General features: G+C 37.9%; 15 protein-coding genes across 15 annotated transcripts; 9 read left to right on the forward strand and 6 right to left on the reverse strand.

Moving 5' to 3' along the window:
* Positions 1 to 146: 146 nt before the first annotated feature.
* On the forward strand, positions 147 to 1585 carry LOC141590786 (antimicrobial ginkbilobin-2-like protein). Its single transcript, XM_074411343.1, has 3 exons — positions 147 to 909; positions 1014 to 1075; positions 1535 to 1585. Exons 1-3 carry the CDS (start codon positions 147 to 149, stop codon positions 1583 to 1585), a joined length of 876 nt encoding a protein of 291 aa, XP_074267444.1.
* A 2839-nt stretch (positions 1586 to 4424) lies between these two features.
* On the reverse strand, positions 4425 to 13009 carry LOC141593062 (heat shock 70 kDa protein 16-like). The gene is made up of 10 exons (XM_074414005.1): positions 12893 to 13009; positions 10483 to 11703; positions 9716 to 9928; positions 8681 to 8776; positions 8446 to 8601; positions 7369 to 7566; positions 5794 to 5940; positions 5586 to 5714; positions 5358 to 5488; positions 4425 to 4766 (listed from the first exon to the last, which is right to left on the reverse strand). Exons 2-10 carry the CDS (start codon positions 11650 to 11652, stop codon positions 4664 to 4666), a joined length of 2343 nt encoding a protein of 780 aa, XP_074270106.1. The 5' UTR covers positions 11653 to 11703; positions 12893 to 13009; the 3' UTR covers positions 4425 to 4663.
* A 2697-nt stretch (positions 13010 to 15706) lies between these two features.
* Positions 15707 to 16728, reverse strand: LOC141591376 (uncharacterized). Its single transcript, XM_074411687.1, has one exon. The coding sequence runs from the start codon at positions 16523 to 16525 to the stop codon at positions 16148 to 16150; it is 378 nt and encodes a 125-aa protein (XP_074267788.1). The 5' UTR covers positions 16526 to 16728; the 3' UTR covers positions 15707 to 16147.
* Positions 16729 to 21171: 4443 nt separating this feature from the next.
* On the reverse strand, positions 21172 to 26243 carry LOC141593063 (polyadenylate-binding protein RBP45-like). Its single transcript, XM_074414006.1, has 7 exons — positions 25762 to 26243; positions 24120 to 24582; positions 22459 to 22514; positions 22252 to 22382; positions 22073 to 22169; positions 21810 to 21986; positions 21172 to 21480 (listed from the first exon to the last, which is right to left on the reverse strand). The coding sequence occupies exons 1-7, from the start codon at positions 26164 to 26166 to the stop codon at positions 21478 to 21480; spliced, it is 1332 nt and encodes a 443-aa protein (XP_074270107.1). The 5' UTR covers positions 26167 to 26243; the 3' UTR covers positions 21172 to 21477.
* Positions 26244 to 28645: 2402 nt separating this feature from the next.
* Positions 28646 to 33483, forward strand: LOC141593064 (derlin-2.2). Its single transcript, XM_074414007.1, has 6 exons — positions 28646 to 29012; positions 30663 to 30762; positions 31220 to 31434; positions 31524 to 31607; positions 32377 to 32430; positions 33053 to 33483. Exons 1-6 carry the CDS (start codon positions 28914 to 28916, stop codon positions 33233 to 33235), a joined length of 735 nt encoding a protein of 244 aa, XP_074270108.1. The 5' UTR covers positions 28646 to 28913; the 3' UTR covers positions 33236 to 33483.
* A 708-nt stretch (positions 33484 to 34191) lies between these two features.
* On the forward strand, positions 34192 to 37927 carry LOC141593065 (pentatricopeptide repeat-containing protein At1g11630, mitochondrial-like). The gene is made up of 2 exons (XM_074414009.1): positions 34192 to 34641; positions 36939 to 37927. The coding sequence occupies exons 1-2, from the start codon at positions 34281 to 34283 to the stop codon at positions 37787 to 37789; spliced, it is 1212 nt and encodes a 403-aa protein (XP_074270110.1). The 5' UTR covers positions 34192 to 34280; the 3' UTR covers positions 37790 to 37927.
* Positions 37928 to 39520: 1593 nt separating this feature from the next.
* LOC141593066 (pentatricopeptide repeat-containing protein At1g11630, mitochondrial-like) lies at positions 39521 to 42304 on the forward strand. Its single transcript, XM_074414010.1, has 2 exons — positions 39521 to 39975; positions 41242 to 42304. Exons 1-2 carry the CDS (start codon positions 39615 to 39617, stop codon positions 42087 to 42089), a joined length of 1209 nt encoding a protein of 402 aa, XP_074270111.1. The 5' UTR covers positions 39521 to 39614; the 3' UTR covers positions 42090 to 42304.
* A 97-nt stretch (positions 42305 to 42401) lies between these two features.
* LOC141590787 (uncharacterized) lies at positions 42402 to 43967 on the reverse strand. Its single transcript, XM_074411344.1, has 2 exons — positions 43961 to 43967; positions 42402 to 42988 (listed from the first exon to the last, which is right to left on the reverse strand). The coding sequence occupies exons 1-2, from the start codon at positions 43965 to 43967 to the stop codon at positions 42402 to 42404; spliced, it is 594 nt and encodes a 197-aa protein (XP_074267445.1).
* On the forward strand, positions 43617 to 47974 carry LOC141593067 (N6-mAMP deaminase). The gene is made up of 12 exons (XM_074414011.1): positions 43617 to 43672; positions 44257 to 44539; positions 44762 to 44832; positions 44981 to 45072; positions 45247 to 45306; positions 45449 to 45679; positions 45813 to 45889; positions 46466 to 46535; positions 46622 to 46735; positions 47054 to 47120; positions 47251 to 47355; positions 47682 to 47974. The coding sequence occupies exons 2-12, from the start codon at positions 44457 to 44459 to the stop codon at positions 47789 to 47791; spliced, it is 1080 nt and encodes a 359-aa protein (XP_074270112.1). The 5' UTR covers positions 43617 to 43672; positions 44257 to 44456; the 3' UTR covers positions 47792 to 47974.
* A 2288-nt stretch (positions 47975 to 50262) lies between these two features.
* On the forward strand, positions 50263 to 58695 carry LOC141593068 (phospholipase A I-like). Its single transcript, XM_074414012.1, has 18 exons — positions 50263 to 51417; positions 52228 to 52375; positions 52496 to 52574; positions 52701 to 52854; positions 52954 to 53163; positions 53241 to 53486; positions 53565 to 53727; positions 53812 to 54072; positions 54166 to 54287; positions 54421 to 54582; positions 54709 to 54901; positions 54997 to 55133; positions 55260 to 55398; positions 55527 to 55718; positions 56173 to 56644; positions 57188 to 57398; positions 57481 to 57570; positions 57985 to 58695. Exons 1-18 carry the CDS (start codon positions 50776 to 50778, stop codon positions 58435 to 58437), a joined length of 4074 nt encoding a protein of 1357 aa, XP_074270113.1. The 5' UTR covers positions 50263 to 50775; the 3' UTR covers positions 58438 to 58695.
* An 11666-nt stretch (positions 58696 to 70361) lies between these two features.
* LOC141590788 (F-box protein CPR1-like) lies at positions 70362 to 71471 on the reverse strand. Its single transcript, XM_074411346.1, has one exon. The coding sequence runs from the start codon at positions 71469 to 71471 to the stop codon at positions 70362 to 70364; it is 1110 nt and encodes a 369-aa protein (XP_074267447.1).
* A 1626-nt stretch (positions 71472 to 73097) lies between these two features.
* On the reverse strand, positions 73098 to 74210 carry LOC141590789 (F-box protein CPR1-like). Its single transcript, XM_074411347.1, has one exon. It carries the CDS (start codon positions 74208 to 74210, stop codon positions 73098 to 73100), a length of 1113 nt encoding a protein of 370 aa, XP_074267448.1.
* Positions 74211 to 75058: 848 nt separating this feature from the next.
* On the forward strand, positions 75059 to 76150 carry LOC141590790 (F-box protein CPR1-like). Its single transcript, XM_074411348.1, has one exon. It carries the CDS (start codon positions 75059 to 75061, stop codon positions 76148 to 76150), a length of 1092 nt encoding a protein of 363 aa, XP_074267449.1.
* A 1309-nt stretch (positions 76151 to 77459) lies between these two features.
* LOC141590791 (F-box protein At4g22390-like) lies at positions 77460 to 78575 on the forward strand. The gene has a single exon (XM_074411349.1). It carries the CDS (start codon positions 77460 to 77462, stop codon positions 78573 to 78575), a length of 1116 nt encoding a protein of 371 aa, XP_074267450.1.
* Positions 78576 to 80183: 1608 nt separating this feature from the next.
* Positions 80184 to 81314, forward strand: LOC141590792 (F-box protein CPR1-like). Its single transcript, XM_074411350.1, has one exon. It carries the CDS (start codon positions 80184 to 80186, stop codon positions 81312 to 81314), a length of 1131 nt encoding a protein of 376 aa, XP_074267451.1.
* The last annotated feature ends 26709 nt before the right edge of the window (positions 81315 to 108023 follow it).

The raw sequence follows: 108023 nt of genomic DNA on the forward strand, positions 1-108023 counted from the left end.
AGTTTAACATAGAAAAAATCAACCAACAATGTAGGTTGACTTGTTATAAAATACTAGTAATTCCTTTGCCAATATTTCATCAAAAATCACAATCTTGATAATAAAAGCTTAGAAAAGACACATATATGCATTATAATTCCCTAAACATGGGTAAAATTGTTTTTGTTTTAGTGTCTCTTTTTGTTTGTCAATTTTCATTCACAATTCATGCACAACAATTTACATATCTAAATCAAACTTGTCGTAGTAATTACGGTGAATATCATGAAGATAACCTCAACCTCGTTTTCGATACTCTCATCTCTAAAGCATCGTCAACCAAGTTCTATAATGTCACATTTGGCGAGAACAAATACGATGTGTATGGCATCTTTCAATGTCGATATGACGTTAGCCTTGACGTTTGTAGCGCATGTGTCAAGGATGCGTCTCTAAAGATAAAGGAAGTTTGCCCTTTATCAACTTCAGCAATCGTATGGTACGATGAATGCATGTTACGATATTCAAATAAGAACATCTTCTCTAGAGGTAGCCAGTCTCCTGAGGCTGTACACTCGAGTAATACAACTATAACAAATTATGCTGAATTTGCACCTATACTCGAAGATGCAATGAAAACCATCATCTTGAAAGCTGCTGCTGAGCTCCCTCATTTCGCTTCAAACACAACCAAATTTACGTCGTCCCAATACATCTATAGTTTTGCTCAGTGCACCCCTGACATTAGTGTTACTAAATGCAAGCATTGTCTCGAAGGTGCTTTATCGACATCACATAACAGATGTTGTAAGGCGAGTATATATGTGACCGTGTTAAAACCCAGTTGTGTATTGAGGTACGATACTACCGGTCCCTTTTTGAATGGTCATCAGTCACCTGATGATCCGTCATCAGCTAATCTAGCCACCTGTGAGTAACTTCATTTTTTCTTTACTTCGCTTGCTTTAGATAATCACCATCATTTTCATTTTTACGCGACTTATGTAATTGTAAAATCACTTTTTTTATTTCAGCTGCGGGACAAAGGAAGAAAACATCACTGCAGCCAGCAACCATTGGAGCGATAGTTGCTTACGTATTAGTTTTTCTCACTTTCCCCTCGATCAGTATATATACTGGTAAGTCCTCGGACATAACAGTAACAGTAAGGATCATCTGTCCCATTTTTGTGTCTCATTCTGTGTTCCACACCATTTAGCTTCTGACACATTACTTGTTGTAAGAATAAAATATGCAATATATATATTAATTAGTTGATGTGTCAGAATACGTATGAGGTGGGACACGGACACCAAATGGGACAGAGAATCCTTATTGTAACAATAAACTCAGTTTTTTTGGTTGAAACAAAGTATATACTCCCTCCGTCCTAGTCTGATCCATAGTCTACAGTTTCCTATTTAAGGTGTATCAGTCAATAGTTTACACATTCATTTTCTAATAAATAAATCTCAACTCATGTGATGAATAAGACATTAATAATCCACATTACTAGATAGTTGCTAATACGATTTTATTGCACCGCGTGTTGCAGGGTAATTCTATGGATATATTTTCGAATGGCGATGATAATAGTAAGCAGTAAGCTGAACAAGCTTCATCAAACTTGTTTGTTGTTGTGTTGATGTGTGTACAAGCATTACTTTGTTTGTTTAAGGTGTATTACATACTACCTACATCTGTTCGGTCTCCTTTCGGTTTTTTATTGTATTATTCTTTTATTGCAATTTCAAAGAAGAAAACACCAGTTTATAGACTATACATCTGAGATAGTATCTCTTATTGTTTATTTTCTAAATTTTATTTCAAAGTTTTTGAGTTCATTTTTAGTATAAAGTTTTTGAGAATATTTACTAAAACATTACACTAAAAAAATATAATATTGCTCAAAAACTATATTTATAAATGGTAATATGCTCAGAAAAAATGTGTATATGCTCAAAAACTACAAGGTATGAGGTACTACCTCTGATGCGTAATCCTTTTTCTCATAAAACACCGTCGTCTGTAGACGCTGCTCCATTTAAATCGCGCAAATATATCTCCCATGATGGTGAACAATTCAGGTTTCTTTCATATCCGGGTAGACCTGTACTCGGACCGGGCTAGCGCCGGGCCGAGCTGGCCGAGGGCGTGCCGGGAACTTCTTATCAGTCCCGAGCCAGGCCAAGGACGGGCTTGGCCGGGCCGAGTTGGGACCTGCTTTACCCGAGGTGGCCCGGCTGGTGGGCTCAACATAAATTTTATTTTTTTTCCCTAAAATAGACGGGCCAGGACGGGCTGGGAAAATGGAACTGGGGCCATGTCACAGGAAGGAGCGGGCTGGGTTGGTCGGGGCGGGCCGTGTAGAGTGACGGGCTGAGGGTGGGTCAGGCCTTGGCCGCTGGCTACCTTATACTATAACCACTCCACCCCAGCTGAAATTTTTCGCCCTACTGACTTCAAATCTTCGCTCCGCCACTGAAAAAGATCCAAATCAAAATGCAGTCGCGATCAAAGCATATATCATAGTAAATTTATTCAAATAAGACATGTTCTTCGTTTTCTTGAGCATAGCTCGACGTGATAACGTAAAGCTAAAGTCGATAACTTGTACGGAATATATATGTAATTTATATATACACTGGTTAAACATAGAAATATTCAACCAATATAATGTTGGTTAAATTGGAATTAAATAAGACAATTTGCATTAATATTGCCTTGTAATATAAATATATGTGATCAGAAATCACATTTTTGATAAGCCATAAATCACATAAATTTATTATTATAATTCTCTTGCCATGGGTAGAATTGTGCTTGTTTTAGTCTCTCTTTTTGTTTGTCAAATTTCAATCACAATTCAAGCACAACAATTTACATATCTAAATCAAAGTTGTTACAGTAATTATGGTGAATATCATGAAAATAACCTCAATCTCGTTTTCGATACTCTCATCTCGAAAGCATCGTCTACCCAGTTCTATAATGTCACATTTGGCAAGAAAGAATACGATATGTATGGCATCTTTCAATGTCGATATGACGTTAGCCCTGACGTCTGTAGTGCATGTGTCGTGGATGCGAGTCTAAAGATAAAGGAAGTTTGCCCTTTATCGACTGCAGCAATCGTATGGTACGATGAATGCATGTTACGCTATGCAAATCATAACATCTTCTCTAAAGAGAGGACTTCTCCGGAGGCCATACGATCGAGCAATACTACTGTTTCAAACTATGCTGAATTTGCTCCGATACTAGAAGATGCCATGAACGCCATCATTTTGAAAGCTGCGACCGTGTCCCCTCATTTCGGTTCAAACACGGTCAAATTTACAACGTCCGAATACATCTATAGCTTTGCTCAGTGCACACCTGATATTACCGTTTCTAGGTGCAAGGACTGTCTCGACGATGCTTTATCAAAATTGGATAACAGATGTTGTAATGCGAGTATATATGTGACCGTCTTAAAACCCAGTTGTGTTTTGAGCTACGATACAACCGGCCCCATTTTGAATGATCATCAGTCATCTGATGACCCGTCATTGCCATATGATGATTCGTCTCCATCATCTAATAATCCGTCATCAGCTAATCCAGCCGCCTGTGAGTCACTTCAAATCCCTATTAATTTTTCTTACTTACCCCTCTATCGCTTTATCAATAATTACCGCTATCATTTTCATTTTTACACGAATTTTCTAATTATAAAATCACCTTTTTATTTCAGCCGCGGGACAAAGGGAGAAAACATCACTGCAGCCAGCAATCATCGGAGCGATAGTTGCCTGCGTATTAGTTTTTCTTACTTTGCCCACTGTCGGTAATTTTGTGGATATGTGCAGGCCGTAAACACCCTACAGAAACGATCTGTGGCATACGGGCTACGGCCTCAGGCATTACCATTGCATGATTATACTGGTAAGTCCTCAAAACTATCAACAAACTTATTTTTTGGTAAACAGACCGATAACATTCAGCAGGAACCTAATAAACCAGGAAAATATGTGCTGCAGTCTGCAGAAACATTGATAATAATAATCTGTAGGCCGAGTTAAAGCTGGAAATCGGGCAAAATCAAGACCATGTTAATAATCGACATAACTAGAAAGTTTGCTCATCGGATTTTATTGCAACGCATGTTGCAGAGTAATTCGATGGATGTTTTCAAACAGTGATGATCATCTTTCTTTTGCAGTACTATACAAGAAGCGGTCTTCATTAAGGAGTAGTAGAAAGCTGAAACAAGCTACATCATGTTTTTGTAAGATTGTTATGTGTTGATGTGTGTACAAGCATTACTTTCTCTATGCGTGTTTGTTTATAATGTTATATCTGTTTCGTCTCATTTCGGTTTCTTATTGTATTATTCTTTTATCAAAGTAAAAGAATTTTATCAAAGAAAAAGAATTTAAGATTACCCGAACTTAAGATTACCATACCTAAAAATACTGCTCCATTAACTCGGGCAAAAATATGTCCCATGAGATTGTGAACAATTCATGCAAATAGCGCGGAGTTTTAATGCATTTAGTTGAGGAGCGAGTCTACGCTACGCCTAAGCTAACCAAATTTCAACTATTTGCTGAAATTTGTGAAGAAAAGGGAGATAGGGATCATTGCTCACCGTACTTGACTTTATATCAATCAACTCATGAAGTGAATGATCTCACAAGCATCAATCTTCATGCATATCACTATCTCCTTCGCTTATTTCATCCGAATATGAATCATCCTCGGGTTGAGGAGAAGCGCTTGATTTTAAGATTTGATTCAACCTCCTGCATGAGTTCAGAATATAAGCAAGCAGAACTATTACTTCAAACATACCTAGAAACTCTCATACTAAAGAAAGAACGCAAACATTTTCGTGTTGACACCCCCAACATACACAAAAATATTCAAGTTGGAGTCATATGTGAGACCGTCTTATACTAGACTTATTGCCGGAATCCAACAATTAACGATGAACAATCAAATGCAAAACAAATCCTTTTAGTATTAATACTATTCTTAGCCATATTTTATTACCTCCATACAAACACGGAGCTGCGCTGGAGATGCTTTGTTTCGTGTTTCTATTAAGTTTTTCACATCAACAATGCTATCAGGAAACCAACCAAGGTCCAATCTCAAACATTGATATGAAATGCATTTATTGTTTAGCCTAATAATCTTGGGTAGTTGGGTATTCTTAAACAACATGACAACTGCTAAGGGCATCTGCCTCAAGGGTCATCACTCATCAGGCTGTCATGTTTAGAGGTCAGGAATCTGAATATCGACTACTCATTCTAAGTGAGGAGGTTAACAAAGGGCCATATGGTATGAAAGATAATGAAATGAGGCGTAAATCAGCAAAAAAATATTACATTTGAAGGTCCTCTGCTTCTCTCTCAATATCATATGACCATAACACCGGTTCTTCATTTTTTGGCAATGAATCCTGAAGTTGGGTCTTCTCCTGAAGCCATTGTTCAGATGCAGCGCATTCATTTAATGCCTAAACAAAAAGAAACGTTAGAAAACACATGAAGTCAGCTCATCATTTACAGATAAATACACATTCATGATACTCAAATTTCAGTAAACGGCCATACAGCTTCTCTTTCACGAGGTGGTAAAGACGAAGCAGCCCTTCGGTGTTCCTCAATGGTATCTAACAAAGCCATTGTTGCACTTGCTCGAACTTCGTCGTCTTTATACCGGCTTTCAATTGGATCGACAATCTAGGAAAACAACAGTAGAGTTCAGACGTCACTGATCAATCATGCTGCTGACAAATTAAGAGATTACACTTCTATCAACCTTCTTAAGATTCTGCAATATTTCAGCATAAACATCTGCAGACTCGTCCTCTCCATCCTCATATAACCAATCTTCAATCTGCTGCAAATTATCTGAGATACCCTTCTTTTCTGAATCAGTAGCAAAAGCCTGGTAGTCGCTCAAAATCTATGCAAGTACACAGCTGAGTTATTCCGGAGAAACATCAACATAGAATTAAGAACACAGGTCAAATAAACATGAAGTGAGAACACAGGACAAACTAATATGGAGTAAGAAAACAGAATGGTAAATAGTCTAAAAATCACGTAAGGTAGAACACAAGTCGGACTAGGCCAGCCCACCCCATGCCTAAACAGCAACCTATCAAGTTTCTTACTCTATCCAGGTACTTTCCCCTCCCTCTATTTCTCTCACTCCTGTCAACAGGGAAGAGATTATAGTTGTAAGCATTGATGGTGCTATCTAAGCATCGGCCAATCAATAATTTTTCATCAGTTTAGAACACAAAAATTTACTAAAATTCTCAGTTCACAACTTCACATGAGAGAACCTCCAATGTGTGGATCAATATTGGGGCTAAAAGTATCTAATTTACTTCTTCCCTCTCAAAGTGATGCTGAAGACAACATAGAAGATTTAATGTAAAAGTCTGAACACCTACCTATATGATCAAAGAAAACATGAGAGAAACTTTTGGGGGGATGAAAAGCATAGAGGAAGAAGCCAAAGACATATAAGGAAAGTTTTTTTGAAAGAAACAATTTCAAATGCAGGAATGTAAAATTATAATCTGGAAACAACGGGGCATAATTTCACGGGGAATAAGGCAAGTGAAAAGGTTGCGGTGAGAAGGGGAAGACTGCGCTGTCAAAGAACAATCATTTAGGACCATATTCGTAAGTTTACAGAGAAAACAATTAAAGGAACATGTATGAGATTAGGGTTTAGCAAATCAACTCCACTTCTATGTTCCACGCAAATACAACATTATCCCAGTGCCTCAATGACTCCCGCAAATTGCAAGGTAAGCATGGGTTGTAGTACGCATTACATTTTTGAGAATATTGGGGTGTTGATTGAAATGGTATGAACTCTAAACTCATTGTAGGCAAGCACTGCCTTTTCGCCATTCCCAGCTTTAGTTTATTGGAAAAACTAAAAAGTAAATCATTCCAAGAACTCTCTCATCTTGTAACCAAAACTATTCTTCCCGGTGTCACGGTGTGACTTGAAGACCAACGCCACAAATCTAAGACAAAAAACTCTTTGGGATAAAAGCAGGTTATGTAAACTACGTCCACTTCTCCACTACCAGTGACTACAGAAAGTGACGCCCTGCAAAATAAAGAGTATAGACGGTTGAAGTATGGACCCATACTAACCTAGCCAAACATATGTCAGGTTTTAGTCCACCAATATCAGTCAAGCATGTACTAATTTATAGCAAGGAAACACCCCAAATAGATAGGCAAAACCAGGAAACTGAATGAAACTACACTGAGACCAAAGCAGAAATAAGCTGAAAATGAAGAATATTAGTGAAAAGTCTAGATCCAAGTGGAAAATTGAATTAACGAAAAATACAAACTATACCTTATTACGCATATCATACACATACGACTCCAGAGAGTTTTTTTTCTCTTTCGCTTGTTCCACCTTCAAGTCCTGATGAGCCAGCTCATCTTCCTTCTCTTGAGCATCCACAAGGTCTTCCTCAGCCATACAACCAAACATGATCTCATTGATTGGTATGTCAATTCGTGACTTTGTTTTCATCTTTCTTCCATGACTCTAGGAAAAGGCATAATATGATTCAGTATTCAACAACCAATGAGCATAGTTGGCCATTTCACAAAAAAGGAGATTTTAGAGACAAGCATCCTGAACTTCAACCGCGACTCATCTACAAGAAGTAGAAAGAACCAAGAAAGTATAATGTTGAGCTGAGCGTCATTTGCCAGTTTGCTTACCCTCAGAAGCTTGTTAAGAGAACACAATAGTTTTGGGAATCTAATATTTAAGAAACAGAACGCTTGAGGTCCGAGGTTTTTTTATGAGATCTATATGTTTTATAACCAGTTACATCAGTGAGCCCCTCACTAGAGGATATAGACTTTCGGTAACTTACGGGTTTCATAGAAAGGGCCAAGGTGTAAATTGGTTTGGAATGAAAGCATACATCTTACCGAGAAAACAGCATTGCTTGTCAGACAGTGCAGTGTTTTTTGCCTCCATTTGGTATCACTCGACTCCCTTTAGTCATGTGGTGCTCAGCTAGCATGCTCTTTTCTTCTATTGATTCATCTGATGATCTGAAAGACTTGTCCTCTATTGATTTTTTTTTTTTAATTCTCTATAGAACTATTTATTTAGGGTTGTGTAATAAACTCCCTGAACCCTGACCAGTCAAGACTCAAGAATAGCATAGGATCTTAGTACATAGAACATTCAAGAGTTACTGACAAGAGCCAACTGCAGATTTCTATCTCACTCCTAATACTAGAAGTTTTGTGGAAGAAATTATATCATCACTCTCCTGAAAAGAGTTATAGGATCGGGTTAAAGTGCAACTGCAATTTCTCCCTAATCTGTTGGAGACACAAGTAAATAACGACTTCACGTATAAGTGAAATTACAGCTTATCATAGTCCAAAATACAGATTAACTCACATAAGAGTCATATGCATGCTTTGAATGTTTGGAATATCTATCTTCCTCTCCATTTACAGCATCAGAATATCCATAGTCAAATTCGTCTTCCACCCTTTCCGCAGACATCCGTCTGTTGCTTCTCATAGCTACTTCATCCATATCAACCCCTACGAGCTAAATCAATTATATAAGATTCATCTGATTCTACAGATACAAAGTAAATTCCAATAGATCCACAAACTAAAATGCTTACAGAGGCTGATTCTAAAGTGACAGTTCCATGCACAGTTAGACAAGCTTTGACCTCGATCATAGCCTTTTCAGTCAGAGGAACTGGTAAAGGGCCAATCTACAAAAGGAAGAATATAATTTTTATCACTTTAAATACTGCAGATGCACTTGAAACTGAAGATCTGTACCTAATATGCAGAAAGGGAAAAAAGAAATACATGTATGTGTGCATTTAAATATCTAGATATAGAGTTTGTTGCATCTCATCTGCAATATGACAGCACCAAATAGCACTAAATGCCTACCAAGGTAGCGGCAATTACGCCAAAGGTCGAGGAAGCAGTTAGGCCATGCCAACATTATCAGTATTTGCACTCAAAAAGAGACGACATATGAAATAACACTTGGTGGGCTTACAAAAGCCTTGATGATTATCCCTTGCACAACACTCTGACCAAAAAAAGGAACTTTTAATATCTATAAATGGGGATGTCACAGCGGCCTTTCAGAACAATGATCCGCGAGAAAAAATGGTTTCTTCTCAGGATACTAAAACTAACCCAGGAAAAAAACAATTTATAGCTAATAGTTAAAACATCCCAGCACTGTTAGCTATCCAATGTAAAGTAAAATACGTAGAAACCTCAGCATCAACCACTAAATCTTGAGAAAATCTTAAACAAAAACTCAATTATTAAAAAGAACAGAATTTTGCTTATACAAAAATAACAAAGACTTTTCCAAACTCCCAGCAAAATTTGTGGTGGGCCAACAGACAATTTGCTATTCTAATAAATCCATCATCAAGCTTCTGTAACAGCCATAATTCAATTGCATCCATGTCAACTGACTTGAATTGTCAAGCTCAATAAGGTAACAGAGTATAAAAATGACGAGATAATGTGTCCTATGATTTAAGATTTATGATATCATTCAGATTACTAATACTGTTGCCTATACACTATAAAACCAAACAGATTTAGCACATATGGAACAAGAATTGTTATAAATTACAGCCAGCAAACTTAAGAAATAGGTTGTCAAGATGGACGAGTACCATGGAAAGGCTAATTTGCGAAAATACACCTGGCGGCAGCTCGTTTTGATTAGCATAATAAACTTCCATTTGAAAAGTGTCATCTTTACGCAGTGTAATCAACTCATCGCTTGGAATTGAATGACCTTTAGGAAACAAGACGCCATTTCGAAGTGATTGTATGTGACCATCATCTGCAGTGAGTCCTATGGAGAACGGCAATGAATCCTTGACCTGCAAGCAAGAATGTAACACACTGAGTGAAATGAAGTGAAAAGTGACAAAAGTCATGCAATAAAATTTGTAAAAATAAAAACGCGCCTAAAGAGGCCTCGGGCACCCATAGCCTTTATGAGACGCACGGATTGCACCAGAGGCACATCATTATGTAATTAGCGGCTTCTATAAACATAGGAAGCCAATCCTAGATTGCTACATGAGCTACATCAGAGTTAATTGTTCTTAAAACATTGAACAAATACATAAGTATCATCACTAAGGAGATGAAAGTCATGGAACACATATGTTCCATTGTTTCCAACAGAGCTAAAGACTCAATAATCTTAGGTGCAAGGTTATGATGGAATAAAGCAAAGTGGCTCACTAAATTGACGTGTTTTTTGTAGGGAAGTAGCAGTTATTAGATACAATTTTCGAGACAATTCTCATTGACAGTCATTCAGGAATAGGCTCTATGTGTTTAGAACATAAGGTTTCATACAACCGAACCCTTGAGGCATTGGGGACTTGGGGTAGTGTTAGTGTTAATGTTTTAGATGAACATGTACCTCATAGTCCTTGACACGGAAGGTGGGGCTTAGCATGGCACTCTGTAGCGCACATCCACGAGCCACACATTCACTAGCATTAAGAGTCCGGCGAGGTTCTTTCCTGAAAAATGAAGCCAAGATTCCTCCAATTGCTGGAATCCGAGATCCTGAACCAACGAGCTCCACTGACTGGATTCTCTCCATAGGTACTCTAGAATGACTCAATGCTTTCTCACATGGAATGACTATTCTATCTAATAAGCTTTCCGAAAGTTTTTCGAATTCATCCCTTCTAATAAAACCCTTTACATCTTTCTCATCCATCAAGCACTCTATCTGGAGAGGCGCCTCTAGGTTAGCACTCAGTACCTTTTTCAATTTCTCACAAGCTGCTCGAAGTCGAATAGAAGCCCGGGCACTAGAATAGACATCAATATTATACCGGTCCTTAAATTGTGATGCAAAATGGCGAAATAGAACCTCGTCAAAGTCTCGACCACCTAAGTTACTGTCAAAGGCATGAGAAAGTATCTTCATGTACCCAGATTTGAAAGAAACTACAGCAACCTGAGTATCAGAGTGCCCAACATCAACAAAAACAACACATGACTGACCCGAACTAGAATTATCGGTCCTATAGATTCCATAACCGAGTGCAGTGGCCGTGCAATCGTGCATCAATCTCAAAGGGGTAAGGCCGCCAATATAGGCGGCATCCAAATAAAGACGCCTCTGCATATCATTGAAATAGCAGGGAATTCCTATAACACAATCGGAAACAGGTACATCCAAGTTTTTTTCAGCAATTTGCTTTAAATGTGAGAAAACCATTGCCAATATTTGTACAGGACTAAAAATTTGCCTCTCACCCAAGTACTGTAGATGAATTAAAATGCCACCATCTCTACCTTTCGACGTCTCAAATGGCAACAGCCGCAAATCCTTCTGAACATCAGGGTGGTCAAAATCGCGGCCTATCAACCTCTTAATTTGAGAAATTGTCGATTTAGGGTTCATAGTCGCACAAGCGACCCCTGCAGAACCCATAAACCTCTGCTTCTCTCCAAACGACACCACTGCTGGCGTCTCACGTTTTGACTCGTCATTCAACAACACATCAATTCCCCTTTGCTTCACCGCAGCAATCACACAATTCTCATTTCCAATGTCAAACCCTATCACACTCATCTTCTTCACACAAAATCACCTTACCCTACTTTAATGGCGTAAGCATTCAACCTAAAGCATAAAAAACACAAAATTAGACCAATCATTACACTCTAAAACCCAAAAACAACACAGCAATTTCATACTCCCTCCATTCCAGAAATATCTTCCTTATTCGACACCGTATGAGTTTTAAGTCCTATTTCTGTTGAATGGAAGGAGTATAAAAATTGATACTCATATTTTTGTTTTGCGCAACAGTATACTATGTTTGTCCTAAAAGAAGGAAAAATTTTACAAAAACCCAAAATTAGATAGCACAATTCCATAACCCTCCGTTTCAGAAATAGCTCAATTTCATACTCCCTCTGTTTCAGATATACATCCAGATGTAATACTTCATAAAAATTTGTAAATCATATCAGAAAAATTGATACCAATATCATTGTTTTCAGGCATTAATACACTGTATTTGTCCTAAAATACCGAAAATTTTCACAAAATCACGGTATTGATATTTCTATCCTTGATACTAAAATCTCGTATATAAAAATGAAGCAGAAGGTATTTGTGAAACGGATTGAGTAATTTAATTAACTTCTACCACAATAACACAATTCCAACTCCAATGTCAATATTTCTAGCCCTACTACTTAAACCCTGTATAAATACGAAAGTGGAAGGTATTTCTGAGACGGATTGAGTGATTCAATGTCAATATTTTGAGCCATACTACTTAAACCCCGTATAACTACGAAAGCGGAAGGTATTTCTAAAATGGGTTGCCCAATTCAACTAACTTCTACCACAAAAACACAATTCTAAACTCCAATGTCAATATTTCAAGCCCTAATACTTAAACCTCATATAAATACGAAAGCAGAAGGAATTTCAGAAACGAAATGCGAAATTTAATTAACTTCTATCACATTAATAACACAATTCTAATTCTAATTACCAATGTCAAACCCTACCACACTCATTTTCGTCACACAAAATTCATTATATGCTACTTTAATTGCGAAATCAAACCTAAAGCAAGTAAAACCCTAAATTAGAACAATTAATAAACCCTAAAAAAACATAATTATTCAACACACTTTCATCAATTAATTAATTTAATGTAACGATACATTAGAGCATAATTAAACATAATAATAATCATAATCATAATTACAATTCATAAATTCAAAATATAGTTCATGATGATAAAAAAAACAGGAAGAACAATTAAGAATTATGAATAGAGAGATTTACGTACAAAACTAGATGTCAATTCGCCGTCAAATAATTGAATAATTAGGCGGGATGAAGACGAGGAGATGACCCGGGAAGAAAAGACGTGGACCTAAATGTAAAACCGTCTTATATAATAATTTTTGAACAATTTTGTCATGTTATTGGGCTTGTTGTTTTATTGACTTGCATTTATTTAGATTCGTTTTACGATTGTACGTTTGAATCAAATTCATTTGGATTCATGACCATTTATCGTTAGAAGTGACTATTTGATTTCATATCTACTAGTTTGAATATCCGTAGGTTTTTCGGGTTAATAAACTTAATTATTTAAAAACGAAGTTATAAATGTACATTATAGTTGAATTAATGTTCCAAAATTCAATTTTAAAAGAGAACTAGGTAGTATTATGCGCTTCGCGCAGCCTGTTTTAAAATTTTACTAATATAATTGAAGAAAAATAATATAATTCATATATGACTTTTAATATTTTTACTTATAAATAAAATAATAATAAATTATTTTTTCTCGAATTTAATTTTTTTAGGTTTAACTTCAATGTTTTAAAATAAAATACATAAAATTTTAATTAAAACTAATAAGTGATAATTAATTATGCATGATCAACGTTTTATAAATAGATTTGTGACCGATTAAATATCATATTAATTAAAATAAAATTTATTCGAATAATGAAACAATCAACATTAAGTTCTCAAATTATATCATTTCATGATAGGTTATATTTTAAATCAATTAATATTTGTTCAAAACATTGTGAATATAATTTTATGCAATTTTTAACCATTTAAGTATAATGTGTGATATTTATCTAACAAACATATATGGTCCAAGCTCAACTTATTCAAATGTTTGGGTTGTGTCTTGCTTGTGCTATGTGTCAAACATATCTATAAGAAATTTACACCTTTTGTTTTTTTAAACAACCATAAAATATAATGATGTTTAAGAGTTTACTTGTAAATAAAATAGATTGAAATTTGTCAAATATTAATTTTTGAGGTTTAACTTCAAAGTATTTAAAAGATAGCATATAAAATTTTTAACTAAAAGTAATATTTAGTTAGTCATAAGCAATATTTTATACTTAGCGTATACATATTTAATTGAAGATATTAAAGAAAAATGTAATGTATTTTCTAATTTTTTATGTCGTTTATAATATTATATTGTACTCCGTATTACTTAATGATCATTACTTTTGTTTTGATTATTCAAATGCACTCACGATCATTGTGTTTTGTGTACATATATACTCGTACACATACTCACTATTTAAACATCTCAAAATCTCATATATATTCAATTTCTCGCAATATAATTTTTTTCATTCCCACAATATAAAAACTTATCTCTTAGTAGTTTTCTTTAAGTTTTATTTTTTAGTTTTTAATAAATACAATGACTATTCCAAATGTATTTTTCTTAATGGATTTTATGGTCTAAAGACTTGTTTGGTTGCTCATTAAAAACACATGAATTGTAATTCATGGGAAGTGTAAAAATAGCTTGTTGTTTGCTTGCCCCAATCCACATGAATTGGAACTTCTTAGGAACTCTAATTCCTCCATAATGGAGGAAGTTGGTTACTTAGCCCCCAGATAAGTGGAAGTTCCTATGGAATTGGAGTTCTCACATGCAACCAAACAACTTTTTCAAATTCATATGAATTAGGATAACATAGTAATTAGAACTTCCCGAGCATTGCATTTTCCTGTTGCGAACCAAACGACCCCTAAGTTTTATAACTTTCTGGTTCAAATAAAATATTTTTTGTATGTAAACATAAAATATTGTGAGATACTCACGTTAATCATCTCTACATATCAAAATACTTCAATAAATATAATGAAAATTATACTCAACTGAAACCATTATTCGCAATAAACGTAATTATTTACATTTTATAATTTTTATCAAAAAATTTTTTTGATAAATTTAGAATCAAATCACGGTAAATATTTAATGTAATTTTATAATAAAATTTATTAAATTATAATTAATATTTTGCTGAGATTTATACCGCATTTGTTATGTTCATATTAAATAATTAGCTATAAGTAATGCTTGTCATTAAGACTGTATAGGACACGTGACGCATCCACAGCGTTTCAAACATAAATAATTAGCTATAGCCTATAAGTAATGCTTGTCATTAAGGCTGTATAGCCCTAAGTTTTATAACTTATGGAAGGAGTGGGAGCCTCAAGTCGCGGAAGTTGTTGCCGTTCTTGAAGGTCTCGAAGAAGCCCGTCGTAATGGAACGGAGGAAGTATATATTTAATAAATAATTCGTTCATGTCCTTATTTGTCATTTTACAAAGAGCTGAACAATCTGCTAATTTAAAACTGTCAATTACCAAATACCTCTAATACAATTTTGCTAAATAACTCAGCTAGTCAAACCTGCTAAATCATTCTGCTAGTCAAACCTGCTAAATCATTCTGCTAGTCCAATCTGCTTTCTAAATCTGCTTTTACTAATATTATTCCGTTGTTTATTAAACAGGGCCATAAACTTATAATTATTAAAACGAATTTAAACCGTGATCATGAGTACAATAGTACCTCCAACAATCCTTCAGAATTACTACTCGAAAGTTGCATAAAACCGCGCATGTTCATCATATATCTGAACAATGTGTAATGCTCAAATCCAAACATATCATTTACTCGTACATCATACTCCCTCCTAGTCTAAGGTTTGGTTTCCTTTCATTTGAACACCAAAACCCGACTAGTATGGAAATGAAAAGGGGCTTCAAAACTTAGACTAGAAGGAAGTAACATTTATCAGTAACAAAATTGTTGTAATAATGTCTCTGTGAATTACATCTACAAGAATGGCAACATTGTACTACAAACCAACGACCATACACAATATATATATAATTTGTGTGCACAAAAAATATATGATATTTTTAATTTTCCTTGTGCAAGTACCTTGAATTTCCAAGCAACTTTCCTCATTATTATAGAGAAAAGAAAAAACAAAAGTCAAAATGATAGAAATTTGAGATCTTGCACAAAAGAAACTAATAACAACTTGATACCTAATAATTGACTTAACAAATACCCTCTCCATTCAAAACCAAAATGTGAAGTATTTTTTTTATTTTTTATGGTGTAAAGGGAGCCACAAGGACAGATACGTTGCTGAAGAAAATCGAACCTAGGTCATGAGTATTACCTCATGACTTTATCAGCTATGTTAGCTGATAACAACAATATTTTTAAGCAGATAAATATCATCGATCAAATAGTGAAAAATGGTTGAGGAAGATGGTTGATGGCCGAGCCACCACCACGACTGCGACCTAGTTGACCACCACCGCCGTGAAATAACTTCTTAAAGCTCTTAAAGTGACCCATAAGGTGCTTACAAACACCACCCTTAGTCTTAGACACATTACATAACATGCCTTTCCTTAAACACAACAATTTCTTACCAATCTTAACCTTTAATTTGCATAATCTCAATTTCAACCATGAAGATCTTCTCATATTAATTTGATCGGCTTGCTTCATTGTCTTGTAAATCAAGAATTGTGCCTCTCTATGAGATTTCTCTTGTGGATCTTCCTTCTCCATTTTAGTGTAACCATAGCTATTATTTCTCCTTATGGTCACCATTTTATATTTCTGCAAGTCGATAAAATAAAACCGTCTTACAGAAGTATTCTGGTGCACTGAAATTTAAGGAGATAGGAAGATTTATGAGTTTATGAAGGGAGATGGTATGCATGATTAAGAGATTTGTGAGTTTATATAGTATATAGGGGAAGAAGTGAGCAAGTCAAATAATTCATAATTAATCAAAAATGACAAAGCTAGCATGCCATGTGATCAAACTTTATGTTTAAGCACTAAATTATGTGAATATGTGACAGAGAGGATAAATGAATATTCAGAAATTACGTAGAATTGGTGTATGTCTTCATGATTAACGATTTATGATTAATATAATTAATTAAAGTATTTAGTTATTTATTTATTTGCGATCGATATGTAAAAATAGGTTTACGTGTTTGATTAAATTGATCAATGAAAATAAGGTTATCGTTGAAAATATAGTATTTTCTTTCTCAGTAAGCGGATTATGCATCCGAGGTAGTACATTAGATGATATAGTTTTTGAGTTTTAATTTAAAATTTTTGAGTTTTATTATAAAGTTTTTGAGTTCATTTACTTAAACATTAATCTCAAAAAGTTACATTATAACTCAAAAAAATTACATATAAGCTCAGAAAAATTTGATTTTTGACGTCATAAAACCAAAATGTAATTTATAAGCTTTATAGAACTAAAAAAAAATACACAAAAACTCAAAAACTCATTAAATAAGAGGGTACAATCCGTTTTTCTCTTTTCTCTATCCTAATTATTTGTTTCTCTTTTCATTTGTGAGATATTCCGTATATTATAATCAAAGGTAAATAAATACAGTAATTAAAACGGTAAAATACAACAAATCGTGTAATTTGCAATTCGACATATATAATTCAAATTTTCGGTCAAATTTTAGTGACTAAATAATATGGCCCAGAAATTTGGACGTACTAACACACAGTCGTACTAGTACACTAGTCTTCTTCTTGTCTTGATTCCTTTAGTCTCAAAACATGACGTTGTTTAGGATGCCAAAATTGACTCATAGATTATACTAACTTTTTCATACTTGAATAAAGAGGTTAAGCTAATTAAACTTGATTTTCATGGTATACAAAAATTAGAATGGGGCTTGTTCGATGAAATAGAGGAAGTATGTACCTGGTCGATTTTAATAGAACGTATTTCAAACAATTATTGTGATTATATTTTATAAGTTACAACTTCATGAACAAGTTAATTTCCGTCGTAATAGTTACTCTTTTATACGAAGTATGTGTTAAGACATTGTATGTCCGGAAATTCAAGATGATGATTGTAGGGAACCGCGGTAACCCTAAAAAGTTTATGTACAAGCATTATAAGCATGATTTATATGCTTTCATCTTATGATAATAACTAATAATCATAACTCATATACATATTCTCATTTAAGACAGCACTGTTCATTTTAAGTTTAAAACAGATTAAATATATACCACTATTACATAAGACAAATATATTCATATACTCCTTCCAAGTTTTATCAATCTCCCTCTTTCAATAAATACTCCTCACATGTATTAGAGAAAGAGGAAGATACATATCACTTGGAGGGAGTAGTATATATTTGATTTATTTTAAGCTTAAAATGGATATTATCGTTTTAAGAATGACTTACTACGGGTCATAAGTGTTTCTTGCATCAGCAAGTATCATTCTCGTAGTCAAAGAAGTTTATTTGTACACTTAATAACAAAATAAATAAAAAAACACAAGCAAAAAATAGTAGTCCACAATACTATTAAAAACCGTACTAATATCTTGATGGAGATTGTACTTTATTGATTCAAATTCAAACTTTGAATTATATTCAATTAAGAGTCAAATTAGTGAAGTGGAAATATATATATATGGATTATTATTGTTGTTGTTAGTAGATTATTGATCATGAATTGTAGTATAACTTTTTGAATCGTGACCATTTGAGCCGCCATAGAAAAGGAATTATTGATGGTGAATACATGCCCTAAACAATTATAGGACTACTCCATATTATTGTGCCACGCCTTGAAACGATCAATCTGATGGGCGGCCTTGAACCGACCCAGAGGTCTCACGGAGGCGAGCTCGATCTGTTAGAGTATAAAATTGATCTTGGGGCTTCAATCATCAGTTTAAGCTTTTGGTTGAGATGGTTTCTTGACATGGTATCAGAAGTCAGTGTGACTAAAAGGTCACGGGTTAATATTAAGCACCAAGTAAGGAGAGGTCTGTAGTTGTATCCACACTTCAAGCCCAACATGCATTCGAAGCGGACGTGTTAATATTCCGAGTAAGGAGAGGTCTGTAGTTGCATCCACACTTCAAGCCCAACATGCATTCGAAGCGGACGTGTTAATATTCCACTTTAACATGCCATTCGAAGCGGATGTGCAAATATTCCACTTTAGAAATTACAAATTGGGGACAGTGAGATTTGAACAAGAAATCATCTCAACCAAAAACTTGATCGACTTTAAACTCTAACAAGTAACAAGTAGAGTATATTTTATTCTCCACAAATTCTCATTATAGACGGGAGATATGCGTCTATAGTTATAGACGGACTAAATATCCACTCACTTTAAGCATAAGACAAGTAACAAGTTGTATGGTGGGACCCAAAAATGTCACCACTTTAAGCATATTTGACCCGTTTATAGTGAGATTAATTGTTTATTCTCTACCGTACATTCTCATTTACCTCGTGTATACCTAGGCAGCACCAAAACGGACACGGACACGTGATACGACATCCCATAAAATTTAGGACACGGGATACGCTATTTAAATTAATAAAATATACTTTATTCCATTATAATCCATAACCAAAGACTCATTACTCTTTGGTTATGGATTATAATGGAATAAATCAAAATGGCTAACTAAAGTGGTTGCGCTTCTTTCTTTTGTGAAGTAGCGGTCATTCGATGCAGTTTTCGACGCAATTTTCATCTTGGGTCATTCGGAAACAGCCTCTTTGTGTTGCTAACACAAGGGTAAGGTTGCGTACATCCGACCCCCCTTACCCCGCAATTTGTGGGAGCCATTATTGAGGCACTAGGGTAATGTTGTTGTTGTTGTTGTAATGTATTTGATATTAAATTTAAATAAATGAAGGTAAAATTTCCCACCTAAACTCATCTTCTAATCAATCTCTTTTAACATTTTATTCATCGTCTAAACTATAACATGTTTAGGCGTGTATTTGACGAATGTCGGGTGTCTGACGTCGAACACAGGACGACTAGTTAGAAAGAGTGTTTGTGCTACCTAGTTGTACACTATTACTTACCAAATTCCTAGTAAGTACCTTGGCTCAAGATCACCACCAAGGGAACAATCAAATAAAATGTCATTAAGAGGCAAGATATACTCAAAGAGGAAAGAATCCTTTATATTTTGTAAGACAATGACACTTAATTAGGGTCACTAATTAACTAATTAGCATTTAGATTCCATGATAAACCAAAGTCAAACTAACAGGTGCCCTCCAATGGAATCCATGTTGCCTATATGATTAACCCAAACGCTATGGAATCAAAAGGGTCAAATATTAAATTGCATAATTGTTCAATTATTCGACCAAAATAATAATAAAGTGATCATATTATATAGCAAATAATACAATTTAGATATAACCTCCTCTAGTAAATAAAATTATCATCATGTTTGCAACACCGACCTTAGTAGCTCACAAGTCCCGTAAGGGCGTAAGGCATATGAATTGCATGAATGTCGTCTTGTATGCCATTGTCCATGTACATCATATCATGCAGTGGTGGAGTTAGAATTTAAAGTTCAAGAGCGTAAAAAATTTTAGAAAGGGCGAATCACTAATTATATAAAGTACACTCGGAAAAATTTCGAAAAATTTAACTAAAAACTATGAAAATCTTGTCCGCCAGGGGGCGAGGGCCCCTGTTAACCCCCCGAGCTCCACCATTAATATCATGTAAAATAGCTTTACGATAATTTATACATCTTTGACAAGCTAAGTACGACAAGTGGCACGAGCCCGACACGACTTTGGCCAGGCCAAGGGGCGAGCCGCGGTGGGTGGGAAAAGCGAGCCGGCACAGCACGGCCTGAAAGCACGATTGACCTTGTCTGTGTCGGGCCAAAATTGTGGCTAGGCACGACGGACCGGGACCCGTGCCGACACCCACACGCCACGACTCATTGTCTCATGGGTAAGTATACGTTTACCGTCTTTGTGCGCAGGGGCGAACCTAGAAATAAAATTTTGGGGTAGCGAATTTTTCTGATATTGTTTTATACTTATGTTAAGGTGCATATTTAAAAAAATTAGAGTAGCAAAAGTCGATAATCTTAACCATTTTCTAAAAATTTGAAGTAACGAGTGCTACCCTTTATTACTATGTAGGTTCCCCCTATCTGTGAGCAAAGACTGCACTAAAATCCTCAACCTTATAGGTTTTGTGAAAAATTGAAGGACACCTTAATCGAAAGGTCCCATTTACACAATCTTAAAAAATTGAATCACGGTACCACGCTATCTTTATACTTCCACTCATTCAACTAGTTATTTAGTATTTAGGTTTGTATTTTATTCTTTTGTGAAGAGTATTTTAATGAAACGCAAATAATTAGTTAAATGAAAGGGAGTATGAAAATTTGCTATGGGTGATGAAATGAGCTATTATATCATTTCAGCCCAACCTGAATCAAGCCCGGGCTCATGTAAACACAAGCGACTGCCAACTAGCATAGAACACGACGTAATAAAGAAACGCCACACTATAGTCGTAATATTTAAACGTCTATATCCAAGACTTGTAGCCAAGAAAAAAGAGAGTACATGTGCATCAAAAAAAATTCGAAGACACAAAAACTATGTCGTGACCAACAATAACGCTTCAGTCTTCTCCATGGTGCACGTCTCCGGTCAGAAAATTATGCATATGCATCATCAACAGCTCCTCTAGACAGATCACTGCATGGCATAGAAAAATGATACCATTAGCCCATAACAAACTTCAGCCAGTCGAAAGTATAAAATGAAGGAAAAGCAGATGGAGAAAGAGCTATGTCATGCAAATGGATTATCTTAAATTATTAACTCGTTTATTTCCGATGATCTAATTACAAGGACAAATGATATTTAGTCATTTAATACCAAGGGCTTGGTTGGAGTGAAGTCATGGACCGAAAAATACAGGAAAAGTGACGGTAGAGGTAGTTACTCACGAGTCACGGCCCCTTAAGATATCGTCATACTGAGGCTAGTTACCACTAAAGTTGAGATAGTTAATAATATCTAACCTGCTGGTGTTGTACTGGCTGTTGACCCTGCTGCGGCACGGGATAGCCGCCATATCCAGGATAAGCTCCATAATACATATTTGGATCTTGAGGAGCAGCAGCGTAGGCATACGGATCATAACCTTGTGGATATCCATAATAACCAGCATTGTTGTATTGGTTCTGTTCAGCTTGCGGCTATATATAATCGGCAAAAGTCAGATATGCTGCACTCAATGAAAGATTAATTGAATGGAAACAAGACATTAGAAACAAAGTCATACCTTTCGGTTTGTAGTATTATGACCCCATGAAAGTCTAACATTCCGTTCACCTAATTGAACTCCGTTCATTCCAGCCAATGCCGCCTCGGCAGAGTTTCTGCAGATATATCACGGAATATATAAGAAAAGAAAAAAAGGGGGCCCCGATGGCATCTGCTTATATAAAGAATCGTGCAGACCTGGTAGTAAATTCAACAAAACCACATTGCTTCCCCACAGGTATTTTAATATGAACTAACTCCCCGTATTGACTAAAAGCTTGTCTCAAATATTCATCAGTCACATTACAATCCAAATTGCCAACAAAAATCTGGAACGCAAAGCTATACGTTAAAATAAGATCAAATAAGATTTTAAGTGAAACTTCTGAAAAAAAATGTACGCACAGTAGTATTATTTGGATCACTGTCATTCTGAGCTCCTTGAGAATTCTGGTAAGAACCTACATTACAAAAAAAAAATGAGAATAGGGCAAAAACAATCAAAGTAATGTATCACCGCCAAAAACACAACAATTTGTTGTCAAGTATCCTTCGAGCCACATAGGTGGCAAGACTATTGTAATGTACACGTATTCACAGCTATATATAAGAGTACTCAACTCCTCAAACATAAGGAACCAAAACTGAAAGGAACAGAAATTCATAACAGAGAAAGGGAGATGAACCAAAATACTAAAAACAAGGATTGAGCATATAAAAATATGGAACGCCAAAGAAGTGTTAATTTGTTTTAAGATTTGAGCTGCTGCTCTTTTATTTTATTATGAATCTGATTTTTGTATATATTTTTTTTAATGCAACAGGAGGAGGAGCAACATCAAATAAGGTGCAAGGTACATATATCAGAACTCAAGTACACAGGATACAACAAGACGTACAAGAAATTGGACGTACAAGAAATTGAAGGTCAAGGGGGAGTTGCTACAAACATTTTTCCGAATACAAAGAATCAAGATTTTTCAAGATTAAGGGGGGTGTCAAAATATTAATCTAGATAAATCTAGAAAATTATAGACGTTAATTCAGGTATGAAAAGAATGCCCCAAGTCACCTACATCACTACATGTATCTAGAATGGTCTAGGAAATGGGTAGAAGCAACTAGGTGTTGGAGGACTAACTCCTAAACCAGCATACGAGACTCATAAATAGACTAGTGATCTTAGTTTCATGTGTGTAGACCATAAGCTCCTATGAAGCTAGATAGGTCTCACCCAATATCTTCTTCCCCACATATCATGTAATATCAAACACATTCAACATATAAATAAAATCATCCATGTTGAAAATACCGTGCCACTACATTATGCTGCCAAAATTCCAACGAGAAGAACAAAGAAAATAGTAAAATATTATTGTGAAAGTAATACTACTAAATGATGTGTTGCAGAATAAGAGACATCAATCGAACTGCAATTCAATACAAAAGCTAATACAGCTTAAAATGGTTGGCGAGAAAAAGGAAGCTGAAGGACGAGAAAGAAATAACTAAACCCAAAGAAATTAAGAATAAACGGCATCTTGAAAATTGAACAAATACTCAACTGAATTTGATAACTATAAATTAAGGGAGAGCAATTTTTTTTGCAAAGGAACTGCTGTAAATGCAAAATTTGCAACATCACTGACCTACATCAGGCCATGCACTAAGAGGTTAACCATTTTCGGCTGAAATCAGTTCCCAGGCCCCTAAATGATAGAGCCTCTTGTCACCCTGCTTTGAGACAATTTGAACCTATCAGTTCTTCAGATTCATACAATTCAACGGAATTAATTATTCCCAAAATCTGAAAGAAACTGGAACTGAGTTTCGGCTTATCATAAGATGTAAAAACTGAATAAAGGAGACCTAGGAAAAGAAGTCCTATAGTAAACCAAACTGAATAACATCACTGCACTCTTACCACCTCTTAAAACTGAATCAAGCAAAGAGCAAGGAAAGCAAAAAATCGATAATCACGTAAACAAAACTCAAGCAATTAACCATTCAACCAACAAAAATCAATCAAAAACAATATATTGCATCATCATAAAATTAGCACACACTTGTCCCACCAACAGTTTTCTTGCAAGTAGCAGGACCAATTCGCATGGGGCGCCCTGCGCACATCACTCCATTCATCTCAGACATAGCACGCAACTGTTCACTTTCGTCCCTGAAATGAACAAAGCCGTAACCCTTAGGTCTACCAGTAAGCTTATCCATCACAACCTTAGCACCTTTTACAGATGGATAATGTGCACGGAATGCTTCTTGCAGTCCGTAATCCGTGACATCATGAGACAAATCTCCAACAAAGATTGTGTGGTCAACGGTATCATCAGACCGTTTCTCACCAGACCCATATGAAGCCCAGTTTAGTCTGAAGTTCTGCTCAACACCAGGCATCGAAGTGCCATTGTAAGTCTTCAACATTCTGTCGGCAGCAACATGAGAATTAAACTCAATAAAACCATAACCCTCTGACTGCTTTGTTTGCTTGTTGCGGATGATTTTAACAGAAACGAGCTGCAAAAAAAAAAAAAAAAATGCCATCATTATTACTCAAACTCCAAACGAGTCTGCAATAAAAAAAAGGGCATAAAAGAAAGAAACTCGCAAAATACTACAATCAAATCCTATTTAGTTAAACGACTTGAATGTGATCGCACAGATAAAGCTAAAAGACACAACTATACAATTGACATAAGTGATAGTTACATTACTTTGCAAACCAGAACCGTGGAAAGCATGACCAGAAAAGAAATGCAAACCATTAGACTAGTAGCAGTGTATCCTGCAACCTTATACGGAGTACTATAGTAAGTCGCTAAGCATTGTCAACCAGTAGTGTGATGTATTCCTCACTGATCAATTCAATACCAAACTCCACTTTTAAGAACATAACACGAAACAACGTGAAGGACGTGAAGGGAGACTACTACCTATTAATCTTTCTAATATCAACGAATAAAAAAAACATCTCTAAAGTCATCTGCAACTTCGTTAATAATGATAAAGAGATTATACTGTAAATAAACCGTAAACCAATCATAAAAAGTAACTTTACATCGCAAATTCTCAATTAACACCGTTTGTAAGATACATGAGCTACTATAATACTAAAACAACGTGTATTTGAGAATTTGTGATAACTTTATCGTCAATCAATTGCTCAATTCACTTAATTGTGATCTACTAACTTCAAAGTCAATTAGTCGTCAATTCGAGAATTTGTGATAATTTAATCGTCAATCAATTGATCACTTCACCTAATTGTGATCTACTAACTTCAAATTCAATCAGCGAGCAACGTCTCAACAATTTTTCTCGGCTCGATTCAATAATTACTTAAAAGTATCAATTGATCACTTCACTTAATTGTGATCTACTAACTTCAAATTCAATTTTTCTCAGCTCGATTCAATAAAGTATACCGTAATTCCCCAAATTCTTAGGTCAAATTATAAGCAATACGAATTGAACTTCAAGAATGAAAAATTACAACCGTTTCATCGAAGATATATACCGAACAAATTCGCGACCTAAATCAAAACACAATCAAACAAACCTCGCAACATAAAATTGTGCTACAAATATTATTGTATGTATACGATACGGTTTTTAAATTCCGCTAACATATTTTGAAAAACATAAACAATCAAAGAATGAAAAAACATGAATTAATAAAAAGGAAAAGAAAAATACCTCGCCGGTTAGACAGAAGCATTTACTAATGTACGACTCGTCCATCCAATACTGAAGATCACCAATCCACAAAGTACAAACGTCCTCCGAAACCGCGGTCGCCGGCTGCTGCGGTTGCTGCTCTTGTTGTTGATATTGTTGCTGAGGCGGTTGTTGTTGTTGATATTGCTGATACTGTGGTTGCTGTTGTTGCGGTTGCGGTTGTTGTTGATATTGTTGCGGTTGCGGTTGTTGTTGATATTGTTGAGGCGGTTGTTGTTGGTATTGTTGTTGTTGCAGCCACATCTGTTGCGGTTGTTGTTGCGGTGGTGGTTGCTGTTGTTGGGCCCACATGTATTGTTGGTATTGCTGGTATTGCTGAGGATCCATGGAGGAAGGTGGTTGTTGTGGTGGTTGATGCGTCATCTTTTGACGGGAAATTGACGAGGATGAGAGAGAGTGAAACCCTAGGTGAGATTAAAGAGAGAGAAAAGGAAAGAAGATGGGACTATATATATATGAGGTAAGACTTGAGGGAGAAGTCGTGGTGGTCTGTAGTCGTGTTCTCGTATTTTTTATTTTATTTTTCCTTGTTTTTATAAGGACACTAGGATGATTATGACCATATTTGGTAAATAGACGATCAATATTGGCAAAAGCAAATTTTGAGAGGGGATTATAATTAATAAAATTTGTTGACAGGTTTGACTAACATTTTCGATTAACAGGTTTTTTTAATTTTTTGTAAAATGATAAATAAGGATATAAATAAATTATTGACTAAGTTATTTACTCTATAATAAAGGTATGGTCAATATTTTTTAAGGGGTAAAAGGGTGAATATACTTTTTCCTAATCCAATGATAGAATATGTTGGGCGTAGTACTTTAGACACAAGATATTGATCTGTCGAATATGGTAAAAGCTCCAAATACGTTAATTTTTTTTTTACAATCTACTCTTTACCAAACCGCCTTTATAAACCAGAACGATATTCATGTTTTGGTTGCTAAGTTGCTTGCCCTTTTGGATTGTTCGGCTTTCATTCTCGAACTGGACTTTGCGTTGTTCTTCCTTAAATGTTAGCTTGTTTCTTGGCCTTGTAATTAGACTTCCAAGTATTTTAATGTGGAGAAGGTTAGAGATGTACTCTCTCTATCCCAAATCAATATGCTAGGTGTAGTAGTTTAGACCCAAAATCCAAAAAAAAAAAAAAAAATGTGGTTGTAGTACTTTAGACATAAGTGTGTTGTTACCTGACATTCCCTAAAATCAGCGAAGAAGCAAGAATTTAGCATTGGGCTACGGTCTGGCACAATGACAGCCAACGCAAAACACAACATGACCTATCGTGCTTATTATAAGGAGCCGCACTTTTATCCGCATAATCCCTGAGAATTGGTGGGCGTGGTCCTTTCACTTCGAGCCATTATATTTCTTATTTGTACCCATGTATTTTCATTTTTGTTTTTAGTTTCATTTAGTACTCCAAAATTACTTCTAGCGTATCGAATCTCGGAGGCCCGTTTTTAGTTTAAGATACATTTTTAGGTGTTTGCAAAACGTATCGTATTTTGCACAATCAATGTATTCTGTTATATGACTTATCAAATTTGCCTCTACGAGAGATGCTAGTAATAAAAACCATCTATCATCATTAAGCTTGATATTGCATGTCTCTTCCTTTCAATAATCGTATTGGTTACTTTTATTACTTTTGTATGCCGAACTTTGATAATCGTGACTAGGATTCCCAACACACGCCGACAGAAACCGATTATGAATGTATTACTGATCCCTCACTAGTGTTTGACGCTCTGGCTTATATTCATGTCGTGTGATAGATAAGGGTGCGCGTCACGTTCCGACTCAAAGTTCCAGACGTGACACTTAGGTTGTCTCAAGGTCAAGAAACATTCATATTGGCGTGAAAAGGCAGAGTCCATATATTTCCCTTATCCCACATAGCCGTCGTACTTTTCAACTATTCCCTTACTTTTGACAATTCACTTTCTCCTTTTTTTCCACTTTTAATGGAAAAAACACACAAATTGTACAACAAATTGCTACCCAATACCGGAGATTAGTTTATTGTTCATTTAGATAAATTATCAATGTATGTGACGTCAAAGTGATTACCACTCAACGCGAGGCAGAAGGAGCTCAAACGTTTGTTAACTCCTATAGGTTAAACCTTACTATGCGATTGTTCGTTTTCAAATTTTTAATGTGGATCTCTTTCCCAATTTGAATCAAATTTTACAAATTCATTCGAGGAGTGATGGGTTTTACTCATGGCAAGACTAATCCTCAACCTAAACCACTATTATTTGCGGGTGAAAGTAGAGAATAAGTCATATTTCGATGGGGACAACATGATACCACTCGATCTATAGATACTCAATGTTGGCAAATAGAAGTGCCTTGTTTCCGATCGTAAAAGGGACACACAACAGACCTAGTATTAGGTCACAAGTAAGTTTCGTAATTGGTGGGATGATCACTCTACGAGTCTCATTGTTCTCGTACGCAAGACTCCACATACTAGTTGAGGCATCCCCCCTTTGATGCACGTGACTGAAAAAGGTCATAATCATCGCAGTCGCCTGCGATACCTTAACTTTGTGCGCCTACACCTATATTAAAAAATGACGCCTGCAAATAGAGGGTTGTAAGCGATACTGAGCAAGGAATTGCGCGAACGACAATGGGGTGGCGGTGACGCCGGTGGCCCGCACATCGGTAGCAGTGTAGCACGGTGTAAATGTAGTATTACACTAGTACCCCTCATCAATTCACCTAATGACTTTGGGTGGCAAATGTAGAATCCGTACTACAAAACAAGACCAAATGTAACCAATGCCACCAACACGTACAAAACACTCGCCATATGATTGGTATAATTAATGTCATTTTATCAGAATACACTTAATCACATACACCCTCACCAACAACAATAAATAATCCCCAATTCATAATTCCCCTAATTAAATCAATTAAATCAATAATTATAAATCAAAAATCCTAAATACTCTATTTTTCCTACCACCATCTCCTCTCCACATCCCTTTCTCCCAACACATCATCTCTTAAATTCTCTCTCAATAATTTTAGGGTTTTTGATCAAAATCAAAAATACAATTGAAGTAATTAATTTCATTTAATCAATTAAAATGGCACAAGCAGTTGAAGAATGGTACAAACAAATGCCAATAATCACTCGATCTTATCTTACTGCTGCTGTTGTAACAACAATCGGATGTTCTCTTGATGTATGTCTACTTTTTTCTTCATTTTTTTTTGAGATTTTTTGTGTTAAAAGTTTTGATGTTTATTGTTTATTTGATTGAATTTGAGATGGGATCTTTGTTTTTAGAGCATTTACTGAAGTGGGTACTTGAGTTTTGTTTGATTTTTTGGTGGGTTGAGCTGCGATTTTAGTTTTGTATGAATCTTGTTAGTTAACGACATTACCCGAGTGCCTCAATGGTTCCCGCAAATTACGAGGTAGGGAGATTTGAATGTTGGCAGTCTTATCCTCGTGTTAGCAACACAAGAAGCCGGTTTTTTAAATACAATAAGCCTTGCTTTAGACGTTCTGAAATAAGACGGACCGAATGTCACCATTTTTTTAATAGAATGTAAACCATTTAATAACAAAATGTTACCATTTTATCAGAAAATAGTACTAACAATTTATCGCAAAATGGCTACATTTAGTCCGTCTTATTTCAGACGGGAAATAGCCCGTCTGAAATCAGAATTTGCGTTTTTAATAACCTAAGATGAAAAATGCATTGTGAACTGCATTGAAGAAGCGGGTTTATTGGGTTTTTCCTGTTTATAATTATCTGTAGCACAGGGTTTGTTATATTGTGTGATTTGTGATTGTAATTGGTTGTTTGAGTAGATATAGAATGTAATTTTCATCTTCGGTCATTTGGAAAAAGCCTATTTGTGTTCCTAACAAAAGGGTAAAGCTCCTTACACCCTACCATCCTACCTAGCAGCTTGCAAAGTCATTGAAGCATTGGGGTAATGCTGTTGTTGTCGTCTCATACTCTCATTGTTGAGAATAAGCTCCAACCCATATGAGTTTCACATGTAAGGAGAGTATTTCACTATATAAGGCAAGGGGCTACTCCCTCTATTACCAATTGGTTTTAGAATGGAACCCTCTTGGGCTTGTATTGTTGGACTCTTTCTCCTCTGTTCGGGTGCGGCCCAGACCCGTTGTTGAATTTAACACTCATAGCATTTGATTGAGCTTTAATGATACCCGTTTTAATTGTGCCAAGGATGTGGATTATGATAGAATAAACTAAACTGATGGGGAAGTTGTCTAGTAGTGAAGTATCCGTCATTTAATGCAATTTTCTACGAGAGGTGAGGCTGCATACATTTGTGCGCCCTTTAGCCTACCACTCGATGATTCTCTTGAGGTATTAGGGTATTGTTGTTGTGATGATTAGCTTTACTGCAATCAGGAACAAAATTCTCTACTCTATTTGCGTTTGTTCTTTTATTTCCAGAGTGCAAGTGCTCTCTTACTCAGTTCTTCATGTATAATTAGCCATCAGTAACCATATTACCTTCTACCTTAATATGGTGAGCAGACATTGCTGCCTTACTTTTTAAAATGGAAAGATTAAGACTTGAGGCAGCACTTTCAAGGTCTGTTTATGTTTCGTTAAAACTATAGAATGACATTGGGCACTGTGTCTGTAACTCTATTTGGAACTTGATCTCGTGACATGCTAAACGGATTTGTTATGTTAGGATGACCGAGTACCCAGACTCCCAGATAGAGCAACTGTGCTTTGACACTGCTTAGATGTAGTCGGCTTCATTTTTGCAAGGATTATTATGCACTATTCTGAAGAGTGTATCAGGATAACTAACATGGTTATTTATTACTGCAGATCATCTCCCCGTATAATTTGTACTTGAACCCAAGACTTGTCATGAAACAGTATCAGTTTTGGCGACTTGTCACAAACTTCTTGTACTTCCGTAAGATGGGTAAGTGTGATTCCCCTCCTCTCATTTGGCAAATGTATACTAATTTCATAGCTAACCATTACATTTCACGTGGAACCATTTACATGATTGTGTTCCGAGTATTTAATGTATGGATTCATGTATTGTGAATCTTTATTATCTGATACATTAAGAAGCTTGTTGTATGAGTGATGGTGCTTTTTATTGTTTACTAATTCAACATGTTCTCCTCAAGGGAATTTTACGACTTTTTCATGTGGATAGTTAATGTACATTGCCTAGGTTATGGGTTGGATACTGTTTGTTTTTTTGCTTTCACCGAGTTACCAGACTTCTGGCGCATAAAAATATTTGTTGTTTCTGTTTTCCTATAATTTGAATGTTTGAGACATTCGTATAGCGAAGCTTCTGAATTCGGGTGCCTAATTTTCCTGGAATATTGGCTAATTGTGCTACTTCTTCTTCTTGTTCCCCTCAGATTTGGACTTTCTCTTCCATATGTTCTTCCTTGCCCGGTACTGCAAACTTCTCGAGGAGAACTCCTTCCGTGGGAGGACTGCAGATTTCTTCTATATGCTCTTGTTTGGTGCTTCTGTTTTAACTGGTATTGTTCTTGTTGGAGGGATGATTCCTTATGTTTCAGAGTCCTTTGCAAGAATCATATTCCTGAGCAATTCTTTGACATTCATGATGGTTAGTTCCTTTGGCTTGCATGTTAGTTTATGCGTTGTCAGTGATATCGGAGATGTAAGCATGTTCTTCCTGTTTTGATAATTTGTCAGGTGTATGTGTGGAGTAAGCAAAATCCATTTATCCATATGAGCTTCTTGGGTCTGTTTACCTTCACAGCAGCTTATCTACCATGGGTAAGAGTCACACATTACTGACAATATTATCCTCATTACTTGTTACCTCGTATGTTATTTTTTTGTTAACTTGACAACTCATTCCTGGAATGCCTTGGTTTTCTGAAACAATAAAATAAGATTCGATTTTTATCAGGCAAGAATGTTGATATTGATCATAAAACTTACCTTGCTTTGTTGCTATCAAAGGTGGTCATAATGTTTCTCGAAAGGGGCCCAACTCCTGCTGTCTTTCTAGTTTAATGTACATAAACTACCACTTGACTCTTGCTCTTTATCAGTTCAACAGTGAATATTTTAAAACTGAGGCCAGAGCTTCAATCTTGGCCGTTCCAATAACCTCTACTAGACTTGCTATCACTAGTATGCCTTAGGTTGAGGTGGAACAATGGAAAATATATTGGTGCGCGTCCCATCTCCAATTGTAGTGGTCGAGGGATAAAAACATCACGCAGTGGGGTTTATGAGAAGGCATTATCCACCTTGTTGTTGGGCCTGGATAGTAGGCAACAGCCGGGGGCTTGCGGCTTGCCTGATAAAAGTATCAATAGTCTGCCTTTGGTTGGTAACTGAATGGCATACCTTTTCTGTCAGAATATCTCACATGAATTCAATTGTTGAACCGTTGTTACATCATAGAGCACTTAATCACGATCACTTGGAGAATGGTCTGTTTGAGCTCCTTCCAGGTCCTTCCAGGAAGACCCGTAGGTCATGGTCACTAAATATACTCAAATGTTAACTAGATTAGTTGATTGTTCTATTGCAGGTGCTTTTGGGATTCTCAGTTCTCGTTGGTGCCAGCCCATGGGTCGACCTATTGGTATTTTTGCTAACCCTTTAATCTGCTCATTTTAAAATTTGTTGCTGTGGCTGGACTGGTTTGGTGTCGGTAATTCTGCTGTTAAGATTATTTTCACTTAGTAACTACTTAGCTCTTCAATATGACGTCGAGTACCAGTGTCGAACACTGGACACTCGGACATGGGTAGGACACTCGGACACTTCATTTTTGACCAAAAACATGAATTTTTTACATAAAATAGACAAATCCGACACTTGGACACGTACCCGTGTCGGATACTTCTAATCGAGTCCGAGCAACATAGGTAAGCACTTTACAATAGTTTTGTACCATAGGGAGTAATGTGAATTACTGTTGAAACCTTCTTGGAGATCATATTTATATTCAAATCAGTCTTCTAATAGTATATCTTGTCAAGCATTGCAACGGTATTTACGTCTGATATGGGTAGAAAGCTATGTTTTTTAAGGCCCCCCCCCCCCCCCCCCCCCCCCCCCCACCCTTCTTCCCCATTGATATATCCGAAATCTTTATCATCTTGAATTTGCTTAGTTTACTTCTAATGCATTCATCGTTCCCGTATGTTTCATCCATGAATACTATAATGAATTTAACTGCCATAATGTCTTCTAATTTGCAGGGAATGATCGCGGGACATGCATACTATTTCCTTGAAGATGTATATCCAAGAATGACAGGTCGCCGACCCCTGAAAACTCCATCCTTCATCAAGGCACTTTTTGCCGAAGAGCCTGTGGTAATGGCTGATCCAGCAAATGTCCGTTTTGCCCCTCCGCCAGTGGAACAGCTCCACCAAGATTAGCCTTTGCATCCAGTTTAAAAACTAAGATTTGGCTGCCTTGTGTTTGCTCTGTAATTATTTACTTGCAGGGATAGTCATCAGCCTTTTTTTTTTTTTTTTTTCTCGGTATCGGATAGTCTAACCAAATGAGTAAAAGGCTAATTCAGTCATTTTGACCTCATCACTTTGTTGGGATTCATTGTATGTAAAACATTCAATTTAGTCATGTTGGCTTTGTGCAGTCAAATTCACCCCCGAGTTTTCTGCCACAATCGAAACCTGATCTCACTCTGCAGTATGTCTCGAGACGATTCTTACAATCGTTTTTTTTTGTGTGCCTTTAAGGTACGTGATAGAGATCCGTTCCAATTTTTACACTTCATTGTTTAGATAATTGATTTTTTTTTTTTTTTTTTTTTTTGGGCAGCCGTAAAGAAAGTAGCTTACATAGAGCACATCTGACTCCCTAAGTGAGATCGATAGTGAGCGTGACTAAAGAGGATTTGTAAAAGTCGAGAATAGGATGATATCGAGCCAAACTTGAATCGTATTTTCTTCATTATTACTATTACATACCGGTTTTTTTGTCGGACCTAATTCTAAACATTATTGAACGTCCAACATCTTTATATCCTACCACGGTTTCTTAAGATCCCTTTCGGATCATAGACAGCATGGGTTTCATTAATCACAAAGAAGAGGGCTCGTTTACGTTGGTACCGAGTGTAGGCTTGGTGTATACTTAGTCAAAATCAATATTTAACATAAGCAAGTCAAAATCGCTTATACGGATATTTGTAAGGATCAATATCTACTCGATTAGGGTTATAAATGATCTGAGCCGCTCGTAATTTCTCGAAATCCGCGTGGCACAAAATCGGACAAAACTAATTCCAGCCAATTTCGAGCCAATTCGACCAAATACGAGCCTATTCCTTAGTAGAGTTCGGATGGGGAGCTCGTTACAATGTTACATCACTCGTCCAAAACCATTGAGTCACCCTAACAAAGTCACAAATCATAAACCCTCCACAAAACCCTAAATTTCTTCAATTTTTCCCCAAAAATGGCGTTGTTCACAAAACTTCGATCAAGAACACTCATTCAAGTCAGAAACTACTGCTCACCATCTGCAATCCTAGGCGGAGATCCCAAAGTAGTTCTAACAAGCAAAGAGAAATCACGGGCAGCACTTTCTCTTCTCAAATCCGAATCTAACCCTGAAAAAATCCTCAATATTTGTCGGGCAGCTGCCCTAACCCCTGAATATCACCTTGATCGCATTGCGTTTTCGCTTGCAATTTCCAGACTTTCTAAGTTGAATTACTTTGAGGGTATTCGGAGTTATCTCGAAGAGCTCAAAAATCGTCCTGATTTGCGAAATGAGCGTTCCGTTTCGCATTCGATTGTTCTTTATGGTCAAGCAGGTGCGTTTTTCAATTTTACAGTTGTTTTTTGATTAATTGGTAGTTTGATTTCTGTTCGTTTCGTTATTATTGTACCTAATTACGCGAAATTACGCTTCTTTTCGATTCATTTGGTTTTGTGAGAGGTTTGTTTGACTGGTAACCCGATTTGGTTGATGGGTTGTTGGTGGTAGTTTGATTGGTGTTCATTTCATTGTCAATTACGCTTCGTTTCGATTCCATTGTTGTTGTGAGTGGTTTAGTAATCTGAATGGTTTAAATGATTGATTGGAGTAATCTGTTAATTGGGTTGTTTTTGGTAATTTGATTGATGCTCAATCATTGTGATTATAGGTAGTTGTGTGTAATTAAGCTTCGTTTCGATTCTATTGATGTTATGAGTGGTAGAAATGTGAAGTCATGTTGTTAATAGTGTTTTAAAAATGAGAAGGAAAGGTAATTAGTTTGGTGAATTGGGTTGTTGTTAGTAGTTTGATTTATGTTCATTTCATTGTGATTATAGGTAGTAATGTGAAATTATGTTCTGTTCGATTCTATCGGTGTTGAGAGTGGTTTGGTTAATTGCATATAGGTAGTGCTGGGAAATCATCATGTTAATAGTGTTTGAGGAGGATTGATGAACAACTCTGGTTACCTGGGTTGTTGGTAGTAGTGTGATTAATGTTCATTTTTATTGTGAGTTGTGAATATAGCTAGTCATACGAAATTACGCTCCATGAGTGGTTTGGTTTACTGGGTTATTGGTAGCAATGTGAAATCATCATGTTAATAGTGTTTGAGAAGGATTGTTAAAGTAAGTTGGTTAATTAGGTTGCTGTTGGTAGTTTGATTGATGTTCATTTTACTTTTGACTGTAGCTAGGACTGTGAAACTACGTTTTGGTTCTATTCCATTGGTCTTGTGATTGGGTTATTGGTAGTTATGTGTAATCATCATGTTAATGCTTAATAGTGTTTCTGAAGGATTGGTGAAGTAATTTGCTTAATTGGGTGGTTGTGGTAGTTTGTCTAATGTTCATTTCAGAGTGATTATAGCTTGTAGTGTGAAATTACGTTTCGTTTCAGTTGGTGTATTGAGTGGTTTGGTTGATTTGGTTATTGGAAATTTGGAAGTAATGTGAAATTATGTTAGTAGTGTTTCAGGAGGACTGATAAAGTAACGTGGTTAATTAGGCTGTTGTTAATAGGGTGGCTTTTGTTTCTTTTTAGTGTACTGTTCTGTGATACTCATACTTGTTTACAAGTATTCGACATGGGTTGGTGCCCAACTTTCGGACTTGGTTATTTTTATGAAAAATCTGCATATTTTAGTTTTAAATAGGTGTTGTCCGAGTGTTAAGTGCTGGTCACGGTATCTAACCGAATGGGAAGAGTTGACGTAGCATAGGTATTGTTTGATGAACATGTTTGGGTAGGCGTAGTGACTAATTTTCTTATGTGGGTTGTTGTTAATTGTTAGTATGTGAAAGTATGCACCTGTGAATGTTATCATGAAATTTTAGTAGCGGTCATAAGAGTCAAAAAGGATTTGTAATTTATCCGGGTAAGAGGAATTTTCTTTAGGTTTGTGTTTGTTCTGGGATGGTGAACGGGAAAAATAAATGGAAGAGTTTGTTTTGGGGAACTGAGTTCGTGAAATAAATGAAAAGATATGAATTTGGTGTGATGAAGAAGACAAAATTTTGGGCTTTATGTTGAGAACATATGTGACATGGGCCAGTGATAATCACGTAAAGATTTGAACTTGATGCCGGTAAGATGGTAGAATGCTGAATTTTGAAACAGTAGGATTGGGAAATGGCGTAGAAGATGAGGAAACAAATTTCTTTTTTAGGTAGGGTTATGGTCTTATGGATATAATTTCTGTGCGGTTTTCATTTATGTTGTCCTCACTCGGGGTTTTCAAGCTTGTGAAACCCCAAATCAGGTTGAGTCGTTTGACAATTAAAACGATCAAGAGATTTGAACTCGTTTCTCAGTTGTAATGTGCAGACTCTTTTTTGTCATCTTGTGGCTACGACTATTATATGTGTGGACTCCATTTGGTGTAGAAAGTGGTCATCTAGTGTCTATCATCCGTTTGTGGGGATGATATTCAATCTCAGTTCAAGCCTTCAAGGCTTGATTTCGCAATCAGTCGTCGCAGCTTGGTAGTTGTGCTATAAATGTCATCGATACCTCCTGAAAATTTGGTCACTATAACCTTCAAAACTCGGTCGCAATTCGCTGTCTCAGCCCATATTTAATACTTCCCATGGTTTTTGCTTGCTGAAAATCGTTTGATAATACGTTTCGCAGGTATGATCCCCAATGCCATTACCACGTTTGAGCAAATGGAGCAAATGGGTATTCGTAGGACTGTGAAATCGTTCAATTCCCTGTTGTTTTCTTGCATAGTAGCTGGAAAGTACGACGAGGCCAAAAGGATATTTTCGGATTTCCCCTCAACGTATAACATTGAACCCGATGTTCAATCTTACAATACAATTATCAAGGCTTTTGGTGGAGTTGGTGAGTCAATGTCGGGGTATTCGATCATTGCTGAAATGAGTAGGAAGAATTGCAAGCCAAATGCAACAACTTTCGCTAACTTGATTGCTGGGTTTTATAAAGAAGAGAAATTTGAAGATGTTGGGAAGGTACTGAATTTGATGAAAGAGCATGGGATAAAACCGAGTCTGAATATATATAATGTTAGAATCGAGAGTTTGTGTAAGTTAGGAAGATCGTTTGAGGCTAAGGCTTTGTTAGATGGCATGATTGAGAGAAAACTGAAGCTAAATAACCCGGATATTTTCTATAATTTAATCTACGGATTTTGCAAGGAAGGGAAGTACGAAGATGCGAAGAAGTTGTTCAAGAGTATGGCAAACCACAGATGTAAACCGAACAGTGATTGCTACCTCACTATAATTTACTATTTGTGTAAAGGTGGTGATTACGAGACAGCATTAGAGATTTCGAAGGAAAGTAGGGAGAAGAATTGGTTTCCAAATGTTACAACCACGAAGTCTCTTGTGGAAGGTCTCGTAAGCATTTCCAAAGTGGAAGAGGCGAAGGAACTGATTGAAAAAGTCAAGGAAAGGTTTCCGAAGCAGGCCGATCTATGGAAAGAAACTGAAGAGAAGCTGGCCGGAGTAGCCGCTTAGGGAGGGAAGAATTAATCTTGACATGTTTTGTTTGATATCAGCTGAGAAATATTTCTTAGTTGATATCTATCTATTTGAATCTTGAATCTTTCCTTTGTAGTACATCTGTTTGTTAGGAGTACTATGTTTTTTCAGAAACTTGTGCTCTTTCCTATAAGCTCCGTAACGAGCTGCTCATTTTTTTTTTCTTTTTTTTTTTTTAACTATGAGTGCGTAAATACGGAGTAATTGTTTTTACTTATTTCTATCAGGTTTTGCACCACCAAAAAAAAAATACACATACGATTGAGTAGAATTACAACTATAGGCCCTCCCGGTTATGAAGCCTCGGTTCTTAGAACCTAATTAAACACGAGACGGGGGACCAATCACTCGTAAAATCTGGACTAACCCATAGGGTCCATGAGTCCATCACCTGCAACTCTGCAAGTGTAGAAGAGTTAATGTTTAAAGCTTAATAAAATTAGGTTATATTAATGAGAGCAAGTATTTTATACAAGGAGTACAAAGCTAAAAAGATTACAAAAGATAGACCAAATAACAAAAAGATACAAGATATGTACGGAGAGATTACAATATCTTAACATGCCCCCCAAGGCGGACGTCTGAAGAGAAAGACCGATCTTGGAGAGTAATATCTGCTAACTGGTCATTATTTTTTGACAGTGGTAACACGGAAAGCACCAGGACTCCACCCTTTCGCGAATAAAATGAAAATCAAGAGCAAGGTGCTTCTTCCAGAAATGAAAGATGAAGAGCAATGTGGAGCTTACGAAACAAATTCTGGAGCCAAGTTCAGCTGCAGTATTAGCAATGGAGCGATACTCGGCCTCAGTAGAAGAACGAGCAATGGTTTATTGCTTCTTGGAACCCCCAAGAAATCAGGTTACAACCAAGATAGACAATATACACACCAATAGAAAGATAATTATCTTGGTCACCGGCCCGTATCAATTTCAAGCCAAGGTGGACCAGATAGGAGACGATTCCTTAGTAAAGCTCGAATCTCGTTACATCACTCGTCCAAAACATTGAGTCAACCTCACAAATCATAAACCGCTTACAATATATGTAAGGATCAATTTCTACGCGATTAGAGTTATAAATGATCTGAGTTGACTCATAATTTCTCGAAATCGGATTACAACCAAGACAGACAATATACGCACCAATAGATAGATAATTATCTTGGTCATCAATTTCGAGCCAAGATGGACCAGATAGGAGCCGATTCCTTAATAAAGCTCGGATCTCGTTACATCACTTGTCCAAAACATTGAGTCAACCTCACAAATCATAAACCGCTTACAATATATGTAAGGATCAATTTCTACGCGATTAGAGTTATAAATGATCTGAGTTGACTCATAATTTCTCGAAATCGGATTACAACCAAGATAGACAATATACGCACCAATAGAAAGATAATTATCTTGGTCACCGGCCCCGTATCAATTTCAAGCCAAGGTGGACCAATTTCGAGCCAAGGTGGACCAGATAGGAGCCGATTCCTTAGTAAAGCTCGGATCGCTTTACATCACTCGTCCAAAACATTGAGTCAACCTCACAAATCATAAACCGCTTACAATATATGTAAGGATCTGAGCTGACTCGCAATTTCTCGAAATCTGCGCGGCTCAAAATGGGACAAAATTAATTTCAGCCAATTTCAAACCAAGTGGGCCAAATACAAGCCGATTCCTTAGTAGAGCTCGGATCGGGAGCTCGTTACCTCTCACATGTCCAAAACATTGAGTCACCCTCACAAAGTCATAAATCATAAACCCTCCCTAAAACCCTAAATTTCTTCAATTTTTCCCCAAAAATGGCGTTGTTCACAAAACTTCGATCAAGAACACTCATTCAACTCAGAAACTACTGCTCATCATCTTCAATCCTAAGCGGAGATTCCAAAGTAATTCTAACAAGCAAAGAGAAATCACGGGCAGCACTTTCTCTTCTCAAATCCGAAACTAACCCTGAAAAAATCCTCAATATTTGTCGGGCAGCTGCCCTAACCCCTAAATTTCACCTTGATCGCAGGGTGTTTTCGCTTGCGATTTCGAAACTTTCTAAGTCGAATTATTTTGAGAGTATTCAGGGTTTTCTGGAAGAGCTCAAAAATCGGCCTGATTTGCAAAATGAGAGTTTCGTTTTGTACTCAATTGTTCTTTATGGTCAAGCAGGTGTGTAATTACGCTTCTTTTCGATTCATTTCATTGTGATTGTACCTAGTTATGTGAAATTACGCTTCTTTTCGATTCATTTGGTGTTTTGAGTTGTTTGTTTGATTGATAACCCAATTTAGTTGTTGGTTGTAGTTTGATTGGTGTTCATTTTACTGTGATTATAGGTAGTTTTGTGTAATAACTGTAATTACGATTCGTTTCGATTCTATTGATGTTGTGAGTGGTTTAGTAATTTCAGAGGTTTGTTTGATTGATAGAGTAATTTGTTGGGTAATGTTGTTTTTGGTAGTTTGATTGATGATCATTTCATGGTGATTATAGGTAGCTGTGTGTAATTAAGCTTCGTTTCGATTCTATTGGTGTTCTGAGTGGTTTAGTAATTTGAATGGTTTAAATGATTGATGGGAGTAATTTGGTTAATTGGGTTGTTTTTGGTAATTTGATTGATGATCATTTCATTGTAATTATAGGTAGTTGTGTGTAATTAAGCTTCGTTTCGATTCTATTGGTGTTCTGAGAGATTTAATAATTTGAATGGTTTAAATGACTGATGGATTAATTTGGTTAATTGAGTTGTTTTTGGTAATTTGATTGATGCTCATTCATTGTGATTATAGGTAGCTGTGTGTAATTAAGCTTCGTTTCGATTCTATTGGTGTTCTGAGAGATTTAGTAATTTGAATGGTTTAAATGATTGATGGATTAATTTGATTAATTGGGTTGTTTTTGGTAATTTGATTGATGATCATTTCATTGTGATTATAGGTAGTTGTGTGTAATTAAGCTTCGTTTCGATTCTATTGGTGTTGTGAGTGGTTTAGTAATTTGAATGGTTTAAATGATTGATGGATTAATTTGGTTAATTGGGTTGTTTTTGGTAATTTGATTGATGCTCATTCATTGTGATTATAGGTAGTTGTGTGTAATTAAGCTTCGTTTCGATTCTATTGATGATGTGAGTTGTAGAAATGTGAAATCATGTTGTTAATAGTGTTTTAGAAATGAGACGGAAAGGTAATTAATTTGGTGAATCGGGTTGTTGTTCTTTATCATCCGTTTGTGGGGATGGTATTCAATCAAAGTTCAAGCCTTCAAGGCTTGATTTCGCAATCATTCATTGCAGCTTGGTGGTTGTGCTATAAATGTCACTGATACCGCCTGAAAATGTGGTCACTATAACCTTCAAAACTCGGACTCGGCCCATATTTAATACTTCCCATGGTTTTTGCTTGGTAGAAAATCTTTTGATAATACGTTTCGCAGGTATGATCTCCACTGGCATTACCACGTTTGAGCAAATGGAGCACATGGGTATTCCTAGGACTGTGAAAGCATTCAATGCCCTGTTGTTTTCTTGCATAGTAGCTAGAAAGTACGACGAGGCCAAAAGGATATTTACGGATTTCCCCTCAACGTATAACATTCAACCCGACATTGATTCTTACAATACAATTATCAAGGCTTTTGGTGGAGCTGGTGAGTCAATATCGGGATATTCCATCATTGCTGAAATGGTTGGGAAGAATTGCAAGCCAAATGCAACAACTTTCGCTAACTTGCTTGCTGGGTTTTATAAAGAGGAGAAATTTGAAGATGTTGAGAAGGTACTAGCCTTGATGAAAGAGCATGGGATAAAACCGACTCAGAATATATATAATGTTAGAATCGAGAGTTTGTGTAAGTTAGGAAGATCGTCTGAGGCTAAGGTTTTGTTAGATGGCATGCTTGAGAGAAAGATGAAGCCAAACACCGACATTTTCTTTAATTTAATCTACGGATTTTGCAAGGAAGGGAAGTACGAAGATGCAAAGAAGTTGTTCAAGAGTATGGCCAACCACGAATGTAAACCGAACAGTGATTGCTACTTCACTTTAATATGCTATCTGTGTAAAGGTGGTGATTATGAGACAGCATTACAGATTTTGAAGGACAGCATGGCGAAAAATTGGTTTCCAAATGTTACAACCACGAAGTCTCTTGTGGAAGGTCTCGTAAGCATTTCCAAAGTGGAAGAGACGAAGGAACTGATTGAAATACTCAAGAAAAGGTTTCCGAAAAATGCTGATCTGTGGAAAGAAACTGAAGAGAAGCTGGCCGGAGTAGCCGCGTAGGGAAGGAAGAATTTATTTTGACATTTTTTGTTTGATATCAGATGAGAAATATTTCTCTAGTTGAGATATCTACTTGAATCTTTCCTTTGTAGTACATCTGTTTTTCAGAAACTCGGCTTTTTCACATAAGCTCTGTAACGAGCTGCTCATGTTACTTTTGACAGTCTAATTTGGCTGCATGATGATATCGAGCTATGGTGTTTCGACATTGCGTTTAAGACTGAGATACGATGTTTCGACATTTCTTTGAAGACTCGAAATATTATTCATTTCTGAGCCGAAACAAAATTTGACTTTCTGTAAAGGAAAGTATTAGGTGCGATTATTAACGAGAGCAAGTTTTCTGACAGATGGTCTCATGATAAAGTTTTCGCACCCCAACAAAACATTGCTTGGCATAAAAGGGGTTCTTGGTCTACTGAAGAAATTCATTCCGATGACCTTTCCAGAAGAATTGCTCACAAGCGGACCACCAATTCCCGACTCATTAATGCTGCAACTTGATGACATTAGGTTATCAGACTCGAGATGGTCTTTCCTTATGTTGATTTTTCCAGGAAAAATCGTCAATTCATTTCTGCGCCCTACAGCGGTCACTACATCCCCCAATTTAAACACATTCGTGTCAAACGAGGCAGCATCAGTCTCACGTAATTCAGCACTGACGATTGCAACGTTGTAATGCTCATCGATGTAAGTTATGATGCCAGGTACTTTCTCGCGGTTTGGCAAAAGAACATTAACCGGAAGAGACTCCCCTTCTTCCCAAGAACGGTTCCCCAAAATATAAGCAGAAGTAACAATCTGTTTTTGCCCATTATGCTCAACGACAATCCCAGAGCTATGCCAACTTACGTAGTCTGATGATTCGTATTCAAGACCAACCAAAGACCGTGAAACTGTACATGCCAAATTTTTCGACTCTCAATTCAATGCATCATCATCAATAGTAGGACACTGGTTTTCTTGATTAATTATTTGTTTGCAGTCTTGCAGATTGTCATCAATACGTATTTATAGGATCACAAAGACTAGTAATTTAGACCTGGCAAATGGGTCACGGGGTCGGGTTAATTCGGGTAGGGACAACTTTGAGTTTGCTAGCTTTGGGTCGGGCGGAGTTATTTTGGGTGTAAGTCATTTTCGGATCAACTATTATCAAGTTATTTGTGGATAATAATCAATTTACAACAATAAACATTCGGTTATCAAAGTTGGCTGGTGTGAGTGGTAAGGGCACTCATATCTTAAACCAGTGGTCTGTGCGAATGAAAAAATCAAACTTGGGAGGGGTCAACGTCAACCCATTAAATTGTCTTCAGTACCCCGAAGGAGATTGCCCTAGCTGTCGGGAGAGGATACTCCTGGTCAACCCAAAAAAAAAACAATAAACGTTCGGGCCGGATTATTTGGGTTTTAGGTCAAAGCTCGGGTCTTGAGTTTGAGTGGCGGGTCGGGTTATCCAGGATCAGGTCATTTTTGTCGGGTCTCTCAATAAGAGATCGTATCTCCCAAATTTTAGTCATAAATTTATGGATCAATTAGTTTATTTCCCAACAGTATCCACTAAAATCTTTCCGAAAGCCCCTATTTATTAAAAGCATATGTGATTTTTATATTTTCCCGCGCCAAAATGCATATTATCAAACAAGGAAACTAATGATAATTATATTCATTCACTAAATAAGAAAACTAATAATTACAATTTAAGTCATCTATTATATTTTCATTAAAATTAATCTTTTCATCAAATTAATTATTTTCACTAAATTTTAAAGTGTAATATTTTTAAAAAATAAAATAGATTGATATAAAATTATAAATTATTAAATCTTTTACTGATGCTATTATTAGATGATCAGTTGACTAACATTCCATATAAAAACAAAACTGTAAATCGTTGATATTAGTTTCGTGAGAAAAAAAAAAAAAAAAAAAAATACACTAAAACTCATTAGCTTTATGCTATAAATTTTTTTTTGCTAAAATATATTTCAATTCATGACTCAATTTTCTTAACTAATTTTTAGTTCTTGCTTTTATTTATCAAAGCAAAATACAATGATAAGAAATGTAAACAATTATAAGGTACCAATATTATATAAGTTATTTTATAAAAATATTAAACTTTAAATACCGTGCAGATATTACATGGGGTCTAAACTAGTCAAATACTAACAGATTAACCGGAACTGGACATATTCTTCCCTTCTCATTCATTCATTTATCCGGTGCGTGCCGAAGGTAGCGATTGCGGATTCCTCGTCACACAAAAAAAAAAATAAATAAACAAATGATCGGACCAAAAGGTTAGAAAATAAAGTCGTTTTTGGAAGCTTGAAGCCAGTGCAGCTTCAGTCATAGAAGATGGATATGGAGTGTTATGTATCCATGCCAAAAGTGGAGCTCCATGCCCACTTAAATGGTTCTGTCAGAGATTCCACTTTACTGTAATTCTCTCTTTCTTGATTCCTTCTACTCACTCCATCTCGATCATTTATTTACCTTTGATTAAAATACCTATTCCCAAGAAAAAAAATGTAAACAAATGATTGGAATGGAAGGATCAATTTTTTTTGTAAGGCCTGGTTTAATTTCTAACATGTTTACATTTTTAAGCACTTAATTTTATCTGGGATCTGCTTAATTAAGTGTTAAACTGTGATTTACAGTGAACTTGCTAAAGATTTGGGTGAAAAGGGCATTATTGTTTTCTCTGATGTTGAGCATGTAATCCTTAAAAGTATGTAACTTTCTTTGTTTTTTGTTACTGTTATGCTTTAATTTCCGTAATTATGGACCCCAATTGGATGCCCGGGACGGTTTCAGATGATTTGATTCATGTCAGCCGACCCCGAATCATTTAATTGCATTATGATTGTGTTATGCAGATGATAGGTCACTGGTTGAAGTATTCAAGTTGTTTGATTTGATTCACATTCTTACCACTGATCACAATACTGTCACCAGAATCACCAAAGAAGTATGATTGAATTTGTTTGTGCTTTGTAGTAGTGAAATTAAACTTTTTTTCGGGATATATATTGTCGAAAGTTAAAAACTTGGATAAGACGGTTTTATCCTAGCATTCGGGTAGTATTTTGTTGAAAATAAACCAAGTGTCTTGGTGTTTTGCTGATATATTTTTTGTTATTAGGTGGTTGAAGACTTTGCTGCTGAGAATGTTGTGTATTTGGAATTAAGAACTACCCCAAAGGTACTAAGTTAGATTGGTAATTTGAATTACGAGTTAAGCGTTATTTGTTTGAACGTTGGCAGATGAAATTAAGTTAAATAGTGAAATTACAACTTGGCTAAGACTCTAAGAGTGAGTTGTTGCATTTTAAATTGGAGTGCAGAGGAATGAACTGAAAGGAATGACGAAGCGTTCTTACGTTGAAGCTGTAATTGAGGGTTTAAGAGGAGTTTGTGCAGTTGACATAGACTTTGCTCCTGCTGACATTGAATTGGAGAAGTGGGATGCAACTTGTATGAATAACGCTTCTAATGGATTAACTAGGAAGAAGATATATGTCAGACTTCTCCTCAGCATTGATAGAAGAGAGACCCTTGAAGCTGCCTTGGAAACTGTTAAGTTTCTCCCTTCTTTTGTTAAGGCTTTAATTTTTGACGGTTCTTTGCTTTAGGCTTTGAGTTTATCGTACCTTTGCTTCTGAGCGAGTAAATTTGTCGTGAAAGATGACTTGCAGAAACTGATTGCAGGTAAAACTAGCCTTGGAAATGAGGGGCAATGGCGTTGTTGGCATAGATCTTTCTGGCAACCCAAGAGTGGGAGACTGGTACACCTCTCATGTCAACTACTCCCTCTGTCCCGGTCATTTGTTGTCCTTTTCCATATTTGAGTGTCTCAGTCAATTGTTGTCCTTTCTATTTTAAGAATAAATTTGAAGAGCAATTTGATCATTCATACTCGATTTGTTCCACTTGTCATTTAGTAATCGATCCCTTCCTCTTTCCTTGGTCTTTGTGCCAAAACCAAAGGATAACAATTGACCGGGACGGAGGGAGTATTAAATACGTTTACAACTTTACATATGTAATGAAGTTCCGTTTTATGGAGTCCCTCCATAAATGGTTTATGATGGATGGAGGAAAATAGTTCACTAAAGTCTCTTCATTTCTTTTTTAGATGGTAAAGTAATAGTCATTCGATGCAATTTTCCTTATGAGTCATTCAGGAACTGTCTATCTGCGTTGTACTGTAAGTCTGCATTTGTGCGACTCCCTTTACCCATCATTTGTGGGATCCCTTGAGGCATTGGAGTAATGTGATGCTGCTGTTTATGTATGTAATCAATGTGCGTTCTCCTCTCTAAGAATGTTTTGTGTATGGCTTCTTTCTGACTGTGCTGCAGGAAAACATTTTTGCTGGCTTTAGTTTTTGCTAGAGAGCAAGGTCTTCGTGTTACTCTGCACTGTGGAGAGGCATGTGTTGCTCAATACTTGTTTGCTTTTCTAATGAGCGCATTATTAGACCTGACTGGCGTGTTTGTAAACTTAGTGCTGTATAGGTACCTAACCAGGAAGAAATACATGGAATGCTGGATTTTCACCCTGAGAGAATTGGCCATGCTTGTTGCTTGGAAGAGGATGCATGGAATAAACTGAAATCGATGAAGATCCCGGTTAGTGTCCGTGTCATTACTTGATGCATTTCTTGATATCGTAGGTGCGAACCCTTCAAACTTCAAAATATGGATGACAAAGGTGCCATCTTTATCCATTTAAAACTGTACTGTCATCGGTTTAGAATCCTGGTAGTTTCAGATACAAATCACACTGTACATCCGTCTTTTGTTTGCAGTTCTCACATTTGGAGCTGAGAGTCTGATTTCGAAAATTTAGTTAAAACATAATTGACGAAAAACTTCAAATCTTATATCCTTAGGTTCATAGTGAAAATACTTCTGAAAAACGTCTAATCATGTAATTGCATTTTGCAGGTTGAAATATGTTTGACATCTAACATCCGAACTAATACAATTTCCTCTGTGGATGCTCATCATTTCGGTTTGGTTCCTTCCTTAGCCAAGTTTAGTTTTGAATCTAGTTTCAATTCACATATGCAGACAGCAGATAGGCAAGCTGTCTGACAAATGGACGCGTGGTCTTTGTATTGATAATTTGATTAATTTTGCAGCTGATTTATACAAACTGAAGCACCCAATGACTCTATGCACTGACGACTCCGGTGTATTCTCTACCAGTTTATCCAAAGAATACGCCATTGCTGCAACTGCTTTCAGTAAGTAACCTTTCTCTTCATACCTAAATACTCCCTTCATCCCACTTATATTGTCCCTATTTGTCTTCGGTGTTCAAACAATGTCGGCTTTGACTGATATTTTTCGCAATGCACTATAGTTTCAAGTTTTTGGAAGGACGATAGAAATATAGCTGGTTTGATTAATCAAACTTAAGGAATTTTACATTATACCGTCTATCTGAAGATATTAATGGCCAAAGTTGACATTTGTTGATCACTAAAAATAGTGAAAATCGAATGGGATAGTAGACAATGAACTTGTGATGAAGATGGCAACTAACTTTTCGACTCTTTTATATCAAAAGATCTCGGGAAGAAGGAAATGTTTCAGCTGGCAAGGAATGCAGTCGATTTCTCATTTGCAGAGGAACGCGTGGTAAAGCAATTGAAGAAGTTATTCGATATAGCGGAGTAAGAGCTGATCTTACAATAATATATGTCACTCTAAATCTTCCTTGTTCTTAGGTTAGTAAATCTTTGGAGGAACAACTGCATTAGTTTTCTCCTCTTTATTTGACTTTAGCCATTTCTAGTTTGAAGGAAGGTTAAAACTTGATTGATTAATGAGACAAAATTATTAGTCTAAATTATGGTTTCATCGTGGACATGTGTACATTCTTGACGGGATTTGAACCAAGTCATGAGGATCATTTCTCGTGACTTTACTTGATGTAGTTGACACATGCCTGTTGAGTGACTATTGACGCGGAATAATACCCTCTTCCTTGTTTGACATGAATCTCGCGTGCTACTCGTACCCTAATGTCTTTTTTCTACCCTTGAATCCGTCTAATTTCTTGTTGACGGGCTGGATATCAGTTTGCGGAGTATTCATTAGGAAATTTCATACAAGATTGGGAAGCCACAAATGGTAAATGGAGTCACAAGAGAGAATTTGATGTAAACGGGGTTTGAACACAGGTCATTAATATCATCTCTCATGACTTTACCAGCTAAGCTAGTTGGCATCTGCATTATTCGTTGAACTATCATGTCGCATCTTATATCCCATTGTTTCACCATTTGACAACTAACTTTTGACTATAGAAAAACGTATTTTCTAAATCCCGCACATGATTTTACTTAATCCCACACACTTTGTCAACTTATTCCGAATCTGCCCTTTGTTAAAAAAACAACTTAAAAATTTTTTCTCTCGTCTTCCTCTCAACCTAAACCAAATTGCTAATAATTTAATGAATTATGAATTTCAATTTGCACATATCACAAGTAATTTCGCCGATCTATCAACAAATTTATTAATACACGCCTTTTAAATTGATTGAATGTTTTTTTTTTTTTTTTTTTTTTTTTTTTTTTTTTTTTTTTTAAGGATGTTTACAATTAGGGTTTAAAATTTAGGAATTAGGAATTAGGGATTTTGGATTGTTGAAGGGGTGGTTGCTGGTAGTCGTCTTATTGGCCGGGTAGGGTGGTCGGAGAATTGGTCAGCGTTCTGAGGAGGGTGTGGTGGGCAGGTCGTGGCTGTTTCAGAGTACTTTGGTCATTTGGTGGCTGTTTCAAGGGTGGTGGGTCGGTTTATTGTAGTTGGTGGTGCGTCGGTTTATGGAGGCTGGTGGTGGGTCGATTTATGGCGGCTGCTGCTGGTGCATTCTGGTTGTGAGCGGCTGCCGGTGGTGTGTCTGGTGGTGGGGCGAGTGGTGGTGGGGTGGCTGAGCATCCATGATTTTTATTTTTTGGGATTTTTTTGCTTTTTGATTATTGTCTCTCTAATTGTGTGTGAAAAATGAGAGGGGTAAAGACGGAATAAGGTGACAAAGTGTGCGGGATTAAGCAAAATCATGTGCGGGATTTAGCAACTCCCTAGAAAAATTGTGCAAGTAGCATTAAGTAGCCACAAATTCTCTCAACACTTTTGTCTTATTTAAGATATTTGACCCGTTTTAAACTTAAAATTGATATATCCGTTTAAAGAGAGACAATTTGGCAAGTAGTTGATATGTCAACACCGTCGAATCAACACGAGACACCAAAATAGGCCAAAGAATACCACCGGCGAATCTAAATACAAATTATAAAACCGTCTCATATAACAATCCCCCTACTACTAAGAGAATAAAAATTCTCTTAGTTTTCCCTCCAAAATGCATTTGTTTTATTAAAGAAAAAAATTAAAACTTTCTTTTAATAAACTATTTATACTTTTCTTAAAATATAATTTTATTATAATTATAATTATACTCTAATCTTTTAATTAAATTCAAAATTATGATTTTTTTTCATTATAATAAAATAAAATTGGTATTAAACTATAGACTATAAGTTGCTAAATTTTTCATAATGCAATAATGATTACTTTAGAAAGTAACTTAACACATCTCCCTTCTCTAAAAGAATAAGATGTCTCTCAATTTTTTCCGCTGAAGTGAAATATTCTGTATGGGTCATCACACTATATCATACAAGTATTAATTATATACCATAAATAGGAGATACTATTACTAATTTTTAATTTGTAAACACACATTAATGAGATATTTTAAATTACTATACATGTGAGATTACATTAATAATGAGGATGATATGAGAAAAATATTCTCCACAATTTTTTTTATATTTCTATTTTCCTTTTTTTTTGCTACAAAGGTACTCTACAGTTGACTATCTCATTTTGCAAATTCTCTAATTTTATTGTATAATTAAGTCATTACTTGGGGTTATTCTTTTGGTAAATGTAATTGTATAGTAATATTATTTTTAATAATTACGTAATAATTATAATTAATTTCAGTTAAATATCAATCTTATTTGGTGTGAAAATTATCAAATTTTCGCTCTTATCCGCTTAACAAGTTATAATATTTAACGTCTTTGTATATTATTATCTAAAAAACCGCGCATTTGTGCGCGGGTTCTACACTAGTTATTACTCATTGATTAGTTGGATACATGAGATTATAGTGAGTTACCCAACTAATTGTGCTTAATCAAACCATCTAGATTGTTTGAAAGTTCTTTTTACGTGGAGTAACATGTAAGAATGTCAATGCAAACAAGTCAAATAACAATAACAATAAACCGACTCAAAACGACGCCGTTGCTCATCAAACAGTAAAAAAAAAAAAAACGATCATCACCTTCATCAAACAGTTCATCACCATCATCATCTTCTTCATCTTCTTCAATTTTTTCTCGGAAATTGAAAATCACAATCAATCAAATTCGCAATCTTCAATCATAAAATTAACTTACATAATCACATTTTCTTGTTACATTTCATTCAATCGTTCAATTGAATCATATATTTTCGATTTTATTTTTTCCAGAAATGATTTTGCATTGCATTCATCTTAAACCCTAATTGATTCATTTATTTGATCAATTAACAATCTTTCGATTATATTTGATTAAAATTGATTGAATTTGAATTGATCGACAATGTCATGGGGATTAGGTTGGAAAAGACCGTCGGAAATCTTCCATTTGACGCTACATTTCGGAGACGAATCATCGGCGGATGAAATCACCGACATTAATGACTCCGCCTCCCCAACCGCCGCCGTAATCGCCGGCGACGGCGAAGAAGACGACGGAAATGACGGCAGTGATGACGTGTCAATGGAGTGGACCGCCGGTGATGACGAAGAACAGGTGGCACTCCGCCTTCAATCGAAGCTCATGGTGGCAGTACCGCCGCCGGAAGACACCGTCGTCGTGGAATTCAAGACGGTAACTTGCGGAACACTTAATGTCGAAGATGATACGAAAGTTGAAGATGATAATGTTGAGGTAGATGATAGTAAAATTGAGGAAGAATCAGGTGATAGTAGTAGTAGTGTTGTGAAGGTGGAGATGAATGTGGTGAAGAAGAGGGAGCCGTTGAGAGTGATTACAATGGAGAAGGCGGCCGGGTCGGGACAGCAGAGTGATGGCATTGGTGTTTTGACAAGGTTGTTGAAGTCGAAAGCGGCCGCAGCAGCGGTGGCTGGAGGTAGTGGTGGTGGTGTTGGGGATGGGAGTTTGTGTTTTAAGGATTGGGATAGTGTTACTGTTCTTAGTCTTTGTGGTTGTGGTATTTCTGTGAGTTCTCTTTTTTTACTTTTGTATAAGTATGTGGTTAGTTTGTTAATATTTCTGTTTATTTTTCGTGAATTAGTTAACTGTTTGATGTGATTTGCTTTGATTATGTGACTTCTGTGCTCTTGAATGATTTACTGTTGTACTGACTTCGTCCCAAAGGTAAACGAACGTGTGGGACGGAGGGAATCGATGTTATGCTATAAATGATACTTTGTACTCTGTACAGTCGGCATTTGTTAAGTACGGAGGACGTTTGAGGTGTATGGATTTGGATTATTTGTCATTGGTTATTGAATGTTTTAGGTTGGTTTATAATTGTCAAAGGTTGTCAAGCGGATGAGTGAAAGACGAGGAAATAGAAGGATGGAGTTTTTAATTTTTAGGTCATCGGTAAACTCTATAAAGATGGTGTAACTTCTAAGGAAGCTGTTTGCGAGTCATCTTTTTGGAGTTAATTTTTTCCGCTTGAAAGTTTCAATGGTAGCAGTCTGCTTCTTCCTGTTGTTTTTACAGATGCCAACTTTAATTAAAGTAGTGTGCTGAATTAAGTGGGTGGGGTGGTGGGATGAAATTTTTGATGTTCTCTTGAAAAGGCTGTTTCCCTAAGTAGCTATTTGATATATGATGTCAAAATCTTATATGCGTATGTAAAGAGTATAAGCATCGTTGTTGCCTAGTCGTCACTTTTCTGTCAGTAGAATCAGGCCTAAGATGTGGTTGTGCGTGATTTACCTCTGTAGATTTAACTTTGTAGTATCTGGCCACTTCAACTTCACCAACAATCTAATAAAATATATTCTGCAACTACAGGTATTACCCGTAGAAATTACACAGCTTCCGCTACTTGAAAAGCTGTACCTTAACAACAACAGGCTCTTAGCTTTACCTCCTGAAGTTGGCCAGCTCAAAAATCTTAAAGTTCTAAGAGTTGATGAAAACATGCTGGCTTCTGTGCCTGGTATATGCTATATTTTTTTTTCTCGATCATTATAGTAATAAAGTCTCGTGTATAGCAATGGTCTGCCTTTAATATGGTAGAGTACGGATTGTTTCCTAATTTTATCAATTGTGGACGCAGTGGAGTTGAGGGAGTGTGCTGGGATGGTGGAGCTCTCCCTGGAGCACAATAAACTTATCCGTCCCTTACTAGACTTCAGGTCATTTCACTAATGATTACGGCATCAGCATGTTGCTACCTGTTATAGATTTTTATTGACCACAATGCAATGCAGCTAAAGATTTCTCATTCTTGTCTGTAATAAGTTAATCCTTTCTAATGGCAGGGCTATGTCTGAATTGCGCGTTCTAAGGCTTTTTGGTAATCCGCTTGAGTTCCTTCCTGAGATTTTGCCCTTACAAAAGCTTCGACACCTGTCTCTTGCTAACATCAGAATAGTAGCCGATGAAAATTTTAAAGCAGTGAATGTGGAAATAGAGGTACTGAAGTAGTTTGCTCTTCCACTAGTTGCTTCACTATCTTTTAAAATTTTGATGATTATTACCTGTTTCCCTCTTATCTGGACCTGATAATTATAGACGGAGACAAGTTCCTATTTTGGTGCATCTAAACACAAGCTGAGTCCCTTTTTCTCACTTATATTCCGGTTCTCTTCTTGCCATCACCCTCTACTGGCGTCTGCCATGGCAAAAATTATGGAAGATCAGGATCACCGCGTCTTTGTTGGTAAAGATGAAAATGCAGTTCGTCAACTTATTAGTATGATAAGCAGTGAGAACCGTCATGTGGTAAGTCAGGCAGTAATGAATCCACTCTGGTCCCTTAGTATTCGTAGCATTGGCTAAAACATGTTTCCTTCTTGTAGGTAGAACAAGCATGCTCTGCTCTTTCATCCCTTGCTGCCGATGTTTCTGTCGCAATGCAACTAATGAAATGTGACATCATGAAACCCATTGAAACGGTTTTGAGATCAGCTGTTCAAGAGGAATTGATTTCTGTGCTCAAAGTATTGGAGCACCTTGCTTTTACATCTGATGATGTAGCAGAGCGACTGTTATCCAAGGATGTATTGAGGTCATTGAAATCACTGTGTGGTCATAAGAATCCAAAGGTAGCTTAATGACACTTGATTATTACTTGTCCATTGTAACTCCCTTGACAACAAAGATTTATGTGTTGTGCATTGTAGGTTCAAAAATTAGCTTTAATGGCGGTCGGAAATTTGGCATTCAGTCTGAAGAATCGGCAGAAGCTAGTTACTTCTGAAAGTCTACGGGAACTTCTTATGCGCTTGACATTAACAGTTGAGCCACAGGTCAACAAAGCTGCAGCCCGAGCTTTGGCGATTCTAGGTTTGTTCTAAGACTTATGTTCACGTGTTTTTGAGATTCTTCAGTGATGTGATTTAGTGATTGTCTTGTTCCTCCTTTTCTTAGGAGAGAATGAGATCCTCCGGCGTGCAATCAGGGGGAGACCAGTAGCAAGGCAAGGGCTTCGGATTCTCACTATGGATGGGGGTGGAATGAAGGGCCTGGCGACGGTAAAAATCTTGAAGGAATTAGAAAAGGGTACGGGAAAGCCGGTACATGAGATGTTTGACCTAATATGTGGTACATCAACTGGTGGTATGCTGGCGGTGGCTTTAGGTATCAAGTTAATTACATTAGAAAAGTGTGAGGAAATATACAAGAAACTCGGTGAGTTTAAAATATGGCAACTTTTTCATTAACTTTATGAAACATACCTGCCTTTAAATTTTAACCATGTTTTCATTAAACTTGCTTAATCAGGTAAGCTTGTCTTTGCGGAACCTGTTTCAAAAGACAATGAGGCAGCAACTTGGAGGGAGAAGTTGGATCAAATATACAAAAGTTCCTCACAGCGGTTTAGAGTTGCAGTACATGGTGCTAAAGTATGTATTGCTTTCCACCCTCCCCACCCCCCTCCCCCCCCCCCCCCCCTCCCCCCATCCTCTGTTACTTTTCTAGTGAATATGAATCCAAATCCACTGATGGAGTGGGGATGCATTGACTTTTTACCTGCAGCACAGTGCAGAACAGTTTGAGAGGTTGTTGAAAGAGATTTGTGCTGATGAAGATGGAAACCTTTTAATCGACTCTGCTATTAAAGGAATACCTAAAGTTTTTGTGGTGTCAACTCTTGTTAGCGTGGTTCCTGCTCAACCTTTTGTGTTCCGCAATTATCAGGTTCTAGACAAAGTTATCTTACATACGTCTGTAGGACTGTAGCTATTCATGTCATTCTCATTACTTTTTTTTTCACATAAGTCCATTACTACTATGTATTTGAAAAACATCTGCGTTTAATTTCAGTATCCAGCAGGAACTTCAGAGATGTACCTCTCACCTTCAGAAAATTCAGCAATCAGCATGTCTGGCAGAGCGAATGCCGGTGCGCAAGTTGGCTATGAACGCAGTGCTTTTATAGGGAGTTGTAAACATCAAGTCTGGGAAGCTATAAGAGCATCTTCTGCTGCTCCATACTATCTGGATGATTTTTCAGATGGCAAGTCAGATTGCTTTTAATCTTCTTTTCAACTTCGTATTCATTTCTATTATCTGTTAAATTCTCATGGTTTGCATCTTCGTTCCCTTATGTAGATGTCAACCGCTGGCAAGATGGTGCTATAGTTGCTAATAACCCTACCATTTTTGCCATAAGGGAGGCTCAACTGCTCTGGCCTGACACGAAAATTGATTGTTTGGTCTCCATCGGATGCGGCTCTGTGCCAACGAAGGTTGTCGATTTTTAAATTACGGAGTATCTACCAACATTTTTGAATTACTGTCTTTTTGTTCAATTTATGTAAGCATAAAATGCGAAATAGAATGTAAGAAAATGATGTCTTCCGGTCTCCTCCTAGGTCCGAAAGGCTGGCTGGCTTATTTGGGATACTGTGCCAGTGTTAGTTGAAAGTGCATGTTCGGTGGAGCGAGTTGAGGAAGCTTTAAGTACCTTGTTGCCAATGCTTCCTGATGTACACTATTTCCGATTTAACCCTGGTTAGTATTTCAAGATTGCTTCTTATTCAATGAGGAATTGAGGATAAGAGTTTCCGTTTTCCTCCTCATTTCAAGAATAGAAATGAAAGTTCATTGTAACATGGACTTTTCTTGTACTTTTCTTACAGTTGATGACCGTTGTGACATGGACCTCGATGAAACCGACCCTGCTGGCTGGTTAAGGTTGGAAAATGCTGTAGAGGAGTACATCAAAAGTAACTCTGAAGCCTTCAAAAGTGTTGGTGAGAGGCTAATGTTACCATTCCAACAAGAAGTAAAATGGCCGGACGGTGTTAAATCTCCATCGAAGTCTGAAAATGGTACTTCTTGAGTTTCATTGCTAGTATTTAGTTTTCCTTGGTCATAATTCCATTTTTTACTGTGCATTTTTTCTTTGAACAGATGACGTCTTTATAAGGAAATATGTTGTGATAGTACCAGATTATTGTTTTTACTTTGACCATGATCAGTTTTCATTGTTGTATGAAGATAATATCAGGAAAATTGTGTGGTTTAAGATTGATAAATAGACGTCTCATTCAATTTTCGAGTTTTTTTCTCCCTTTTCTTATCGATATAAATGGGAGTCTTAATGTTCAAAACTGCCTTGTGCCTGAAAAGAACAAGGTGTCTTGGAAAAGGTTATTTTCCCAACAGGCACAACTTTTAGTATTGCTTCTTATAGTTTAGCTTTTAATCTGCATGTTTCTTTATAGATATGTACCCCTCCCTGAAAATGGTCTGTAAATGCTTGTGTTGTTTTTGCTTTGTCAGATGAGGGTTGCCCTTCTTTGGGATGGAGGCGTAATGTACTTCTTGTGGAAGCTTCTAATAGTCCAGATTCTGGAAGAATCGTGCATCATGCAAGATCGCTGGAAACATTTTGTTCTCATAATGGGATAAAAGTGGTTGCTGTGACAGGAATTTTGAATTCTCCAAAGCCTTTCTCTGCCACATCAGTTAGCTCGCCTTTTGCTTCACCTATGTTTACTGGAAGTTTTCCATCAAGCCCTCTTGTGTGCAGTCCAGATTTTGGTCAGAGAGTTGGTCGAGTTGACTTAGTCCCTCCTTTGAGCTTGGATGGTAATCAACCTTCAAAAGTTATCTCTCCGCCTGCAAAGTCTTCTTCAGGACCTAGACAGCTCTCTTTACCTGTCCAATCATTGTTCCATAAGCTGCAGAGTTCGCCACAAGTGGGTATCGTTCATTTGGCACTCCAGAGTGACACTGCTGGTGCTATTTTAAGGTTGGTATTTTCTGGTCTTTCCATTTCCAAGCCTCATCGTTTCTGTTGCATGTGTCAATGTTGCATAGTTCGGTGTTCCATTCAGTTAAAGGAACGGGATCAAGTTCATAAAATGCTACTTGAGTACTTGGTACAAACAGAGTGCTCTTTGGCAGCCTAGTCCGTAAACGAACTTCTTCTAGTTCGGAAGATTTGTTTTGAGGATAGGCCGACCCTAACCACGCAACCAAGGGCCTGTATGGCAGTTATCATCTCCATCTCATTTGTATTGTCTCATTTAAACTTTGATATTTTGACCATTAATCTCTTCAGATATATGCAAAGGTACTTTTATCGAATTTGAAACGTTTAATTTTGTCAAAACAAATAATTTAATGTTATCTTTTAACAAAAGTATCATTGTATATTGTGACGAAATAGCAATTAAAAAGTTGTTTAGTATTTACCAAGTGAAATGGGACAATATAAATGGGATGAAGAGAGTATATTTAAAACTTGTAGCTTCTTATAATGCTTAACAAATACGGTCAAACACGTTGGCAGTTGGCAGAACGATGTGTTTGTGGTTGCTGAACCTGGAGAGCCAGCAGAGAAGTTCTTACAGAGTGTACGGTTTAGCTTGTTGTCAACAGTTCGGGGTAGAAAGGAGATGTTGAAACTTAACTCTATTACAACAATTTCTGATTTGGTGGCTTACCGGCCTTACTTCCAAATTGGTTGCATTGTTCATAAATACATAGGGCGCCAGACGCAGGTATACCTTGAGCTGTTTCCACTCTGATATTTTTTGTAAAATCTTCTGAATCATTTCTTCTAAGCTACTTTTATATCTGTAGGTGATGGAAGATGATCGTGAAATTGGGGCTTATATGTTTAGGCGAACAGTCCCTTCCATGCATCTAGTTGCCGATGATATTCGCTGGATGGTACATATTTACATACTCGTATTTTATTTTGTGCATACTTGAGTTTTTAAAATATTAAAAAGAAAAAACTGAATTTGGTGACCTGAGTTGCCTGAAATGTAAACAATCTAACATTCAGATCACATACGGTTTTTGCTGAATAAATTCGTAGTTTTTTTCTCCTGTTTTTGTAAATTTATGTTAAAATCACCTTTATTATTATTTAAAGATAATCTGCAGGCTTAATTATGCCTAGAAAAGTTGCTAATTTATTTGACTTTGAGTATGCTATACTTCGTATCTTACGTCACCAAGCTGAGAATTTTGAAAACCTCGTGTCATCAAAATGAGAGTTTTCAAAACTCAGGTCACCGGAGTAAAGTACCGCAAACTCTCAAGGCACCTAAGTGAAAATATTCCTTGATTATGTGTTAGGTTGGAGCTTGGAGGGACAGAATTGTATTGTGCACAGGAAGACATGGGTTGGTCAAGCCTTTAGTTAAGGCTTTTCTAGACTCTGGTGCCAAAGCCGTTTTATGTTCATCGGTTGAACCTCCAGAAATGCAACCAACAACGTTCCAAACATCGGGTCATGATTTTAGTGTCTTGGCGAATGGAAAGTTTGAACTAGGAGAGGAAGAAGGGGATGATGAAGAAGTAGAACCAGCTAGTCCTATTAGCGATTGGGAAGATAGTGATATTGAGAAAAATGCGGAATCATCCAAGGGTTTCTGGGACCACGAGGAGGATGAACTATCTCGATTTGTTTGTCATTTTTACGAGGCGTTATTCCGGGAAGGAGCAAGCATACATTCTGCTTTGAAAAGTGCTTTGGCCTCTCATAAGAAGCTCAGGTATTCATGTCATCTGCCAACTATGCCATCGTAACTCGTAAGTTGATATCTTGAGATGGTACAATTGTATATTGGAACCGATCTTCGCCACCCTTTGATGCAACGAGGGGTAACAGAAGCAATACAGAGATACAAAGACACATAGTTAGCTAGGAATAATTGATTAGGTCAGTTCGAAAACATCCATTATCGGGATTATACGAATATGTTTTTGCTATATCACTTGTGATGAGTGTAATATTTCGACTCTTATCATAAACTGATTTTCGAGATATTACAATTGTATTTCCGAAAAGTGTTCTTGTTTTCTACTGTAAATGAAACCACAGTGGTTGCTCGATTTTTGATGAATGGCGGATTTCGAACAGAGTATCACCATCCAGTAAATATGCCAGCAAAACTTGGTGAAATCTGTCCAAGAGGCGTTCTTGTAAGTTTTGAGTATGTAAGTGTAATCTATGAACATACATGAGAACGCAAATTCTTATTTCAGACGGGCTATTTCCCGTCTGAAATAATACGGATTAAAATTAATGGATGGAAGAAGCAACCCGAATCCATGATTGTCTTATTTAATGGAAACTAGTTTTAAAACCCGTAAAAATTAATTAAACTAATTATTTAAGGGATTTTTACCTTACACCCTGAATTTGTGGGTTTCATACCCTGAATTATATTCCAAAGCTTCAGCTTAGCCTTTTTTTTTTTTTTTTAAATAATTATACTCTCAAATTCTAGTTATTTTTTTCTAAATTAATTAATCGTACTTTCCTATTTACTTCGTAGTAAATTTAGTAATTCATAGTAAATAATAAATTCCGGTATATATACTATTAAAACCACTTTATATATAAGAATTATTATCGAAACAATTAGATGAGGAATTAGCAGAATTTGAATCGTCCCGAGTGTTGTGATAATTGCATCAATTCGCAGACAAGAATTGAAGAATTAACCTTAGAAGTCGGAGAAAAAATTGAAGAACAAGAAGGAGAACAAAAGGTGAAACTCCATAGTTGGAAGATTCAAATGGTAATTACTACAAATACCCCACATGGGTTTAAACTTTCACTTGATTATTTACCTTGTTTTCAACAAAAATAACTTCGTCTCGGAGATTTCAGTGACCCTGTGCGAGATGATGTAAAACATGGTTGGATAATAGCATCATGTGGTGGTATATTACTATGCACTAATGCCAAATTTAACCAAAATTTGTATTACTTGTGTAACCCATTGTCCAAACAATGGTTAGCTCTCCCACCCACCCCTCGCACCCATGTATGTACTCAAGTCGGTTTTATTTACGACCCTTGCCTCCCTGCTATTGGCCGTGGCTCGATTGATCACCCTCTGAGCTGCCCCTCGTGTCGGTTTATGGTGGTTTCCCTCACCAAGAATTTGGATCAGTACTAATAGGGGTGGAGTGTTATTTATCTGAGGCCGTTGTTTGTCGCACTGAGCCTGTTACGGTCCCAACGGGTTTAATTTGGGACCAATGGCAAAAATTTAAATCAATTCTTCATATGAGGTGTCTTCATTAGCTTTGGTTAGCTCAGTACTCTGAGTCTTCATATGAGGTGTCTTCATTGTTGTTTTTGATCCTTACAAGTACGCGTTTAATGGCCTCATTAAACGGCCAGAGCAAGACCAAATTTGCACTAGATGTTGTTTTAGTGGTTTCTCCCTATGCAATGGTTTCCTTTGGTTAGCTCAGTACTCTGAGTTTTCGCAACAATTTCGATTTTGGAAGCTCAATGAGTATACAAGTGTTGATAAATTGGACGAGTGTTGTTGGAGCATGCAGTGCAATTTTCGTTTCAACCAGTTACCGATTGATCAGCCCAAGTGGAGACCGACATCAATGCTTTCGTTCTATCCTTATGATGATGAGGTTGTTTACTTGGAGTTACATAGAGGTGTGAAAGGCTTTAAGGCTTTGTGGTTTCTTTCAACTTGAGAATCGGGACCTTGGGACCTCCCATATGAAGAAAATGACTAGACGTTGGGCTGGCGTTTTTACGCTTGACCTCCCTCGTCTTTCATCTTAAGTTTGTAATCGACTTTCTTTTAAATAAGTTACTGGTCTCAATAACAATGTATTCTGAATTTCTGACTGTGGTGACCTTAGTAATAATATATTCTGTTTTTTTGCAATGTTAATTTTCTTGAGTTGCAATATCCTTTTCCTTGCGCCAAACTTAATTGTTCGTCTCCTTGCTACTAATGTTACCTGTCATACATGTTAAGTGATCATAAAACAATGCGGTTTCTTCATTGTAAGATGGTATAAAAGCATCTTCTGCTGCTACATACTATCTGGATGGTATTTCAGACGGTAAGTCGTTAGACTGCTTTTAGTTTTCTTCTTATTCATTCATGTTACTTTGTACTCCGTATCTGGTTAATCTTTATCATGATTTTCGTCATCTTGTCTCTAATGATGTCAAGTGCTGGCATGATGATGTTATAGTTGCCAATAGCCCTACCATTTTTGCCATAAGGGAGTGTCTTCTACTAGGGCTCCATCGGATGTGGCTCTCTACTAACAAAGGAGATTATTTCTTATTATCATCTATAAATCACTGCTTTTTTAATTTATGTGAAACGAGAAGTAGAATGAAAGATATTAATAGCATCATGTCGCCCTGTAAGTCCGAAAGGCTTGCTGACTTATTTGGGATATTGTGGCGGTGTTAATTGAGAGTGCATGCCCAGTGGAGTAAGTTGAGGATGCTTCAAGCACCTTGTGCCAATGCTTCTTGGCGCACACTATTTCCGATTTAACTTTGAGGCCTCAAAAGCGTTAGTCAGAGGCGCTAATGTTTGTTACCATTCCAACATGAAGTAAATTGGCCAACCATTGTTAAATTCCAGCTGAAATCCGAAAATGATCCTTGTTGAGTTTAAGTAACTCCTCTGTCCCGGTCATTTGTTTACCTTTGTTTTTGACACAAAGAGAAAGGAGAGGTAAGGGGACCATTTGAGTGTGTTATTGAATGACAAGTAGACAATGGAGTATGTGGAATTGTGGATGATCAAATTACCCTTAGAAAATATTCTCAATATAGAAAGGTAAACAAATGACTCACACCATAAATGGAATAGGTAAACAAATGACTTAGATGCAAGGAGTAGTTATTTTTACTTTTTTCTTGCTCATAGTTCCTCTTTTTAACAATGCAATTTTCTTTACAAGTGAATACCTATGTACAAGTGGCTGTTATGACGAGGTTGAGCGTCTTGTTGCATGGTTTTGTGCTTCATTTGGTTAGGGAACGGGATCAAGATCATTGAATAATGTGGTTGCTGAACCTGGAGCGTTGGTAGAGAAGTTCTTACAGTGTACTGTTTAGCTTGTTGTCGACGATTCAGGGTAGAATGGAGATGTCGAAACTGAACGTTATTACAATAATTTCGGATTTGATAGGATGCTAGACTTTTTTCCAAACTGATTGCGCAATAGTTAGCGCGCCAGGCCCAGGTATACCTTAAGCAATTGAGCTTCGACTTCTTTAATGTTCTTTACTTGTTTTTAAAAGCTTCAAAATCATTTGCTAAGTTGTTTTCTAGGTTATGAAAGATGATCTGGAAATTGGGGTTATATGTTTCGATGATATTCGCTGAAGGAGGCATATCTGGGTATCTTATTTGGCGCGTACTCGATTTCTTAAAATAAAATCTCTCCGTTTTAGTGTCTAGGCGAATGAGAAGTGTAAACAAGGAGAAGAAGAATTAGAAGTAGTGTAGAACGAGCGAATCCTATTTACGAGGCATTATTCCGAGAAGAAGCACGTGTACATTCTGCTTTGCAAAGCGCTCTGGCCTCTCATAAGAAGCTGAGGTATTCATGTCATTATCCTGTTACTACTAGTATTATCAACAGTGAGAACTGTAATGTGGCAACTGATAAAATTACATCAACCTACAAAGCTGCAACTACAGAAAAATCAGAAAATACGACCTCGAATACGAGGGATTGCGATGACATTAACAAACCTAACCCTATCCAAGAACACAAACTCCAACATCTCATCATCATCTAACACCTCGTTTGTCTCGCTCATAAATCGAACGATTGTCCGGTAACTCTCAACTGGATAACAGTCTTGAACAATCTCATTGACGCTCACAACTGATGATAGGTTCTTATGCCCTCAATCATCTCATTCTCATCATCTTCTCTGGAACCATGCGTCCCATCTCTTGTCATCACTTCAAACCTTACCATTATAGCAAGTAATATAGGGTCTTCAAAATCATCATCTATCATCTTCCTCCCCATCCTCCTGTCCATCCTCGCCACCACCCTGCTGCCTGTCTTCCTCACTACCTTGATGTCTGCCCTCCGCACCAGCTCCCTGCCCATCCTCTTTACCGCCTTGCTGCCCGTCCTCCGCATCAACACCTTGTCCGTCCTCCTCACCAGCACCCTGCACATCCTCCGCATCATGTACAATAGTCAAGAAGCACTTAGGTAAGAACATGACAACAAATCAAGATTTACACTCTTGCCCTGAAAAAACAATTCGGATGGGGTCGGGGAATTTCGGGTTTTGACAGGCCTACTAACATGATATTTTTGTTGGCGCCCAGATCGGGTAAGATACGAGTCGATGATGTTCGAGGTTAAAATACAGGTCAAATATTAGTATATAATGTTTGCCATTTTAAATTCGAAATAAAATATTTTTAAAAAAAATTTAAAATCATATTAATTACATTACCGTATTTGTATCGCAACTATTATGTTATTTTTAAAAAACATATTAAAAAAAGGTTATAAAATGATTTATAAATTATGTTTGTCATTTAAAATAGAAAAGTTTATTATATTTTTATTTTTATTTTTATCTATACTATATAATTAACAGGCAACTTAAAACAATAAAGTTTTTGCCACGTGGCTTTTTTACAATCTATAAAATCTTATTAAAATGTAAGACAAAAAAAGTGACTTAATGCCACGTGACAACAGAAAATGCCATGTAGAAATGAGAAATGCCACTTAAGAATAGTTCACAAATAGTCAATCTGCCTAAATTCAATGAATGGACGCCATGAATGCTTGAATACTCAAAACTCCACATAAATGCATAAGAAATTGAACAGACATCATGAATGATGGTCTATCGAACTCTCATTCTAGCTATCAGAACCATAAACAGATGCATGTCATCATGACCATAGCAGTTCTTCTCTATTTATCCTCTCATTATTTGTCAGGTTTCTAAAATGCATAAATATCTGCCCTGAAATTCTACAATCTTAAATTTGTTATTTGGTCTCCCTAAGCAAAGGTTTCCTTTGGTTAGCTCAGTATTCTGAGTTTTCGCAACCATTTCGATTTTGGAAGCTCTATGGATATACAAGTGTTGATAAATTGGATGAGTGTTGTTGGAGATTGCAGCGCCATTTTCGTTTCAACAAGTTACCGATTGAGCCCAAGTGGAGACCGACATCAATGTTTTCGTTCCATCCTTATGATGATGAAGTTGCTTACTTGGAGTTACATAAAGGTGTGAAAGGCTCTGTGGTTTCTTTCAACTTGAGAATCGGGACCTTGGGACCGGCCATGTGTATGAAGAAAATGACTAGACGTTGGGGTGATGTTTTTACGCTTGACCTCCCTCGTCTTATGGGAGACCCAATTTCATCTTCAGCTGCTTGTAATCGACTTTCTTTTAAATAAGTGACTGGTCTTAATAACAATGTATTCAATTCTGAATTTTTGATTCTGGTGACCTCAATAATAATGTATTCTATTTTTTGCAATGTTGATTTTTACAATGTAATTTAGCTTGTTGTCGACGATTCAGGGTAGAATGGAGATGTCGAAACTGAACGTTATTACAATAATTTCGGATTTGATAGGATGCCGGGATTTTTTCCAAACTAATTGCAATAGTTATTATACAGCGCCAAGCCCAAGTATACCTTAAGCAATTGAGTTTCAACTTCTTTAATGTTCTTTTTAAAAGCTTCAGAGTTCTTTGCTAAGTTGTTCTCTAGTTAGAGGTTATGGAAGTTGATCTTGCTTATGAAAGATGATCTGGAAATTGGGGTTATATGTTTCGGCAAACAGTCCCTTCCATACATCTAATGGCTGCTGATATTTGCTAAATCGGCTGATCAAAAGCATAATTTTGAATGCTCATGCAAGAATCAAAATTAGACCATTATTAAGTATCACATAATAGTCATGCAAGAATCAGGATATAAGCAATGTACTGGACAATATACGTAAGAATATTCCCGACAAAATCAACTTGAATCTTGTTTTTCGCATATAAAGAAATAAGCTTTGCATGCCCCCAATTACTGAAACCTGCTCCTTCAAAATGCTTTGTGACCAATTTGATTCTTTGGATATCTGTGTTATTATTTACTAGGAAGATTGTACGTAAAAGAAGAAAATAATGCGGAAGCTAAAGAAACCAGAAACTGATTCCTTGTTGAACTTTGTTATTGAAAGAGAGAAATGTTTGATGAGAGTAACACTAAATTTGGAGACATTGAATGTTGTAATTGTATTAGGAAATCTTAACAGACTTTAACTAACTTTCATAAAACAACTCTAACAACCTGTTCTAACTAACTATTAACTGACAATAACTAACATAGTTTATTTGTTTATACACAAATACTAATATTATAAACATATCATTGAGACATTGACCCATTGGGTCGAACGAGTCAAGCCGAATTCCACCCTAAATTATCGCGGCATTTTGAGTTCAAATCATTCATATCACGGATCAAAAGAAAAAACAAATCGGGTGGGGTTGAGTTTTGACAGGCTATTAATAAAGATGTTAATGGGGCGGGTGGCTGCGGAGGAGGGGTAACCCGCACCCGCATCCACGAACTATAATGCGTACCACACCCGTCCCAGGCGCCCCGAGGGTTTATCTTTTCAAACCCGTCCCTGCCCAGCAGGGACCCTTTGACCCGTCAAATTACCTATCTCCTCACAAAACAATTTTTAAATATATAAATCTTGAATCTTAAACATACTAGTCTCGTACTCTTATACATCTTATACAAATAAGTTTTCGCAAAATAGTTTAACATTCAATTAACTAATACACACTTTTTTTTAAACCACTAAGGGGTCGTTTGGTTCAACAAGTTGGAATGGAATGGAGTTTGATAGTATATTAGTATGGAGTTTGATAGTATATTAGATGTCAGAAAGGGTGTCGCGGACAAGGTTATGCAAATACTTGATACCAACAGTACCAGCACACGACACACTATGATCTCCATAGATATCCCATCAAAGACCCGTGAACAAGCAGACCATGGTCCAGGCACAGAAAACAAAGGAATATCCAGCCGATAGCTAAACACACAACGATAAATCCTCCCATTCATAGTCTGCCCTAACTCTGAAATAGGGACCGCACGAAGCCAATCAGAAGCTAGAGCCCAAAAAATGAAGAATCGCCTTGCTGCTCAACAAAGGACCGATATTTGGACTATGAAATCCATCATGGTAGAAAACTCGTACCAATTTACTAAATACAAAAACTTCTCCACCAACAAGCATTACATGAAGACCATAATTGGGATTAAGGCCAGGCTTGAAGGGAATGCCACCAATAGTGAACAATTTCACCAATATATACTACGCAAAAGAAGTGGCTTAAGAATAATCGTAAAGGCGGAAATGCCAACATTGTCGATAAGGAAGCGTCCTGATAATAAAATCAAGTAAAGACCATAATTGAACAACAATACTCAGTAATCAATAATCTAACCAAGTGATTGATCTTACTCTGCGTATAAAGAGTAAGACACTATCAAATTGTTGTTTAAAAGATAAATGGATAAATTCCATCTATGTAGATTAAATAACAAAGCAAACTATAGATTAAATAACGAACAACAATATGTTGCCCGAGACTATTTAGGCGACTAGGCTTTGCGACGACAACAGGGCGACTATTTTCGGTCGCCAAGTTCCTTTTAGCGATGACAATCGGTCGCCTATTTTAGTCGCCCGAGAACTGAATTCTTGTCGTGTCTATCATGCACCTTCCGGCAAATTGGTAGATCAGTTAAGAGTCAAAGAAAAAAGAAGAGCACTCGAGTAATTATATTACTATAACACTCTCTCCGTCCCGGTCATTTGTTGTCATTTGGTTTTGACACAAAGACCGAGGGGGCCAATTACTAAATGACAAGGAATAAGTTGAGTGTGAATGATCAAATTACTCATCAAATTCATTATTAAAATAGAAAGGACAACAAATGATTGAGACACCCCAAAAATGAAAAAGTACAACAAATGATCGGGACAGAGGGAGTACTATGCAAGCGGAACAAGGGATTCCGCCCATGGTATTGGTGTAAGGGTACCAGTTTCCGTCAAACCAACTTCTTGAGCCACGCTGAGAGTTTGAGACTCGAGATCACAGCAAATGACTTTCTTATAAATTTGCGGGTGTCCTATGATAATTTTGCGCCCGTCTTTTGAGTAAGCGTAAAGCAACGGGAAAAAACTTAACAATGAATTAGAAGACAGGCAATGCTTAAATTCCGAATCTGAAGAATGAAACACTCGAGTCCAACAATTGTCTTCCTTTAGCATCCATATATTCCAACCCAACTCTCTATCCATTAAATGTAGACGTCCGTTTAATACCCCTAATCTTATGTTCCCAACTCCTATAACTCGTATAGGTAATGATATCTCTTCATAACTGTGACTCGATACATCAAAACGCACAATCCGTACATTTACGAAGCCACGATCATAAGTTAACCAATATAAAGAGTCGTTATAATTACAACATCTAAATGGAATACAATGAATACCCCGAGGTGGATTCTTAATTTTCGACCATGAATTATCCTTCAAATTGTACAAATAAGTTTCGGACTCATGCTCACCACTTGTCCTATCGAACTGCATAATACTGAAAATCTTTAAATCGTCACTAACACAATCGTACGCAATTAACTCATTATGGCATATTGTGTGAAAAGGATATCTTGGTACTTTTCGATAGGCACGGGTGGCAGTAGACCTGTCAAACGGGTCAAACGGGCGGGTTACGGGTTCGGTCATTTCGGGTTCGGGTAAAATACGGGTCGGGTCTATTTCGGGTTTGAAAAATACGGGTTTATACGGGTCGGGTTTATACGGGTTTTGGGTCGAGTTTAGGGTTAGAACGGGTCAGATTAACGCCTTTTTAAAAAAATTTATTTTCTTTAATTCTACTTATAACGCATAATTATTCTTAAATTTTTATTATCATCTAGTTTAATATATGATATTAGTAAGATTCAACATTTTTTGCTTAATATTTTCAATATCACACCGTTAGACGAACGGTTCGATACGGGTTTCGGGTCGGGTTTGGGTAAAAAAAACGGGTCAATCAACATCTTTATTTTTTGTTATTTTTTAAAACTTCTTATATATCGTAATTCCTACCATTTATACGTTTTTTATCTTCCTGCTCGTCTTAGTCAACTTAATTGTCACCATTCTCGCTATCACCACCTCATCATCATCATCATTACCCTCACTAACTCGCTAAGTACGACAGTGAGACTCAAATAAGATGATAATGATGACGTGGCACGTGATCAAAGGTGATGATGTGGTAGTGCTGACGTGGAATGCGGTTCCACGTAATACGATGAAAGTGACGGTGTGCCACACACTTTAAAGTGATGACGTGGCATGTGATCGAGGTGATGACGAGGCAGTGCCGACATGAAATGCGGTTCGATGTAACACGGTGAAAGTAAAGGCATGGCACACACTTCAAGGTGATGACGTGGCATGTCGCCTGAAATGATGACATGACAGTGCTGACGTAGAATACGGATTGACGTAATATGGTGAAAGTGACGGTATGGCACACACTTTATTGTGATGACGTGGCATATGGTTCAAGGTGATGACGTAGAATACGGATTGACGTAATATATATACATATATTTCTTTAAAATTTTATAAGTCAATACCTATTAGACATTTTCAATATTAAGGAAGATATATTGCCTTGACCCAACGGTCAACCCGTTACGGGTCGGGTTTCGACCCGCTATTTACGGGTCAAAACGGGTTCGGGTATTTTTCGGGTTCGGGTTGAAAACACCGGGTTATTTGCGGGTTATTTACGGGTCGGGTTACGGTCGGTTTTCGGGTCGGGTCAGCTTTTGACAGGTCTAGGTGGCAGGGTTGTACAGAACAATCTCTTTTTGTTTCTTAAAACAAACCACTCCATTGCAAATACCTATAATTTTGGGAATATGTTCTTCGTTAAAAAAATCATCGAGATACGGTTCAAGAAGCTTAATGACGTCGGGATGTATATCAAGTTGAAGAAAGGGACATTGATCAGGGTGGTCGACGTCAAAAGAAGCCAGGAACTTATATGAACAGAGGAGAATTATGTTAGAGTTTCGGACGAGGGATCGGCCTAGATGGAGTTTGACAAACTCCGGACTGATAATCAGGTTGAGCAATGACTTCGAGGCGGACTTGAAGCGTAAAAGAGTCTTGACAGGTAGCCTTGATAAGATCTCTATAATAAGATCCTCCGGAAGAGACCTACTGCTTGTTGTTTGATTCATACTTGTAAATAATAAATAAAACGATAATAATTCTAAAGTTTTAAAGCAGATAAATTAGGGTTTAAGTGCTTTAATTATGAATCACGTCTATAGAAAATCAAATTAACCCTAAATGACGGAGTATATCTTTTGGATTTGGCAAAACTCAAAAGGTAACTTTAATTTGTAGGGAGGCAGAGTCCTACCAAAAATTACACACTTATATTAAATAAACATAACCCGCAAGAGTGGAGTCTAGTGGTTACAACTTGGGTAAAATGCTCAGGAGATCAAGGTTCAAGCCTCACCAACAGCGGCGAATCTACTCACGACATTCCGGGTTGCGCGAACACCGGAAATAGATTTTTTTTTTTTTTTTTTTTTTTTTTTTTTTTTTGCGTATTTTATCTAATTTCCAGGCTAAAAAAATAATTTTATAACCTTTTGATGTGTGTATAGATTTTAAATATTAATCAGGACCCCTGAAAGAAACTTTTTTGGATTCGCTATTACTCACCAAGAGCATGGCTTGAGTCCATACTTATAGACTTCGAGCAATTTTTTTTTAGAAACTATTTAGCATCAGACGGTCTCGTACATGATTTATTTATCGAACAAAGATTTACATAACTATCTTTTGACATTCGTGAAAAAATTGATGTAGTCGAATGTGGTGTATTAGATGTAACTACAAATTGCATATGTTTGAATTTTGAAACTTTTATAATCTCTTTTGGAAGAACTTAAATTGCCTCAGCAGTCGAGTCTAGCTCGTGGAACAAGCTTATAGAACTATAGAACAATTAGAGCCCCGCCAGTCTGCAATTTATATCGGGTCCATCCTAACACTAATCGGTGATAGTGTAATAGCACATGACGACTAATATTAGTGGGAATACGGTATGGACGGTCTATAATCGAAGTTGGAAACTGAAGAACGAAGCTCACTTACTATGTCTTATGGCGACAATGTGCATGCTTCCGGTACAATGCTAAATTCATTGTACCTGTTAGGGTGCAAACCCATGTCCCCACATCAGTAGAATAAAGATGGAAGATAGAGAGAATACAATAGTATGAGGCCTTTTGGTACTATTATGAGCAGTGGACAATATCGTACTATTATAAGCAGTGAACACAGATAGACCCAACAAAAGAAATGCTAAATTTCAGGATTAAGGCTTGATTTGTTGATGTTGTTGAAGGTTTGAAGGGAATGCCACCAATTAGATTAAAAATGATGAACGATGTCACCATTGTCGATCAGGGAAGTGTCCCGATAGTAATACATAAGCCAAAGAACAATAATCAATAATCTAAATCGACTGATCAAATCTATCAGACTCAAAGAAAAAAAAAACGAGTGCTCGAGTAATTAAGTTACTATGCAAGCAGAAGAAGGGATTCCGTCCATGGTAATGGTATTACTGTAAAGTTAACACCTTCCGGCAAACCAAGTACTTGAATGACGCTGAGAGTTTGAGACTCGAGATCACAGCAAATGACTTTCTTATACACTCGCAGGTCTCCTATGATAATTTTGCGTCCGTCTTTTGAGTAAGCGTAAGGCCCCAGGGAATAATCTGTCATTGAATGAGATGAGAGGAAATCCATATATTCCGAATCTGAAGAATGAAACACTCGAGTCCAACATTTGTCTTCCTTTAGCATCCATATATCCAAACCGAACTCTTGATCCATTAAATGTAGACGTCCGTTTAATACCCCTAATCTTATGTTCCAAAGTCCTTCAACTCGTATAGGTAATGATATCTCTTCATAATTGTGACTCGATAGATCTAAACGCATAACCCGTGTATTTTTTGAGTCATAATTATTATTTCTCCAATACAAAAAGTTGTTAGCAATACAAGTACAATATATATGACCGCGATAATCCTGAGGTGGACTCTTAATCGTCGACCATGAATTATCCTTCAAACTGTACAAATAAGTTTCGGAACCAGTCTGGTCTGTTTCATTAAAGTAGTTGATGAACCTGAAAATCTTAAAATCGTCACTAACGCAATCATACGCAAACACTTCTTGGAATGAAGTGGAGTGAGACGACCCTGGCCGTATAACCCGTATTGGTACTTTTTTATAGGCCCGGGTGGCTGGGTTGTACAGAACATAATCTTTATCATTCTTAAAACAGACCACCCCATTGCATGTACCTATTATCCTAGGAAGGCGATTATATTTTTTGACATCGGGATGTGTATCGAGTCGAACAGGAGGACATTGAAGGTGGTCCAAATCGAAAGACGCTAGGAAGGTCTCATCACTTGAAAGGAGGAGAATTGTGCTAGAGTTTCGGATTAGGGATCGACATAGATGGAGTTTAACAAACTCAGAACGGATAATCAGGTTGAGCAATGACTTAGAAGCGGATTTAAAGCGTAAAAGAGTCTTAACCGGCAACCGGGATAGGATCTCCATGATAAGATCATCAGGAAGAGACCTACTATTTCTTGTTTTCTTCATACTCATGCCGCTATAATTCTAAGGCACACCAAACAAATTAGGGTTTTCTAAAATTCAGGTTTATAGTAAATCATGTTTACCTTAAATATATTATTTAGGATTTACTAGACAGATTTGGTAAAACTCAAAAACTATAACTTTAGAAGAGGGAGAGTCCTATGTTGGATTTATGATCCAAAATTATTATTAGTTTAAGTTTGTTTCCTAAATATTGGTGCACGGCTACGCCACCACTAAAATTTATTTTCTATGAAATATGTAAAATTAATAAACAAATTATAAGACATTTACCACTCCCGTTGTTAATATTATTACTTTATGTACATCCCTCGTTAATAATGTTCACTACTTTTTCGGTTACTGTTTTTTCTTTAACTACTACTATTTTTACAGTTAAATTGTTAGTTTTGGCACAAAGACTAAGGAAGGAGGAGAGGATCAATTATAAAATGACAAGTGGAACAAATTGGGTATGATAACAATGGACTCAGACAGCCAAAAATAAAATAGGACAACAAATAACCCGGACAGGTCTCATAGACTCATACAAGTTTACTTATTACACACAGCAATCTTCTAGCAACAGACGGTCCCCTACAAGATTTATTTGTCACACTACGTTTTACGCAACTAGTCCCTCCGTCTCGGTCAATTTCTGTCATTTGGTTTTGGCACAAAGATCAAGGAAAGAAGAGGGGACCAATTATAAAATGACAAGTGGAACAAATTGAGTATGAATGGGAAAATTACTCATCAAATTCATTCTTAAAATAGAAATGACAACAATTGACTGAGATACCCAAAAATAGAAAAAGGACAACAAATGGCCGAGACAGAGAGAGTATATCCATATATCAAAACCGAACCCTTGCGTCATAATATGTAGACGTCCATTTAAAACCATTAATCTTACGTTCCAAGAGACCATAAGTTGTATAGGTAATGACATCTCTTCATACTTGTGACTCGATAAATCAAAACGCATAATAAGTAATAACTACGTCGTTAATCTTGTTACAATTAAAAGTGGTGCTAGAGATCCAATACAGAGAGTTGTGAGCAACATGACAGAAAGATAGATCCGAATGGAAAGCATAAGGTGGATTCTCAATCTTCGACCATGAATTATGAATTAACCATCTTAATTTTCTAAATCATGTTTATAGCAAATCAAATTTAAGCCATAGTATATTTTTGTTTATTGGCTAGATAAATTCGTTTAAATTAAATAGATTTACTTGACAAAACCCAAAGCTGGTATCTCTACTACAATACATATTGAGTGTTTTTAAACGGACGTCTAAATATTGTTGGAGCATAAAGCATTGCATGTTTTATTCAATAGATAGACGCGAAATATTCTTAGGTCCGTCTTAGGGAAAAAGCTTCGGAAATTCATTTATTGTTCATCTCGAGTCTTAAATTCATATCTTACTCGCGTTTTTTTTTTTGGGTTTGGTTTATGCTACTATGGTATGTGGTTTAGATGTTTTTTAAGGCACGAAGCAAATGACAACAATAGATTAAATAACGAAGAACAATATCAACAATTATAGATATAAGAGAAAGAAGAGCGTTCGCGTAAAAATCATAAATATGTCTAACCGAGTGGTTGAACTACCATCTATAATACTATGCAAGCGGAACAAGCGATTCCGTCCATGGTATTCCTGTAAAGTAACCACCTTTCGGCAAACCAAGTACTTGAACGACGCCGAGAGTTTGAGACTCGAGATCACAGCAAATGACTTTCTTATACATATCCAGGTCTCCTATGATAATTTTGCGTCCGTCTTTTGAGTAAGCGTAAGGCTCCAGGAAAAAACTTTCCAATGAATGAGAAGACAGGCAATGCTTATATTCCGAATCTGAAGAATGAAACACTCGACTCCAACAATTGTCTTCCTTTAGCATCCATATATCCAAACCGAACTCTTGATCCATTAAATGTAGACGTCCGTTTAATACCCCTAATCTTATCTTCCAAAGGCCTTTACCTGGTATAGGTAATGATATCTCTTCATACCTTTGACTCGATACATCAAAACGCACAATTCGTAAATTTACCAAGCCACCCTCATAAATCATCCAATACAACGCGTCGTTTGCAATACGACAACCAGATGGAAAATAATGAAAACCCCGAGGTGGGCTCTTAATCTTCGACCATGAATTATCTTTCAAATTGTACATATAAGTTTCGCACTCATCAGAATCCCCTCTTTTCCCAAAGTACTTGATAATACTGAAAATCTTAAAATCGTCACCAACACAATCGTACGCAATTAACTCATCCCGACACTTTGCGTGAAATGGACGTCTTGGTACTTGTCTAAAGGCCCGGGTGGCAGGGTTGTACAGGACAATCTCTTTTGGTTTCTTAAAACAAACCACTCCATTGCATATACCTACAATCCCGGGACGAAAATATTTAATAAGATTGTCATCGAAATACGGCTCAAGAAGGTTGATGACGTCGGGATGTATATCAAGTTGAACAAGGGGACGTTGAGGGGGATCGACATCAAAACAAGCGAGGAACTTATATGAATTGAAGAGAATTATGCTAGAGTTTCGTACGAGGGATCGACGTAGATGGAGTTTGACAAACTCTGGACTGATAATCAGGTTGAACAATGACTTCGAGGCGGATTTGAAGCGTAAAAGAGTCTTGACAGGAAGCCGTGAGAGGATCTCCATGATAGTATCCTCTGGAAGAGACGTATTATGTGTTGTTTGCGTCATACTTGTAAAAATAAAATAAAAAGATGATAATAATTCTAAAGTTTTAAACCAGACAAATTAGGGCTTAAATGCTTAAATTATGAATCTCGTTTACAGAAAATCAAATTTAATTTACCCTAATATACGGAGTATATCATTGGACTTGATAAAAGTCAAAGCTAACTTTGTACAGAGGTAGAGTCGTCCTACCAATATTACACACTTATTAAATAAAGACTAGTATTTATTTAAATAAATTTGGGATATTCTATATGGTACCCCTTAATTTTCGACTTTCTACATGGTGAGAGTATGAAAAATTAACTAACAATTTTATTTTAAGAAAATTAATTTATTTAAATATATGAATTTGACAAAACTAACAGGTTAAGCATAAAAATAGCAGGAGTAGTTAGAGAAACAACAGTAACCGACCGAAAAAGTAATGAACATAATAAATAGTATTAACAAAGAATGTAGTTAAAGTAATATTAACAACGGGAGTGGTAAACGGGTCTCATAATTTGTTGATTAATTTACATCTATGTGTTAACCCAAATTTTACGAATCATATTTTGTAGAAAATAAAATTTAAATAACAAATAAAGGTAGCTCGGGCGTATCTGGACATCAAACCTAGTTAGCTTAAAACTAGGAACCATTTACTAATATTTAGGAAAAAACTTTAACTAATAATTTTGGATCATAAATCCAACATAGGACTCCCCCTCTTTTAAGGTTAGTTATTGAGTTTTACCAAATCTGTCTAGCAAATCCTAAATAATATATTTAAGGTAAATTTGATTTACTATAAGCCTGAATTTTAGAAAACCCTAATTTTTTTTGGTGTGCTTTAGAATTATATACTCATGAGTATGAAGAAAACAAGAAATAGTAGGTCTCTTCCAGATGATCTTATCATGGACATCCTATCCCGGCTTCCGGTTAAGACTCTTTTACGCTTTAAATCTGCTTCTAAGTCATTGCTCAACCTGATTATCCGTTCTGAGTTTGTTAAACTTCATCTATGTCGATCCCAAATCCGAAACTCTAGCACAATTCTCCTCCATTCAAGTGAGGCCTTCCTAGCGGCTTTTGATTTCGACCAACTTCAATGTCCTCCTGTTCGACTTGATACACATCCCGATGTCATCCAATATAATTACCTTCCTTGGTTAATAAGTACATGCAATGGGGTGGTCTGTTATAAGAATAATAAAGAGTATGTTCTGTACAACCAAGCCACCCGAGCCTATAAAAAAGTACCAATACAGGTTATACGGCTAGGGTCGTCTCATGTCACTTTATGCCAAGAAGTGTTTGCGTATGATTGCATTAGTGACGATTTTAAGATTTTCAGTTTCATCAACTACTTTAATGAAAAAGACCAGCCTGGTTCCGAAACTTATATGTACAGTTTTAAGGATAATTCATGGTCGACGATTAAGAGTCCACCTCAGGATCATCGTAGTCATATATCTTGCACTCGTATTGCTAACAACTTTTTGTATTGGAAAAATAATAATTATGACTCAAAAAATACACGGGTTATGCGATTAGATCTATCGAGTCACAATTATGAAGAGATATCATTACCTATACGAGTTAAGGGCCTTTGGAACATAAGATTAGGGGTATTAAACGGACGTCTACATATAATGGATCAAGAGTTCGATTTGAATATATGGATGCTAAAGGAAGACAATTGTTGGACTCGAGTGTTTCATTCTTCAGATTCGGAATATAAGCATTCAATGACAGATTATTCCCTGGAGCCTTACGCTTACTCAAAAGACGGACGCAAAATTATCATAGGAAACATGCGAATTTATAAGAAAGTCATTTGCTGTGATCTCGAGTCTCAAACGATCAGCGTGGTTCAAGTACCTGGTTTGCCAGAAAGTGGTACCTTTACAGTAATACCATTACCATGGACGGAATCCCTTGTTCCGCTTGGATAGTAACTTAATTACTCGAGCACTCGTGTTTTTTCTTTGAGTCTTGATAGATTTGATCACTCGGTTGAGATTATTGATTATTGTTCTTTGGCTTATGTATTATTATCGGGACACTTCCCTGATCGACAATGGTGACATTGTTCATCGTTTTTAATATAATTGGTGGCATTCCCTTCAAACCTTCAACAACATCAACAAATCAAAACTTAATCCTGAAATTTAGCATTGCACCGGAAGCGTGCACATTGTCACCATAAGACATAGGGGACTCGAACCTGTCTCTGATACCATGATAAATTCTAAAGAGAGATAATTCATAATTGGATTTGTATTATTGAATGTTGTGAATCTTATGATAAGAATACATGCATTTATAGTAACGAAATCTGTTGGAATAATATCTGATCCCGGCTAACACGGCTAACAAACTCACTGCCAGCTCATCAATGTTTGCTAGCTTCTTGTAATATAAATAGAAAAGTCAAACCTTGTAATTATTATTCAATTCATTCAATATACCAACTTTTATTTACACTGTTTCTTACTCTAACTTTTCCTCCATTTTACTAAAGCTTCGATCGTTCATCAATGGCGGCACATACGTTCTACTTCCATGAATTCCTTCAAAATCTAAACCCTAATACTGTAAACCCTAGACGATAGCCGTCGTACGCTATCTATAGCCTAATTCCTCTAACAAAGTGAGCTTTGTTCTTCAGTTTCCAACTTCGATTCACTGATTAGTGCTAGGATGGACCCGATATAAATTGTATCACCGATTAGTGCTAGGATGGACCCGATATAAATTGTAGACTGGGGCTCATGTACGAGACCGTCTGATGCTAAATAGTTTTAAATTTTTTGTTGTAGTGACGAGAGAAAAACTGCTACCTTCGGTGCGTACTGAGTAAACCCTCGGGTATACGCGATAGCCTACAAACCCGTATACCAGGTAAGCCACCCGAAGAGTGACTAGATCGAAACCTATAAGGCATATGCTCAGACCATAAATACTCCGCAAAATTGCTTTTGGTGAGGCTTGAACCTGAATCTCATGGGAATTTCACCAAATTTTTAACCACCAGACTCCACCCTTGTGTGCGCGTTATGTTTATTTAATAAGTGTGTAATTTTTGGCAGGACTCTGCCTCTCTACAAAGTTGCCTTTTGAGTTTTGCCAAATCCAAAAGATATACTCCGTATTAGGGTTAATTTGATTTTCTATAAAACGTGATTCATAATTAAAGCACTTAAACCCTAATTTGTCTGGTTTAAAACTTTAGAATTATTATCGTTTTATTTGTTTACAAATATGACGCAAACAACAACTAGTAGGCTTCTTCCTGAGGATCTTATTATAGAGATCTTATCACGGCTGTCTGTCAAGACTCTTTTACGCTTCAAGTCCGCCTCGAAGTCATTGTTCAACCTGATTATCAGTCCGGAGTTTGTCAAACTCTATCTACGTCGATCCCCGGTAGTCCAAAACTCTAGTAAAATTCTCCTCCGTTCATATAAGTTCCTCGCTTGTTTTGATGTCGACCCCCCTCAACGTCGCCTTGTTCAACTTGATATACATCCCGACGTCATCAAACTTCTTGAGCCGTATTTCGATGATAATCTTATTGAATATTTTCGTCCCGGGATTGTAGCTATATGCAATGGAGTGGTTTGTTTTAAGAAACAAAAAGAGATTGTCCTGTACAACCCTGCCACCCGGGCCTATCGACAAGTACCAAGGCCGCCTTTTCACACAAAAATAAATGATGAGTTAATTGCGTACGATTGTGTTGGTGACGATTTTAAGATTTTCAGTATTATCAAGTACTCTGGGAAAAGAGGGGATTCTGATGAGTGCGAAACTTATTTGTATAATTTGAAGGGTAATTCATGGTCGAAGATTAAGAGTCCACCTCGGGGTTTTCATTCTTTTCCATCTGGTTGTCGTATTGCAAACGACGCGTTGTATTGGATGATTTATGAGGGTGGCTTGGTAAATTTACGGATTGTGCGTTTTGATGTATCGAGTCATAGGTATGAAGAGATATCGTTACCTATATCAGTTTTAGGCCTTTGGAAGATAAGATTAGGGGTATTAAACGGACGTCTACATTTAATGGATGAAGAGTTTGGTTTGGATATATGGATGCTAAAGGAAGACAAATGTTGGAGTCGAGTGTTTCATTCTTCAGATTCGGAATATATGGATTTCCTCTCATCTCATTCAATGACAGATTATTCCCTGGAGCCTTACGCTTACTCAAAAGACGGACGCAAAATTATCATAGGAGACCTGCGAGTGTATAAGAAAGTCATTTGCTGTGATCTCGAGTCTCAAACTCTCAGCGTCGTTCAAGTACTTGGTTTGCCGGAAGGTGTTAACTTTACAGTAATACCATGGACGGAATCCCTTGTTCCGCTTGCATAATTACTCGAGCGCTCTTTTTTTTTTTTTTTTTTTTTTTTTGAGTCTTAACAGACCTACCTTTTTATACATGGTAAGTTCAACCACTCGGTTAGATATATTTATGGTTTTTTCGAGAGCGCTCTTCTTTCTCTTATATCTATAATTGTCGATATTGTTCTTCGTTATTTAATCTATTGGTGGCATTCTCTTTATTGGATCACTTATAATGTTGACTCAAAAAACACCATGATTATGCGTATTGATTAATCGAGTCACAGGTACGAAGAGATATCGTTATCTATACAACTATACAAGTTCTATGGCCATGCTGCACAAGACGCGACATCTGAACCAGTCTTATGACAATGTAATACCCAATCGAGTTTAAGTAGGTACATCTAAAACACCACATTCGAGTATATACATAAATTCTTTCACAAAAGTGAGAAGATAGTTGTGTAAAACTTTGTGTGATAAATACGAGTAATTCTTGTATGAGACCATCTGTTGCTAGAAGATAGTTGTGTACATCATGGTGTGATATATACGAGTAATTCTTGATGAGAACGCCTTGTTGCTAGAAAATAGTTATGTAAAACTTGGTGCGATAAATAAATCTTGTATGAGACCGTCTCATGATGAAATATAATCGTCTTCTTTTGTTATATAGTTCTATAAGCGTGTTGCATGAAACTCGACTTCTAAGCCAGTCTAATGACAATGTACCCGAGCCAAATCAAGTTCTTTTGAAAGAGATTATGAAAGTTTCAAAATTCATACATATACAATTTGTAGTTACATCTAATACACCACATTCTACTAAATAATTTTTTTCACGAATGTCAAAAGATAGTTATGTAAATCTTTGTTCAATAAATAGATCATATATGAGACCATATGATGCTGAATATCTCATGAGAATATCTTGCAAATCTTACCACATTTAGGTTAGTAATGTGTGCCCTAAGGGCAGAGGCGTTTCTCATGGGGGTGCAGGGGGTTTCATCTGCACCCCCTTTTCCCAATAATTACAAAATTTTGCTTAGTGTAGGAGCATATAAATTATGTGGGTTTACTGGTTGTTAAGACTATTTTTTAGTTAGAGGTCATGGGTTCAATTCTTGTATTGAACAATTTTTATCCAATACCATATCAGCATACATTTTGTCCAACTAAACAAAATTTTATTCACAAAACTCGACATTTTCATTATTAGAAAATTTTATGCACCCCTTACATAAAATCCTAGAATCGCCTCTGCCTAAGGGCACACGTTAAAAAATTCGTTTCTTTATTTAGTGAGTGTTTAATTATTGGTAGGACTCTCTGCCTCCCTAAAAAGTTAGCTTTGAGTTTTGTCAAATCTAAAGATATACTCCGTAATCAGTGTTAGGGTAAATTTGATTTTCTATAAACTTTAGAATTATTATTATCGTTTTATTTTACAAGTATGAGGCAAACAGCAAGTAGTAGGCCTCTTCCAGAGGATCTCATTATTAGAGATCTTATCATGGCTGCCTGTCAAAATTAAAAATTAATGTCATCTCGATTTAATAAATAATACATTAAGAAGTACGGCTCTATATATACCGCGTGGATCTATACTAGTTCATAATTAAACCCTAATTTATGAAGCAAACAAGAAGTAATAGGTCTCTTCCAGAGGAGATTATCATGGAGATCTTATCATGGCTGCATGTTAAGACTCTTCTACGCTTTAAGTCCGCTTCCAAGTCATTCTTCAACCTGATTATCAGTCCGAAGTTTGTCAAACTCCATCTAGATCGATCCCTCATCCGAAACCCTAGCATAATTCTCCCTTATTCGGGTAAGGCCTTCCTCGCTTATTTTGATGTCGACCACCCTCAACGTCCCCTTATTCAACTTGATATACATCCCGACGTCATCAACCTTCTTGAACCGTTTATCGATGAAATTCTTAACGAAGATCATATTCCCAAGATTATAGGTATTTGCAATGGAGTGGTCTGTTTTAAGAAAGAAGAAGAGATTGTTTTGTACAACCCTGCCACCCGGGCCTATCGACAAGTACCAAGAAAGCTATCTAACGCAATGTACCGTGATGAGTTAATTGCGTACGATTGTGTTAGTAACGATTTTAAGATTTTCAGTATTATCCAATACTTTGAGAAAAGAGACGGGTCTGATTGCGAAACTTATTTGTACAAATTGAGTGATAATTCATGGTCGAAGATTGAGAGTCCACCTCGCGGTTTTCATTATGATATATATTGCAGTCATATCGCTAATAACTCTTTGTATTGGATCACTCGTAATGATGACTCAAAAAACATAATACTTATGCGTTTTGATGTATCGAGTCACAGGTATGAAGAGTTGCCGTTACCTATACAAGGACTATATCCTCGGGTTTGGGACATAAGATTGGGGGTTTTAAATGGACGTCTACATATGGTGATAATTGAAGACAGTTTCGATATATGGATGCTCAAGGAGGACAATTGTTGGGTTCGAGTGTTCCGCTGCTCAAATTGGATATATTTTGAGAAGAGGAAGAGGTCTTCTCAAAGGAAGAGGTTTCCTTGCCTTTTGCAATACGGTAGCTCAAAAGACGAAAGCAAAATTATCGTAGGGGTAGAACAAAATCGTGAATTACTAATAATTTGTTGTCATCTCGAATCACAAACCACCAGCGTGGTTCAAGTTATTGGTTTGTCGCCGGAAGTTGATACCTTCACTGCAATGGCATGGGCTGAATCGCTTGTTCCACTTGCATAGTAACTCAATTACTCGATTGAGCACAATTCTTCTACAAGGTAAATCAATCAGTTAGAAAGATATGAGGTTTAGATTTAGATTATTGATTACGGTGTATTGTTCTTCAATAATTATCGTGTTTACTTGATAGGGATACTTCTCTGATCGACAATGTTGTCATTTCTGCTGTTTCGATATTTGAACGATGAAAAAAGGTCGGTCGTTTGTTGATCATCGTTTAGGGAAAATAATTTACGCAGCAGCTGCGACTATTAATGACTCGAAATTTAGCATCGTACCTGAAGCGATAGCGACCGTAGGTCATTTGTTTACTATTTTTATTTTTTTTGTGAAGGGTATTTTAATGAGCATAACCATACTCGTGTTTTTTTTAATATAAAATCCAACCCCGTTGTATGATTTTTCATGAATATTTCACCAAAATTCATTTTATAATCGTATTAATCAAATATAAAATTCAATTTTTTATAACCATATATCTTTTACACAATATATAATCGTAATAACGGGTATTTCTAATAATTTTATGATTATTCGACAATTTGATAAATGTAATAATAGTTCATGAAACTTTATCACATTTTTATTTTGTTTATTGTAGACCAATGTAAAATGATTATTTAGATGAATAATTAATTGTATATTAATTAATAAAGTTGAAACTAGTAATTTTTATGCATTATTAGTAGTAGCATAATATTACTCTATATAAAATGAACTAGTTTTAAACCCGTGCAAAAATATACGGAGTATAATTTTATTAAGTTTTAAATACATGTCTCATGTCATATATTTTATGGGACGTTGTGTCGCAAGTCCTTTTTTATCCATATCCATATCTGTATAAATTTCGGTGTTACCTAGGAAGAATGTTATACACAAATGGGTTGACATTTGTGCCCATTAACTCAATAAGATCCAAAATTAATGCAAATAAAGGGTCACAAATTCTCATTCTAGACGGACAATATTCGTTTATAGGTTCCTTTCACAAATGAAAGTGAATAGTGTATAAGTGGGTGTGAAATGGATACCCACACTTGTCCTCGCACTTTAATTTTGTAAGAGGCTCACTTTCCGCCTATAGTTATATACGGATAATGATCGTATAATGAGACGAATTGATAAAGGGCTGATCTTAAATCCTAAATTTCCGATTGACAAACACCAAATTCGCTGTCACTTTACCTCCTCCTTGTTCTCTTGTAAGTTGTAAATACTCCCTTCAATTTTGCTTTAAAAAACTTAACTCTCTCTTATGAAGATTTATTTCACAAAAAAAAAAAAATATTATGAAGATTTATGCAACAATGAATGAGTTAACTTAGCTCCTTTTAAATAGGTGTCAAAGAAAAACTTTTTTTTTTTAATATCTTTACTTTTTGTGAAATTATATTAGGGTTTTAGTTATAGTGGCTAATTTTAATTTTTTAAACATAAATAATTTTTTATATAATGTATTCTTAGATTTATGAGATGAATTATTCTCTATTGCCTATTATTTTTCTTAATTTTATCACTTTTAATTTTGTTATGCCTTTTAACTTAATTTAATGTCTTTAATTTTTTTTTTGTCTTCGATGTTATTCTTTAATTTTATGTCTAAAATATTTTTAAAATCTTTTAAAGATAGGACAGATATGACAAAGCATCTGCCATTTTACTATTAACAATTTAACATTGTACTTTGAGTAATTTTTATAGGTTATTAATTTGTGTTATTTTATATGCTATGTAAAATTTAATTTGCATAGATTAATGCATGTAATTTATATACTCCATGGTTAATTGAATGTTGGATTGCCATACTATACTAACCAAAAGACGCTTGCAAAAACTGGGAAGTGGGAAGCAGTTATTAGAAATTAAAAATTGAAATAAAAAGTTGATATGTTGACGTGGCTTTACCACAGGCTAGCAAATGTTTTTGCTTTAATAGAATGTGGATTTTTATTGAGATTTTAGTGAAAAATAAAAATCCGGATTAAATTTCACTTTTTATTTAAGTTAATTAAGGGCGATGATTGCAACGGTTAAAATTTAAGGGTCTGCTCAAATTGAAGTGTATAATACACGTTTTTCGGGGTCGCTTTAGGAGTTACATTATTCATTTTCAACTACGAATAAATAGTATTAAACCATTTTTAACGAGTATCTTATTTTCTTCTCTCACTTAATTATCGCACACCGACAACCTCAAATATCATCCGTTATTCCTCAAAATTTGTGAGGCCGCTTTATCTGATTCTAGAAACTGTGTGTGCTATTTACAAACATTTTTGTTCCAGGGCCTTAGAATCCCGAAAACCGTGTATTATACACTTCAATATACAATTCAATTTTCGCCGTTCGGGAGACCGTACCAGATCGTGTTTCTATCTCTTCTGTTTTTTCTACCACTTGTCCAGGGTCGCTTCAAAAGTTACCTTGTTTAATTTCAGCACCAAATAAAAGTATTAAATCAGTTTCAACGAGTATCTGATTTTCGCCCGAGATTGGTTTAACCTCAAATTTCATTCGTTGTTCCTTAAAAGTTTTGAGGCCATTTTATTTGACCCGAGAACCGTCCGTGTAATTTACAGACATTTTGTTTTGGTGTCCTAAAATCCCGAAAACCGTGTATTATAAGCTTCATTTTAAACCGCCGGGAGGCCGTATTGGGCGTCTTTCTTTTTCTCACGTTTTTTCTAGCATGTTTCATGGGTCGCTTCAAGAATTACCATATTCAATTTCAATCATAAATAACAAGTATTAAACAATTTTTAACGAGTATCCGATTTCCGCTAAGACTCGTTTATCGCACACTGGAAGGCTACAATGTCCACTATTCTTTCTCCAATGTGTGAGGTCGCTTAGACTGACTCGAGATATCCTCCTTGTGAATTAGAGGCATTTTTGAACTAAGACTCTGGAATACCAAAAACCGTGCATTATTATACACTTCAATTTGAGCCGTTCGTGAGGTCGTATTGGGCCGTGCTTTCTCCCGGTTTTTCTACCACGTGTCTAGAATCGCTTCAGGATTTACCCTATTCAATTTCAGCCACAATAACAAATATTAAAACATTTTTAACGAGTCTTCGATTTCTGTCCAAGACTAGTTTATCGGACACCTGCAGCCTCTAATATCCTCTGTTGCTCCTCAAATTTTGTGAGGCCGTTTTGTATGACCTGAGAAATCATTTGTGTAATTTACGAATATTTTTGTTCGGGGACCTTAGAATCCGAAAAACGTGTATTCTACACTTCAATTTGAGCCGTTCGAGAGGCCGTTCCGGGCCGTATTTCTTTTTCTCCTGGTTTTTAGACCACGTGTCCGGGGTCGGTTCAAGAGTTACATTATTCATTTTCAGCTCCAAATAAATAGTATTAAATCATTTTTAACGATTATCCGATTTTCATCTCTCACTTAATTATCGCACACCAACAACCTGAAATGTCATCCGTTATTCCTCAAAATTTGTGAGACTACTTTAGCTGACCTTAGAAACCGCTTATGCGTTACGCACATTTGTGTTCCGGGACCCTCGAATGCAAAATACCGTGTATTATACAGTTCAATATACAGTTCCATGTGAGCCGTTCGAGAGGCCGTAACAAGTCGTCTTTCTATCTCTCCGGATTTTTTTACCACGTGTCTAGAGTCGCTTCAGGAGTTATCTTATTTAATTACAGCACGAAATAACAAGTATTAAACCAATAGTACAAGTATCCAATTTTCGCCCGAAACTGGTTTATCGCACAGTGGCAGCCTCAAATGTCATATGTAGCTCCTCAAATTTTGTGATGCCGCTTTGTCTAACGCGAGAAACATCCGTGTGATTTATAGAAATTTTTGTTCCATGACCTTAGAATCCCCAAAAACGTGTATTATATACTTCAATTTGAGCCGTTCGAGAGGCCGTTACTGGCCTGTTTCTTTTTTTTCCTGGTTTTTCTATCACGTGTCCGGGGTCGCTTTCGGAGTTACATTATTCATTTCCAACTCCAAAAAAATAGTATTAAACCAATTTTAACAAATATAAGATTTCCGTCTCTCACTTAATTATCACACACCGGCAATCTGAAAGGTCATACATTTTTCCTCAAAATTTAGTAGGCCGGTTTATCTAACTTTAGAAATCGTTCGTGCAATTTACGCAAATTTTTTTTCCGGGTCTCTGGATTGCCGAATACTATTATACACTTTAATATACAGTTCAATGTGAGTTGTTTGGGAGTGATAAGTGCATAATATGTGTAATGCAAATGTTGTCAACAATCAAAGTCAAGCCCAAATTCAAGTCTAAGTCAAGGTGGAAAGCATAAGATTCCAACATGCATAGGATACTCTTTAGAAGCCCTAAAGATGATAGAGTAAGCATTTACCCGGGTGCATTAAGGGTCATTAATCACGTACTTTGGATTCCCTCAACAATTAACCGAGGAATTAAGTGAATTAACCCGGGTAACCACGCCCCCGATCGGGGTTGGCTGTTTGCAGATTGTTTACATTTCTTTTGCCTCCCCTATATAAAGGAGAGACACTTCATAGCTAGAGCATCTTATTCTTACGTCTCATATACTCTACAATAACCTTTAAGCATTATTTTCTCTCATTAGTTTTCATATTTGTTTTCAATATTGTCAAGCTTGTAGTTATCATACATTTGGTTCTTAATATATTTCAAGCATTTGGTTCTAATTTTTTTTCTTCCATACAAGTTCATTTCCACTAAGGTATTTCTATTTCTAGTTTACGATTTTACATTTCTATTTAGTTTACGCATAGTTTATCATTAGTACTTTATTTACATTACATTAGCATTATTTCTATTACATGTTATACCATTTAGTTTATATAATTCTTACAATCATGTTTAGCATTTCCTACAACATAGTTTATAAATTACACTTTAATATGAGTATCTAAATTTCCTAGTCTAGGGGCTAGGGAAGCCATGCAAAATCAAGTATATAAAATGTTAGATTATGTTGATATAATATTGTCTAATTGTTTCTATCACATGTTTGCATCGTCACGTTTAATCTATGTTTAAAAGGCCTTATTCATCGATTAAGTTTGTTCATTCGTTCTAAAGTTGAGAGACACGAAATTGAATTAGACTAAGCATGTGTAGAGGACGACCTAGTCATGGACGAGAGTTTCTCTAGTACCCGTTCTATGGTTGACATTAATACCGTAAGGTAGGTGTCTCTAAGCCTAAACAATTGACAATGTTTTTATTCCTGAGTTTATCATAATCGTATATTTACCTTTGCATGTATGTGTGACCCGACTCCCCTAGACTCCCTTTTATTATATAGTTTACACCATAATTTTTGTTAGACATCAAACAAACAAACAAACCCAAAACGAAATCGATCTTGATAGAAATCTTCCAATAGCATTCCACAACACAATTCCTGTCTCCTTGTGTTCGACCCCCATTACTACATTAATTTGTGTCTAGGGTAATTATCTTTGCATAGGTACACGATAAGCCTATCAGGGAGGCTGTACCAGGTCGTATTTCTATATCTCCCTGTTTTTCTATCACGTGTCTAGGGTCGTTTCATCACTTACCCTATTTAATTTCAGTACCAAATAACAAGTATTAAACAATTTTCAACGAATATCCGATTTTCGCCCCAGACTGGTTTTTCGCTCACCGGCAGCCTCAAATATCCTCTATTTATCCTCAAATTTTGTGAGTCCGCTTTGTCTAGCGCGATAAATCGTTCGTGTGATTTAAGGAAATTTTTGTTCCGAGACCTTAAAATCCCAAAAAACGTGTATTGATATGAAGAACCTTCTGTGTAATTTCCAGAGAAATTTATTCCGGAACTCTGGAATAGAGAAAATCATGTATTATACACTTCAATTTGAGTCGTTCGAGAGGTCGTAACAGACCACGTTTCTTTTTCTCCCGGTTTTTCAACCACGTGTCCGAGGTCATTTTTGGAGTTACGCAATTCGATTATAGCTCCAAATAACGAGCATTAATCCATGTCTCACGATTATCCCAAGTTCGACGAATGTTGGTTAGTCGCATACCGTCACCTCCAAATGTCCTCCGTTGCTCCTCAAATTTTGTGTGCCCGCTTTACCTTATCTGGGGATCCTTCTGTGTAATTTTCGGAGAAATTTTTCTGGGACTCTTAAATCCCGAAAACCGTGTATTATACACTTCAATTTGAGCCGTTCAGGAGGTCGTAACGGACCACTTTTATTTTTCTCCCGGTTTTCAACCACGTGTCCGAGCTTATTTCTAGAGTTATCCAATTCGTTTTCAGGCCCAAATAACGGGTACTAATGCCATTTTCACGGTTATCCGAGGTTCGGCGAATGCTGGTTAATCGCATACCGGCACCCCCTAAATGCCCTCCGTTGCTCCTCAAATTTTGTGTGGCCGCTTTACCTGATCTGAGAATCCTTCTGTGTGATTTCCGTAGGATTTTATTCCGGGACTCTAGAATCCCGAAAACCGTGTATTATACACTTCAATTTGAGCCGCTCGGGAGGTCGTAAGTCTGGAATCCCGAAAAACCGTGTATTTATACACTTCAATTTCAGCCCTTAGGAAGGTCGTACCAGACCCTGTTTCTTTTTCTCCCGGTTTTTCTATCACGCGTCCGAGGTCATTTCAGGAGTTAACCTATTCGATTTCAGCCTCGGATAACGATTCTTAGTACATTTTTCACGATTATCCGATGTACGGCGATTGCTGGTTTATGGCATACCGGCACCCCCAAATGTCTTCCGTTGCTACTCAAATTTTGCGTGGCCGCTTTATCTAACCCGAGGAACTTTCTGTGTGATTTTCGGAGAATTTTGATCCGGGACCCTGGAATCCCGAAAAACCGTGTATTATACACTTCAATTTCAGCCGTTCGGGAGGTCGTACCGGACCCTGTTTCTTTTTCTTCCTGTTTTTCTATCACGCGTCCGAGGTCATTTGAGGAGTTAACCTATTCGATTTCAGACTCGGATAACGAGTATTAATACAATTCTCAAGATTATCCCAGGTTCGGCGAGTGCTGATTTATGGCACACCGGCACCCCAAAATGTCTTCCGTCGCTACTCAAATTTTACGTGGCCGCTTTATTTGAACCAAGGAACGTTCCGTGTGAGTTCCGGAGGATTTTGATCCGGGACCCTGGAATCCCGAAAACCCATGTATTATACACTTCAATTTCAGCCGTTCGGGAGGTCGTATCGGACCCTGTTTCTTTTTCACCCGATTTTTCTATCACGCGTCTCAGGTCATTTCAAGAGTTAACCTATTCGATTTCAGCCTCGGATAACGAGTATTAATACATTTTTCATGATTAACTGAGGTTCGGCGAATGCTGGTATATGGCATATCGACACTCCCAAATGTCTTCCGTCGCTACTCAAATTTTGCGTGGCCGCTTTATCTGACCCGAGGAATGTTCTCAGTGATTTCCGATGAATTTTGATCCGAGACCCTGGAATCCTGGAAACCCGTGTATTATACACTTCAATTTCGACCGTTCGGGAGGTCGTACCGGACCCTGTTTCTTTTTCTCCCGGTTTTTCAATCACGCGTCTGAGGTCCTTTCAAGAGTTAACCTATTCGATTTCAGCCTCGGATAACAAGTATTAAAACATTTTTCACGATTAACGGAGTTCGGCGAATGCTGGTATATGGCATATCGACACTCCCAAATGTCTTCCGTTGCTACTCAAATTTTGCGTGGCCGCTTTATCTGACCCGAGGAATGTTCTCAGTGATTTTCGGAGAATTTTGATCCGGGACCCTGGAATTCCGAAAACCCGTGTATTATACACTTCAATTTTAGCCGTTCGGGAGGTCGTACTAGACCCTGTTTCTTTTTCTCCCGGTTTTTCTATCACGCGTCTGAGGTCCTTTTAAGAGTTAAACTATTCGATTTCAGCCTCGGATAACGAGTATTAATACATTTTTCACGATTATCTGAGGTTCGTGGAATGTTGGTTTATGGCATACCGACACCCCCAAATGTCTTCCGTTGCTACTCAAATTTTGCGTGGCCGCTTTTTTTTACCCGAGGAAATTTATGTGTGATTTCCGGAGAATTTTGATCCGGGACCCTGGAATCCGAAAAACCGTGTGTTATACACTTCAATTTCAGCCGTTCGAGAGTTCGTATCGGACCCTGTTTCTTTTTCTCCCGGGTTTTCTATCATGCGTCCGAGGTCATTTGAGGAGTTAACCTATTCGATTTCAGCCTCGGATAACGAGTATTAATACATTTTTCACGATTATCCGAGGTTCATGGAATGTTGGTTTATGGCATACCGGCACCCCAAAATGTCTTCCGTTGCTACTCAAATTTTACGTGGCTGCTTTTTTTTACCCGAGGAAATTTATTAGTGATTTCCGGAGAATTTTGATCCGGGACCTTTGAATCCGAAAAACCGTGTGTTATACACTTCAATTTCAGCCGTTCGCGAGTTCGTACCGGACCCTGTTTCTTTTTCTCCCGGTTTTTCTATCACGCGTCCGAGGTCATTTGAGGAGTTAACCTATTCGATTTCAGCCTCGGATAACGAGTATTAATACATTTTTCACGATTATCCGAGGTTCGGCGAATGCTGATTTAAGGCATAACGGCACCCCCAAATGTCTTCCGTTGCTACTCAAATTTTGCGTGGCCGCTTTATCTGACCTGAGGAACGTTTCGTGTGATTTCCGGAGAGTTTTGATCCGGGACCCTGGAAACCCCGAAATCCCATGTATTACACTTCAATTTCAGCCGTTCGGGAGGTCGTACCGGACCCTGTTTCTTTTTCTCCTGGTTATTCTATCATGCGTCTGAGGTCATTTCAAGAGTTAACCTATTCGATTTCAGCCTCGGATAACGAGTATTAATACATTTTTCACGATTAACTGAGGTTCGGCGAATGCTGGTATATGGCATATCGACACTTCCAAATGTCTTCCGTTGCTACTCAAATTTTGCGTGGCCGCTTTATCTGACTTGAGGAATGTTCTCAGTGATTTCCGGAGAATTTTGATCTGGGACCCTAGAATCCTGAAAACTTGTGTATTATACACTTCAATTTCAGCCGTTCGGAAGGTCGTACCGTACCCTGTTTCTTTTTCTCTAGGTTTTTCTATCACGCGTCTGAGGTCATTTCAGGAGTTAAACTATTCGATTTCAGCCTCGGATAACGAGTATTAATACATTTTTCACGATTATCCGAGGTTCGTGGATTGTTGGTTTATGGCATACCGGCACCCCCCAAATGTCTTCCGTTGCTATTAAAATTTTGCGTGGCCGTTTTATCTGACCCGAGGAACTTTCTGTGTGATTTCCAGAGAATTATGATCTGGGACCCCGGAATCCCGAAAAACCGTGTATTATACACTTCAATTTCAGCCGTTCGGGAGGTCGTACCGGACCCTGTTTCTTTTTCTCCCGGTTTTTCTATCACACGTCCGAGGTCATTTCAGGAGTTAACCTATTTGATTTCAGCCTCGTATAACGAGTATTAATACATTTTTCACAATTATCCGAGGTTCGTGGAATGTTGGTTAATGGCATACCGGCATCCCCAAATGTCTTCCGTTGCTACTCAAATTTTGCGTGGTCGCTTTTTTTTTACTTGAGGAAATTTATGTGTGATTTCCGGAGAATTTTGATCCGGGGCCCTGGAATCCGAAAAACCATGTGTTATACACTTTAATTTCAGTCGTTCGAGAGTTCGTACCGGACCCTGTTTCTTTTTCTCCCGGTTTTTCTATCACGCGTCCGAGGTCATTTGAAGAGTTAACCTATTCGATTTCAGCCTCGGATAACGAGTATTAATACATTTTTCACGATTATCCGAGGTTCGGCGAATGTTGATTTAAGCATACCGGCACCCCCAAATGTCTTCCGTTGCTACTAAAATTTTGCGTGGCCGGTTTTTTTTACCCGAGGAAATTTATGAGTGATTTCCGGAGAATTTTGATCCGGGACCCTGGAATCCGAAAAACCGTGTGTTATACACTTCAATTTCAGCCGTTCGAGAGTTCGTACCGGACCCCGTTTCTTTTTCTCCCGGTTTTTTTATCACGCGTTTGAGGTCATTTCAGAAGTTAAACTATTCGATTTCAGCCTCGGATAACGAGTATTAATACATTTTTCGCGATTATCCGAGGTTCGGCGAATGCTGATTTAAGGCATACCGGCACCCCCAAATGTCTTCCGTTGCTATTCAAATTTTGCGTGGCCGCCTTATCTGACCCGAGGAACGTTTCGTGTGATTTCCGGTGAATTTTGATCCGGGACCCTAGAAACCTTGAAAACCCATGTATTACACTTCAATTTCAACCGTTCGGGAGGTTGTACCGGACCCTGTTTCTTTTTCTACTAGTTATTCTATCACGCGTCTGAGGTCATTTCAAGAGTTAACCTATTCGATTTCTGCCTCGGATAACGAGTATTAATACATTTTTCACGATTATCCGAGGTTCGGCGAATGTTGATTTAAGGCATACCGGCACCCCCAAATGTCTTCCGTTGCTACTCAAATTTTGCGTGGCCGCTTTATCTGACCCGAGGAACGTTTCGTGTGATTTCCGGTGAATTTTGATCCGGGACCCTGGAAACCGCGAAAACCCATGTATTACACTTCAATTTCAGCCGTTCGGGAGGTCGTACCGAACCCTGTTTCTTTTTCTCCTAGTTATTCTATCACGCGTATGGGGTCATTTCAAGAGTTAACCTATTCGCTTTCAGCTTCGGATAACGAGTATTAATACATTTTTCACGATTAACTGAGGTTCGGCGAATGCTGGTATATGGCATATCGACACTTCCAAATGTCTTCCGTTGCTCCTCAAATTTTGCGTGGCCGCTTTATCTGACCTGAGGAATGTTCTCAGTGATTTCCGGAGAATTTTGATCCGGGACCCTGGAATCCTGAAAACCCGTGTATTATACACTTCAATTTCAGCCGTTCGGGAGGTCGTACCGTACCCTGTTTCTTTTTCTCCGGGTTTTTCTATCACGCGTCTGAGGTCATTTCAGGAATTAAACTATTCGATTTCAGCCTCGGATAACGAGTATTAATACATTTTTCACGATTATCCGAGGTTCGTGGAATGTTGGTTTATGGCATACCGGCACCCCCAAATATCTTCCGTTGCTATTAAAATTTTGCGTGGCCGCTTTTTTTTACCCGAGGAAATTTATTAGGGATTTCCAGAGAATTTTGATCCGGGACCCTGGAATCCGAAAAACCGTGTGTTATACACTTCAATTTCAGCCGTTCGAGAGTTCGTACCGGACCCTGTTTCTCTTTCTCCCGGTTTTTCTATCACGCGTCCGAGGTCATTTGAGGAGTTAACCTATTCGATTTCAGCCTCGGATAACGAGTATTAATACATTTTTCACGATTATCCGAGGTTCGGCGAATGCTGATTTAAGGCATACCGGCACCTCCAAATGTCTTCCGTTGCTACTCAAATTTTGCGTGGCCGCTTTATCTGACCCGAGGAACGTTTCGTGTGATTTTCGGAGAATTTTGATCCGGGACCCTTGAATCCCGAAAAACCGTGTATTATACACTTCAATTTCAGCCGTTCGGGAGGTCGTACCGGACCCTATTTCTTTTTCTCCCGGTTTTCTATCACGCTTCCGAGGTCATTTGAGGAGTTAGCCTATTCAATTTCAGCCTCGAAAACGAGTATTAATACATCTTTCACGATTATCCGAGGTTCGGCGAATGCTTGTTTATGGCATACCGGCACCCCCAAATGTCTTCCGTTGCTAGTAAAATTTTGCGTTGCCAATGTATCTGACCCGAGAAAATTTCTGTGTGATTTCCAGAGAATTTTGATCCGGGACCCTGGAATCCCGAAAAACCGTGTATTATACACTTCAATTTCAGCCGTTCGGTGGACCCTGTTTCTTTTTCTCCCGGTTTTTCTATCACGCGTCCGAGGTCATTTCAGGAGTTAACCTATTCGATTTCAGCCTCGGATAACGAGTATTAATACATTTTTTACGATTATCCGAGTCCGGCGAATAAGTTAGCCTATTCGATTTCATTCTCGGATAACGAGTATTAATACATTTTTCACGATTATCCGAGGTTTGGCGAATGCTGGTTAATGGCATACCGGCACCGTCAAATGTCTTCCGTTGCTACTCAATTTTTCGTGGCCGCTTTGTCTGACCCGAGGAACATTCCGTGTGATTTCCGGAAAATTTTGATCTGGGACCCTGAAATCCCGAAAAACCGCGTATTATACACTTCAATTTCAGCCGTTCGGGAGGTCGTACCGGACCCTGTTTTTTTTTCTCCCGGTTTTTCTATCACGTGCCCGAGGTCATTTCAAGAGTTAACCTATTCGGTTTCAGCCTCGGATAACGAGTATTAATACATTTTTCACGATTATCCGAGGTTCGGCGAATGCAGGTCAATGGCATACCGGAACCCCCAAATGTCTTCCGTTGCTACTCAAAATTTCATGGCCGCTTTGTCTGACCCGAGGAACATTCCGTGTGATTTCCGGAGAATTTTGATCCGGGACCCTGAAATCCCGAAAAACCGTGTATTATACACTTCAATTTCAGCCGTTCGGGAGGTCGTACCGGACCCTGTTTCTTTTTCTCTCGGTTTTTCTATCACGTGTTCGAGGTCATTTCAGGAGTTAACCTATTCGGTTTCAGCCTCGGATAACGAGTGTTAATACATTTTTCACGATTATCCGAGGTTCGGCGAATGCTGCTTTATGGCATACCGGCACCCCCAAATGTTTTCCGTTGCTTCTAAAATTTTGGGTGGCCGCTTTATCTGACCCAAGGAACTTTCTGTGTGATTTCCGGAGAATTTTGTTCCGGAACCCTGGAATCCCGAAAATCCGTGTATTATACACTTCAATTTCAGCCGTTCAGGAGGTCGTATCGGACGCTGTTTCTTTTTCTCCCGGTTTTTCTATCACGTGGCCGAGGTCATATCAGGAGTTAACCAATTCGGTTTCAGCCTCGGATAACGAGTATTAATACATTATTCACGATTATACGAGGTTCGGCGAATGCTGGTTTATGGCATACCGACACCCCCAAATGTCTTCCGTTGCTACTAAAATTTTGGGTGGCCGCTTTAGCTGACCCAAGGAAAATTCCGTCTGATTTCCGGAGAATTTTGATCCGGGACCCTGGAATCCCAAAAACACGTGTATTATACACTTAAATTTCAGCCGTTCGGGAGGTCGTACTAGACCCTGTTTCTTTTTCTCCCGGTATTTCTATCACGCGTCAGAGGTCATTTAAGGAGTTAACCTATTCGATTTCAGGCTCGAATAACGATTATAAATACATTTTTCACGATTATCCGATGTACGACGAATGCTGGTTTATGGCATACCGGCGGCACCCCCAAATGTCTTCTGTTGCTACTCAAATTTTGCATGGCTGCTTTATCTGACTCAAGGAACTTTCTGTGTGATTTCCGGAGAAATTTGTTCCGAAACCCTAGAATCCTGAAAAACCGTGTATTATAATCTTATATTTCAGCCGTTGGGAGGTCGTACCGTACCATGTTTCTTTTTCTCCCGGTTTTCTATCACGCGTCCGAGGTCATTTCAGAAGTTAACCTATACGATTTCAGCCTCGGATAACGAGTATTAATACATTTTTCACGATTATCCGAGGTTCGGCGAATGCTGGTTTATGGCATACCGGCATCCCCAAATGTCTTCCGTTGCTACTAAAATTTTGCGTGGCCGCTTTATCTGACCCGAGAAACTTTCTGTGTGATTTCCAGAAAATTTTGATCCGGGACACTGGAATCCCGAAAAACCATGTATTATACATTTCAATTTCAGCCGTTCGGGAAGTCGTACCGGACCTTGTTTCTTTTTCTCCCGGTTTTGTATCACGCGTCCGAGGTCATTTCAGGAGTTGGCCTATTCGATTTCAGCCTCGGATAACGAGTATTAATACATTTTTCTTGATTATCCGAGGTTCGGCGAATGCTGGTTTATGGCATACTGGCACCCCCAAATGTCTTCCGTTGATACTCAAATTTTGCGTGGCCGCTTTGTCTAACCCGAGGAACATTCAGTGTGATTTTCGGAGAATTTTGATCCGGGACCCTAAAATCCCGAAAAACCGTGTATTATGCACTTCAATTTCAGCCGTTCGGGAGGTCGTACCGGACCCTGTTTCTTTTTCTCCCGGTATTTCTATCACGTGTCCGAGGTCATTTAAGGAGGTAACCTATTCGGTTTCAGCCTCGGATAACGAGTATTAATACATTTTTCACGATTATCCGAGGTTCGACGAATGCTGGTTTATGGCATACCGACCACTCCAAATGTCTTCCGTTGCTACTAAAATTTTGCGTGTCCGCTTTATCTGACCCGAGGAACTTTCTGTGTGATTTCCAGAGAATTTTGATCCGGGACCCTGGAATCTCGAAAAACCGTGTATTATACACTTCAATTTCAGCCGTTCGAGAGGTCGTACCGGACCCTATTTCTTTCTCTCCCGGTTTTTCTATTAGGCGTCCGAGGTCATTTCAGGAGTTAACCTATTCGATTTCAGCCTCGGATATAGAGTACTAATACGTTTTTCACGATTATCAGATGTTCGGAGAATGCAGGTTTATGGCATACCGGCACCCCCAAATTTCTTCTGTTGCTACTCAAATTTTGCGTGGCCGCTTTATCTGACCCGAGGAACTTTCTGTGTGATTTCCGGAGAATTTCGTTCCGGGACCCAGGAATCCCGAAAAACCGTGTATTATTTACTTCAATTTCAGCCGTTCGGGAGGTCGTACCGGACCCTGTTTCTTTTTCTCCCGGTTTTTCTATCACACGTCCGAGGTCATTTCAGAATTTAACCTATTCAATTTTAGCCTCGTATAACGATTATTAATACATTTTTCACTATTATCCGATTTAGGACGAATGCTGGTATATGGCATACCGGCACCCCCAAATGTCTTCTGTTGCTGCTCCAATTTTGCGTGGCGGCTTTATCTGACCCAAGGAACTTTTTGTGTGATTTCTGGAGAATTTTGTTCCGGAACCCTGGAATCCCGAAAAACCGTGTATTATACACTTCAATTTCAGCCGTTCGGGAGGTCGTACCGGACCCTGTTTCTTTTTCTCCCAATTTTTCTATCACGCGTCCAAGGTCATTTCAGGAGTTTGCCTATTCAATTTCAGCCTCGCTCGGATAACGAGTATTAATACATTTTTCACGATTATCCGAGGTTCGGCGAATGCTGGTTTATGGCATACCGACACCCCAAAATGTCTTCCGTTGCTACTAAAATTTTGCGTGGCCGCTTTATCTGACCCGAGTAACTTTCTGTGTGATTTCCAGAGAATTTTGATCCGGGACCCTGGAATCCCGAAAAACGGTGTATTACACTTCAATTTCAGCCGTTCGAGAGGTCGTACCGGACCCTATTTCTTTTTCTCCCGGTTTTTCTATTAGGCGTCCGAGGTCATTTCAGGAGTTAACCTATTCGATTTCAGCCTCGGATAACGAGTACTAATACATTTTTCACGATTATCCGAGGTTCGGCGAATGCTGGTTTATGGCATACCGGTACCCCCAAATTTCTTCTGTTGCTGCTCAAATTTTGCATGGCCGCTTTATCTGACCCGAGGAACTTTCTGTGTGATTTCCGGAGAATTTCGTTCCGGGACCCAGGAATCCCGAAAAACCGTGTATTATTTATTTCAATTTCAACCGTTCGGGAGGTCGTACCGGACCCTGTTTCTTTTTCTCCCGGTTTTTCTATCACCCGTCCGAGGTCATTTCAGAATTTAAGTTATTCGATTTGACCTCGGATAACGAGTATTAATACATTTTTCACGATTATCCAGGTTCGGCGAATGCGGGTTAATGGCATACCGGCACCCCAAATGTCTTCGTTGCTACTCAAATTTTCGTGGCCGCTTTGTCCGACCCGAGGAACATTCCGTGTGATTTCGGAGAATTTTGATCCGGGACCACGAAATCCCGAAAAACCGTGTATTATACACTTCAATTTCAGCCGTTCGGGAGGTCGTACCGGACCCTGTTTCTTTTTCTCTCGGTTTTTCTATCACGTGTTCGAGGTCATTTCAGGAGTTAACCTATTCGGTTTCAGCCTCGGATAACGAGTGTTAATACATTTTTCACGATTATCCGAGGTTCGGCGAATCTTTCTTTATGGCATACCGGCACCCCCAAATGTTTTCCGTTGCTTGAAAATTTTGGCGCCGCTTATATCGACCCAAGGAACTTTCGTGTGATTTCGGAGAATTTTGTTAGGAACCCACGGAATCCCGAAAAACCGTGTATTATACACTTCAATTTCAGCCGTTCGGGAGGTCGTCACCGGACATTTGTTTCTTTTTCTCCCGGTTTTTCTATCACGTGTTTGAGGTCATTTCAGGAGTTAACCTATTCGGTTTGACCTCGGATAACGAGTATTAATACATTTTCACGATTATACGAGGTTCGGCGAATCTTTGGTTTATGGCATACCGACACCCCAAATGTCTTCCGTTGCTACTAAAATTTTGCGTGGCCGCTTTTTTGGCCCAAGGAAAATTCCGTCTGATTTCCGGATAATTTTGATCCGGGACCCTGGAATCCCAAAAACACGTGTATTATACACTTAAATTTCAGCCGTTCGTGAGGTCGTACTAGACCATGTTTCTTTTTCTCCCGATATTTCTATCACGCATCAGAGTTCATTTCAGGAGTTAACCTATTTGATTTCAGACTCGAATAACGATTATAAATACATTTTTCACGATTATCCGATGTACGACGAATGCTGGTTTATGGCATACCGGCACCCTCAAATGTCTTCTGTTGCTACTCAAATTTTGCGTGGCTGCTTTATCTGACTCAAGGAACTTTCTGTGTGATTTCCGGAGAAATTTGTTCCGAAATCCTGGAATCCTGAAAAACCGTGTATTATACACTTATATTTCAGCCGTTCGGGAGTTCGTACCGGACCATGTTTCTTTTTCTCCCGGTTTTTCTATCACGCGTCCGAGGTCATTTCAGGAGTTAACCTATACGATTTCAGCCTCGGATAACGAGTATGAATACATTTTTCACGATTATCCGAGGTTCGGCGAATGCTGGTTTATGGCATACCGGCATCCCCAAATTTCTTCCGTTGCTACTAAAATTTTGCGTGGCCGCTTTATCTGACCCAAGAAACTTTCTGTGTGATTTCCAGAGAATTTTGATCCGGGACACTGGAATCCCGAAAAACCATGTATTTTACATTTCAATTTCGGCCGTTCGGGAGGTCGTACCGGACCTTGTTTCTTTTTCTCCCGGTTTTTGTATCACGCGTCCGAGGTCATTTCAGGAGTTAGCCTATTCGATTTCAGCCTCGGATAACGAGTATTAATACATTTTTCATGATTATCCGAGGTTCGGCGAATGCTGGTTTATGGCATACTGGCACCCCCAAATGTCTTCCGTTGATACTCAAATTTTGCGTGGGCACTTTGTCTGACCCGAGGAACATTCGGTGTGATTTTCGGAGAATTTTGATCCGGGACCCTAAAATCCCGAAAAACCGTGTATTATGCACTTCAATTTCAGCCGTTCGGGAGGTCGTACCGGACCCTGTTTCTTTTTCTCCCGGTTTTTCTATCACGTGTCCGAGGTCATTTAAGGAGTTAACCTATTCGGTTCAGCCTTGGATAACGAGTATTAATACATTTTTCACGATTATCCGAGGTTCGGCGAATGCTGGTTTATGGCATACCGACACCCCCAAATGTCTTCCGTTGCTACTAAAATTTTGCGTGTCCGCTTTATCTGACCCGAGGAACTTTCTGTGTGATTTCCAGAGAATTTTGATCCGGGACCCTGGAATCTCGAAAAACCGTGTATTATACACTTCAATTTCAGCCGTTCGAGAGGTCGTACCGGACCGTATTTCCTTTTCTCCCGGTTTTTCTATTAGGCGTCCGAGGTCATTTCAGGAGTTAACCTATTCGATTTCAGCCTCGGATAATGAGTACTAATACGTTTTTCACGATTATCAGATGTTCGGAGAATGCTGGTTTATGGCATACCGGCACCCCCAAATTTCTTCTGTTGCTACTCAAATTTTGCGTGGCCGCTTTATCTAACCCGAGGAACTTTCTGTGTGATTTCCGGAGAATTTCGTTCTGGGACCCAGGAATCCCGAAAAACCGTGTATTATTTACTTCAATTTCAGCCGTTCGGGAGGTCGTACCGGACCCTGTTTCTTTTTCTCCCGGTTTTTCTATCACACGTCCGAGGTCATTCAGAATTTAACCTATTCAATTTTAGCCTCGTATAACGATTATTAATACATTTTTCACTATTATCCGATGTAGGACGAATGCCGGTTTATGGCATACCGGCACCCCTAAATGTCTTCTGTTGCTGCTCCAATTTTGCGTGGCTGCTTTATCTTACCCAAGGAACTTTTTGTGTGATTTCTAAAGAATTTTGTTCCGGAATCCTGGAATCCCGAAAAACCGTGTATTATACACTTCAATTTCAGCCGTTCGGGAGGTCGTACCGGACCCTGTTTCTTTTTCTCCCAGTTTTTCTATCACGCGTCCAAGGTCATTTCAGGAGTTTGCCTATTCAATTTCAGCCTCGGATAACGAGTATTAATACATTTTTCACGATTATCCGAGGTTCGGCGAATGATGGTTTATGGCATACCGACACCCCCAAATGTCTTCCGTTGCTACTAAAATTTTGCGTGGCCGCTTTATCTGACCCGAGGAACTTTCTGTGTGATTTTCAGAGAATTTTGATCCGGGACCCTGGAATTCCGAAAAACCGTGTATTACGCTTCAATTTCAGCCGTTCGAGAGGTCGTACCGGACCCTATTTCTTTTTCTCCCGGTTTTTCTATTAGGCGTCCGAGGTCATTTCAGGAGTTAACCTATTCGATTTCAGCCTCGGATAACGAGTACTAATACTTTTTTCACGATTATCCGAGGTTCGGCGAATGCTGGTTTATGGCATACCGGCACCCCCAAATTTCTTCTGTTGCTACTCAAATTTTGCATGGTCGCTTTATCTGACCCGAGGAACTTTCTGTGTTATTTCCGGAGAATTTCGTTCCGGGACCCAGGAATCCCGAAAAACCGTGAATTATTTACTTCAATTTCAACCGTTCGGAAGGTCGTACCGGACCCTGTTTCTTTTTCTCCCGGTTTTTCTATCACCCGTCCGAGGTCATTTCAGAATTTAAGTTATTCGATTTCAGCCTCGGATAACGAGTATTAATACATTTTTCACGATTATCCGAGGTTCGGCGAATGCAGGTTAATGGCATACCGGCACCCCCAAATGTCTTCCGTTGCTACTCAAATTTTCGTGGCCGCTTTGTCTGACCCGAGGAACATTCCGTGTGATTTCCGGAGAATTTTGATCCGGGACCCTGAAATCCCGAAAAACCGTGTATTATACACTTCAATTTCAGCAGTTCGGGAGGTCGTACCGGACCCTGTTTCTTTTTCTCCCGGTTTTTCTATCACGTGCCCGAGGTCATTTTAGGAGTTAACCTATTCGGTTTCAGCCTCGGATAACGAGTATTAATACATTTTTCACGATTATCCGAGGTTCGGCGAATACTGGTTTATGGCATACCGGCACCCCCAAATGTCTTCCGTTGTACTAAAATTTTGGGTGGCCGCTTTATCTGACCCGAGAAACTTTCTGAGTCATTTCCATAGAATTTTGATCCGGGACCCTGAAATCACGAAAAAACCGTGTATTATACACTTCAATTTCAGCCGTTCGGGAGGTCGTACCGGACTCTGTTTCTTTTTCTCCCAGTTTTTCTATCACGCATCCGAGGTCATTTCAGGAGTTAGCCTATTCAATTTGAGCCTCGGATAACGAGTATTAATACATTTTTCACGACTATCCGAGGTTCGGCGAATGCTGGTTTATCGCATACCGGCACTCCCAAATGTCTTCCGTTGCTACTAAAATTTTGGGTGGCCGCTTTATCTGACCCAAGGAACTTTCTGTGTGATTTCCAGAGAATTTTGATCCGGGACCCTGAAATCCCGAAAAACCATGTATTATACACTTCGATTTCAGCCGTTCGGGAGGTCGTACCGGACCATGTTTCTTTTTCTCCCGGTTTTTCTATCACGCGTCCGAGGTCATTTCAGGAGTTAGCCTATTCAATTTTAGCCTCAGATAACGAGTATTAATACGTTTTTCACGACTATCCGAGGTTCGGCGAATGCTGGTTTATGGCATACCGGCACCCCCAAATGACTTCCGTTGCTACTAAAATTTTGGGTGGCCGCTTTATCTGACCCGAGAAACTTTATGTGTCATTTCCGTAGAATTTTGATCCGGGACCCTGAAATCCCGAAAAACCGTGTGTTATACACTTCAATTTCAGCCGTTCAGGAGGTCGTACCGGACCCTGTTTCTTTTTCTCCTGGTTTTCTATCACGTGTCCGAGGTCATTTCAGGAGTTAACCTATTCGGTTTCAGCCTCGGATAACGAGTATTAATACATTTTTCACGATTATCCGTGCTTCGGCGAATACTGGTTTATGGCATACCGGCACCCCCAAATGTCTTCCGTTGTACTAAAATTTTGGGTGGCCGCTTTATCTGACCCGAGAAACTTTCTGAGTCATTTCCATAGAATTTTGATCCGGGACCCTGAAATCACGAAAAAACCGTGTATTATACACTTCAATTTCAGCCGTTCGGGAGGTCGTACCGGACTCTGTTTCTTTTTCTCCCAGTTTTTCTATCACGCATCCGAGGTCATTTCAGGAGTTAGCCTATTCAATTTGAGCCTCGGATAACGAGTATTAATACATTTTTCACGACTATCCGAGGTTCGGCGAATGCTGGTTTATGGCATACCGGCACTCCCAAATGTCTTCCGTTGCTACTAAAATTTTGGGTGGCCGCTTTATCTGACCCAAGGAACTTTCTGTGTGATTTCCGGAGAATTTTGTTCAAGAACCCTGTAATCCCGAAAAACCGTGTATTATACACTTCAATTTCAGCCGTTCGGGAGGTCGTACCGGACCCTGTTTCTTTTTCTCCCGGTTTTTTTATCACGCGTCCGAGGTCATTTCAGGAGTTAGCCTATTCAATTTCAGCCTCGGATAACGAGTATTAATACATTTTTCACGATTATCCGAGGTTCGGCGAATGCTGGTGTATGGCATACCGGCACCCTCAAATGTCTTCCGTTGCTACTAAAATTTTGCGTGGCCGCTTTATCTGACCCGAGAAAATTTCTGTGTGATTTCCAGAGAATTTTGATCTGGGACCCTGGAATCCCGAAAAACCGTGTATTATACACTTCAATTTCAGCCGTTCGGGAGGTTGTACCGGACCCTGTTTCTTTTTCTCCCGGTTTTTCTATCACGCGTCCAAGGTCATTTCAGAAGTTAGCCTATTCGATTTCAGCCTCGGATAACGAGTACTAATACATTTTTCACGATTATCCGAGGTTCGGCGAATGCTGGTTTATGGCATACCGACACCCCCAAATGTTTTCTGTTGCTACTCAAATTTTGCGTGGCCGCTTTATCTGACCCGAGGAACTTTCTGTGTGATTTCCGGAGAATTTCGTTTCGGTACCCTGGAATCCCGAAAAACCGTGTATTATTTACTTGATTTTTAGCCGTTCGGGAGGTCGTACCGGACCTTGTTGCTTTTTCTCCCGGTTTTTCTATCACGTGTCCGAGGTCATTTAAGGAGTTAACCTATTCGGTTTCAGCCTCGGATAACGACTACTATTACATTTTTCACGATTATCCGAGGTTCGGCGAATGGTGGTTTATGGCATACCGGCACCCCCAAATTTCTTCTGTTGCTACGCAAATTTTGCGTGGACGCTTTGTCTGACCCGAGGAACATTCCGTGTGATTTTTTAATTTTGATCGGGGACCCGAAATCCCGAAAAACCGTGTATTATACACTTCAATTTCAGCCGTTCGGGAGGTAAATCCAGGACCTGTTTCTTTTTCTCCCGGTTTTTTTATCACGTGTCCGAGGTCATTTAAGGAGTTAACCTATTCGGTTTCAGCCTCGGATAACGAGTATTAAAACATTTTTCACGATTATCCGAGGTTCGGCTAATGCTGGTTTATGGCATACCGGCACCCCCAAATTTCTTCTGTTGCTACTAAAATTTTGCTTGGCCGCTTTATCTGACCCGAGGAACTTTCAGTGTGATTTCCGGAGAATTTCGTTCCGGGACCCAGGAATCCCGAAAAACCGTGTATTATTTACTTCAATTCCAGCCGTTTGGGAGGTCGTACCGGACCCTGTTTTTTTTTCTACCGGTTTTTCTATCACACGTCCGAGGTCATTTCAGAATTTAACCTATTCGATTTCAGCCTCGTATAACGATTATTAATACATTTTTCACGATTATCCGATGTAGGACGAATGCTGGTTTATGGCATACCGGCACCCCCTAATGTCTTCTGTTGCTGCTCAAATTTTGCGTGGCTGCTTTATCTGACCCAAGGAACTTTTTGTGTGATTTATGGAGAATTTTTTTCCGGAACCCCGGAATCCCGAAAAACCGTGTATTATACACTTCAATTTCAGCCGTTCGGGAAGTCGTACCGGACCCTGTTTCTTTTTCTCCCGGTTTTTCTATCACGCGTCCGAGGTCATTTCACGAGTTAGCCTATTCAATTTCAGTCTCGGATAACGAGTATTAATACATTTTTCACGATTATCCGAGGTTCGGCGAATGCTGGTTTATGGCATACCGGCAACCCCAAATGTCTTCCGTTGTTACTAAAATTTTGTGTGGCTGCTTTATCTAACCCGAGGAACTTTCTGTGTGATTTCCAGAGAATTTTGATCCGGGACCCTGGAATCCCGAAAAACCGTGTATTATACAATTCAATTTCAGCCGTTCGGGAGGTCGTACCGGACCCTGTTTCTTTTTCTCCTGAATTTTCTTTCACGCGTCCGAAGTCATTTCAGGAGTTAGCCTATTCGATTTCAGATTCGGATAACGAGTATTAATACATTTTTCATGATTATCCGAGGTTCGGCGAATGCTGGTTTATGGCATACTGGCACCCATAAATGTCTTCCGTTGATACTCAAATTTTGCGTGGCCGCTTTGCCTGACCCGAGGAACATTCCGTGTGATTTTCGGAGAATTTTGATCGGGGACCCTGAAATCCCGAAAAACCGTATATTATACACTTCAATTTCAGCCGTTCGGGAGGTCAAACCGGACCCTGTTTCTTTTTATCCCGGTTTTTCTATCACGTTTCCGAGGTCATTTAAGGAGTTAACCTATTCGGTTTCAGCCTCGGATAACGAGTATTAATACATTTTTCACGATTATCCGAGGTTCGGCGAATGCTGGTTTATGACATACCGGCACCCCCAAATGTCTTCCGTTGCTACTAAAATTTTGCGTGGCCGCTTTATCTGACTCGAGAAAATTTATGTGTGATTTCCAGAGAATTTTGATCCGGGACCCTGGAATCTTGAAAAACCGTGTATTTATACAGTTCAATTTCAGCCGTTCGGGGATCGTACCGGACCCTGTTTCTTTTTCTCCCGGTTTTTCTATCACGCGTCCGAGGTCATTTCAGGAGTTAGCCTATTCGATTTCAGCCTCGGATAACGAGTATTAATACATTTTTCATGATTATCCGAGGTTCGACGAATGCTGGTTTATGGCATACTGGCACCCCTAAATGTCTTCCGTTGATACTCAAATTTTGCGTGGCCGCTTTGTCTGACCCGAGGAACATTCCGTGTGATTTTCGGAGAATTTTGATCGGAGACCCTGAAATCCCGAAAAACCGTGTATTATACACTTCAATTTCAGCCGTTCGGGAGGTCGTACCGGACCCGGTTTCTTTTTCTCCCGGTTTTTCTATCACGTGTCCGAGGTCATTTAAGGAGTTAACCTATTCGGTTTCAGCCTCGGATAACGAGTATTAATATATTTTTCACGATTATCCGAGGTTCGGCGAATGCTGGTTTATGGCATACCGACACCCCCAAATGTCTTCCGTTGCTACTAAAATTTTGCGTGGCCGCTTTATCTGACCCGAGGAACTTTCTGTGTGATTTCCAGAGAATTTTGATCCGGGATCCTGGAATCCCGAAAAACCGTGTATTATACACTTCAATTTCAGCCGTTCGGGAGGTAAATACAGGACCTGTTTCTTTTTCTCCCGGTTTTTTTATCACGCGTCCGAGGTCATTTCAGGAGTTAGCCTATTCAATTTCAGCCTCGGATAACGAGTATTAATACATTTTTCACGATTATCCGAGGTTCGGCGAATGCTGGTTTATGGCATACCGGCACCCCCAAATGTCTTCCGTTGCTACTAAAATTTTGCGTGGCCGCTTTATCTGACCCGAGAAAATTTCTGTGTGATTTCCAGAGAATTTTGATCCGGGACCCTGGAATCCCGAAAAACCGTGTATTATACACTTCAATTTCAGCCGTTCGGGAGGTTGTACCGGACCCTGTTTCTTTTTCTCCCGGTTTTTCTATCACGCGTCCAAGGTCATTTCAGGAGTTAGCCTATTCGATTTCAGCCTCGGATAACGAGTACTAATACATTTTTCACGATTATCCGAGGTTCGGCGAATGCTGGTTTATGGCATACCGACACCCCCAAATGTTTTCTGTTGCTACTCAAATTTTGCGTGGCCGCTTTATCGACCCGAGGAACTTTCGTGTGATTTCGGAGAATTTCGTTTCGGGACCCTGGAATCCCGAAAAACCGTGTATTATTTACTTGATTTTTAGCCGTTCGGGAGGTCGTACCGGACCCTGTTGCTTTTTCTCCCGGTTTTTCTATCACGTGTCCGAGGTCATTTAAGGAGTTAACCTATTCGGTTTCAGCCTCGGATAACGAGTATTAATACATTTTTCACGATTATCCGAGGTTCGGCGAATGCTGGTTTATGGCATACCGACACCCCCAAATGTCTTCCGTTGCTACTAAAACTTTGCGTGGCCGCTTTATCTGACCCGAGGAACTTTCTGTGTGATTTCCAGAGAATTTTAATCCGGGACCCTGGAATCCCGAAAAACCGTGTATTATACATTTCAATTTCAAACCGTTAGGCTCGGGAGGTCGACAGGACCTGTTTCTTTTTCTCCCGGTTTTTCTATCACGCGTCCGAGGTAATTTCAGGAGTTACCCTATTCGGTTTCAGTCTCGGTAAACGAGTATTAATACATTTTTCACGATTATCCTAAGTTCGGCGAATGCTGGTTTATGACATACCGACACCCCCAAATGTCTTCCGTTGCTACTAAAACTTTGCGTGGCCGCTTTATCTGACCCGAGGAACTTTCTGTGTATTTTCCAGAGAATTTTGATCCGGGACCCTGGAATACCGAAAAACCGTGTATTATAAACTTCAATTTCAGCCGTTCGAGAGGTCGTTCCGGACCCTATTTCTTTTTCTCCCGGTTTTTCTATTAGGCGTCCGAGGTCATTTCAGGAGTTAGCCTATTCGATTTCAGCCTCGGATAACGACTACTATTACATTTTTCACGATTATCCGAGGTTCGGCGAATGGTGGTTTATGGCATACCGGCACCCCCAAATTTCTTCTGTTGCTACGCAAATTTTGCGTGGACGCTTTGTCTGACCCGAGGAACATTCCGTGTGATTTTCGGCGAATTTTGATCGGGGACCCTGAAATCCCGAAAAACCGTGTATTATACACTTCAATTTCAGCCGTTCGGGAGGTCGTACCGGACCATGTTTCTTTTTCTCCCGGTTTTTCTATCACGTGTCCGAGGTCATTTAAGGAGTTAACCTATCCGGTTTCAGCCTCGGATAACGAGTATTAATACATTTTTCACGATTATCCGAGGTTCGGCTAATGCTGGTTTATGGCATACCGGCACCCCCAAATTTCTTCTGTTGCTACTAAAATTTTGCTTGGCCGCTTTATCTGACCCGAGGAACTTTCAGTGTGATTTCGGAGAATTTCGTTAGGGACCAGAATCCCGAAAAACCGTGTATTATTTACTTCAATTTCAGCCGTTCGGGAGGTAAATGCAGGACCTGTTTCTTTTTCTCCCGGTTTTTCTATCACACGTCCGAGGTCATTTCAGAATTTAACCTATTCGATTTCAGCCTCGTATAACGATTATTAATACATTTTTCACGATTATCCGATGTAGGACGAATGCTGGTTTATGGCATACCGGCATCCCCAAATGTCTTCTGTTGCTGCTCAAATTTTGCGTGGCTGCTTTATCTCACCCAAGGAACTTTTTGTGTGATTTCTGGAGAATTTTTTTCCGGAACCCCGGAATACCGAAAAACCGTGTATTATACACTTCAATTTCAGCCGTTCGGGAAGTCGTACCGGACCCTGTTTCTTTTTCTCCCGGTTTTTCTATCACGCGTCCGAGGTCATTTCACGAGTTAGCCTATTCAATTTCAGTCTCGGATAACGAGTATTAATACATTTTTCACGATTATCCGAGGTTCGGCGAATGCTGGTTTATGGCATACCGGCAACCCCAAATGTCTTCCGTTGCTACTAAAATTTTGTGTGGCTGCTTTATCTAACCCGAGGAACTTTCTGTGTGATTTCCAGAGAATTTTGATCCGGGACCCTGGAATCCCGAAAAACCGTGTATTATACATTTCAATTTCAGCCGTTCGGGAGGTCGTACCGGACACTTTTTCTTTGTCTCCCGGTTTTTCTATCACGCGTCCGAAGTCATTTCAGGAGTTAGCCTATTCGAT

Source organism: Silene latifolia, chromosome 7, assembly GCF_048544455.1.
Source record: "Silene latifolia isolate original U9 population chromosome 7, ASM4854445v1, whole genome shotgun sequence".
NCBI classification, from domain to species: Eukaryota; Viridiplantae; Streptophyta; class Magnoliopsida; order Caryophyllales; family Caryophyllaceae; genus Silene; species Silene latifolia.

What these genes read in the sequence shown, in the direction of transcription:
- LOC141590792 (XM_074411350.1), top strand. Translation starts at nt 80,184, where the DNA reads ATGAAGCAAACAAGAAGTAATAGGTCTCTTCCAGAGGAGATTATCATG.
- LOC141590788 (XM_074411346.1), bottom strand. Translation starts at nt 71,471, where the DNA reads ATGAGTATGAAGAAAACAAGAAATAGTAGGTCTCTTCCTGATGATCTT.
- LOC141590790 (XM_074411348.1), top strand. Translation starts at nt 75,059, where the DNA reads ATGAGTATGAAGAAAACAAGAAATAGTAGGTCTCTTCCAGATGATCTT.
- LOC141591376 (XM_074411687.1), bottom strand. Translation starts at nt 16,525, where the DNA reads ATGGTGACCATAAGGAGAAATAATAGCTATGGTTACACTAAAATGGAG.
- LOC141590789 (XM_074411347.1), bottom strand. Translation starts at nt 74,210, where the DNA reads ATGACGCAAACAACACATAATACGTCTCTTCCAGAGGATACTATCATG.
- LOC141590786 (XM_074411343.1), top strand. Translation starts at nt 147, where the DNA reads ATGGGTAAAATTGTTTTTGTTTTAGTGTCTCTTTTTGTTTGTCAATTT. An exon ending in ATCAGCTAATCTAGCCACCT is followed by an intron (nt 910 to 1,013) that starts GTGAGTAACTTC and finishes TTTTTATTTCAG; the next exon opens with CTGCGGGACAAAGGAAGAAA. An exon ending in TTGGAGCGATAGTTGCTTAC is followed by an intron (nt 1,076 to 1,534) that starts GTATTAGTTTTT and finishes CGCGTGTTGCAG; the next exon opens with GGTAATTCTATGGATATATT.
- LOC141590791 (XM_074411349.1), top strand. Translation starts at nt 77,460, where the DNA reads ATGACGCAAACAACAACTAGTAGGCTTCTTCCTGAGGATCTTATTATA.
- LOC141593067 (XM_074414011.1), top strand. Translation starts at nt 44,457, where the DNA reads ATGGATATGGAGTGTTATGTATCCATGCCAAAAGTGGAGCTCCATGCC. An exon ending in TGAGCATGTAATCCTTAAAA is followed by an intron (nt 44,833 to 44,980) that starts GTATGTAACTTT and finishes TGTGTTATGCAG; the next exon opens with ATGATAGGTCACTGGTTGAA. An exon ending in TTACTCTGCACTGTGGAGAG is followed by an intron (nt 46,536 to 46,621) that starts GCATGTGTTGCT and finishes AGTGCTGTATAG; the next exon opens with GTACCTAACCAGGAAGAAAT.
- LOC141593065 (XM_074414009.1), top strand. Translation starts at nt 34,281, where the DNA reads ATGGCGTTGTTCACAAAACTTCGATCAAGAACACTCATTCAAGTCAGA. An exon ending in TGTTCTTTATGGTCAAGCAG is followed by an intron (nt 34,642 to 36,938) that starts GTGCGTTTTTCA and finishes TACGTTTCGCAG; the next exon opens with GTATGATCCCCAATGCCATT.
- LOC141593068 (XM_074414012.1), top strand. Translation starts at nt 50,776, where the DNA reads ATGTCATGGGGATTAGGTTGGAAAAGACCGTCGGAAATCTTCCATTTG. An exon ending in CGTCCCTTACTAGACTTCAG is followed by an intron (nt 52,575 to 52,700) that starts GTCATTTCACTA and finishes TTCTAATGGCAG; the next exon opens with GGCTATGTCTGAATTGCGCG. An exon ending in CCGAGCTTTGGCGATTCTAG is followed by an intron (nt 53,728 to 53,811) that starts GTTTGTTCTAAG and finishes TCCTTTTCTTAG; the next exon opens with GAGAGAATGAGATCCTCCGG.
- LOC141593064 (XM_074414007.1), top strand. Translation starts at nt 28,914, where the DNA reads ATGGCACAAGCAGTTGAAGAATGGTACAAACAAATGCCAATAATCACT. An exon ending in CAATCGGATGTTCTCTTGAT is followed by an intron (nt 29,013 to 30,662) that starts GTATGTCTACTT and finishes TTATTACTGCAG; the next exon opens with ATCATCTCCCCGTATAATTT. An exon ending in CAGCAGCTTATCTACCATGG is followed by an intron (nt 31,608 to 32,376) that starts GTAAGAGTCACA and finishes GTTCTATTGCAG; the next exon opens with GTGCTTTTGGGATTCTCAGT.
- LOC141593066 (XM_074414010.1), top strand. Translation starts at nt 39,615, where the DNA reads ATGGCGTTGTTCACAAAACTTCGATCAAGAACACTCATTCAACTCAGA. An exon ending in TGTTCTTTATGGTCAAGCAG is followed by an intron (nt 39,976 to 41,241) that starts GTGTGTAATTAC and finishes TACGTTTCGCAG; the next exon opens with GTATGATCTCCACTGGCATT.
- LOC141593063 (XM_074414006.1), bottom strand. Translation starts at nt 26,166, where the DNA reads ATGACGCATCAACCACCACAACAACCACCTTCCTCCATGGATCCTCAG. An exon ending in GAAAACTGTTGGTGGGACAA is followed by an intron (nt 22,515 to 24,119) that starts GTGTGTGCTAAT and finishes TTTGTAATGTAG; the next exon opens with GTTCTTACCAGAATTCTCAA. An exon ending in TTTGTTGAATTTACTACCAG is followed by an intron (nt 22,170 to 22,251) that starts GTCTGCACGATT and finishes ATATATCTGCAG; the next exon opens with AAACTCTGCCGAGGCGGCAT.
- LOC141593062 (XM_074414005.1), bottom strand. Translation starts at nt 11,652, where the DNA reads ATGAGTGTGATAGGGTTTGACATTGGAAATGAGAATTGTGTGATTGCT. An exon ending in TCACTTTAGAATCAGCCTCT is followed by an intron (nt 8,602 to 8,680) that starts GTAAGCATTTTA and finishes TAATTGATTTAG; the next exon opens with CTCGTAGGGGTTGATATGGA. An exon ending in GAAGCAGAGGACCTTCAAAT is followed by an intron (nt 4,767 to 5,357) that starts GTAATATTTTTT and finishes GAACTCATGCAG; the next exon opens with GAGGTTGAATCAAATCTTAA.